Source organism: Atractosteus spatula, chromosome 13 (genome assembly GCF_055471065.1).
Source record: "Atractosteus spatula isolate fAtrSpa1 chromosome 13, fAtrSpa1.hap1, whole genome shotgun sequence".
Lineage (NCBI taxonomy): Eukaryota > Metazoa > Chordata > Actinopteri > Semionotiformes > Lepisosteidae > Atractosteus > Atractosteus spatula.
Genome location: NC_142718.1, coordinates 24,750,090 through 24,887,319, shown reverse-complemented (window position 1 = coordinate 24,887,319; position 137,230 = coordinate 24,750,090). Strand labels below are relative to the sequence as shown.

General features: G+C 35.0%; 3 protein-coding genes across 4 annotated transcripts; 2 read left to right on the top strand and 1 right to left on the bottom strand.

The window, feature by feature from the left end:
- Positions 1-10,485: 10,485 nt before the first annotated feature.
- neurod1 (neuronal differentiation 1) lies at positions 10,486-14,000 on the top strand. The gene is made up of 2 exons (XM_088929897.1): positions 10,486-10,664; positions 11,558-14,000. Exon 2 carries the CDS (start codon positions 11,567-11,569, stop codon positions 12,614-12,616), a length of 1,050 nt encoding a protein of 349 aa, XP_088786023.1. The 5' UTR covers positions 10,486-10,664; positions 11,558-11,566; the 3' UTR covers positions 12,617-14,000.
- Positions 14,001-18,272: 4,272 nt separating this feature from the next.
- cerkl (CERK like autophagy regulator) lies at positions 18,273-67,279 on the top strand. The gene is made up of 14 exons (XM_088929896.1): positions 18,273-19,865; positions 33,036-33,041; positions 33,692-33,928; positions 45,082-45,213; positions 48,579-48,642; positions 53,843-53,985; positions 59,209-59,283; positions 61,776-61,953; positions 62,220-62,288; positions 62,930-62,964; positions 63,054-63,162; positions 64,006-64,102; positions 65,223-65,419; positions 66,188-67,279. The coding sequence occupies exons 1-14, from the start codon at positions 19,517-19,519 to the stop codon at positions 66,267-66,269; spliced, it is 1,773 nt and encodes a 590-aa protein (XP_088786022.1). The 5' UTR covers positions 18,273-19,516; the 3' UTR covers positions 66,270-67,279.
- itga4 (integrin alpha 4) lies at positions 66,419-106,425 on the bottom strand. Of its 2 annotated transcripts, XM_088929894.1 has the most exons (28): positions 106,046-106,425; positions 105,582-105,697; positions 103,267-103,370; positions 102,089-102,218; positions 99,016-99,083; positions 98,768-98,897; positions 96,930-97,015; positions 93,516-93,581; positions 93,280-93,417; positions 92,337-92,445; positions 91,284-91,378; positions 90,735-90,825; positions 89,666-89,711; positions 89,121-89,275; positions 86,839-86,993; positions 83,089-83,241; positions 82,688-82,764; positions 79,316-79,466; positions 78,889-78,987; positions 78,046-78,122; positions 76,413-76,502; positions 74,622-74,703; positions 72,716-72,823; positions 72,304-72,432; positions 71,944-72,069; positions 71,217-71,312; positions 70,178-70,297; positions 66,419-68,516 (listed from the first exon to the last, which is right to left on the bottom strand). In XM_088929894.1, exons 1-28 carry the CDS (start codon positions 106,231-106,233, stop codon positions 68,424-68,426), a joined length of 3,078 nt encoding a protein of 1,025 aa, XP_088786020.1. In that variant the 5' UTR covers positions 106,234-106,425; the 3' UTR covers positions 66,419-68,423. The 2 variants fall into 2 exon arrangements, with proteins under 2 accessions (XP_088786020.1, XP_088786021.1); XM_088929895.1 differs by lacking the exons at positions 99,016-99,083; positions 102,089-102,218; positions 103,267-103,370; positions 105,582-105,697; positions 106,046-106,425 and having other exon boundaries at positions 96,935-97,015; positions 98,768-98,784.
- Positions 106,426-137,230: the final 30,805 nt, after the last annotated feature.

The window sequence follows — 137,230 nt, the reverse complement described above, 5'->3', positions numbered from 1 at the left end:
TTCTGTCCAAGGTTTGTCCTGCCTTGTGCCCATTGCCTACTGGGTTAGGCTCCAGCTCCTTGTTGACCCTATATTGGTGTGTTGAAAACAGCAGTTAGAAAATGGATGGATAAATTATTTATAGTCCCCCAAGACAGCATTTATGCTCAGTTCTTGTAATTGACTACTTTAAGGTAAGAAAATATCAAAATGTAATTCTTGCTATGCTCTACATTGCCTTTGGAGCACTGCATATTTTTCTGTAATAGACACATGTAAGTACAAGACTTTATTTCAATTCACACTCTACGGTGTATTCCTCAATCAATTATTCATTTAATTGCAGTAACTTAACTATTTATCCCACCTCCAAAACTAGGAAGTGATTTGCAGAGATCAACACTATAAAAACAATTAGGCTATGGATTGCCAAGTATAGAACTGAGAGACACTGTTCTGTCATTACATTCTGACATTTCTAGGTCTTTGAGTCCTTCAAATACCTATTCCATACTATGGAGCACTTTTTGAGCAGAATAAAAGGCTTGTTCCCGAAAGGGTTTAATAAGTTTCTTTTTGACACTTCGTCATGTTAAACACCAATTACAAAACACAGCCCTCCACTGTAGGCTTTATAATATTACACAAACATAATAAGCAGCACTCATTAAATTAAGGAAGCAAGCTAATACAACCATAAACAAATTAGCACATATTGATTTCAATTCATTTGAAAATAAAAAACAAACACTGACAGTAATATGATTCCAGGGTGGTATATAATATGGTAATTTAGTCATACAATAAAGATATTATAATTCAGCCTTGGGAAAATAAAGTTACATTATACAAAAGCAGGTACTATTGCATTCTATTTTAATATTTCAGGGCCCCTTGTTCTGCTTGATAATATGTATGGTTGCCAGTCAGTGTTTTTCCAGCCCTGAGCATTTGGCAGAGGGTCCAAACAGCTGCCTTATGCAAGTAAACAAAACTTTGTAAAAGGATATGATTATTTAAAAGAGTGATCATTTTATACTGGTATTGGTAGATGTTATGTAACTGGGTAACACTTCAGACCTGGGGGCCCATATCATACTTCATAAATGCTCAACAATAAGAAGACAAGCTACAACACAATGCAGCCACCATTATGCTTGACAGCAGGGATGATGTTGACTGAGTGATGTGATGTGGACTGAGTGAAACTGTCTTTTGGGTTTGGGTCGAATGTAACACTTTACACTTACACAAGAAAATGTCAGATATTGTCTTGTCTGATGCAGACCCCAAGCAGGATTTGAGACAATTTAAGATGTTTTCTTTTCAGCCCCATACAAACCCTCTTTGTGAAGTGACCAGGATATTGGTGACCTACTGTATGGATGTTTTGTTACACCTCAGCTACTGAACTCTGTAAGTCTTTGAAAGTTACTCTTGGACTCCCAGTGACACCCTCAAGCAGTTTCCTTCTTGCTCCTCTGCTCAGTTTGGAGGTACTGCCTCATCTTGGCGCTATCTGGATACCCTGCAATTCTTAATGATCAACTGCACAGTGTACAAATAAATATTAAGGGTCTTTGAAATGTTTTACAGTGTATACACTTCTCCACATCTGTCCATTTATACAACATAATCTCTGAGTTGTTTTAAAAGTGAGGGTGTAACTTCGATGGTGTATACAGTATAGCAATGCTTCAGAGTGTCTTTACGAAATGTGAAACTGTGCAAAGGTCTGAATACATTTGCAATGCACTGTAATATTTACTGTACTTCCATCCCTCGACATGATTGCTCTCTGCCTGAATCATTATTTTTCTTTAAATTATCTTTAAACAGCTCCATCATAATATTTCAGTCTAAAAAATAACTAAAGGAATTTCTTAAAGTGTTTCCGACTTCTGGTTTTTATCTCCCAGTACCTCATACATACAGCGGTGATAACCGCACTCTGTCAGACGTGTTACTTGTTAGGTTGAAGTACATTTAACGGAATCCTAGCTCATACTATTCAATTGTTTTCTGACACTGTTGTCAGTTTGGAAAGTTTCCTCGTTCACGCATTATGAAAATGTAATTGAAAGTTATATAACCCACAGAGGCCGAAAAGGTTATTCTGTCTAGTTTGCTAAATATCGGAAGCATAAGGGAAACGCAAGACGAAAAAGACCACAGCGCCACCTGCCGAATCAATGTATAAACGCTAAAAATTACTTGTAAAACTTCATTGAACCCTCAAGTTACTGCGAATAGCTTTCATTTGCGTTTCTTAACATAAATTAATTGTTGTCTGCTTAAACCACAACGAATTATGCGTTTCAGAAGGTTTTGAAAATTACTTTAAAACAAAAAGAGCTTTGTCTTGTACCTTATATAAGCTACACAATGTACATGTGAAGCAAGATACTGTATGAAGCAAGATACGAAATCTATGATCTGATAATTTAGATTTTTTATTTAGAAATCAAACCCGCTTTATTTTACTCCACAATCACACAAAAAATGTCAGTTCTATGCTTACATTTGCTTACACTACCAATTGCAAAAATGTGATTTGTAGTATGGGTGTAAAATGGGTGAATTCCTTTTACAGAAATATATTCCAGGATGGATTGGTAAAGTACTAATGATCATTTGTGAAAGAAGGGCAGTATTTGTCAGGACCCTAATGATTAATACACAATGTTATAACAAATACTGCCTGTCCAGATTGTCGAATTTCCTTAGGCATCAGCACTTTATAGTTAATTGATTTATACAAAACATAACAACATTTTATTTGATTTAGTAATTTGTTAAATTACGACAAGAATTGAAAGCAGTTGGTCCTGAAAGCTGCAGGCAGTTTAGGATTTCTTTTCACAGTCTTTGTAGACCACACTTCAGATCCACAGATCTTACTTATAAAATGTACCTTGACTCTCCAGGATTTGTCACATAATTCTGACTGTTACATGGCATAAACCTCACTGAAGATGGGCAGTCTATACATGGACCAATCCCACAAAATGCAGCACAAGCCCAGATTGCCCTGGATACAATTAAAGGAGTTCCCAAACCCGAGCTCGTTCTTTATCATTGGCTAATCCATTTAAATTTTCTGTTTGAGGGAAGTTTTAAATTTGGTTTCAGCACTTTAAAGCTTGAAGGGGATGTATAATGTATCAACACTGTACAAATATCTGAGTTTTAGAACTCCCCTTATTGAGATGTGTTAGCTGAAAAGTGATCAATCGGACCTCTCCAAAAAAAAAAAAAACCCAATGAGTTATGACTTTTAGAACACCATAACTCATTAGTCGTTTCAAAAAAGCATTTTGAATTTGAATTTGATAGATTGTCAATCCCACCTGTCTATTTAGCAAAAATGGATTATCTACTAAAATCTATCTAGACAGAAATGAGAGAGCAAATTATCGGTAAACAGACTGTGGGAGGTTCAGTTATGAAGCTGTTCATAGAGTGGGGCTGCAATCGCAATTCGCACAATTAGAAGACACACCACAAAGGTCGAAGTCAGGAACACATTAAAATCACAAATACTTACCCACGTCTGTTTTAATAATTGACAGATATTCTCTTAAACACGAACGTCTTTGTACCGTATTTATTCTAACAGACAATAAGCCTTTAACAGCTCTCAACTAACTTTTAAAATTTGTGATGTGAAACAAATCCCTTTTCCACCAGGGGTCACTATTGTGTTTCTAGCATTTTAAATTGTGACGGTGACATGAGCTGGTACTGTACCTGTTCTTTTGCTTGTTATTTCTGATGATCCTCACACATTGTGAATATGAGAGCTTTCATATTTCTAATTCAGTTCTGGCTCTCAGGCAAATGTGACTAGTTTACCAACCTTTTCCCTAAGGAGAAAATCCTTAACACCCTTTTGCTTCACAAAGTTTTTATTTATTGAAGACCTGAACTCCAATCACCTGAACATGGATCGACAGTATTAATCACAGAAAATTCATCACTGTCGAATGAGACCTTACTAATAAACAGGGAAAGAAATGATGGCGATGGAGTTTCCCTTAACACCTTTCTGTAGGTGTTAAATGATTTCTGTAAGGGTTAAAATAGTTAAAGTTCATCTTACGGATATGTGTTGCTCCGTGGACAATAAATTCAAATTGTCTTGTATTTCATGACAGATTAAAACTCATAATATCTCCAATCGGGTGGGAGTATGTAATTAATAAAGGTAAAAAACATAAAATATATATATTTTTCAATGAATATCCTTTGGTCAACATATTTATCATTTTAATTTATGTTGCCCTTTATTTTTCTTTCCAAACTTTAAAATACATCATTACATATTTCTCGAAGTACTTTGGCCAATAAAAACTCAATTTTTGTAAGACATTAATTTGCGCATTGTTGTGTATAACAATATAAGAATATATTGGGTAACTGTTTCTTATATATTTATTTAAATTTAAAAAGACAGGTTTGGACACATGACTCGAAATACCCATTTTAACCATGATCAAGAACCCTACAAGAAAACCTAGAAGATACGTACGGGAAAATAGTTATGTGAATATTAACAGGTGTACTGTACTTCTTGCTTTACATGTATAGAATACGAAAATACAAAAAGGAAAAAAAAACTTATGGGCACTGTTTCTCTTTGTGTCTCTGTGGAATTTTAATTAGAATTCATAGTTAGCACCGAAAACAGATGGGGCAGTATATTGTTTTGCTGGGAACGTAACATTTATTTTGTTCTTCTCCCACAGGAAAGTTAATTTTAAAATATATAGTTGGTTACCGTATTAATAAAGCATACCGCCACATAAAAATCACATGTACACATTTATTGATTTAAATAAAAAGGTTTTTCATTTTTAACCTATAGAGCAACATGACGTTAATTTGTTATTGCTTATTATTTTGTAAAACATTGCAGCTATTTAAAATATTATTACAATTGCGAATTGTGTGAATGTTGTGCCAATAACAATGTATTATTTTTTCCTTCTCCGACGTGAATTTGTGGACTTGGCGTAACTTACTGAACAGTTTCAAATAAATGGGCATTGTGAATAACCAGGCTTTCAAAAGACAGCTATAGTTAAACGTTTTGAAAACCCCAAACCAAAGAATTGTTTCAGGTGTAAAACATGCTTTGTTCAGTAAATCAATTTGAAATAAACTTAAACGTAAAGAAATATCCGATAAATATATTTTATACATGGGAAAATAAATTATTAGTCAATTTCCTATCATCTACATTTAGAGAGAATTCAGACGAATTAAAACTATATGACCATTCATATGTGAATTTAATAACTTAAAGAAAGCCTCACTGGGGATCCAATAAGTATTACTGACAAGTAAAAAAAACAAGGAAACCAAGAAACCAAAGGATACTTTTATTTAGAAATATCATAATCAGATTCTCAATACAGTATTTTCATTTTATAATGCACGATATACAGTATCAATAATGTCATTAAGAAGAAAAGCGAAGAAAATAACTTTTGACTGTAAGGGTAATACATGTTTGTCTGTTGATTTGAAATCAAGTGTGCGAGAAAGGTTTCTTTTTTGCTGAAATGTTTAATGTAAAGAAAAAAATGTAGATTTCTCGAAACTTTAGGTTCGAACAATGGTGTAACTCTTAAGAATTCTCCAGTGACCAATGGCAGGATTAAAACACTGTTCCCAATACAATACGACTGGATATATTAGTTTTTTTATTTAAAATGAATCATAGTCATAAAACATTTTCCATGACTTTTTTCACATCAATAAAATATGCAAAAAATCAAAGATTTTACAGATTAGTAAATGCTCGTCGTGAAATGTTAATGTGGCCATTTACATAATCATTTAGGTGTTATATTTTAAGAAAGGATTAAGACTAAACGTTGTTGTGAAGAGTGTACACTATGACTAGGAGCAAAAATGAATGTTTCCAGCAATTCGATGCATCCCAGTTCTTCGTGGTTCCAGTGATCAATCGTCACGCAATGAATTTGGAAAGATCTTGTCTTTTTGTGTGATTACTTTCACGCATACACTGCATGTTTCTGTGTTTGATGATTCTAGCATTTTTAAGTGTGTATTAGTCAGGCAATGCCACTAGAAGGCACTCTGCTCAATGACGTCAACTTCTGCAGACATACACATTAAATCGCTATCAAATGCAGTCTATACGAAACACATTTGGGTTCATGCCTTTCTACCCCCTTAAAATGAAGTTTGATTTTCTACTGTGTTAAATTCAATTGGAATTGGAATTAAATTCAATTGGAATTTAACCAAAGAGGTTTACAGTATAAAACATCTCATTTACAGTATCTTACAGAGGCCCCAACAAAAACAGAAAACCAATACAGCCTCAAAATTGTTTTGTTGCCATTTTCCGCAATATTATTTTCTCCAAAGTCTAAAAACTTAACGGTGTTAAGAAAAAAGAACAGTTTTCGCCATAATGAAGAAAATTAAGACCTCAGTGGCAGGTGTATGCAGCAGGTGGCTTTACCTGCAATGCAAAGTAGCATTTTGCTTGTGATTTCCTTTAATATGGAAACCGTATTCCACCCTGCGCCGCAGTTGGGTGATGAGCCAAAAATTCATGTCTGCACCTCTCTTCCAGCATGATTTATTGCGCGAAAATACCAAAGAACTAATCAGCAGAGTAACTAATTAATACAAATCTGCATTTTTGCATAAGTAATTAGTGCGAGGAGAGTGCAATGAAATGGGAAGTTGGATTCGTTTAATCTAACTGCCTACTCAAGCGTAAAGACACTGGGGCGAGGCACTGGATCTCCGTTTAGGGAAAAAGCCTTTTGATTAGGTAGTGCAAATAAAAGGTCAGATCATCAATATTTAAATCGCATCTAAATGCATTTATATCTGCAACAAAACACCATCCATTTCAGTGTGCTTTATGTGCAATTCATGAATAACAGAACTGGAAGAGCCGCAATAAATGAATCCCTAGTGTAGATTTACTGCGACATCACCTAGGCCATGTTCACACCAAAGAAGTAACGCCACGCTCTGATGAGGCCACTACATCGACTTTCTTTATTCTTGACGTCTCGCAGGTAAATAGTACGGCTAACGGCTAGTAATCCGAACAAACTCGGCTCAAAGGTATCGAAACCTGGTCTTAAGAATTGGTTACATGTATTTTTACACTGTGCCACGTATACAGAATATTACATACAAATATCTCTCAAACCTTAAGGCATTACCTTTAACAGAAAGGCATTACATTTGAGCTAGCCTAGATTTTTCATTTCTAGCAACATCAAATTAAAAATAAAATACAGATCGGTACACCAGCAGAATATCGACATGAGCGTGTCTAGGAAGCCAACTAAATTTCAACAACAACAATAATCAACATGTTATTAACATTTTATTATAGGTGACTGGCAGCTGGAAGGACTTTGTAATGCAGTATATTGTACAGTATTATAAAATTTAAAACTGGCTGTTTAGAGTTTTGTGAAACTGAATGTAAATCCCAAAACTGGGCTGTTTGACGCCTCTGTCAATCTTAAATTAGTCTTCTCATATAATATTCAGTATGTAGTCCCGTTTAAAATGAATTATTTTCATTATAAAAGTAAACACAAAACTCTTGTCTGATGTCACCTGCGGCTTGTCCTGAAAAACATTTTTCCTACAGTACATTGATTATATATTTATTATAAAATGTTGTATCCTTTATACATATAATATAGGCTAATCAATCGTATTTATAGAAACAATTGGAAAATATATTAAAAAACCGAGAAACATTCCCAACAACAATGGAATGTAAAATGGTTCTTAATAGCACTGTGGAACAAAAGCAGGTTACTGTAGAAGGTTTATAGTATAACGGCTATTGTACATATAAGCAGTCGACCATGTTATACAATTATCAAAAAATAACTCTTAACTTGTTAAGGTTCCGAATGTTTCAACAGAATGATTAAAAAGGCAAATTTTATGAACAGTGCCAAAACAGAGAGCTACGAGCAGTAAACTGCTTATAAAATAATATTTTGAGTTTATTTGCTTAACAGGCAGACACTTCTAGCACTCTCAGAAAAAAAGCGTTTAGTGAAATCGGACATCTTTTCACGTTTGGGAAATATCTGTAGTTATGAAACTTAAAAACTGTTTTCTACGAAATGATACACTGCTACAATTACACTAATTGTAGAAATGGTAGTTATGTCAGTTTTTCAGATACGATAGTCTGGAGACGGTTTATTCTTGAAACATATTAGGCTATACAGCATATGAAATAAAGATGTTTTGGAAATGTCACATGAAAAGCATCAAGACGGTAAGAAGTAAAATGTTAATTTGTAATGAAGAAGTGTTTCTTTTAGCTTTATTCTGCCTAAAGTGTCCGGATACAGTACATTAACATTCTGCAGTGACTTAAACAAATGCGTTTTTCTTTGCGGAACAGAAAACCACTTAGAATCTTTTAAGTTTAAGTCAGTCGTGGTTCATACACAAAAGTGAACTCTATAGCTTTAAGAATCTGAAAGTACATTTATAAGATGTTTTTTTAAAGTATTTTTAAAAGTAGTTTTAAGTTCAAAATGTAATCTTTCCTCAGGTGTAGGCAATACTTAAGACAATTCATCGTACACTGAGGACTTCTGTGAGCTGTCGGTGGTGCTGAATTTTGCTTGGGTTCACTGGAGCTTCAACTGCTTCTGAAACAAATTGCATGGCAACAGCAGGAAGGGTGATCGAAGAGACAGGCTGTACCAGCTAAAACCACAGATCAACAAAACATGCCCTTTTTATTGCAAAGATTAGCAGGACTCCATCACAGATATAAGGCGCCGAGTTTCTGTAGGCACTTCATGGTTACCTGGTTTTTTAACTCCGGACTTCGGCTGACAGCTTAGAGCTAGGTCATAAACAGATGTTAAATATAAATGAATCAGAGCTAACCAAACAGCATTTTACAAGCCTGGCTAAACACTAGTAAAGGGTCTTATGTATTTTAAACAGAAACTTTATGTGCAGCTACAGTAGATTCAAATTAACATGAAGTGACTACATGGAAAAGACCTTTAAAAGAGGACGAAAGAGCTGGAAATAAAAAAAGAGTTTTTGGAGTTCACAGAATACCCTAACCCACTTGCAATTAAAGTAATACTTGTACAAATCGTGTACTTGTGTATGTCATTAAAAAGAATGCAATTTGGACTATATTCTGTCATTTTCTCTCCTCGCAGGTGCAATATGAATCAATTATCTTAATTAAGATAATACTAAATTCCCATGAGATTTGAAAAGGACGGATTTTATGCGGTGGACAACTGTCCTGCATTTATTAATTTCACCCCTTCTAGGCATAATGTGCTTAGTATGTTTAACAATTTATTCATTTTGTCAGTGACCAGTCTTACTTCTTGGCTTCGTCTTTACGGTAGCAGATGGCTGCAAGGATGGAAAATATATCTTTCCCTGAATAAAATAATCCTAAAAATCCCGTGTATGGTGTAGTTTCATTGAGAGCATAAACAACCAAGTAACTTCGAGCAATCAAACCGCCGCTAACACAACTGTTCCCTTTGACATAGGCTGAAATCAATTCATTTTTTTTATTCTTATTGTCTGGTGTTTTTAACACTTGTTTCACAGACTGCCCAACGGTCATCACATTGATTTTTTTTTCTCGGATTATATTAAATTGAATAGAAAACAGCAGATTTTGGACGTTGGATCAGGTTAGTGAGCCGTGAAACAGGCTTTTGTCAGTGCGCGTGCAGCTCGCGTGCCGACCTCCAGTCTGAAAAGAAGAGACTCATTACCAAGGGCTCAGTCCAGACTGCGCAGCACTGTCTCCAAACAAAAGCACGCACAATCATAATGATTACCAGCGCTCAGGACAGGACTCAAGAGTTTTGAACAAGCTTTACCAACACTCAATGTAAAATGACCCAGTGACGGAAGTGTAGCTACTGTACGCTTGACCTGAAATGTGATCCAAGTATTCCCAATTTACAGTATATATTAATATCAGAGAACTAATATAGTCGTTCTTTTTACTGGAGGTCTGAAACGGTAAACAAACCCGCGAAATAATCAGGCAAATAAAAATGCAATCATTACTTTTTCTGACAAATTTCCACATTTTATTTTTAGGCTGGACATGTTTGATCTTAAGGCAGCGCACACGCATGAGGAAATCCGGACTGAAAACGATACAGTCCAAAATATCGGCTCTAAAGATGAGTTCGGTGCACAGACTAATGCATACACATGGTGGGGGGGGCACGAATTTATTATTTAAGAAAATATGTCCTATGCTTGAAAGGGTTAATTCATCCTGCGGGTACAAACAGGTCTGCGGAGTCTCTAACTGGCGACAGATGGGCACTTTCTTTGGGCCACAAAGGGATGGAATAGAGAGCTCTGTTGAATACAAATGGAAGATGTCACGTGACGCTTGGGGCCGTTTGCCTGACGTAGCTGACCATATGGCGCGTGCCAGAGAAGGAGGTGGAGCCTTCTGCCAGACGTTGGTGCAAGGGTATTGACAGCAGCAATAGATATACATGCTCATCTCTCAGCATCAGCAGCACCGCTATAAAACCTGAGCATCCGCCGAGCAGATAGTCAGAATATACCTTTACGAGGAACTGTCGCACAGCTTGAAGGGAATGAGATTTTCATAACGGGAAATTGTACAACAGGTAATTATGAAGTTGATTGTCAGCTTTTCTGATGCAATTTAAATGACATAAGTTATGCTTTGCAACCTGTTTCATATATTTTAATGTATTGTTTTGCTAAAAAAAACAAGAAAAAATAAATAAATGTGCACATGCATTAGGATGTTTAACATTATAACTGCATATGTGTAGAGGGTCTGAAGCAATAGGCATTAAGCATGTTGTAGGAGAAATTATTAATTTGTGTGGAATGTGTTGAAGAGCGGCGTGAAAGATAGGAACATATGCTACCTGTTACCGCATCAAGACATAGCGGAACAGGCAAGTAATGAATTAAATTGTATCATCAGATTTGCTGAAACCCTTAGGAATTAAGTACATTTATTTATTTATTATTATTTTTATTATTATTAGTCTAATATGATATTATGAGTCTAAAGATGGCTGAAACAACCTTATCTGTAGCTGCAGCAATTGTAGTCGTACAACTTTAAGACTTATAAACTACAGAAAAAAGTGAGACTTTTGTAGGCATTATGTAAAAGAGTTGCCTAGACAAGAAAATTAAGATTTGTATCTATTAATTTACTGAACTATAGCAAAGAAGATGTAATTTATTGATTTTGTTGTGTGTAGATCCATGGATTAAATATGAGAGAGAATTTAATCTAAGGAAGGTCTAAATACTAAGTTACTGTACATAACGGCATTTTTCGTGGCTGTGTAGTCGTGATTTCTGTTGAGGTATTAACTTTATGCGTTAATTTCCAATTAAAATGTGTCTATATGATTTATATTTCCTTGAAAAACTTTTTCCCGTTTGTTGTAAAGTTTTACATCAACAAACATATTGGTAGGATTAGCTTCACCAACCATTATTTTTAATTATCCTTATGATTTTCTCTTCAATGCAGGGTTCAATAATGACAAAATCATACACCGAAAACAGCATGATGCCAGAATCCCAAAGCACTTCGACCTGGACCGATGAATGCATAAGTTCTCAAGACGAGCACGAGCCGGAAAAGAAAAACGAGGAGCATGAATCCATGAGCAAGGATGGTGATGATGACGACGAAGAGGAGCTTAGCAGGCTTGAAGATGACGACGATGAGGAAGATGAGGAAGAAGAGGAGGGAGACGACCAGAAGCCCAAGAGACGCGGACCCAAGAAAAAGAAAATGACAAAAGCCCGGCTTCAAAGGTTTAAAATGAGACGTATGAAGGCTAACGCAAGGGAAAGAAACCGCATGCATGGGCTCAATGAAGCACTCGACAGTTTGCGTAAAGTTGTGCCGTGTTACTCGAAAACTCAAAAGCTATCTAAAATAGAAACACTGAGGTTGGCTAAAAATTATATTTGGGCTCTTTCTGAAATCTTAAGGTCGGGTAAAAGTCCGGATTTGATGTCCTTTGTGCAAGCCCTCTGCAAGGGATTATCACAGCCCACCACTAATTTGGTAGCAGGCTGCCTTCAGCTGAACCCCAGAACGTTCCTTCCAGAGCAGAGCCAGGAAATACCCACACATATGCAAACAGCAAGTGCTTCCTTCCCTGTTCATCCATACGCTTATCAGTCCCCTGGTCTTCCCAGCCCTCCATATGGTACAATGGACAGCTCCCACATCTTTCACGTTAAACCACATTCATATGGAAGCGCGCTGGAGCCGTTCTTTGAAAACGCTCTCACGGACTGCACTAGTCCCTCCTTTGACGGACCTTTGAGCCCGCCTTTAAGTGTTAACGGAAACTTCTCCTTCAAACACGAGCCTTCGTCTGAGTTTGAAAAGAATTATGCCTTTACCATGCATTACCCAGCTGCCAGTTTGACGGGACCACAGGGTCATGCTTCCCTTTATTCAGGCTCTGCACCTCGTTGTGAAATCCCCATTGAAAACATTATGTCATATGATGGACATTCCCACCATGAAAGAGTCATGAACGCCCAGCTAAACGCTATTTTTCACGATTAACGAAAGAGAAGTCGAAGCGCCTTGCAGATTCGAATAAATCGAGGTCTCAGTGACTCCTCTATAAGCGTCTCAGCATTCGGGTACCACTGATACGAAGTGCAAATATGACACGCTTAAACTTATGTATGTATTTATTATTGTTACTGCCTTTAGGAGAAGAGGGAATGCAAATTCCCGTTCACCTTATGTATTATACTCTATAGCGCTTCTATATAAAGGTCACTAGAAAATTGATGTGGCCGTATTCAGATTGTGTTAATTATATGATCCATATAACAAAATCACAAGCAATAATTAGGAAACTATGCAATTTTTGAACTAATAATGGGCCAATTAAAATTAAATAAATATATATATTTTTCAACCAGCATTTTACTACTTATCTATCCCATGCTGAATTATTTTGTTGTGATTTTGTACAGAATTTTTAATGAACTTTTATAAGGTCGATTTCCTATTTTAACCCATGCAGCTCCATTGATATTTTATAAAAGAAAAGTAAAATTATCTTATTTATACAAAATAATGATAATAATTTAAAAGATTTAACCAGCAGTCAAGTGCTTAGAAAAGTATTCTGTTGCCTTAGCACTTCTTTACTGTATAATCACGCAAGGTTGCACAATATTCACAGTTTAATTTTTTCCTTACATTTACGTTTTTCTTACTAATCCACATACAAAATTCCCGAATAGGTGCACTATAAAAACACTGCAAAACATAAAATTGCAATATTTGCTGCAGGAGAGTACAATATCTTACTGGTACACTCTTTTGACCCAATTATCTTTTTCAAGAGAAAGGTCTGACTGTCACCCGTCATTTGCAATCTCATCGTTACTTTACTCAAGAGACTTTTGATTACATTATTTTTCTGAAGGTCAAAAGATAGCTGGGCCCCTATACTTAACTGCGAGATTCTACAAGAAGAATCAACGGCTTGTCATGTCAAAATGAAAAAATATATAAATGGAGCCTGCAGTTGATCCGCTTATTCAGATTCATTCCTGTAGACGTTAATTAGTACAGTAGATAAAAATCCACACCACTTAACTCCATACATAGATCAATAGATATTGCATGTACAATGCAGTCCAGATTAAGTGCTGTTTGACGTGTAATGCCGGTTCAATTTGAATCAATTTGTACTGTATTTTGTTTGTAAACCTGTATATGATGATGTATTGCCACATCGCATTGGGGATTTATATTACACATCGCTGAACCATTTATATTGAAAATAGTATTGAACATTTGGTAAAAGGTTGCATTTCTCCTTCAATGTGATTTCTTAGTGTATGTAATTCCTATGGGATTATTGTTTTATTTTGATAGCTCATGAAAGGTGCAAATTATTATTTGTAGAATAAAGTTAATGATGACATTTTTGCGACCAATGTGTGGATCTGTCTAAAAGAGAAATGGTTCAACAGGTAACGAACCAGTTAAAAGTTAGGAGAAATGTTACGAAATATTTCACACTGTAGATAACAGGAATGCGCAGGGGGAAAACAAACAGATTTAAACATCTTTTAAGAATAGGAGAAATGTGTGAGGAGTGCTTTGTTGATGGTTGCTTTCTCCCAAAGCGACAAAGAACTAAATCCATTTCTTTAAAATCTGAGTGAAGACCTAATGGAAGAATATACTTTACAGAGCACCAATCGATCAATGCTTATTCCCAAGCATACTGTATAATGAAAGATAAAAGAACAAAGTCATAATATTAAAATACACGAAAAACAAATTGTATTTAAATCATGAATATAACTAACAAATGCCGGACTTTATCGTTTTAGTTGCCTTTTCTGTTAATATTTTAATATAGTGGTAATAATTCAGGTAATTCTATCTGTTTTGATTGCCTCTTCCTTAAAAGTAAACGTAAAAAGTACCTTAGGCTAGTTGTGAACCATTGCATCGGGAGTAGAGTTTTTTCGTGTTTAATTGCAGTACCTTGACAGGAATTCGTCAGGTCCGCTTTACGACCTTCGCCCGTGTCTCGGCCCAGTTTGCCCCCAAGGCAAAACCCACTGAGACACTTTTAGTCCAGCTCACTCCAAAACACTGTGAAGATCGCAGGCGCCATACAGTATACACGGTGGCTGTGAATTAGGTATCCTGTAACTGTATACCGGCAACATTTGTTTCCCCCTCGGCAGTAGTTTAAATCATATTAGCATATTCTGGTCTCTCTTTCTCTCTTTCTCAGATATGTCATATTCTTACGTCCAGAATTCTTACGTCCAGAATAACAGGGTAATTCTTACATTATTAATTCTTTCTTTTTCCAAAAAGAGCATTCTCTGAAGAGCAGGATCTCAACTTGTCAAATTAGTTTTGAAGTAAAGCATTCAATAACACGAGCTAATCGTTAATGCAAAATCAAAGAAAAGAAACAAGGAAAATATCATCAGTTAACCACAGAAAAAAAATCTGAAATATCAGTATAATATATTATGTCGGAACACATTCTCTATTCATACAGACTAGTGCGTTATATAAAATCAAATTAACCAATGTAAGCATACTTCACCAACATGAAAGTTTATGATTATAATCGCTAAAGGACAAAACGAAAGGCTTTGCGCCACAGCAATAACACACGGATTTCTTAGTGAGTCAAGGGGCAATTCACATACCACCATCTTTTATTCAAGCCAAGGCAGGCACAGATGTTCCTTCTGCAGGGGAGGTTTTAATTTATGAAAATTATATTGTTTATGCATGAATGCACACTGCATAACACAGTACTTTCATCTGATGGGAAAAAATACCACAGAACCAGTGCCAATGTCAGAAACATATTCTGCAGATTTATTCCCCTTAAAGTTTAATGACTATCTGGACAGCTTTTTTTTTTCATGACAACAAACCTTTTCAATTACCTGACTTCTTTCATAGAGAGCTCATCATACTAATTGCCACCCGTCAGTCTTCTATCGCATACATTAACATAATACAAATCAAATAGCGGTGTATGAAATAACAATATGCAACAGAATCAAATCAACATTTTCAACTTAGGTTTTAAAACTTCGACACTCATGGTCCGTATGAAAGTACCCTGTCCTCTAACGTTTTTATATACCTTATACTGTGCAGTTTAACATCTATTGACGTCACCCAAACTGTATAAAAATCAATTTTTCCTTGGCAATGAAGATTATAAACTTCATCCACAGTCCAAGTCCGCATTTGTTGTGTTTCCGAGACTGCTACAGCAAGAATTTAATGACAAATTTTTACAGTATAAGTTGCGCTCTGATAGTACACTACTATTGAGTCCTCAGAAATCACACCTTTTATTTATTATTCATTAACAGCTGAAGGTTCCAGTTTCACCTTTTCCAATTTGAAAATTTATGGCACGGACCGCTTTGACTCTTCACTGGGTAATATTTATTTTATAAGCTGAAGGATATATTTGACCAGAATTTGTCGTACAAAAGATTACTACGTCTTTTAAAAAAGTTACATAACACACTGCGTAACAAATACAAAAATGCATACTGTATCTATACAAACATTACTTAGAATTTTGAAATGCTAAAATAATGAACGTATTATTATGAATTGTAATTAGTTTAACTAAACTAAACGCTGATGTATGCTACCATAGAAATACCGTAGTACATTCAGTTGTTTCGTAATTTAACTATAAACGTGTATTCACAAAAAACCCTAATATTCTTTTACAAGACATTTTTTGTAATGGCGATAAGTAATATAAATATACTGAGTATGATATCGGTTGCTTTAGATTTCCTATGACCGATCGTACAACACATGTTGTGTTAAAATAACAAAGGACTGTCATATACAGCTGTATTATAGTTGTTTATTGTAGTACCAAAATATTTAATTTACTGAGACTGTAGCATACATATTGTTGGTAATATTACAATGGTCATCTGGGGAAATGTAATGGGGCATAGGCCTGTTTAGTGTTACTCTGATTCCACGATGCATTGCTATACAATACGCATACATTTCAGGACGTTGTATAACTCTTTTGGTTTACACAACGGGAAATTACGCAGCACATAAACTACAAGCAAGAATAGAAAACGACACAAAAAGGACAGGTTAGTCATGCAGCAAGTAATAAAATACGTTGACGTTTGTAACGTATTCCTTCAAAGCCAATGTAAATAAAATTTCTACTTAGATTTAACAAAAGAGAAAATCAACAGATGATCAAAAGTGATGAATTTCCAACCGTTTGTTCCTGAGCTTGGCACAGGTAGTGCCAAATTGATATTCATTTGGTTGTAATGGGGGATAAGGGATGCCGCGAAGGACAAATCTCAACTGTTGCTGCGCTTACTTGTAATGTTTTCGACTGAAGTCGGTGAATGATGATATACAGTATTTGACATAGGCCTACAACTGAATTCATTTTAAATCTAACATGTTTCCTATCAAGACGTATTGAGCTAATAATAAACGTGTGCTTACGTGCCTTAATTCTGAGAGCTGTCCATGGTGCTGAACTTTTGTTTGAACGACGTCTTGGATACAAAATTGCTGATCTCAAACAGAAATCTGATTAAATAGTTAGAAGCATTTTCTTAAGTTGTTTTAAGTGTTTTTGATGCCCTTATCACAACTGATCATTTTAAGGTGATCTCTCTAGATGTGTCTAATCTCTTTGTCTATATTTTAAAATGAACTATTTTAAAGGACCTAGGTATAAACAATGGATTAATATTAGTGAGAATATTCTGAATGTACCCTCTTTCATATAAAATGAGTTAAATATATCTTAAAATCTTTTTAAAAATATGCATAAAACTATCTTAAAATTTAGAATTTCCTATTTTTTAACAGATAGCCTTCATATAAGCGTATATTAAACACAATCTAAGATTATTTAAACTATAGTTTCCTGTTAATCAAACGCATGAAAATGTATTAAATAAAATATAAATATAGTTAACATGCAGCTTGCCAGGACAGGCTCAGACCCCCCTGTGACTCTGAATCGGATAAGTGGTTAGAAAATGGATGAATGGTTTTAAGATACATGGCAATTTATGTTTATTTCAACAACTGTAAATGTCTTTCTCTACATTGGAAGATATTAGAACTACTGTACACAGGCTATGCTGTAATATATATTTTAAAACAATAAAAATGTTATTTTAATTTATTTTTTAGATACAGAAGATGTCTTTAAGAGAACATAACATTTCTTTATACCAGATACCTTGAATGACTTCAAAAACGTAGCAATAAATTATGTCCTATAATCATGATTGAAGACACGTCAAAACATTTTTTTCTCATTCAAATGCCATTTAAGTTTAATGATAACTTGGATTCTTCTTTAGTCATCTGTGCATGCACTAGTCACATGTGTGACTATTTCAGGTCTATTTTTGGCACAAACATTCCAGGAAAGTAAAGATCTACCTTATTCAATCTCTGTTTCTCTATACCTTGTTTAGCCTTTCTGGAGCTAGAGTTCATAGAAGTAAAATACACTGAATGGGACCTAGTGTGTAAAACAAACCCCTTTAAAACGTTTAATCACCTTGCACATTTCAAAACCTAGTCCTTCTAAATTGTGCCAGGGACTAGGCCTATGTCACCTGCCAAGTGACCAGGTTTGGCTCAAAAGAAAAGAAACTCCCAAACAGCAGTCTTCAAATGCAAACAAAACTGGATTTATTGCCAACAAAATAGGGATACTACAAACAGGAAAGGTGACTGGTGGCCATCTTGATCAACACAATACAATACTCCACTGGGGAAAACACTGCAGTGATTTTAGGGAAACAAAAAAGGTAAGTTTCATTCACACTTCATTCGTATTACATACACACTCACAAACATACCAGAAGGGTAGTGGGAAATATTGGAGTATTTCATATTCATCAAAAGAAAGAAAAAACAATCACTCTGTTATGGGCTATTAATAGTTTAAAACAGAAACTTTGGGGTGTTGCAACAAAAATGTTTCAAAACTGTTTGCTGTCATAATGTTTTCTACCATCATTAGATAAAGCCATGCAAAACAAAACTAAGGTTGCTCAATCATAAGCGTGTAAATGGGTTACAGACATACCGTGCATATCCCTGCAGAAGAGGCATGGAAATAAATGTTTCAACCCCATTCCATGATCCTACATAATGGAATGACAAGGAAGTGAAGGTTCTTTTGAAACAGAAACAGGAGATCCCATGATGCGTCTTTACTGTACTGTGGTTTCAGACAACAGTAAAGTACAAGGAAAAAGTTAACAAATCGATAGGTCTGTAAGATTAAATTCTCTTTTAATGGCATGCCTATACTTAAAACCAATTATACTTATATGATTTAAACCATTTTCAAGCTGAAGATTATAGTTGTACTTAATTTCAGCCTGCAAAATAGCCTCAGATGTCCATATTTGCTATACTATGCAGGCTGATTGCCAAGGTCTGGTTAGTTCAACTTTAAATTGGACTTAGAGGTAGTTATTTTATAGGAAGTGTGTAATTGTATGAGTAAACAATGTCCAATTAAATCATATTTTTTCTTGATTTTATTATTTTTTATGGACTGCATTCTTTTGGGATGAACTGTAAAAATTCATTTTCTATATCTCAATTGATAGTGGGATGCGTGTGTTTGATACGGATGTATACTATGTAATATTATACTGCAGACCGCAAGAAAACGTTACACAATCTAGCTATTGCATACCTGTGGAGGGACAAGAGAGGGAACAGTGGCTGACCAGGCGCGTAACCAGAACTGCAGACGCCCGACGGGAGCGCGCATTGACTGAAACCAAGCAGACACTAAGCAGGAAGTTTCACAGCAGCATCAGGGGGGCGCGCTGACCTGTTAAAATATACCCACAGAAAGGTGCTAGTTATTCATTTTTATGCTGCAAGAATAAGTAAGTTATGTTTGAGTCCCCTCGCAGATGTGGTAACATCCTAAATGCCTGGTCGGAGAGCTTAGAAGAGTTACAGGAGACGCAACCGGTGTCTCCAGTCAGCACAGACAATCCAGGCAAGAAGAGAAAGAAAAAGAAACGAGAACAACAGCGGTCGTTCTCGGTCCCGCAGCTCTTCACAGCCGCTTCCGTAGCTTCAGACCCAGAAGAGCGAAATCGAGGAGATACAGATCAAAGAGCTGAAACCGAGGAGCCGATTGTCAGAGGGATATTTCAGATAGAAAAAAGAAGCTGCGACGTAGTGTTGACAGCGACCAGGGTGATATGGACTCAAATCCAACCCGAGACCCCTACAGGTGGGTTGTGCAGTGTTTGCTCTGTTTCCATGGCAATACGAGTGGCACTGCTATTTTTCCATTTTATTCATGCAATAAAATATGCGAGCAAGCAGAATTATAATAAAGGGGAGAAGGTCCTGAAAATGAAAACTCTCGATATGTTGCGCTTTTATTTATTTTTTGTATTCTTAAAACCTGTACACAATCCAAAACATTCGGCGCTCAAAATTGCAAACAACAGGCTAAACACTCTTAACAGGTCCAGGGTTAAATCTTTAGTTCATAATACTTAATAATATCACTTTTTTTAGGAACAATGATTGAGTGAGTTTTAAAGCTTTGTATTGCAAAGCACACAAATGTATGATGGAGGGTGTGTTTGTATTTTCGCAGTGTTATAAAGTTAACTATAAGGCAGTAAATGCTCTCTAGAGGTGCGACTGGAGAGCTGCATCAGCGTTCGAGATACCAAGAACACATAGAGGTTAATTCCATGATGAAAATTGAAATGAATCAATCGCACAACATTTTGAGGGGTTTGTAGGGTCTTCTGTAGTTGTGTGTGGAAATATATATATAACATGTACACAGTGTAGGTTAAAGTATGCAAACAATAAAATTAAGTTAAATTTTTAAGCAAATACCTTAGGTAAGCCACAATAGGCCTAGAACGCTATCAAACTGGTATGATCCCAAATCTCTGTTCTGAGAAAAAAGATGCACAAACATAAGGTGCTTTAGAAGTTTACAAAAGATACATTCTATTTTTTCCAATATATATCATTGTCCTGGTATATAATGTGTTTATTTAGTCTGTTTTATTTATTCCAAGCATTTGTGAACTTTTTATGTTTAAAACAATTCCACTGAAAGCACCGCTCAAGTTTGTAGTAAAGAAAGTTTGAACATAAGAAATTCAGTAAATTTGCAATATTACAATTGCTTCTGTTCATTTTAAACTGTCCTGTTCAGTTCCATGGTCCATTAGACAGAACAGGACCATTTAAAATGGAGAAAGACCATTTTAAAAATCCATGTTTGTTTTCATTTTTAGGGCCCCACAAACAGTTCTTTTTCTACTTGAAAGTGATACAACTGGTGATATAGAATATTACCAAATGATGAAAAAGAAGGTGCAGTAAAAACGTAATTTAATTTGCATGAATGTGTTTAACAGACGGCCGAGTGATTAAAAGCTGAGGTGACAGCACTAAGAAGAGTTAGGAAGATACATGATAGTGGGTGAACATATCCTAGTATGTACTTCACAATTATGGCTTTGTCTGAGTGCAGTGTGAAACATCTGTTAACTGATAGGGGGTGAATGGAAATGAAAGACTCTAGCCAGTGCATGCATTTGGCCTAGCACTTTTATACAAGGCAAAAGGAATTTCTATTGACCAGATCTGTACACTAGGAGATCCACTATTTGAACTCTAAGCACTTGTTTAATATTCACCAATATATTTTTTAAATAAATCAATGTAATGTCAAACTTCAAAAACATCCTACAGTACATCCCACCACTCCATCTCAGTGTTCACTCGAAAGTCATGCCATTAAATTATATTTAATACTTCTATTTTTTATCAAGATTCTTTGTTGGATGCGTTATATCTTGTTTATGTGTCTGTATCATGGGCAACTGTTGTTTGTTTTTCATCTTATCCTGATCCAACTTGTAAAGAGATTAGTTTGTAGAATTTCACATGTTTTTTTTTCCCCAAGAACCACTACCTATACACCTATAAGCCTTGAGGTAATGTGGCACTTTGTGTGGGGATGTCTGACCACTATGGTCATTGTAACATGTCAATATCGTATATCTGTTGTATTAGGTAACATTTTATTTTCAACCCAAAATCATTTAAAATAATGTGCTTTTTCGGGGGAAAAAAGTACTTTTTTTAGGAACACTTATGGAGAGGTAGCACTGAATATACCCTCTAACTTTGATATCCTGAATATCCATTTTTCACATTGGTATAATCCCATGGATTTAAATGAAATTTATTCATTAAGGACAGTTATATATTTTTCCAATTATTTGGAAAAGTGTAAATCTCTGCCCACATTTGATCTATTTTTATTATCAAAATAATGCATACAGTATACAGGGGCTGCACCACAAAGTAATTAAATGAGCCTTTAGAAATCCTCATTGCTGGGACAAATGGAATTTTAAGATCCACATACACATACCTTAAGGTGCACTCAGTCACACTTGAACACACAGCTCTACAAATGCTTCATATTAAAATTTTGGAAGATTCAAATTAATATCAGTCTTGAAAGGCATCTGATGTTTTATTATCAACACTTCCAAGTGAGTTTCAGAATTTTAAACATTGTTAAGAAAACTGCCTTCCTCTCTGTTTTACCTAAATCCTAATAAATTGATTATTAGGATGGATGGGTCAATGGATAGTAAAAGAAACATTTTGAGCTATTATAGTCTCAAATATTTTTTTCTTGTTGCTGTAGAACCTCAAGATGCTATGTCCCTACAAGAAAAAATCTGAATGCATACATTGTGTATTTTATATGATAACTGTATTTTACCTTGCATGAATATTACCCAATTCATGTTCTTCACTGTTCTAGTATCTTGTGTTCAAAGCAGTGGCTTAATGTGTCAGATGGTCTGTCTGCTATATCTATACAGTATAACAGTAATATTTTATCAATAAGTCCTTATGCATGTGTGATTTGCAAATGGTGTATCTAATATTCAAGTCCATATCTTTTTCATTTATAAATATATACAGTATCTATATGGAATAGTGAAAATGTGATAGTACAATACTGCAGGAATAGAAAGCAAACACAGAAAATAGACAAAAAATGACAAGGGATATGATGCCAAAAAAGTCATGTGGAACAGATGTGCTTGTAATAGACACCAGCCGTTTGTTATGACCACCTAAAGTAAGGCATCTGTCAGTCTTGTGGACAGTTAGCAAATGTCCAAGTAAATGATACTCAAAAAATGCACCTCCTGTCTGATATTACTTTACAAAACTGCATATTTTGCACTGTTTTTACTATATTAAATAATTTAATCAATCTTTATTAATTTAGCTGTAAATGTAACATTCATTTATATGAGTTATTAATAATTTAATAACTTAAATTAATATTTTTTCTCCTTAAACATGGAGAAAAAATGGTTATTATTTCAGTTGTAAATTTACATCACCTTCTTGGTTCTTATTAAAAATGTCTACAACATTTGCCTATTTAATATTTTATGTAGCCAAGGCTAATTGAAGTATATTTCTTTTTATCTACGTGTTGACTCTCAGTCATAAGGAAAGTAAATGCTATTATTTAGGAGTTCAGTAATACAATTATATGAGTGTTTTAATAAAATCAAACACAACAAATCTTAAATGTGCCCTACGTTGGTAGCATTGGTAACATTAAAGTGGCCGTCTTTTTGTTGTGTTTTACTGTATAATAGAGTTTCTGAAAGCATTTACAATCCGTTTTAGAAATAGTAAAGCTTTCATTTTATTTTGTTTAAGCTGTATAGACAGTGTTTTTGTCTGTGATGCAAGCCAATGTTATTAAGCCAGAACTCTCATTACAAAGAAAGCATCCATCTAATCACCCCCTATGGCCTTTACCAAATGCTATCACAAAACTGCCAAAAAATGACAGGGAAGCACTAATATGCTGTGTTTCTCTATTTGATGGTTATGTGATTCTTTTCTGCCTGGGGATGTTTTATCCTAATAGTGTCCTCTGTCCTCCAGATTTAGTGGAAGGTTTGGCATATTTGAACAGATTAATCCTAGTGGTAAGTACAGTTCATGCCATATAGTATGATTAAATATGAACCTTGAAAACAACATAAGCATAATACTTTTCCATTATAATTTTATTTTTTCCTTAAATACTTAGATACAATTTTAGAATAATCTAGGCAAGGGATTATTAATATCTCATTATTTTGTACATAGGACTTCAGAGCTGAATATATTTGTTTCAATTTTTAGCAGTATAACCTTTTGTAGATGCATTATTCAACTTCAAAAATGATCTACTTCATTGCTGTGAATCAGCTGACATGTTGGTTTTGAAGAAAAATGAAAATCATGACTGGGTCGAATTTCCAGAAAAATGCAATGCTTTTTGGGGGAAAGTTTGTATGTTCAAAGAAGCAGTAATTGCTGTAATTGAAGTAGAGGAAACACAGTTGGTAGGTACATAAACCATACAATACTTAATTTTTGATGATTGACTGAAGAATCATTAGTCAATGCTGAAGTAAGTTTAGCATGTCAAACACAGTGAATCTTGTCAGATTTTCATGGAAGATTTTTAAATCTTGTTTTGCTCAACAATTGATGTATTTCTTCATACATTCTTCTACTATTTAATTTACAGAATTTCTTATGCTCATTTCTAATGGTGCACCAACACACAAAGCAAGCTTATTCGACCACTATAAAAACAAAACACTATGAAGATCTGTCTAATCCTTTTATCATTTCTGCACATTCTATCCATTAGGAATTTATAACAATTGAACATAAGAAAAGTAAATTAGGGAGATACAGCAGTGATAAAATTTCATGTTGATCACTACCAGTATTTTATTTCAACATAGTCACAGATTGGTTGTACTCTATGCTGCACAAACAACAATCAAATTAAATGCTCCATTTCAGTCTTGAAATGTAAGTTAATGCATTTGTTAATGCTGTTATCCCTGTTGTTAAAAATTAATGATCTATAAAAATGATAAACAACAGTATTACTTTATCATCAGCTAAAGGTTCCACAGATGCAGCCTGAACACTGTTTTACAGAACACTACAATGCATTTTAATGTCAGAGTTACAAATACAGTCCATACGATAATTGAGGAATGAGCTAACATGAAAAGCGAATGGATAATTAATTCCTTTTTGGATTTCTACAAATAAAGCTTGGTAATTTAGTTAAATGGGGATATTTACTAGTGTTCCATAAGATAAACAATAGGATCAATGGGGGCAACAGATCAATTTGTATGCAATAATTTTATTATCTCACACAGTTTTGTTGCAGCTGTAATGATTATGATCTGTGATTTGGAGTCTATAGGTAATCAACAAGCATACACTTACAGTATGTTTTACTTAAAAATAATCAAACGTTATGTACACTGATACTGGTCTTCATGGACTACCTACCTGATGCTTAGTAAACCAGTGATCCGGTGTTAGTGTTGTGTCCTTTGCGTAACTGGGAGCACAGTCAAACATTTTGGCTATATTAAGTGACTCTTACTGTATATCTTGTATTCCACATTGGTGAGCATACATTTGTAAATTGGTTAGTCTGGATATTTTTTGTCACTTGTCTAAATATTTTCTGACCTGAGGATCAAGGGGAGGATCAAGTCTACTGTGTAAAGGCTGTTTGAAACATTTGAATAGTGATAAAAGGATCTTATTTATATAAGAGAATATTTTTTTCCTAACATGTCAAAACTGTGTCCAAATGTTTGTCCGTAATTGCTACAGAGTTCATCTGGAGAACACAGTCACTAGGGCAAGGCAGTATAATCCTAAACCAAAAAAATATATTGAGCTGGATTATATGTTCTTTTTACGTCAAGGCTATAATCTTTTGATGGATTTTTGTTTCTGTTTATCTCCTTTACCAATTACATGAAATGCTTTTCATATTGATTTTGCTTACTATTTTATTCTATTTCATATCAGATGTTGCTTTACAAGTGAAAGACTCTTATTCACTCACAATTCAGAAGCTACTGTAAGTACTGTAGTACTTTAATTACTGGAACATAACAATTACATGTAATTTGCAGTACACAGTTACGATTTATAGCAGTGATTTTATAACCAAAGCAAATGGTTCAAAATGGTCCACTCTGTGGTCTCAAATCCTGCCAAGCTGATGGAAACAAAAAGCTTCAGTAGACAGAAAATGCAACAGACAGCATACAGCAGTGAATTTCTGTATGGTCTCATACCCTTTAAGGCTGGGGTTGCTCCATCTTGTATCCATATTATCCTGTTATTTTTATTCTGTGACCTCAGATTAGACAGACATCTCTTTCTTCACTCCATCATCAATGTTAAAAACCTATTTATTTATTAAAGAATACAAACTGTAAATTCAGTTCTGATTAAGTCAATTTTATTGAATTAATGTTAGCTTATAGCTTCTATTAAATGAATTATTACATAAAACATAATAAAGCACAATTTTTTAATGAGATTGATCACTTATTATAATCCCTGTATTAGGTCATGTTTCAAAGAATAGTTGTTTTATTGTTGTTTTCAAGTTTAGGAAGACACTGATTCTATCCCTTTTTTATTGTGGCTTTGAGGAATTTAATTGACCAGCGAGACAACTTCTTTATACATTTATTTTCATGATTCTATGACTCTTAAGACCTGCCTTTCCTCAAATTTCAGAAATTAATTGTACCACTGAGGTTACCTGATCCTCTTTTGTACTGTCCAGGGAGAAGACAAAGTGACAAACATTTTTCAATCATTATGGGCTTAGTTTACATCCCACTGTCTAATAAACACTGAGGCTGCTTTAATATCTTTTCTGTGACTCACTATGTCTCTGAGGTAGAATGACTGTAATGATACCAGAAGCTGTTCTTACCTTATGTCATTGGTGTTTAAATAGATCATGTTGTAGCTTTATAATGTTAGATATTGTAGCAAATATATTTTTTAAAAACTATTTAACTTTCTTTTTTAAGTAAGAGTGATTGGTTTGGTTTTAGTACACCAATATACTGTAGCATACCTAACCTTGGTTATTTCATTTGTTTACCTCTCCTCTTTCATCTTTTTTGTATGCTTGTATTGTGTTAGTTTAAATATAGTGTAGGTTAAGTCATGACTGATAATCTCAATTTCATCTTAGATATTTTCTTAAACATGATTTGTTGACACTGGGGAAAAATCATGATTGATATTTCAGAGGTTCTTGTTTGGTATAGTTTATTTAGGTGCCTTAAAGTGACAGCTAGCTGTAGAAATCTCAAAGCAACAGATGTTAAACCATTCAATTAGTTGTCTCTTAGAAACAGATCTTACAGATCTTACAGATCATACAGACCAATTTGTAGAAAAGCAAAAATTTGGTAAAAAGATTAGCATTTCTATCATTAATGCAAATATATTGTGTAAGACAATACATTCTTGCACAAAATGTGCTTCCAGATGGACTTCATGGTTCTTTTGTGTGTGAAAGTACAATTAAAGTTTTGAGTCACCAGTTAGAACTGGAGTCTCTTAAGTTATTTTCAGTTGCAACATATTTATACTGATAATGAACACAGAAAGCATTTTGACCGTAGAAGGAAGAATCCTTGAAGGTTTATACAGTATATGTTCAGAAAAAGATTTTGTATCTCTTAGGAATGGAACAACGAAAGACTCATCTTTATCTCTCTGCTGTATTTTAATGTATTTACTGAATAAGGTAATTAGTTGCATTTTATGTGTGTTAACTATTGAAGTTTAATTTGCTGCTCCTTGTTATTACGAATGCAAAGTACACCATAAAAATAATTTAACAAAAGGAACAGACGTTTGTCTTCTTTGTTTGCTTCCTGCGTGCTGGAAAACAGTAATATAAAAATGTAAATATTGAATTTGTTGTGTCAGTTTGGGCACACAGAACTCTACAGGCACAGGTGGAAAATATGGTATTAGACAGCATGCAGGGCAACACATGGCACAACACAACATGGGGCAAAGAGCATGCAATCTGACCTGGCAAAGGCTTTTTTTGCTTGGACAGTTTTCAGTATACAATATTAGTTTGCTTTGCAATAACACTATGCATTAATCACATGTTCTAATTTTGGAAAAAAAAACACTTCTTTTATACTTCTATAAAAGGCAAAACATATTTGCTTAAATATTTCTGTCATCTGGGAAGAAAACTTAAACGTGTAGCTGGGTTACAAAAAAAAATAATTTCTATTACTTTTGAGTGCCTGTTTGTTTTAGCTTTAAGAAACCTCGAATATTTGTTTCAGAACACGTAATACACATATTCTTGCAGAGGATTCAGCCAAGTAAAGTTCACAAAAGGTCACAAACTGTCACACTATGGTAATGTTGTATTTGAGATTGAAATTTATTTAGAATATTTGAGATATTGTCCTTTTTATTTTCTAAAGTGAATGAATGCCAATCATTCTACTGTTTATATTAGATTATTCTAATGTTTTAAATCCTGTTTAAAATTGATGTGTTTTGTCAAATCATTAATTGCATGATGATATGAAAATGGCACCCCATGTACACAGTGAGCAAGATCAGTGCTGGGAGGAAGCATGTATCCATCTGGAAGCAATAAAGTTTTCTAGAAGACTGCACAGTTTTATTTAATCTTTGGACTTCTTACTGTGACTGAAATTAAGGGCTGTTCCGATCATGTCATTTTAAATCAGCCTCATATTTGCCAAAAAATGACAGTGGCAAGGTTGTAAACCACAGTTTGCTTCAAGCAATCATATCTCTTCATAAATTTCAAGTACCAGCGCAGAAATTTGTGCATTCAAGTAAATATAGGTAATAAAGATTTCCTACTCAATAAATTGGAAATAGTAGCTTGGGAAACTGTTAAAATAGATACACTATGTATCATATACAGCATGTTTGGCATGATAAATATACTATAAACCTGACCCAATTCTAAGCTGAACAATTAAACAGATTCAGAAATTCAAAATTTACAATTCAGAAATTTGTAAAATTATAATAAGGGACCTGTATTATACATTTCATACAATTAAAATGTTTCAACTTGTTGTACACAGGATTAATTTGTAAGTTTTAATAGTCTTAACATTGGAGTAAACTGATTTAATCATAGATTGCGAACAAATGCACCGTTATTATATACAGTACGGGTCTAATATCTACATTGAGTAAAGAACAATCTGCAAGTACAAAAGAACAAAGCAAATCAACAGGAGGACAAAGCAGAATAGTATGTGTTCCTGTGTAGACATATTCACCAGGCATGTCCTATTGATCCTGACTCTTATATCTCCCATTAAAAAATGACCTTGAACATAAGGACAATCGTATGCCACAGAGAACTGAATCAGAAGCAGCCCTCTTTAAAAGAGACATGAAAATCACCAGCAAAATAACAAGGAGTCTTAAACTGCTGTTTATGTGAGAACTGGTGTCTAAAAACAAAAGACATATACTGCATTTGATTAATCAGATTATTAGCCCTTTAATTTAGAACATTTGCTCAAACATTTCTGGAGTATGTCACACTGTCTTGCAAACTGTAAATTAAGAAGCCTTTATTTCACATTATTTGCCACATTTTGTTATAATGTACATTAATCGTCTGGTTGAAAGCTTAGGTTACGTACGTTTTAATTTATAAAGAATGAACATATGTGCATTATTTTTTAACCCCTCTTACTTTTATAGTTCTTAATGTACTTTTATAGTTCTTTCTATAGTTAAGTGAAACTTTTCTGTAATGTTTTGATCACATCAATGGAAAAACAGTGCCAATTAAATAAATACAACAGTATAAGCAAGAATGGTACAAATAATATTCAAGATATTCGATGAACACAAGCTAGAGTCTGTAGCTTGAGCATTATACTGTAGATTATAAGAATGAGAATCTAAGGAGTTAAGCTCTGAGCAGTCTAAGCTGTACTGTGGAGGAGTTTGGATGGTGGATTTACTCTTATTTCCCAGCCACAGCATCTCTTCAGAGCAGTGTTGGCAGTTTACCGAGAGGCCTGCATTACTACTAATCTGGCTGAACTTGATATAAATGTAATCAGTCCTGGATTTTATAAGGTGATCTTATTTTCCATGCATCAGTTTTGTATTCTGTGACATCTAAAGGATGCTTTGGAACACTAGAGGTCTGCATGGGCAGTATTATGTTAGGCTACCCCATCAATCCACTACTCACATGTGACACCCGAAGAAGGCTCCACAGCTGAAACATTGTGTTTCTTCTCTTTTCAACGTGGCATAAACCTTTACTTGTTCCTTTGCAGCTTACACATGCTGACTCAGCTACCCACCTGAATTATTTTCAAGGTACTAATTGAAATACAGTACTTATGGATGAAATAAGCTTTGCTAGCTATTCTGTGCATATACTGTACTGTAACTTAGCATCAACATTTAAAAATTAAAAAGTTCTGTAGTAAAAATAGTTATTAAAAACATTATGGAGAAGAATCTGAATCTATGCTGTACAGACTGTTGAAGCCTACCAGGGCTACATTTACTTTACATTTAAATATTTAATACTGTTAACACATTATAGGCAGTTAGATAATGAAACGCCTGTAAGTATTTTTGGATACCAGAGTTAACAAAATGAAGCCATATTATTATACAGTACCTATTTGAATAATCATTATGTATTCTCTTCTTTTGTTTATCATATGTAATTTCATCTAATATTTTACCTACAGTACTTAAGTTCATACTCTTAAAAAAGATGTTGTGCTTTGCATAATATTCTGTTATTAGCTGGGATACTCAGCACTAAGAATATGTAAATCAGTCACAAAAATACATATCTGCAGCAATATGACTATGAATACTCTGATGAAACTATCTTGTATATATATTTATTTACGTGTTTGATTATTTAGACACCATATGAATAATCACCCCTGTTACCTCTGTGCATGCCTACTAAGGGGGTGTAGATGTGCATTTACTTCTATCACGTAACATGAAACAGCAGATCAGTCACACAGTGTCATTGTGTAGTTGAGGATTTTGGATGCTGGGTGCTATCTGCATGGAGTTTGTATGTTCTGCCTGTGTTTGCATGGGTTTCCTTCCCCGGGTGCTCTGGTTTCCTCCAACAGTACAAAGACATACAGTACTTGTAGGTTAATTGGCTTCTGGGAAAACTGGCCCTGGTGTTAATGTGTGTGTGTGTGTGTGTGTGTGTGTGTGTGTGTGTGTGTGTGTGTGTGTCCTGTGATGGACTGGCATCCCATCCAGGGTATATTCTGCCTTGTACCCATTGCTTGTACCCATTGAGAGGCTCCGGCTCTCCCATTTGTATTAGATAAAGCAGTTAGAAAATGGATGGATGAAGTTACCTTCCCCCCCCCCAAACACAATACCCTTTCGGAGTGATGTTAGCTAGAACCATTTTGGTGAATTTTCTGCAGTACTTTTAATCTGGTTGAAAGCACCTGGTGCTTTTGGCCTAAAAAGGTCTTCCTTTTTTAGAATCTATAAAGACATAATATACTGTACCATTATGATGGCTAAAGGCACTGGAAGAGGGATTTTATTATTTTTTGAGCCAAGAGGTTGGTGCTGAAGAAAGTAAAGGGGTTTGAAGAAAGTTTTTTCATGTACATAAAAGATAATTGTTGAGAAATGAAATTCTGTTTTTAAACTTACATTTTGTTGACAATGGACTGCAACTTGAATACACAGAAAATCCACTGACTTAGACATAAATAATAGCTCCCATGAAGAGTCTTAATCACTCTGAATTCTCAGAAAACTCTGTATAATACAGCAAATTGATAAAAGTTATCATTAGCAATCATAATAAATCCTTTCTCAGCTCACTTCATCACAGTGATTTCAAACGTTTATTTAATTAGACTGTGCAATTATTTATATTGATAGAGAGAAAAAAGTTCATAGGTAATTGCTTACCTAAGAATAAAAGCTTAATGTGGATGCCTTACCGAAGGTATAATTTAAAGCAAAAATATTTTATTGGAATCAACATATCTAAGTATTCTCCTGTGTGGATGAGCACCATAAATCTAGAAATGAGGGGTAGCTCCCATTATAAACTAAAGTGATCTTTCTGAAATGTTAGGTAATGTTGTACTGTATATTCTTTATAGCATTTTTCTTGATAATTCTTGTTTGCATGTAAATGCAGATTAAATTAGGAATATTATATACCAGTTGTACACAACAACCCCATTCAGAATAATTTTTGCAATACTCATATTTGGAACACAATAGTGTTTTGAAAATACTTTGCATGTAAATGTTGAACTCATGTTGAGCATGAGTTCAATTAAAGTGAAACATTAATGTTAAATATATGATACTGTATGCACTATGGTTTACGCCTTCTAGATTCCACAGAATTCATGAAATATCAATTTAAATTCCATCTAAACATATTTACTGCAGTTATATTTTGACATATAAAATTAAAGAAGGAAATTTAAAGACGGAACTATGTTTCCTGTTGGCTTTTCTTTCTGCCAACCCTAAACATTTTTGCCAATGTTTGTTTTTCAATAGGACTTTAATTCAATTCTAAAGATATAAATAACAGGTCTGTAGTTCAATATTAAAGAGTATTCAGATTTATTGCTGTCTGCATCCTACTGGTTTTGCACAGTGTGTGGCATATTCAAACAGAATTTTATTATTCTTAATTGGGGAATTAGCTAATATGTAGTTGCAAGTGCCAAGACAGAATATCATCAGTTCTATGAAATATACAGACCTAACTTACATATGCATTTAAAAATGGCTGTCAGAGGTTCCTATATCAGGAAGGCTTATTTTAAAGGCCGTATTTAAAAAAAGTGGACATGTGCAGAAACTGTGAACACAATTAGCATCAAGCAGATAAATCCAACTCTAATCCTGTTTACGGTTTACGTCAGGCAGATGTGCCAAGATTGATTTAGACAAGGCCTCGGCTTACTGTAATGTTTAAGAAAAAAAAGTGCTCTGGACTATTCCTCTTTCTGTTAAAGCACTACAAAATGACTATGTTTCCTTGTAAATTCAAGTATTGAATGTAGGGCAGTTTGTCCTTTCTCCTGCTGACAGAATGCTCTGTCAAGAGAGATTATCTTTATTTAATTGAATCTTTTTGTAGATGGCACAATAGGAAGAGGCTGTGAAGTTAAATAAATAGCATGATATCCAAGAGATGTCTACCTAAATCCCGCGCATGAACAGATGGTGCCCAGTATCTTACTAAGTAATGTGAGAGGGCAGTTAATGTTCTGAAACACACAGTTATGGACAACATCCTCCTAATGAAGCAAGAGTTCTAAATGGGAAGATACAGACATATTTAGAGATATGATTGTACATCGACTTAATGTTCATTGCAGTTTTGAAACATTTCTAAATGTGGCTTAATTGGCAGACTTTATCAAATAATTAGAATGTTCAGCTGGAGGTGACAGGGAATACAGAAGCATAAGCAACTTCACAGTATCACTGCAGCAATCTAATACAATTGAAGATGAAAGTTTTTAACATGAACAACATAAAAAACGGCACAATAAAATTGGCTATTTTTAAAAATAAAAAGCACAAACTGACAGATGTAGAACTGAGTAATAAGAAATGCATTCGAATATTAAAGGGAATGTTTTTGTGAATAAATACAGAAAGATTTTCTGGCATTTTTATGTTTCCTTTTTTTAAACAAAAAGTGCTCCCCTTGTGTTTTCTCATAGTTAAATGCCTAATTTAGAAGTTGCTTCAGAGGACACCTTGAGGCATCATAGATAAAAAGAGTTTAAAAAAAGGCTAAATGTTAAATTCCAGAACTCACAAGATAGAATGCTAAACATATTAGTAGATAGACAATAACTTAATTTATCAGACTCTCCAGATAATATTGCAGAGCAACTGGATGTATCAGTTAAAAAACATTTTTGCAGACCTTTCTAGGGGCATCTAGGTTAAAAAACAAAAGGAGGGCACATTTAAAAATGGTATGATTATTCAGATACCTGATTATTTTGATATGTACGGTATACATGTGTATGCGTAGAAAATTGGTAATTGTCCTGCCATGTTCTTTGTACATTTCAACAGGAGATATCAAAGCAAGTGAAACAAATCAAGATGAATATGTGGAGCTGAAGGACATTTTTGCTGTCAAGTTAAAACGGCGTCGTTCTGTGGGCCAGCAGACAGGCGGGACTCTTTTAGGAATAACGCTCTTCCAATGTGTCAGAAAAGGAAAAAAACTGAAGGACCATGCCATCCATCTCAGCAACCTCAGTGTGGACCACTGTGAAGTCTGGTTCAAACATCTGAAGGACTTATTAAATGGTATGTATTTGCCATATACTGTACCATTGCTTGGAGTTACTGTATGAAAGCAGTTAATTTCTCTAATATGAAGATTTGCACTTGTATTATAAAGCAAGTGAGGGATTGTTTTTACATTTATTTAAACTGTTGATCTACTGTATATTTTTTGGAAACATAAAGAGAGAATTCCTAATTTGACAATCTTGCACAAAGGAAGAAACAATGTTTAAAAGCTTGTGGAAATTGTTTTCAACACTCAAGCTCTTCTCAATTTAATTCCTGCATTTCATTTTCTTGTGTGTAGCATTTCTTTGTGCAGACCTACCTACAAGAGATAAGGTTGTCATTGTAAACAGTTTCTTAGAGCCGCTTTTACTATATTTACAGATCAAACTGAACTTCATATCTGTATTGTGTAACCTAACACACTGTATTTGTTTTAAGAAGAGAGTGCTCTATGAGGTACTTTGACTTAGCTGTATTGTAGAGTAGTATATGACATGTAAAGCTGATTGCAGACACATTTAATTAATTTTCATAAATATCAAAAACGCAAGATGTAAAAAGTAGGCTGATGAAATACTCCTGTTACAATACCTTTTCAACATAGTGTTGATAGCTTTAGTAACTATAAAGATGAATGAAGAAAACCTTGTCAGTGAGTATCAGATTATTTTCAACTTTATGATAAGGCTTTTGCTTGCTCATAAGCAAAAGTTTTTGAAATCAAATTAAGTCATGAAAGAGGAAACTAAAATTTTAAGAGCCTGTGGCAGATTCCTTTACTCCAGCCGTCTCTTTTTTCTATACTTAAAATTCTGGCGCTGTGGCAAAAAGAAATCTTGGACTCCTATAAATATATCTTGATAAAGTATATAGTTTGTTTTAAATTGCTGTTGCCATTTTTTAAAGGATTCTGTTGTGAAGTAGTTAGTAGTAGTTAGCTACTTAGTGCTCCTGGAGCCTAATGGAAGAATGTGCTTCTAACAGCCATTTCTGTCGTTAGCAAAGTAGAGTATGATATATTGATGGACATCTTGGAAGAAGCATTTCCCGAAATTCTTAGATTTCATCATTTTCATAATAGGACTTCATTTCTGTTTTTAGAATAATGTCTTTACACTTTCAGTACATTGTGTTATTAGTAGATTTGGTATTAAAATACAAACTGTCATGAGACACTACTGTATTACAATTTGCAAATACTTTAGCTTCATTTCAATCTAGGTAGGTAGGTATTAAGACATCCCTGTTCTACCTTTAGACTCACTGTATCTCCATGGCAATCTATATATATATAGTTATAAAGTACTAATGTAATGATAATAATTTAGAGACATGGTAAGATTAAACCCAATTCTCTCGTAAAACCTTGAAGACTTACATAAATTAATGTAGTTTAGAAATGAATCCTTTCAATGATCCTTTGGGTCTGATGAGGCAGACAAAGTCTGGAGATAATACAACTGTGGCATTATTACTGGACTGCTTAATCCTTTGAATTAGAGTTTCAGAGTTACAACGGCTAATGCTGCATGATGTAACCTTCCAGCTCTTACTCAGACGAATTGCTTTTTACTTACTAGGTGGAAATAAAAAGTGATCAGTTTGCTTCACTCATCTCTTGTTAATCCCATCTATAATTAGTTGGTTCATTCTGTTTCACTTTCCCTCCTTTCTTCCTATTAGTAAATAAAGACTGACAAAACTTTATTTTTAGGTGGAAATCCTCCTTGCCTTCTATGGATTAAAGAAATATTGCTATTTGTTGTTTGAAAATTGCAGAAGAAAGCTGTATTTTACTTTGTTGTGAACAGAGAATTCATTACCATAATTGTCATAACATGCCTTGAGGGAAGCTATAGGACATGGCACAGTCTTATTTTGTAATCTGCGAAACCAGCACCAAGGAACAACAGACTGTATGGTAGTAAAAAAAAAAGGGTAATAAGATGCATACCTAACCACTGCAAATGACCAATCCTGTACAAGATGATGGTTTGAAATGCCATTTAACTTATCACTTCTGCAGCTGCTAAAAATAAATTGCTGAAAAGGTCTCAGAAATAAAGCATTGGAGTTTGAGGTTAGATCAACAATGACAGCAAATTAGTCTGTAGTGGGTGGCACTAGGCAATTTCCCTTTCAGTAACCTTTCCTGTAATTATTTGGCCGTTTTCTTGAAACTGCAAAAAAAAAAAATCAGGCACTGATTAACAAAGACATACTGGTATCTTGCAGTACATTAGGTTCCCACATTAGCAGATCTGGAAAACACATCGGCTGTGCCACATGTTGGTGTGCATGACTGATCGCTGAAATTATACCTTGATAGCCTCTCACAATAGTAAATAAAAGATTGCTTTATTTCTATAGCAGGATTATCTTTGTTGTTTTATAGACTATTAAGTCACTGCTGCTGAATCATGCTCCCTAAGGGGAAACTCTGAGCATTGGATTATAGAAGCTAAATCACTCCTCACCTGTTACGGCAGTTGTATTTCCATTGCTTAACTCTGCCGAGTACATCACAGTTCTACAACACAGACTGTTCCCAAGGAACCCTAAATAATTTGACACAATAGAGGGTGTGTCTATCTGACACCCAGGACAAAAGGTGAGCCTTAAAAACCTTCCTTTTAAGATGAATTCTGAATGCAGGAAACAAAATTATACTGCTTTTAAATGCACTGACAAGCCATGTGATGTGCTATGACACATGAGATGCAGAGGTCCAGCTGAGGTACACAACACTGAGATTAAACCTGCTCACTGGCAAAACTGGAGCTATACTATGAGGAAAAAAAAGTTTACAGAACCTTTTACACAATAGTGACACCTGTGCAAATCAGGACGTCTTCTGATATCCTCCAATGACAGTATATAGATTGCCTAAGAGTTTTCTAAACCCCTTTCAAAGATTATGAATGCAGTTTCTGTGGGGCAGGTCAATCAAGCTACTTCATATCCCTCATGATAGCCCATGACTTATTTCGTGAGAAAAAAAAGTCTTCATTGGTATTCTTGCCAGTGCTTATATTTATACTTTAGGATCAAGTTGATCCTTTTTGCGATTATATCAGACACAATAACAAGAAAAAACACACAATATGTCAGTTCATCCATAGGGTAACAGTTGTTGCTGTATGTACATCCATGGCAGAGTAATTGAATTACAATTGAATATGCAATTGAATTCATATTCACTAAGAAATAAGATAATGTAAAACAGAATTTTGTATTTTTATTACATTTGTAGTTTTTTCTTTTCTTTTAAAGCATGATCAATTATAGTTTTACATCATGTTTAATTCTTCTTAGAACATATTTTCAAATAAATTACAAATGTAAGCAATGTCAACATTAGTCATACTATAAAAATACATGGAAAAGAAAATGCAAAGCAATACTGACTGATCACTTCACTGCTGAATCTAAAGGTTCATAATTATCTCTACATCGACAAGCTATCTGCCTTTGAGCCCCACTAGCCTGTTTACTGTACTGTATATCTACTGTTTATCTCTTGTGCAATAATGTAGCTACAAAAATAGCTCTTAAATTTTTTCATTACTTTGGTTACCAGTTACACTCAGGTTATATGTACTGTACTATCAGTAGCCGTGGATACTGTAACCAACATACTGTAAAATACTAAGATAAAAAAAGCCATATAGTCAATTTGTTCATATCCATAGTTTACGTGATTTTATGTAAATATGAATCTCAGAAATGCTATGAAATGTTATTTTTTATATATATCATCAATTTACTTATTTCAGAAGTATTTTATGCCCTTGCACAGTTTGCACATTTTATTGTTTTAAAAGTTGCAGTCATGATTCTTTGAAGCAGCAATTCATATTTTTAGATACATAGTGTATCATACACCACACATTCAAAGCAAAAAAACCCAAGTTAAATAGATAATTAATATGATCAGAAAATACAGAAGTCACGATTGCATTCAAACCCTTTCCTGTTTAGGCCAACCTAAACTAATTTAGATGCATAAAATTAGTTGAGTTGACAATACTAGTGTACAATATTAGTGGTTTACTTGATTTCACAATACCTATTGCTGTAGTGAACCTTTGTCATGTAGTGAATTTCAAGCAAAGATTCAACCGTGAAGACCAAGGAACTTTCAAAACAATTGAGGGATTAAACTTGTATAAAGGGCAGAAGGGAGGAAAAATATTTCAAAGACCTTTAATATCTTTGAGCATGGTAAGCTTGATCATAAAGAAGTGGGAAGCTCCACTTCTATGCTAGACACTGCCTAGATCAGGCAGTCGCTCCAAACTGAGTAATGATGAAAATGGTAACAGATGTAAGACCAAAAGCAAGTTATAGAGTTCAGTGGTTGAGTTATAGCTCTGTTCCTCAGCAAAGGGAATGGGAAAGCATATTAAGACTGCTGGGAACATATAGTATATGGAACAAAATACTGGATAATTGTAGAAGAAAATCTGACTGGGACGAACATTAGACTGGGACGAAAATTCACCTTTCGTCAGGACAATGACCAAAGCACAAGGCCACAGGTACACTGGAGTGGCTTAAGAATATGAAAGTGGATGTCCTTGAGGAACCCAGTCAAAAATCTCACTTTAATCCTTTTGAAAACACTTGTCTATAAGCAACTGAGCAACTCTACTGAGAAAAAGATTGTATCAAGCCAGTGTACAAAGATGGTACTCTTGCCCATAGAAGACGGAGTTTTCACCTTTCAGGTTGAAAATCATGTTCATGTAGACGACGAGCTGTAGTCATTCTGCTGATGCTTAAGTAATTTCTTCCTTGGATATTCTCATGTTGTATCCCCCGCAGTCTGAAAACAATCAAGCAGATGGATTAGACGGATGTGATGGTCCTGGCATGGATTGACACTATGCTATCCAGGATGTGGGTAGTCAATTTCCCTGGCTTCTCTGGACTGCTGATTGTTGAAACAGAATGTTTCATTATCAGGTTAACTTCTTTCACAAACAGCTCTATAGCATCTAGGTGATCTTCATTACTGGAAATCATGTCTTTTTAAATTGCTATAGATTATTATTCAACTCATTTTGGCAAATGGAAGCTCAGCTGAAATATCAATAATTAGCTCACGGCTAAGCTTCTAAAACATCAGTAAGCTCTCTGCTCACTACTTAAAATATAATAACATCATGTACAGTATGTGCCCATTAAGTTACAGGGGTAGATGTTGACTGTATTTTGATTGTGCATGCATGTACTTTATAAAAAATTGTAAAGTTGTGTTAAAAGGTCCAGAGCTAAAAATCTTAAGCATTGAAATTCAGGATAAAAGTTAATAAATACCAGAATGAACATACCACACCTACTGTATGTCAAGGTTTGGGTAAAAGATTACTTAAATTCTTGCAGCCTTGTTATTAGTCTTAAAAAAATTGTCACAATTTCAGTTTCTGAATAGTTTTTACCTGCCTAATAAAACTTCATTACTAACATCACTAACAAGATTTTTCTTTTTCTGTTCCTCTATATAGTTTTTCTATTCAAATAACTTTAAGACCAAACAATTATATTATATGTGACCCTTGTGAAGTAAGGGCAAGAAACAGATTATAATTTTATTTGAGATTAGGTTCCATCTTTAACAAAAGTAATATGCAATTTGAAAAAAAAATTAGCTTCATGTGGTTTCCATGTCATCAGAATTGTTCTACATATATTTCACAACATAAATAAGTAGCAACTGTACACCCACACATTTGTTTCTGAGAGATATATTATTGCTTAAGTGTTTGAATGCATTATGTTACACATTAACAGGCTGGTTTTCCATTAAGTCATGGGACGTATCCATGGTGATCGTTTCTTATTGCCTTCTATAAGACATTTCAATTAAGTCAATGTATTGCAGCAGTACTATTTAACATGGTTAGGATTTACAATATATTTGAGTGTGAGGTTCCCCTGTATTTTCATTTAACTGGTAATGTGCTGCAGTAGAAACAGGAAACCTTGCACAGATGTGAATCTGAAAGTGTACTCTCTTCATCTCTTAAACCTTTGTGTGCTGCACAGCCTGACTAACCTTTCTTTTTCATGCTTCACTGGCTTTGTGATAGATCAAGTTTAAACTGGTGCATATTAGCACATTTGTTACTGGTAGAGGAACAGTTGGCTATTATTTGTAGCTTGTCGATGAGACAGGAGAATTTGGTAAGAGAACTTCAGGTGAATCTGCTTTTAAAGCCCCAAAGTCAGTAACCGCATCTCTAAGACTATTTATTCCAGCTATGAGAAACAATGCCGATAACCAGTGTCATCCACTTGCAAGACAAAATGAATAAACAGGGGAGGCCTGAAACTGATGAAATGCCTCTCGGCAGAAGGAAAGCACAGCTTGGCAGATGTGTGTCCGCGCAGCACCATTGCAATACCACTTTCACTGGATGGGGAGCATTTGTGCTTCTCATATTCCCAGGAGACATACCTCATTTTTCTGTCTGTCATGAAAAGCCTTTTAGTTCTAATGTTCAATGCCATTATGCAAGAACAGAATGATTCAGAATTATAGCATCTTGTGGCTCATGAATGTGGTGGATTAACACTATACCATTTCAAGGAACATATTTCTAAATAGCAAAAAAAACATTCACTAATGTTCTCTTTTTCACATGACTGAACTTCTATTTGTCCCCATAAAGAGGCATTTCACTGTTTCTGGCAACAGGTTGTTACTTTTGGGTGATGCATGTACTGTAGTCCTGTATACTATATACTGTATAGAACACAACCAAAATCATAATTGCTTACAGTTACAGTACACTCATTTTGAAACATTGATTATGCTAGTTCCTATTTTCGTGCTTCACATTTCTAACACTAAGATGATTTGTTTACAGGTCATTTTTAAGAAACCATAGATTTACTCTGTAATTATGAATTCAGTTACTTTTTATTGGAATATTGCATGTATCTCTTTTCTAGAGCAAAGCAAATGTTTATTTTTCACATTCTTTTTATGTTACTTACAACATTTTCTGTCAGTTTTGGTGCACAAATTCAGAATTATGATGTCAACCACACAACAATCCACACTTATTTTAAGCCTCCATACAATATATAATTATTGTTCATACTGATAATAGTCCATTTGGATAGAAAAATTGCTGACATCTCTGCCACCATTTATAAATAAAGATAAAATATACACAGTACATGAGCACAACAGTGAAAGCTAAATTCTGTTTTAATTACGAGTTGAACATCAGCTGTTTAAGGTTCCACTTCATTAGTCTGACCAGCAACAATGAAAGGGCTACCCAGTGTCTACTGTATGTGCACATGCACGGCAGTTATAATTTAAATAAAATGATGGTTATCAATATTAATAGGTTTTCTTCTCTGATCTATAACCTGATGATAACTTCTAAACTTTAAACTACCATCTTAATTTTCTTCTATGAATGATTATTTTTCAGTTATGTTTAAACAGTGAATATACTGTACACACAAACAAAATATAGGTTAATAGAATCATTTTTCATCATTCTTCTGATTTATCCTTGATCATCCCTTGTCCTATCTACCAGATCGTACAGTGTCCCCTGCTTGAGGGGACAGAAATTGAGAAGCTTTTGGCTCCCCCACAGCTAATGCATGCTAATGCCAATTTATGATATAAAGCCAGATGCACTTGTTGGCAGAAGATCTAAGAAAATTTCTCAGTTTTCACCTCCTTATGGAGGGCATACAACCACTAAAGTATTGCTGAAGAAATAGACACCCTGCCATTAGCCTAGACATTTTCTTTATCTCATGTATGTCTTTAATTCCCTTCTTTTCATGACCCTCCTGAACCCTGCTCATCATTGCCCTGACCTTTCCCACACAGTTGTCCTTGGCCTACTTTCTAAATTCACTCGACAGTTTGAGCTAATGGAGCCAACAAACTAGGGATATTTATGGAAAACGAAGACATCTGTTCCAAGGATTACCAAATATACACTCTGGCCTTCCAAATCTCTCATAAATAGTCAAACATTACTTTTTAAAAAGCCCTTACTATGGCCATTACTATGCCCTTACTATGGCTACTATACTTCTATGACTACATATATTAATGTATATACAGTAATTAATTATATAGTCGTATTATTGAATTCAGATAGAGTATCTTCATTTCAAAGACACAAATAAAGATTAAAAGCCATTTACCCTCAGTGGATTCCAACGACAGATAATGTGCAGGTAATTAACGGCTGTCTGAAAAATGACATCACACCCATATTTTCTTTGTAACTGTTTTATTCTTAACAAACCACAGACTGAAAGGTAATGAATGCTTTTCAGAAGTAATATGTCACCTCCTTGATTTGTTTTACTGCAGTTAAAAATATTCTGCACTTTGAAATGGTACAAACATTCTAAAAAAAACAAAAAAAGCTCTTTGTACACAACACGAAGGGGAATAATACAAAAAATTCAGCATGTAGATAACATCAAACTATCCCAATGATCTACAGTACATGAGCAAACTTTTATGTAGACAATAAAAGCAAGAAGAGATAGAGCTTCCCACACTCAAGGGTACTGGAGTCTTCCTGTCATAACCAAGAAAAACCATAAGAATCTACGGTATATGTACTCTCAGTATATTTTGGAATAAAGAAGAGAGATATGCCAGTATGGTTTTAAAAAATAATCATAGTTTTCTTTGAAAAAAATGTATTTGATTTAATAAGAATACTTTCTGCCTTGTACGGCCAAACATTTTAATGCTGTAGATGTAGATGCTGTAGATGTAGATGAATTGTGATGGATTTTTTTCAAATGAATAAACCTAAATCTAAATCTTGATTCCTTACTTTAGCTAAATAGAAGTGTGAATATGTCGGGTTACATTGAAAGGAAATTCAAAATTAACTTGCACATTAATTGCTCCTGATTCCGACCTATTCTGTACCCACAACAAAGTTTTGAAGCCTTTCTCGTAATTTGATATTCCTTCCCATCTCGCTTTTCATCAGTTTCATCAGTCCTCAGTGTCAGTGAGCAGAAGGAGATTTCTCTGAAGACGAATGCAGGATTATGTGCCATAGTAACATAGGTTTGCTGATGCGAATCTTTCTGTATCACGGGTTTTGAATTCCCCTCTCTATTCTGATTTGAGCTTACCAATATTGGAATTTAAACATGATAATTCTATGTGGATTTACAGATTGAATCCATTGGTTAATAAGACATATCTTTTTTTTCTAAAGCCACAGGAAGATTGATTAATCATAGACACACAGCACATTAACGTCTTTTATTACGTACACTGTTGACAATTTGAAGTGTTCTGACACATTTTTAACCACAGTTTTCTTACCATAACATAACAGAAGTTTTGTTCAGTATAAGACTAGAGGAGTTATACAAAAAGTTGTTTTCTGCTATAACTCCTCTACTTACTGCATTGACTTATTTTGGTACATTTTTTCTTGAGTCTCTAATGTCCTTAAAGGCAGTTATTATATTATATTAAAATTGTTTTTCTTATACCCCAGACACAAAAACCACTGTAGGTCCCTAGAGGAATAATACACTAATTCTAAACTGTTTCCAAATCTGAGCAGTATTGTTATTATTTACATTATAGTCAGCACTCTAATATAGTTAAAAATAAGTAGATATCTGTTAAGGATAATGTAATTTGGAAACTTAAAATAACGTTTCATTAAACTTTGGATGTTCACTTAAACTGAGAGTTTTATATGAAAATCATAAAAATCCCTCTTCCTAGCATGTACCTAAAAGAAAATGTAATACAGAAATTATTATACTGTAATTATCATACTGTAACTTTCAGAGCTAAATTCTGTTAAAAGTTAACTAAAAGTTTAATTAATTAAATTAAGCAGTATTATTTTATATTGTACAACAATACAGCAGTATAGTATGACAAAGATCTGCCATTGTAAGAGCAAATCTCTAGTTTTAGAAATGTTATGGTTACCACTGTTTATGGATTCTTGATGTCCATATTTTTTAATTGTTTTATGTGAGGTAGGAAATTATGTTATTTGTACTTTAAATATTAAAGGGAATAAATCATTATATAATATAAATACAGCACATTTATCATATTTTGGATTATAAATTACCCAAATAATTTTATATTTGCAGTGAATGTAAATTTTTCTGGACCACCTGATCCAGATAAAGACTATGATAGCATATAACATATCTTTTGAAAGGATTTAATACATTTTCTGTTTTCTTTTCTTATGTCTTTGCCTCCTGACCCTAAGTAACAGCAGTGAACCTCCTTTGCACCTGCTCCTGCTGTGGCCTAAGCATTAGGCAGCCTATGAATGGAGAAAATTGTAGTATCAAATCTCAGTGCCAACTGTGAGCCAGCACCATTGTCAAATCCCTGCTGAGAGCCGTTCCCCTGTCGAAGTTCCCCAGAGAGTTTCCAGTTCTTCCCTGGTTCCTGCTTCCTTTTGAACTATGACCTAAGGCCTTTCTCGTTAGCTCAGTGCTGTGAAGTAGATGAGGTGGTTCTGGTGCATCAGTGCTCCGTACAGACTCGTTAACAGACCAGAGTTGCCCTCTCAATGGGTCATCTAGGTGTCATATTCAAATAATGAGGGAATTAATAGTGGAGGTAATATTGTAGAATGCCCCTTTCATTGGTTGAACTGTGAGAAAGAATATCTCCCTAACTAAAACATGAGGAATAACAGAGCTATCTTACATTTTGCTAATTATTGGATTTTAACCACTAGCATTGGCATTAAAAATGTTAATCTATGAACAGCAGTGTAAGAGTGCACAGAAAAGAGGACTGCGGGGCCTTTTTATTCATAACACTTCTAAAATCTTGGCAGTAATTCAGGTTTTATAAACAAGCACTGCACATCTGACCTTTTCCACTGGGTGAAACTAAATCCTCTCATTGTGAAGCCAAGAATAATTTTACAGCAAGTGGTATGGATAAAAGATTAATTAATGAATAAATAAAATAAGTATGCAGTAAGGGTTCTATTGCTTTGAAAAACAGCTGTGTTCCTTTCAACAGGAAAAGCACAAAGAAGATTGTATGGTTTACAACAATAGAAAAAGTGCTTAAGAGCCTGTGCACCATTGAAAAATACTGAACCAAAATAATCCTTAATATTTTACTTCCATTCTTTATTTGACAGGATTTCGGAATAGGCCGAAATCACTGAAAGTGTTTGTGAACCCAAACAGCCATAAGAAAGAAGCTCACCAGATCTACAAAGAGCAGGTTGAACCTCTGTTTAAGCTTGCTGACATCAAGACAGACATCACCAGTAAGTAAATTGTATTGTGAATTCTTAAAGCACTGTAGTGGCAAATGTGTTGTATGTCAACAAATTGGTAACTTAAAAGCAGTTTCAATGTTCAGAAAAACAGACTTTGCTCAAATGTCAAATTTTTTATCCCCAGATCTTGCATTTCAGCAAGAGACATTTGCTCTAATGTAATTTATACCCTAAGGCTTAACCCACTCAAATCACTTGATTACATTTCCTTCTTTCTAATAAAAGACCTAGGTCTCTTGTCCTAGCTTTTGTGAAATTTAACAATTTACGATAGTTAAACACCAGGAAAGAATAAGGGGCTTGTTGTAGTAACATAGTGAACAATTAAAAAAAAAAGATGGATCTGAAATTTAATTATTCATAGTTTTAAACCTTACATTTAGACTGGGGGAGCATTCTAACTCTTGACTTCCATGTTTTGTGCCATGCTTTGTCAACACTGCCATCATAGTTTGTCACATTTTAAATCGGTTTATTCCTACCTGAATATACAGATTATACAGTAGTATGAAGTTGAAATGACAAAGAAAAAAAATGCGGTTCAAATTACAGCAATAAAACATTAATAAAAAAATCAACCTAATCTCTCCAAATGGGGTCTAAATTGACTTAATATTTTTAACATTCTGATATAGCTCCTAGAGTACTATATGTTTTTAGACTACGGAGGTTGGTTTAGATTGGAGTGTGAGATGTAAAGTGCCTTAGACAAACAGTCACAGAACATCTCTCAATAACATGAAACCTGACCCACTGGGAGGTGCTTTGCCCATCTGTTATTGGGGGGTGCAATATATTGCTGTATGTGAACAGATTTTAAATGGTAAAGGAGATTCCACAGTTTGGTAACTAATGAACTTTGGTATTTGATCCCCAAAGCTATTTAAACACTAATAAAATATCCATTCAAATAATGCATTCCCGTGTCAACATGGGGAATGGTCCAGGTAAAACAATTAAAGGTATTTTTGTCTAATAGAAATTAAATATCTTACTTACGTCATTGGGTTCTTCATCTTACATCAGTATTATTTATCACTATATTTTAGTTTCAGGGAAATTTTACCTTTTGTTTGGGTTTTTTTTGGAATACCAGAAATATCAGAAATCTACACAGTACATGTCAGAGCAAGCTGAGTGAAGTGGTTTGCCCTAGTGAAACTTGAAATTTGTGAAACTACACGGTTTTTAAAGTTTCAAACAGTGAGTTGTTGCTGTTCAAATAATTAATATCTACAAAAAGACTGAAAAAGAAAATAAGTGGTGTAGTTATCCTATATGTAATAGAACACAAAGGAAACATATACATTTAAAATCATATAAATTATCATAAACTGGGTTAAGGTGCAATATACAGTATATATACAGTATGTCTAATCGTTATGAAACTTTTAGAGACAATAATTATAGTTGTATAACACTATACCATATGTTACAAATAAAACAGAAGAAAAGAATACAATAACCTGAAAATGGGGAAGATTGAAGAGGGTGTGCACAATAAGGATAAAAAAGCTGTACTTTTGTACATGACAAATGAATACCAGAAGGGAAAAGTGTCGTTTGTTCTCTGTTTTAGTTAGCAAACACTCCTCCTACAGGTTAGCTGTTAGAACTACATGTGCAGTGTGACATAATAATACACCTCAATGGTGGGGCATTAAAATACAGTCCTGTTCTTCAAACATGGTCATCTGGAATCATAAACCTTTAACATGATTTTTATTGTAGGATTGTAATATATAATATTTCACAAACATTTTGAACAATAATTCGCATTGTTTCTTTTTCTTATTACCAGCTCAGCTAAATGAGGAAAATTGTGTTTACAAACTATTAAAAAACCTTGCTGGGTTATATTTAATATGTTTTTATTTATTTAAAATTAGAAATGTGTATTAAACCTTTAAATTTTAATTTAAAATTTAATTTTAATTTATACAGTACTTTGTAATAAACTTACAGATGTACTTACATTTATTCTCAATCATCTAAGTATTACCTATACGTAAAGCTCTCTCTCTCTAGTAGTTAACAAACTGGGACCTGTTCCATCTCTTTTACTGTTCTTGAAATTGATGTGAAATTACCACTTAATTTACACACATGCAGTTGAATTGGATATATCTAAACACGATACTTTCTAAACATATACATTCGTATTGTAATCTTAATTAGTGAAACTGTTTTACTCTAAAACAACGCATGTGAGCCAAGATTTTTAGGTGTTTGAAAAGCAAGCACAATAATAAACATACTGTAAATGCAGTAATCTGGCCTTCTGAACATTTTAAATGCTTTAATCTGACATTAAACAAGTATACTCTATTGTAGTAACGTAGAGGAATTTCTTTAGAGGACATTTCATTTGTCCGCCTCTAATTGTGATTCTGCGGTTTTCCTAGTTCATTTTCTTTTAAAAATAGTTTGAATATTGTATCATTTTTTGAAAAATTCTGGAACCACACTGGTACCCAGGACAGACAACCATGAAAAATTAATGTAATCTTTCAGATAATGATGCACATTCTTACACAAAAAATCCATCTGCAAGTGTCACGTCAGTCAACAGAAATCTTTGATGGGTGGATGCAGCTGGGCCGTCTCTTCTGGCAGAGCTGCCCTAGAAAATGCTAAATGTGGTTATGATGCTCTGTGCCATCTGCAGCATGCCAGCTCATCCCATCTTCACTGGCATTTATAATGCCATGTAGGGCATAAACAGCACCCGAGATGGGAATGCAGAGTGACAGATCCAGACCCTCTAGAGGATGTTGACTCTGGTGTGTAGACGTGCCACCCTCCCTCTCGCATCCTTCTCTTTTGTCACCGGTGTTTGGCTGCGTTTCATGTATCTGAATGCGGTGGCCTTTTTAATTATTTTCTTCCAATATCCACCTTTGGCTGTTGTACTTGGTGATCGCATAACTACAGGCCTTTTGATCTTCACTTCCAAAGCTGAGCGGCTTGACATTTTTCATAGGTGAAGCCTCCAAAAACCCTCTCCGGCATGGCTCCTTGGTACTTACATGTGTGAAGGCAAGAGCACTAATTTTAAATTATAAACTGACTAAATGTGGGTTACAACCAAATAATTAACATAATTGAGGGCATTACTGACCTTGTTTTGCATAAATGAGGGGAACCACTCAGCTCAGGAGGCAGACTGTTTGTACTAGTTCTTTTTTGTTGATTAAAAATGCAAACAACCAAGTATAAATTCCGCTTTACGGCCTGTACCATATGTTCGTTCTAGCTATTTGCCAAGCACTAGTTAAAGGTGCTAAAGGCAGTGATTGCCTGTCTTTGCATTTCAGAGATCTTTTTCCTTATGCACAATCTCTCCTTTGTAGTTACAGAGAACAAGGGACAAGCTCTTTCAATTCTGAAAGAATGCAAGCTGGATGAATATGATGGGTATGTTGAAAAATGTATACATATAAAACATGCATTTAAGGTGAAATTGAAGATTACTAAAGCAGTGTTGTAAAGGTATCATTTGATGCTTTAGTTTTGTGACTGCACATTGGGTAAGTACTAGTTGGGCTACTAATTACCTCTAATTCAAGTAGATTGTTCAGCCATTGTGTAGCACAGAAAAAGCAAATATCAGAGCAATTTACAGATAGAAGAATTAAAATAAATTAAAAAAGAATACAATTTCCATCTTACAAATGCATCATTGTAGCATTATTCTAGTTGATATGGCATTCTGGCATTATTCTTATAGCCTTTGCTCCTAGGCGGTACTTTAAATATAATAAATAAACCAGTATTTGGGAGAACTGCTGTATACAAAAATGAACAAAATGCTTTGATTAAAATATTGAACTGTTTGCCACAGCAGTGCGGTTTCTGACAAAAAAGCCTTCTCTTGTATGACCACAGCGGGTGGGACTTTAATTACCTATTTTGGAAGCAATGATAAAGTACCTTCATCCAAAGGACTGCTGGTATTAGGGTTTTATGCCATGGTATAGCTCCCATGTGTCTACATTAAAGTCAGAATTAGCTCTTCTTAAATATTTCCTGCCCTTGTTTACTGAGGGTTGCTGTGGCACTATGGTGCTCAGCAGTGGGGCTGCCAATAAAACACAACCTGCCCACCACTAAAGAAAGAAGCACAGGGTAGACATGGCTCAGGCTCCTGGCATGCACACACTCCAGCACAGCCTTTGATTAAAAAGGAGGATGCAACTGCAAAAAGAAACAAGGATAAGATAATAACTACATAAACTCGCACTACAAAAAATCTCACAAAATGTGTCAAAACAAAGCTTAACTGTTGGACTAATTAACCCATTAGTTAATCAAAACAATTAAATGGAAACAGTATCTAATTAGTTTCCTAGGCAATTGCATACAGTACATACAATTTGCATGTATAAAGTATGGATTCAAATTCAGCATCAAGAAATAATATTTAACAATTCCGGGATGTCTCACTTCTCAGTTTCTGATCACTCACTCAGACATCCATATCCTGCATGTTCAGAATTTTAATTGTTTAAGGTTACTGCCAGTGCTACCTAAAAGCTCACTAATGTCATTTTTATTTTAAAAAATCCTTGCATTTGTTTTCCAAAGTGCATTATATACTGTGTAGGAGAGGACCCCAGTTCATCTACCACTGATATTGCAGTACACATTTAGGTAATACGGTATGTAGTAGACATACCATAATGATTCTGGAGCCTCACGATAGATCAGAGCAATTGGAGAATTTAGGTCTGATCTGTGCAGTCAAGACAAAATGGTAAAGCAGCTGAAATTATTTTGTTTTGTTGTTACGCTGAATATAAATAATTAAGATAAACATTTCATCTATCAATCTGTTGCCAGATATCATATTTATGTCTTGTTAGGACACGGAAGCTGCTTATCCCAAAATATTCTCTTTCTATTGTTTACAAACCAGGATAATCTGTAAGCAGTAAAATCCATGTCAATATAATGAGATTTTTTAGTAGATTAAATTATTAGCAGATATTAGCAAACAATCCTTAATTTGCACTATAAAATGATTGTCAGCTTTATTAAACCGTACCAGTATTTTAAAATTTATTAAGAAAGCCAATGAGACTGTGATGTCACTAACATGAACATTCATAACATCATAACTATCTGAAATGTTAGCATATTCATGAGGATCTCGGTGTCCAGGCCAGATTTCCCCCCTCGGCCTTTACTGTGGCCTTCAAATTGTCCCCATGTATGATTGGCTTGCACTTGCCCTGCGATGGACTGGCGCCCCGTCCAGGGTGTACCCTGCCTATCGCTTGTTGCTTGCTGGGTAGGCTCCGGCTTCCTGTGACACCGTATGGTATACAGCAGTTAGGTAAATGACATGACATGACTACTAAGTGCTCATTTTAGCAAGAGACAGACATTACAACTCTTCATGGATATCATCTTCTTTCAACTGCTGGAAGGAAACCAAACCCCAGCACTTCCACCATCTTAGGAAGCCTTAGAACTCCATCCCAGTTTGGAAGTCAAATCTCCCCAGACCCCAGAACTCTGTTATGCTCAGCTTTCTCTTTTATTTTTGTCCCCATATACATTGTTGAGCATCCTAACTCACCATGCCTTTGACTACAACAATATCGTACACATTTTCATCTCTTTCCCTTTCCCAGTCCACCTCTTTCCACTGTCCAACAGGAATCTGCCCAGCTGCTAATATATGCTTCCTATTATCCCCTGTTTACTCCCAGGATCAGAACAAAACAGCTCCTTGCTCCTTATTCACAGCATTTGCCACTGCTAGCAACTGCACTACATATTCTTCAGAGCACCATACTTCAAACCTTCACTCTCACTAGCTGGTTTGGAAAAGTTGTGAAGGAGTCCATCGGGGCTTTGATATCTCCTGTTCTTTATTCAATCTAAACTATATCTTGGTTCATATTCTATTTTATACTTTAGAATTCTGTAACAGCATTATGGGCTCCTACTTGCTTCTTGCTTCTCGAATCATGCCAATAAAGCAAACTAATAAAAATCACATCTCTACTTTGGTTTAACCAAGTTAGTGATTTAAATGTAAACACAAAGTTTGAGAGGAGGACAAACCCCAATATCAACCACTTCCTACCTACATATAAATACAGAAAAACCCTCAGTTTAATGGACTGATGGGGTAAAGGGTATCTGCAATTGCTTAATGTCCGTTAAATCACAAATAACATTTTGTTTCAGGTAAAAACACTAATACAGGAGACAAATATATACTTAATATATGCTTTCTAGATCCTTTGGTCTATTTTTTAACAATCGCAAACAACACAGTCAATGGAAATTGTTCCTCTCCCTACTGTATTTTATCCTGACTGTACAAGCTATTTATTTCATGTATCATAAATATAGTGTATAAAACATGCAAACTGCATAAAACTTACAAAAGCATATGAAGCACAAACCACACCCATCTTGAGCAGCTGAACTACCCCTATAGGGCACCTTTCCTATACCTAAACCTATTTTGTCTGTTAAATCTGAAGTCCACTTACTGCAGCACAATTCTAGTTTACCCATTTCATTTCACATCCCTCCCTTCATACCATCTTCCCCCTTGCAGCAGTTCCCTGGATCACACCTCATGAAATCATTGAGTGAAGGGGGTTCCAACAGTAACATGCTCACAAACAGGTTGTTTTTCTCTCAGCCATGAAAGTTAAGCCGGTAAAACATACTAATTCAAATCACGCCTCTAATCCATCTTTATTAGGGTTTAACCAAACTGCTGAAATACAAAGCAGAACCATGCCCTTCTGCATTACAGACAAGTGAAGAAATCAGAGACTGTGCAATCGAGGTCTTTTTGTTGTGCAGAACCTGAAGTAAACCGCTCCTAAAGAAAAAAGAAAACACTTTCTAAAAAATGTGTTACTTGCTTTCTAAAAAAGGAAAACATCCCAAGCATTTCTTCATTGATGGATCTTTACAGGTTTGAATTAGTCCCGTATCTTTTATATTCTCCCGATTATAAAATGAGTAGATTTTTAATTTTTGAATAAAGTAGCACTTGCTAGTGACAAAGAATTTTCACAGTAATAAAATGTGTAATATAAAAAGAATGTTAAAGAGGTGGCACCACTGCTTTGATAGCAATTACTGCAGTCACACATTACTGTTAATTATCAGCACCTCAAATTAAGACCTCTTATTTATACATGATTTTTACTGCCTTCTGAACTCCTGATGATATATGGCAAATTAGCATTATTTTATGGCTTTGGTTCTTGTTAGTAGGATGTATTTCAAGTGACAGAACATTAGCCTAGGCCAAATGAGAATTATATGCTTTTTGCCATTACTAGAACATGACACTAAGCTTGTGTAGGTCAAACCCTTGTTTTAGTCTTCCAATTGCTCATGCTTAATATGTTATATACAGTAGGCATTATTATGATTTTGATTGATTTGCAGTAACTTTATACACAAAATACCAAAGAAAAAAGCTATTAGGTTTTACATTTTTGAGCATCTTAAAAGGGTACACAAACATACACACTAAAACACACTTTATCCAGTAATCTGTGTACACAGCCCGCAATGCTATTTATTGTACATGTACTAACTAAAACAGAACTGACAAGAAAAAATATTAGAGTTGAATAATTTTGAAAATGTAGTTGGAATGTGACTTAGTGCAACAGTGTTAAAATATGAATATGTATTCGGACTTGACTGTTATGACTGTAATTTGTTCAGGCTATGATGACTGTAATGTATTCATTAAGTCGATATTTATATTAAACAAGGTATATACAGTACAGTATGCATTTCAGTAGCTGCTAATGAATGTTCCAGATGTTATTAATGTATTACAAAGTCGGTCCTGTATATTGATGTCATAGTTTAAATCTTTTTAAACATTAATGAAATTCTAAGGGAGGTTGCAACAGTGAATTGTGTTAAGAGTATTGGTCTCAGCATTTGGGAACTTTGAGGTTACACAGTTTCATCCCTACAAAATACCAGTAATCCATTAATTCCTATAGGCCATTGAAGCTAAACTAATCCAGCAGCCAATTGGTTAGGTATTGTTAAAAATAATTTCTAAAATTAGAATAATCTTCTTTTCTCTTCAGTGTTCATTTATCGGTAATGTGCTTTAAACAGATTAGTAGGATCAGCCTTTTAATGATTTATTTTGCAATGGAAATTTTAAACTTTTCTGCCTTACATAAAATAAAAATATACAGCCACTATAAAATATTCCAACGCTTTCTCTGATATGCATTGTGTTCTAATTTTGTGTTACATACTGACTGCTCAATATACTCTTTTTTCATGTGAAATATGATGTATGTTTAAATTCTGTAAGGTTAGCCAGAATTAACTCAAAACAGACTACTAAGAAGCAGGTTCTTTTGCTTAGTTTTTTGTATCGTATTGCACTGCTACCTTTTTAGACCTTAAAGGTGTAATTAAAAAGAGAACTAACCTTTTTTGGTGCACTTTTTAGGATTACGTGTTTAGTTAAATGATTAATTGGACACAAATTTATAATGTTATTATCTGTTTACCTTCTATTTCTTGCGAGTACACAGTCATTACTCATGTTTTGTTATTGAACCCGGCTCACAAGGTTTCCTGTGCTGTCCCACAGTGTGGTCTGTGTTGGTGGGGATGGCACTGCCAGTGAGGTAGCCTATGGTTTACTTCTTCGGGCCCAGATGGATGCTGGGAGGGATACAGATTCTATCTTCACGCCTGTCAGAGCACCACTTCCTCTCGGCATAATACCAGCAGGTGAGTGGAGAGTATGCTGACTCACTTAGTTTTGCATCTGTCCCAAATCTTTATCTTTTATCCTCCTTTTAAAAGTTTTGCCTTGTTTGAAATTTGTGTGTATGTTGGGGAAGGGGTTAAAGTATATCTCTTCGGATTTTTGCTCATTGAATATAACAGTCTTTTACTAAATTCCAAAAGGTTTTCTAAACTCAGAAAATGTGACCTTGTCTTTTAGGTTATAATTTCCACTAAAGTTTAAGAAGGATCCCATCTGCCTGTCTGTATAGAGGGAATCATGCTTTGAGGCACATTTTTTCTTAACAGCCTCCTTACTTCCTTAGAAATGGGCAACAAACATTTTATGTCGGGAATCACTCCCTACAGTATGTTGTGCAAGCGACAGGATACTGATCAGTCAAACACTCTTTTAAAAATGAAGCCATGCACATAGAACAGATTTGGCAGAGCATATACATGAGCCAAAAGAATCATGTGTCAGGATACAGAAGCAGGGACTACATTTTCGGCCAACAGTTTGACCTTCACTTGTCATTTTAGTTGCTGTAAATGGAGTGTTGTTGTTATGTGAGATGGAAGCTCTCCAACACTGCACTCCATGCAAATTGGACGTGCTTAGGTCACTGTTTCTCTTCATTAGTACTCCCTCCCCAGGGATTATTTGTAAACAGTTGTTCGTCACAAACAAGAAAGATAGGTGCACCCCAAGGAATATATTTATAATACTGGTATTAGGTCAATCAGCAGGGCAGGCTTTGACAATTAACATTTTTCTTTTTTTTAAAGAAGTAGAATTTTTATAATGAGAGGGCTTATTTAGCTGTTGTGTTAAAAATAGCAATACAATCTTGATGGGGTTATAAATATCAATTGCTAAACTAAATGTAGTACATCTTTCAAAATATAAAATTATTAAACATGCAGTGAATGTATTGTTTATTTAACATACTGTACATTTTATTGTGAATTTTTGTTAGTTCCTAATTTGGAGTGGCAAAGTACACAAATATACAATTACAAATAGATTTTAATCGAAACTTGTATTAGTATGTATTAGGATTTACCTCCTCCTATATTTTTTGGGGTATTTGATTTTCAGATTTTATATTGTAAGAGCTGAAAATGTAAAAAATAATAACATGAACATACTGTACTAGTTCAAGTAAATGTTTTAAGTAAGAGAATTACTGATAAACGAGTGCAGTGTGAGCTTAATTTTGACTGTCATAGAATGTTGATGTACAAACCAAAAGCAAATAGCTGTGCTGTTGAAAGGCCAAATGATTGCATTTAAAAAAACAGATCACACAAATCTGACGTAAGACTATGTGCAAAATTTAAAACTGTCTCTTCCATAATTCACAGAAAATACACATACTGAAATAATTTTACCGCCTTTTGTAGCTGTTAATGAAGATAATTCCTACATACACTACCATATTTAATATCAAGCATATAAACTCTTGGCTTCTAATTAATTTGCCAGGTCTAAAATGTTTCATGGGGACTGTTAATTTCTTTGATATTTCAGGCAAAGAACCAAAATGTTGGTGCAGTTTTCTTGAGAGTTTCAGATATGCTTCAGTAGCAATTCATTGCATCACATTTATCTGCTTGAATGTGGGAGACATTAACAGCCTTATGAATATTCATGCAGTCTGGTTAATTAAGTTAATTGTTCTGCAGAAGTGCTTGCACTTCCAAGGACATTTTTTTTTCACAATTTCTGCATGGTACCTTCATCAGTCATGCTTTACAGGAACTGCTAATACTTTTGTCCTCACTCTAGTGCTGTTGGCACAGTTAAGAAAAGGGTGGCATTTGGCAGGAAAATGAATTGGGCAAATTGCAAAATTACCATTCTTGGTAAAAAATATGCTCAACAAATAATAAAGGCAATAAGCAGCATAGACAGGCAGGTTCAATGAATAAATAATTTGGAGGTTCATAAGTTATAGAATTCAGATAAATTTCTTCTTTCATCTAAAACGTTTTCTTGAGTAGAGAGTAGAATATATACAGCTCATACTGTACAGTACAGGTACGTATATGTATAATTTATCACTATGCTCAATATATAATATAGCACTATTTATTCTGTCAATTTTTCATAAGATATTAACTTTGAGCTGAACATTTAAATTGTTAGTTGTAAATATGTGGAAATATTTGGGATCACATTAATAATATGAATCTTTAAATGTGTACTGTACATATATGTGTTAATATTAAGCCTGTCAAGGGTGAGGTTGAAAAGATACAGTATGTGACAAAATGAACTGATAAACGGCTACAATAGTTTGTATTGACTATTGTTGTAAATGGCCAACGCACAACACAAAACATTTTTTTCATTATTTGCACCACAGTCATTCCCATTAATTCTAATATTAATAAGTTCGATATGCCTTTTGCTTAAATATCTGTCATTAAAGGCATGCAAGTAAACATTAAGTAAGTCAGGGAGAAAAGCCAGAGCTCTGGAAAATCTAGATTGTGGTCAGATTGAAAGATAACCACTTTTCAAAAGGTTAAATTTAGGATTAAATCTGGGTTAGTCTTGTTGAATCCCGAAGGTTCCACATTTCCTATGTTAAATGTGAGGGTTAGGGTGAGGATTTTTTGTACTGTCAACCCATTGAAGCAGGTGAGTGTTGAACACAATGGTAACTTCTGGATTCCCCCAAAATCTCTTAGAGAAACAGGGTGAGATTACTGATGCAGATTACCAGTGATGTAATCGTTATACTTTTCATTTACTTTCATAAAATGTTATTGTACCCTGAGATGATATGCAGCCAATTAAGTGCTTTTCAATAAAATGTTATGTTTCATGAAAAACTCTTACTTGGGTGTTTACATTTTGGCTACAAAAATAAATTGCATATTTACAACAATGATTGTTCAGTGCTCTTAGTCAAATGTATTATTATTTTTTTATACAGTGCTTGTCCACAATACATACAATTAATTATGGTATTCCTTCTATTGTTTCAGGATTGATTGTAAAAAAAAAGGAAAATACATGCAAACCATGCTCAAAACCTACAGTACAGTATGGCATTGTATCAGCTATTTTCCATATTCTAACATGAAGCAAAGGGCCTTCAAAGTGGATATTAAGTGCAAAGAACAGCAAACCATTACTCTTCTCCTCTCATGCCCAAGCTGCTCTCTCCATGAAGCTGAGACAATGTGTATGCAGGGGTTGGGTTTAGTTTTCAGTTTCAATGATTAACCTGGCATATGGAAACTCCCAGAGAAGGAAGTAATTGACAGGTATCTGCAGAGCTGTTTCATTTGGGCTCTGAATTTCTGCAGCCTGGGAGGTCACATCAGTTGTACATCACACTCACTATTGCAACCTACTATGTAGGTGTCTGTGCAGGACACATCGTGCCAAAATTGTTAAAACAACAACTATTTTTTAATTGTTTATCATTTTTATAGCCCATTGAATTTAAGCCAGAACTGCAAGATAACCATATGAAAGGAAATGTCTACTCACCCAGCAAGGACACACTGCTTTCCTGTTTGTTTCTCCCTTGTAATCAGACCAAATACAGACACCTGTTCTTTAGTTACTACAGCCAGAATGGTAAATGAGTTTAACTGATGCCAGTTAATTTGGAGTTACTCAGATAGGGTTTTTTAACTGCTCATCAGTAGAATTTGTAATGCAATTAATAATAATGCCGATCTTTATATAGTGTATATTATATTACATGCTTTCATACAGTATTTAAAGAAACTGTGCTATCAGGCACGTGATATTCTAGTTTGAAAAAGCTCTTATTATTTAAACTACTAAAAATCCTATTTATTTCCCAATTTAGGGTGAAGATTAAATGCAAAAAGATGCTAGCAGAAAATTTGTCATCGTCAGTTTATCATGGGAGTTTGCAAAATAAAAAGTAACCACTGTTTGTGGGGCCCCTTGCGGGGAATTAATTAGCACATGATAGATCTATTTAGAATAAATATACAGAGGAACATTAAAAATGTAATAAATGTTAATGAATTTAAGACTCATTTGATGTTGTTTAATGTGTCTGTCTCTCTATATAAGCTGTGTTGGTGTACAGCTATTCAGTGTTCATCTTCTACTGCTTTTATCGCTTGAAATTTGTCTGAATGGAAAAGAGATCACTACCTACAGTATAGCTGCATGGTGTCATGGCAGTTACTGTTGCAGGCTTACAGCTATGGGGTCCTGGGTTTGATTCTGGCCTTAGGCATCTGTCTGTGTGAAGTGTGCACGTTTTTGCCATATAGACATTGGTTTTAGCCATATTCTCCAGTTTCTTGCCATCTCCCAAAGACATGCTGTGTAGATTTAATTGGCTGTTTCAAATTGTCCCTTGTTCCATGGCCCTGTTGTGAACTGACATCCCCACCAGGATAAGCATCTCTCTAATAATGGATAGATACTTGGATCGCCTGTTGTAAAGCTGTATTTGCCTGATTGAATTTGCATTATTTATAAGGTAAACCTTAAACTTTAGGAAATGATGGTTTTCCATTTCTGGCTGTAAAATACAACTAAAATGGCTATAAAATGTGATGTAAGCGTTCAAAGTACTGTGTCTTATTTTTGAAGTACATTAATAAAAAATAAGCCAGTACTGATTTTGAATCAGTAACTGTACAAATATATGCATGAAGGAAAAAAGTCAAATATGTTGCTGTTAATTGAGGGCAAGTCTTTCTATAATTGAGGGCAGCATGGTGGTCCAGTGGTTAGCATTGATGCCTTGCAGTGCTGGGGCCCTGAGTTCAATTCTGGACCTTAGGTGCTATCTGCATGAGTTTGTATTGTATGTTCGCATTGGTGTTTGCCAGTCCAAAGACATTCTGGTAGTTTAATTGGCTTCTGGGAAAACTGGTCCTAGGTGTGAGTGCCTTGCGCCTGTTGCTTGGCAAGATAGGCTTTGGCTCCCCTGTGATCTTGAATTGGAAGAAACAGAAAATGGGCTGGATGTATGGATGGGTATAAATGGATACAGTATATTAGGGACAGTATGTAGCATAGTAAATGGTTCACAAAGTCTGTCTTCACAGCTTCATTATTTAAAACATAATATTATTGTTTTGCAGAATACAAAGAACACATTAAGTAAAGCAGCCAGTTTTAATCTTCATAGGCCTTATTACTTTAGAGAATATTACTTTTAGATACTTTTAGAGGATATAACTTAGCAGGCTCTCTTTATGTCTTTACAGGTTCCACCGATGTAGTTGCATGTTCTGTTCATGGAATAAGACATCCAGTTACTGCTACCATGCACATCATCATGGGTATAATTTCCTTTTATTTAATATATACATAGATGTGCTATGTCACTTAAATCTCTAGCCCTGTATCGTACACAAGACTAAGTGTATCAATATTCAATGTACTGTATACAAAATGAAATTGTTTTAAATTTATTTAGCTATTTAGGCAATCTGTAGAATCAGAAACAGTTTCCATGTTTGTAACCATGAATGACATTCAAGCAAGATTTATCTAGAACAATGTGCTGCTTAATGCAAGCATGATTTCTTTTTGTCAATTCACAAAGCTTTTTTCTTCTCTTTCTTGTGTTCTGACTGCTAGATGTGGTAGCAGGTCACATGAAACTGAGCTGTTACACTTAAATAATCCCCAGGGGCCATGTGTCAGATGTATCTCCCAGAAAATTGTTTCATTGAAAGGATCGTGCTTTCATTTGCATACTGCATGTATTGCCATACGGTTGTCCTTTTTCAGTTCTTAACCATGCATTTGGTTCCAGAGCCTGAAATTCCATGCAAAAAATTATATTATACTTCTGGTTATATTTGTCACTTTTAGTTCTGTCCTGCCTAGGATTCTCCACTGTGCTGGTATTCCAGGCCTTGCTATGAAAGACAGTTGACCGCTTCCTCCAGTTTTGACTTCCACCTTTGGCATGAAATTACCTGCTTTAGTATAACATATGTACCATCACCAAACTAGGGGTTTAAATATAATTTCCATGGAATGAAAGCTGAACAATAGACAGAAAAGGCTGTGCTTTAATTTATCATAGAATAAATTGTAAAATTATTTTGCATTGTGTACACCAATCTTATAGGTTTCTTTTCCATTATACACTTTCTATCATTGAAAACACTAATTGGAACTTTTCACTACTTTATATATTACTTTTTATTTGGTATATATTTGATAGAGGTATATATTAGCAAATAATTTCATTCCCATTTCTTTTTCGACATTCTTCTCATGAAAGAGTAGTGAAACAGTTTTGTGCTGAACAGCAACCCCTAGTGGACATTGTCTTATTACCTTTAACATCTTGGACAACAGACACAGCAAGGCTTAATAGGACAGAACAGCACAATATTGAAAGGCAAGTAGAGACTATTTGCAGCCCAGTGTTGCAAAGTATTACTTACATGACCAAAAAAAAACAACAAATGACAAATTAATGTTTCTGTTGAATGCTTAAAAATATTTACATTTACGAGCCATCAGCCATTTATAGCCCAGCAATCAACCCAATAATGACCTACTGTACAGTATATGCTCAAGAGAGTTTCTTTTTTGGTTTCTTTATTAAGTCTTCTGTTTAATGTTTTCTTTCACATAAACTCTTCATTAATAATCTTTAACCGGGGTGATCCAGAGTACAAGGATTTGCTGTTTGGACAGCGCTACTCCTTGCCCTGAATCAAGTTCAAAAAAGCATATTTTGGACAGACCCTGAAAAAAAAGACTGGAAATATCTGCTTTTAAAAGAGCTACAAAGCAAGTGGATTATACATCGTTAGTGTGTTTTTGGAAATGTAAGGAAGAAAAATCTGAAAAGTTAAAAATCAAAATTAAAAATTAAAGCAAATAATACCCAGATAGCAAAAATGCTGATCTTAAAGAATTATTAGTATCAGTATTTTAGCCCCAGAGTAGACTCAGTATGAGTGTTCATACTACAATATGTGTTCCTTATTTTGTAAACTTTTACATCTACCGTAGGTTACAACAGTAGTGCAAAAAACATAACTGTAGAGTGAAACTCATACAGTAACAGCTATTCTGGTGGAAACTACTTAAATTATAGCATTAATGCCTGTTGATGTACTGTATATGGATTTCATGCTTCATCTATCGCTTAGATGTTTTTTTCTCTTTATCTGTGCAGTACTATCAGTCTTTATTCCTGAGTCCACTTTCTTCTTGGACATAAGAATGCTGCAGAAAAACTGGTTTTGTCTCTAAAATAACTATTGCACAAATGGACACCTTGAAGGAATAGGAATGGAATTTTAATTTAGGGCCAATCACGGGCTATTGAATATTTAATTAAGGAAACTTTATGCATGTGAAAAAAGACAACTGCTGTGATTTTCAGCACATGACAAATAATTAATGAAGCACAGTGTCTCCCATATATATGGGAGGCAAAACAAGGACAGCAACCTAATGATTTTAAAAAGGCCAACAGAGAGTGTCACCAGATCCATTGGCACTGTACAGCTTTGGAAAAATGGAACAGATTCCCTTCAAATTAACACTATTGAACATGTTTACTGGGAAACATCAGGTTTACACACAATATCAAAGTCGGTTACACTATAAGAAGAATTAGTGAACAACTGCTGGCTGCGTATGGATGTGGTGTCATTGTGGTGTGCTTGTTTTGAAAGATGTGAAAATGTCAGAATGCCCTATCACCTAAGTAGCTGTGTGATACATATACTGTACCGATGTTTAGAGCTATTAAAGTAGTCACCATCACCCTAATTGGAAGTTTTCTTTCAATCTGCAGGACATCTCCAGTCAGTGGATGTTTGTACGTTTAGTTCCCACAGCAGGCTGCTCCGCTTTGGCTTCTCAGCAATGTTTGGCTTTGGTGGGAGGACTTTGGCCTTGGCAGAAAAGCACCGCTGGATGCCTTCCAACCAGAGAAGGGAATTTGCTGTAATCAAAACACTGGCAAATCTAAAGTAAGCAGGATTGTTTCATCCTAAAGGTCTGTCACCCTCTTTCTGAAAGTACAGTGACACAGATGGAAATCTTCTACCCTTTATCTTAAAATCTGGCTCTGCCTTACAAGGGAATTTTACCCATTTGCTATAAAAAATTTGGTATAGCTACAGAAGATCTCATTTATCACACATAGATTTATCCCTCCCGGGGCAAACAACTTTCCAAAGAAATATCTTTGATGTGTTAATTTTCATCTCTTCCTCTTTTTTATATTTATTTTTAGGCCTGAAGACTGTGAATTATCTTTTTTACCTCTGACACAGTCCCAGAAAGTAACTGAGGGAAAAAGTAGGTAGGTGACCAAACAAGGACTTGCACATCTTTCTAATCTTGATTGAAAGCGTGCTATAAACTGAAATGTAATTATTTAATTACTAAAGGAAACAAATCTCCTAGTTTAATTGCCTGCAGTGAAGCAATCAAAACAGGTAGAATGCAGAATGTTACTCAATTAATACGATTGCCTAAAATACGCAATGCCTTTAAATTGGTTTGTTAATTGCTGTGTATGGAAAAACATTATTACAGTCTAACAGCAATGGGAGATACACAATTTTTCAGAAATTGTTTGGGCATGTAATACATTAAATGTAATTTTAAACCCATACAACAGTGCCTTTCTTTTACCAGGTGCTTATTGTAATCACATTTACATGTAAATGCTCCTGTTATAACATGTCTATATGTTTTTAAACAAAAGTCATTAAAGTCATTGATATGTTCAAAGTTTGAATGCCAATTTTGGCAGAATACCATGTGCCATCTCTTTTTCTGAGTAAATCACTCAGACCTTAGACACTATAAATTGCAATGAAGAAATCTTAAATCATTGAGACATACCTACAGTAGCTGTGGGGAGTGCTCATGTTACATTCCAGAGGGCTTCTTCCTGGAATAAGCTAACATTCTTGCGTCTTTGTAATTGTTTTACAGAAATGACTCTACAAAGGATAGTCCCCCAAATACTGGTATGTACACATTTTTAAACTGTTAGTTTATCGTATCACTTAAAATGTTTTCCTTTTAATTAAATATTTTTCTCTTTGACTTGGATTAGATGATGAAGAGGAATGGCAGAAAATAAAGGGCCTTTTTCTAAATATCAGCATCATGGCTATCCCTTGCCTGTGTTCCATGGCACCAAGAGGTCTGGCACCTAATACTAGGTCAGTGTGTTGCGTGAGGAATTAGTTTAAAGTCTATAAATTGTGACATCTTCTTTGAGATTTTGGCCTGAGTCCTAGAGATCCATCATTGGCCCAGGGCAGTCTGAAGCTTCTGAGGATGAGGACTGCGGTGGACTCAGTAATCTCAGGGATTGGAATCAGTAGCTGGATCAGACTGCCGAGGTCAAGGCGTCTGAGTGGAATAATCGGTAGATAATTACTCTGATTAAATTGGGTGGCAAGTCAGATTTAAGAGCAGAACATCTGTCCACAGTCCTCAAGGGTGTCACTTAGCTTTGATACTTCTTTGTAAATATATACACCTGTACCTCCCTAGAATGATGTTTAAATTTCAGTATCTCCCAAGAGCAAACACAGAACTAATTCTGTTTGATATATTACAGAAAGAAACTAAAAATATTGCTGAAAGTAAAAAGGGATCTGAAACACACCTCATTGCATTATATTACTGCTACTGTAGATGCTGTATTTATTCATTTTATTTAAAAAAATAATAATACCAGAACATATACAGTATGTTCTCATATTGGTGCATCAGAATGTTTTTCTTTCTGGAACTCAGGCCAAAATTGCCAATGGTTAATTAAGTTTGAGGTTTTAATAGGCTGTTGTTATTCTTATAATTGTTGCCAATATTATTTTTCTGACAAAATGTACAGAGCTCCACAATCCTCAGCAGAACAAGGGAACTGAAGGTGGATGAGTGAACAGACCTGTAGAAACAGATTTTTTAAATTATCCTGTATACCAACATGATAGCTCATAGTTGCACCATAAACCCTTTTCTAAAACAAAAACTGATTTGTTCATGCTTTTTTTTAGGTTGGACAATGGGAGTATGGCCCTCATTGTAGTGCGGAATACTTCCAGGGCAGATTTCATAAAACATCTGAAGAGATATGGCAGCTTAAAGAACCAAGTAAGGAGGATATCTCTCCAAAGTGGAGCAAGACCTACTGAACTAGAAAAGCTTGTTGGGGAAGGAAATCCTGTAGCCATGAATGTAGTGAACAACATTTCCTACTTAAGGAGAATTAGCATCCTGTCAGGACAAATTAGTCACCGATTGTCAGGTTTTACTCAAACACTTTTCAGACTAATGCAGATTAGCTTTTTTTCTGTATAGTCCGTCTACTATTTTCTTAAGCATCTATTTATTAACCTACATCCCATTTATAGACTACACAGAGGATATACTGCACTGTGTTGTTTGATTTAAAATAGTGTAATCATTTTTAGTATAATATAGGATGAGTAATAAAACAGATCAGTAGTGGTTACTATAATACGTATTTGCAATTTTAACAAAAAAACATTTTTTGTGTGGACAGAGATTAAAAGAGTTCAAAAGACTGCTGGGTGATGAATCATTTGAACTATCTAAATAATGGTGTTATTAAACTGTTAAAACTATGAAACAAAACTTGCTTTAAACCATTATAACAAATCAATCTCTTAATTAATTTAAAGTTGTACATATTGTGCTGTGTGATTACTTTTTACACAAATTCTATTCTGTTTTTCTTTTGCTTATAGTCTAAAATGTGTATTATGCTACCAGAAAAAGTTCATTTTCTCAAGTGTTCACTGATGAAAATTTACAGCTGTTCATAAATTAATGATGAATTAGAGATGCAGTATTCATTGCTGCATAATTAAAGTAATAATTTTGAACATGCTCCTTTGCAGCATTTGTGTTTCTAAAGTATCAGTTTTTTTTCTGACGCAAACACCAAAATGACTGACATTCTCTTAAGCACTTGACACACAGGTTTCTAAGGTAAGTAAGCAATGATTTAAATAGTGAAACATTTTATAATTTATTGTACATAATACCTATGGATATTTGTATTCATTTTCTAAACATATATTCTATACCCATTTCATAAAGACAAGTCAAGTTTCAACTGTAAACCTAAATATAATCGAGGAGACATCTTCTGAAGTTCACTAGGCAGCACTGGGCTCAGATTACAGAAGTAACTCGAAACATTTAACTTTGAAAGATCACAATCTGTCTCTTGCACTTTTCCCCACAGTTCAGCTTTTCGTTTGTGGAGACCTACACAGTCCAGGCAGTGAAAGTCAGACCACGGCCCTGGAGTGGATGGGGTGATGACACCTTAGAGGAGAATGTGGAGATTGATTCTAAAAACACACCTATGATATCCTCCGAGGGAAGCTACCCTTGGAACATTGATGGAGACCTTATGGAGGCTTCAGAAGTGTGTATCAGGTAAAACAACCGTGACTAGCCTATCACTGCTGTTGAGTCAAACACTTATTTATGCATTTTTGACAGAATAAAAACAGCTTAAATTTTCATGTATCTGAGTTAGGTACATTTAGACATTGAAGAAAAGAAAATTTTATAGCTCTTTTCTTTGTTGGCCCTTTTATTTTCCAAGCAATAATGCATTTACATTCATATTTCACTGTTAGGCTTCCAAGCCTGATTTTTTCTGTTTCTTTCCCATTTTTAAACCTGTCCTTGGTTGAATATTGTGTCCAATTAATTCTAAACTGGGCAAGTATCATGGCAGGCAACAGTACAATTTAAGTGTGAAATTCTCCTACGCCAACCAAGATGGCGTCCTGGCAACCATTAAAAAATACCTTTAAAAATACCTCATTCTGGGAAGTAGTAAAGCAGTTGGTTCAAAATTTAGCCTACATCATCTCCAGCCAATTCCCTAGCTTGAAAATGTTAGTAAATGAAATGTGTTCCACTTTCTAAACTGCTTTTGTTCATAAGTGTCTAGCCAATTACTTAGAACTTGGCTGGCATCCTATTGTATATAAACAATAGAATTCAGACAATGGAACTCTGCATAATTACATGACATTCTGAAATGGACATCTCAAGATTTCTGTTTCTATATAAAATAAGATGACTGTCAGCCATGTCTTTATGAAGACAGAGCAAACTACACCTCAAAAGACATTCTTTTTGTACAGAAAGTATACTGTATATGTGATGTTTCTGGTTTTTTTTTTTTGACAGAGTGCATCCTCAGCTTATCACACTCTTTGGGGTAAACACAGAAGAAGCTGATGAATCCACTGTGAAATGCAGCTGTATTTAAATGCTGCAGTCTAAAGCAATCAAGGATTTGTCACTTTTGCTGAAAGACGTTCTACATTGTACTGCATGTAGCACAAGCATTCTTTTTCCCTACTTGTAAAATTGCATTTTACTTCTAGTAGCCATTTAAAGATACGAAAAATACACACATTTTATATAAAAGGAGATTTATTCAAAACTGTAAAAAATATACAGTAATTTATTTTAATATTCCAGTGCAGATGTCAATATTTAAATTTTAAATAAAACCAAAGGAAAAGTATAAACCAAAAACTGTTATACTTACTATGATTGTTTTACACAAATTATACTTATAAACATTTCATAGCATCAAAGGCTTTTATTAAGAAAACAAATAAAGGAATTCATTAAAGGATAAGTTGTTCTCAAACTGAGCTTTGTTACTGACTTTTTTTAAACAATAATGTTAGCTATACTTGTAGTAGAACATGTCCTGAACTGTAAAATACTGAGAAGTTGTTATTTAGTTTCACACTAGTCCAACTGCCTGTTCATTGTAACCTGAGTTTGTTTAAGAATAATATCCCATCAAACAAAACCTACAGTATATAAGCAAAGATAATTATAAAACATTAATGTTTAATTCATTACTAGGGTAATGATAAACTGTGGTCAATTATGGTCACTGCACTAAAAATGCTTTACTTCATCTTGTACAAATTGCTATACTTTGGATATCACTTCATAATTTTGATTCTAAACAAATACATTTTTAAAATATTCATGCTGTTATACAGTTCATTTTTTCTGTTATCTCCTTTTCTGCAGCATTCAGCAACATGTACTAATGGCATGGTGAACATGAAGTAAACTATAATTAAAAAAACTGTAGTTGTGCACACTAGATTACTACAGTACATTATTCAAGTCAAATAGTTCTGTACAGTACATTACAAAACAAAATACCTTTATTTGATTTTGGTGTACAATAATTGTTTGCCTAATTGAATTCTATTGACCCCGATTAATGATTAAACTATAATTTAAATATTTTACCAGGTCTATAACTTGTCTGTTTTCACCCCATTAAACCATGGTATACTTTAGGATCCTTATAAGATACAAAAGGGAAAATGTTCTTTACCTTCGTTTACTGGAGCATTTCTGGGAAATTAGATTTCTTTTTAAATGTTATTAAATGAGAGACTGTCATGTGTGTGACATTTATCTTGATAAAACTTTGCATTGCAAAACACTTGCCACTTTTTGAGCAGAAGTGGAACAAATATCTGTTATGTTTTTAATCCAGTTCATATAGTTTGCCATTATTGTGCATGCACATCGAGTCTATCAATCTGTTAGTGTCTTCTGGATTAGCCTTGTATTACTACATAAACAAACAGTTGTCTAAGTAATAGAGTTTAATGCTGAATTTTTAATTCCTGAAAATAAGTTTGAAATGTAATTAATTGTGGCTGTTTTACCTTTAATAGTTATGTATATGAGGACAATGGCTTTAATCTCTAAAAGCAATTACTGTAATTTTTTTTAAATTAAATTATCAAATTTAAAGAAATTATCAAGAAGAAATGAAAGGGTCAATCTCTTAAAAAACCTGACTTATCTATCGACAAATATATATAAATATAAAATATGTGTAGGAAACACTTTTTATAAACAGGTTCAACAGCAGTGCATTTTTATACAGCAGGCACAATTAAATTTATTACCACTTATTAAACTGAAATGTAATTTTCACATATTCCATTTTAGATTTTCATCTCATGAGGTATAGTATAATTGTATGATCTTTTGATTATGTATAGTGAATATATTCTAACGTATATAAGAGCTAAAGTGCATTTAATTTGTCCTGCTGACAAAAACATAAATTTGATTTCACAAGCTATGTATAATTATTTTTCCTTGTCTTTGTTGGTCTCACCATATTATTATGTTGTTTATTTTTGTGGAATATGACGGTTTATTCGACAGTGAACATACTGTATTCCTGGAATTTGAAGATAAATGGGTTTGCTTGAAATCCTAGTCCTATTAAAAAAAAATCCTATGGCAGCAAATTTATTTGTTCTCCTTTTTTGTTGATGTGAAGGTTTTTGCTTGTTTTCTTCATTGTAGCTTGATTTGCTTCTTCCTATCCAGGTGTTCGCTACCATTTAAAAATCTCGTTGTGTCAATAATCATCTTTAATCTTGTCTACGTAGTCCCAGCTTTCTCGACGTTGCTGATCTTTCTCTGTTGTAAATTTTCTCTTAAAGAAACCCACCTATGAAAAAATATTTCATTTACTTTACCGGTCAAAGCTTAAGATGAATGTTTTAATGTGAATCTCCATTAAACAAAAATACTCTAAATTATTTCTTTCTGCATGAAACATTACAACTAAGCCTTAGGTACTTTGTGACCTAATAAAACGTATTGCTTTAAAATAGATAAAGTTGATAAAGTAGTATTGTACATCATTAAATACGATAACCTTTTCTGTCCCATCTTTTATCTGTCTCATTCATATAAATTAAGGAATAGATCTATAAAAATGTTTTCCGTAAAAATGCAATGTATAATTTTAAAGGGTTTTTATCTTCATATTAAAATGTGACTTGTTTAAATTATACAAATCAATTTTGGAACCTCTAGGGTGTCATAACTTTACAGCTGCTACTATATTCAGTAGCTTTAGGCATTTTTTCTCATTTACATAGAAATGTTTGAAATTTGTCACCAGAGTGGCAAATACTTTTAGAACTTTCAGGCTTAAAACGAAGCCATCTTTTATACGTTTTATTTAGCAACAGTGCTTTTTAACCTACTCTGCTTTCTTAGTTGTGAGCTGTACCAAATCCACAGAATTCAAGAAGACAGGTAAGAGTTTTATAGACAATGGCAACCTAGTGTCAAAATATGTATTCATCTACACATACAGTACTAAATATCATCATTGTCAGCATTCACTTAAAAACTGCTACATGAATGCATCTCCAAAACCACTTCTTTAACTTCCATCTTTGCTGTCTTGATCCTACTTGTGCTTATATTGTACTTTTCTGGTCTTGTAGTGCCATCTTACAGAATGCCTTCTCCTTTGAAGATTTTTCTTACTTGTGGTCCCTTTAGCTAAATTCTTGGTACCCATTGTCATTTTATTTTTGCTCTCACAGTTACTCCATCTACTCTTATTTTGTGCTTGTTTATTCAATGCCTCTCTGTGTTATCAGTAGTTTTTGTAACTTTGCTGTATTCAGCATCCAGTTTCACAGCCATTAACTAGTACCAAAAGTGTAAGTTACTATGTTCATGATTTTGCAAAAAGGTCTATATGAATTAAAATATTAATGTGGAAAATTTTAATAGGATTTCAAATTGGATGCTTAGGCAGTAGCCATGTACTGTATTCAACAATGTAACAAGATAACATTAAGCAATAAGTCAGAAGACTAGTTCAAGACTATAACATTATATTGAGTAAATCTACATACAAGAGATCTGCAGGGAGTTAAAGTTAATAAATATTGTTGAGTGCTTCGTGGGTATAATTTGTAGCTCACAAAACCTGAAATGTGTTTTACTGCAATGTAATGGTAGTCTTACTTGTAATACTACAAAAAAGTGCTATATTTTATTTTACTGGCATTTTTACTTATTAAACCGTAGGATAGGATTAAAATCTAAACTCATTAATATGCTAGAAATAATTACATTTCAACAACTGATTTGGGGAAATATTGGTTTTGCTATTGACATTTTCTATTTCAAGCTTAGGTAAAGGTAAACAATAAATACCTACACTGAAATACAGTATATTAAATATTTATTATTTGACATTTACAGAAGATGCACCAAAAATAAATAAAAATGCATTCTAAATGTTACAGTATATATAGCAGACGATTATGAATAAATGAGTGTAATAAATAATTTCACACTTACTTTCCAAAGAATGTATGTTAGCAGTCCAAGTATCACTAGCCCGATAAGAAGGCTTCCTGAAATAATGAACAGTCCTACACCATGCTTTGGCTTGTAGTCATGGTGTGCTTCCAACACAATCTGTAATAAATACATTAAAAACCTCAAGTTGGACATTGATTTAAGCCATACTGATAATATATAGTTTCTTAATTCACCAAGTAAACAGACAAAAGATTGGTAAAGCTGTATCTATCATGAGAAGAGCATTACTGTCTGGTGCTCCAACCTTGTCAAATCTTATCTAAGCTAAAAAATGTCAGGTATTCAAATGGCCTCCATAAATAAACAGGTTTCTACAGTGGTGTTAGTGACCATTATTCTATATAGAACACAACTGCCAAAGCAATGCCCCAGTACATTTATGGGGACACTGTGCTCTTAGAGATGCCTTCTTTTGACTTTCAAAGCTTCGAATACTAGGTCATTAAAGATCAGAATTCACTGATCATAACAGTAGGGGTGTTGAGCTTAGTGTCCACACTAAATTCTACTCTGAACTTGCACAATCTGCTATGCAATGGGGTTTCGTGGGCTCATTATTGCTGCCTCATGTGCTAGATGGGTGCTGAGCTTCAGTGGTGGAAGATCCCCTTGTACTGTATATGTAAACATCTTTGTTGAGGCTGAGCTCCATGATCAGAGGTTCAAGCTTATTGTAACCAGGATTCCCTAAGTGCTGCCAAGGGTAGAGTGGGATTAGATTAGAGAGTGGGCTCTCTCAGCTCTCAGTGATCCATGGAGGTCGGTTGTGTATTACAATTATAAGTTCGTAATAGAAACTCTCTGGGATGAAATGTTCTATACCGAAACAACAATTAATTACCGTTGTTGTTGCTGGTAGTGGTGGTGGTAGTGGGATTGGCTTAAATGAGAACACTTAAGGTTAAAGAATGAAAAAGAATGTCAGTGTTCATAGAGCCTCAAGAATGATTATTGTTCATTTTAGGCTTTTGAGTGAACGGAAGCATAGGATTACCATTTATTTATGAATACTTACAGTTGTAAAAGGGTTGTCCTGTAATTTAATGATATAAGGATCATTTTTAGGAAAAGCTGTAGCTGTTGTTTGAATCCGCATTACGGGCGCCCTTCCCTAATTAAACATGAAACGATGTTAATAAACAAAATGAGAGAGAACATTTTAGATCAATTTAGAAACAAATCTTTGTGGACATTGTGACGCCGAATGCTTTTGGCCCACAGATGTGAAAATGCGAGATGGTCCCACATGGGTCAGCCCACCTAATACACTGTATAACTAGCCATTTCATGTACTGCATCTACATTAACAACTGAAAAACAAAACAATGGAAATGCTAAAAGATACCATATAACTGTAATTAAGCATTCGAGTACACAAATGCTTTGATTAAAACTTGAATAATACAAAACAGAAAATGAAGTATAATGTAAGACTACATATCAATATGTGCAATACATTTATATTTATATTCATATTGTGCAATATGACTTTTTTGTGTACTGTTCTGTTCTGGTTTGTTCTTTGTGTGTTCTGGACTATGAGTAACTCTTCTTAGTGCACTTCTCACTGTACTGATTGTATTGTGTGTATTGTATTATTATTATTGTATCATTCGTTACACTGTGGCTGTGTTGTCTGTGTTAAGTTGCTGTTGCACTGCAATTTCCCTCACGGGATCAATAAAGTATCTATCTATCTATCAATCAAGAAAATAATAGGATTATGTAGTTTACGTTCTCACCGGAGAAAGTTCTAAAACAGAAGGATTAAACCCCACTTCCAGGTAAACAATAGCCTCTTTTCCAATGTCCATTTCTCCAAACTCACAAATAATATTTAAACATAAATCATCTTCTTCCATACAGTACTGGTAAAGAAAAAACAAAACACACATTAAACAGAGTTTTCTTTTATGTCTAAAACCAACAAGTGAAAGGAAATATATATATATATCTTGTGTTGAGAAAAAGTGAGTTTCTTATAAAATACACAACCTCTATTAATGTGTTTTGTAACAATGTCACCACAGTAAAGCACTTGTGATTAAGAATTACTGCTTGTTGAAAGATTTTGTGCAAAGTTGCAGAACATGTTAGTTTACCATAAATCTTTTTCCTGTTTTCGAAAAGAAGAACACCACATCCTCTAAAAAGGTTGCCTTTGGTAAATCACACTTGTCGTCGTCTGTCTTGTTAATAACATTTAGGAGATGACATTGTCCAAGGGAGCTCTTGAAAAGAAAAAACAGATCTATAAAATATGTTATGTAAAATGCAAAACCTGATTAGTTACAGTAACTCTCATTTTGGCTCATTTGTTCATTCCTGATAGTCCTATATTCATGGATTGTTTCTGTTATCATGAATGAATAGATTTAAATCTACAAAACATTGCATGCGTAGTACATATCTAACAATTTGGAATATTTCCAGCTTCATGGCTTATATTAAAAAACAGGTATCTATTAAGTACATTACGGTGTTATCCAACATAATTAACATTTATTTACCTACCCTGATATCCAAAGCGTTGAACAATTGGTATGGATGAGGTGCCAAGGAATTAGGTAAACTGATTTTAAACTTAGTATCTGGAGATTTGCTCAGACCAACATTAATTACCTAGAAGTAAAACAGAATGGTAAAAATGAAGTGATGAAGTTCATACTGAATGGAGACAGATTAAATTTGTCATTTGCTTTGTACTAGAACTAAAATACTTCAGTTCCTTTCAAATTATTTTTAATAAAAGGAGTATGTACACTCTATATGGTAATTTCCTGAATTTTTCTTTACAGTTGTAATGTCTCAGAAAAGCACAAAAATACCACATTTGAGATAATAAAAATATTAGAAATAAAAAAAACAACAGAAACATACACTTGTTTGGAACAGGGATGAAATCTGAAACAATTTTTGTTATACTTTATGCCTGGCAAAATTATTTAGAACTTTGCACATTTTTTGCTTTTAATCTTGTAGTTATGACACTTTGAAGTACTGTAGCAATTAATATTTGTTCCATTCACAATCTACTACACCTATTCAAAGCAAAAATAAAAAAGAAATCAATAATATAACACATGGAAGAACCATGACAATGCTGATGTGTCAATAATATACTAGTCACTCCACAAACGGAACTTTGAAAAACTATTGTTTTTGTATTGCATGTTACTATGAAACATGGTGGTGGCAGTATTATGTTGTAGTTCTGCTTCTCATCAACATGGACTAAGAAGTTTGTCAAGACTGACAAGAAGATCTTAGAGGAAAACCTGCTTTAGGCCCAGAACTGGGGCAAATATTCACCTTCCTAAAGGACAATGATCTAAATCACAAAGCCAGAGCTATACTAGAGTTATTCAAGATTAAGTAAGTGAATGTTCTTGAGTGGCCAAGTTATAGTCTTGATCTGTTACAGTGTTCATTCTCTAGTGAGAATCTTGTCTTGGAAAGGCTTAAATAGACTTTAAAAATACTGTCCATAAGCGATCCACAAGCAACCTGAGAAAGCTTAAGCAAATATTGTATGCCAAGAAATGTACAAAATACGCAAGACTTGCACCAGGCCAGTGTGCAAAGTTGGTAGATTAGTTAAAAAGACTTGTGGCTGTAACTGCTGCCAAAAATACTTCTACTATATACTGAATTTATGTGTCTGAATACTAATGCAATCAAAATATTTCATTTTTTCCCTTTAGTTTACATTGACCATAAAGTAAATTATGCTGGTAAGTCTTTAGTTTGACTATTCAGGTTTTGAATAAAATATTAAGTTAAAGAAATGTTTACGTAACATTTTGTAATTTCACAAAATAGAACACAATAAGAAGGATCTGAATAATTATGCAAGGCACTGTATTTAAAATCATCTAATCAATTTGCTGCCCACTATTTCCTCCAGTTATAGATTTCCTCACTTTGTCTTACAAAACATAAGACAAAAAAGGAGAGATTAAACATTTTGTTTGTTTGAAATAAAATCATTTCCTCACACTGTCTATATTTCTAACATGATCTTCTAGAAAGTCAGCTATCTTGTAGTTTTCCAGCTGAGCTCTCAATTACCTAATTCAACCCTTAATTGAACTAATAATTGTCTTAATTAGACCTTTTTAATTGTTTCCAGCTTTCATGTTAACTGTAACATTTTGTAAGCAACTTGAAATCTGCAACTTCATAGGAGATGAAAATAATTACAAAAAGGTCTAATTAAGTAAATTGTTCATTCAGTTAAGAGTTCAATTAAGTAAATGAAGGCTCAGCTGGAATGAAACACCAGAAGTCACTGGAGTCTGGGAAGCCCCAGTCTTTAACAATCAAAAACCTACTCTAAACAAACTTTTAAACATGCTGCAAAGAGCCAGGGGTTGTATTCCATTCCTAATCAAGTTTAAATTGTTTCCAAGCTACTTACACTGAACGTGTAATTAAACTTCTCAGAATAGCAACGACCCTCCTTCTCCTCTCCGAAGACAAATAACGATGGTGAAACAAACCTGCATTTGTAAGAGACACATGAGAATAAATACTACTTACATAACCCATGGTTCATTTTTTTTCAGTGCATTTGTTCAACTCAACTCTCCAATGAAGAGTAGGTTAAATATTATTCTATATATTCTAAATATTCTATTTCTAAAACCAACAAAAATGACTGTTGTGCTTGTGTACCAAAATTATTTCTTAACATACACTACAGTAGGTATCATTCAGCTTCCATGTGTTTTTTAGAGATGTACTTTGATACAGTACAGTATGTACTGCATATTCATTCCATTAATAGAGTCACTGACTAAACAACAATACTGTATATAATGTAAATAAAATACCATGCAGAAGACTTGTTTTCATTTACAATACAGTACATGTACAGTATGTTACAAGCATCACCAATTTACTCAAAACCACCAACAGTGTCCTCTACATTTACAACTTTGTTATCAACATGGTCTTAGTTTATGGAAGAAGAAATCATTTAGCAATCTTTATTTCACATTGACCAGAAGCTTCAAGAACTACACCAGCAACTGATATGAAGTGTTGCAGTTGCCAATATATTCGCCCCACTGTCACGTACTCCTTGTCATTAATATTGTTTGCAGATATAAAGCTAAATGGCTAATACAGATTTATCAGGATTAAGAGTGACATTAAAACAAAATGGTTTTCATTTCTTAGTAATGTTGTTCTAATGTTGTTTGCACAGCAGAGTATACATAACAGGAGATTGTAACACTCTTGCTTTCACTGCAGTTTGATATACCCAGTTGCCATTTCCCCTCACCTTGACCATCAGCTGATCCTTTTCTGTTCTGCTGCCCCCACCTCCCACCCAGGAATTTCATAAGGGAACTTCAGAAATATTATACACCCGTGGAAAAGGAGGGCTCAAATCGGCTGCATTCACTGATGGGACCCAAGGTCCTGGTGATCGTTATCACGAGGGGAGGAGAGGCGATCAATTTTCAACAGACTGCAAGGTTGCACGTTGACTAAGCAGTTATTTTCAGTATGTGTATTTTCCCAGTGAGGCAAAAATGTTTTGTGTATTGTGGAACTTTTTCTTTTGAAAGGGCTATTAATGACCACCACCATGCAAATTCAAAGATATTCTCCTCAACATTGTCCTCAGAATTGCACAGAATCCAGCTTAGATCATTGCTGGCCTGAATGTACTGCATTCAATTATTTGCTTTTTATCTTTTGCTAATGATTAATACACTTGCTCCAGGGTTTTCTGGTACTATAAGCTTTTTTTCCACCCCGTCTTAATCAGCTGAAAAGATCCATGATCGAGAGTTACACATTTTCACCTGCAATTGTGCTGCAGTAAACAGAAAGCTTTAAAAAAGAACAGACAGCAAAAACAGTATTTCAAAGACAAATAAAACTGCTAGATCTTTATAATTGGCTCATTTCTTATGTGTTTGCAACATACAGAAGAATATCACTGCAACCTCTGAAAGCTGAACAACTATTTTCACTGGGCATGATGTTCACAGAACATCATAAAATGTTTCCAGAATTAGGCATTTGTTCAGTTGTTTTTTACACACAATGACTTTGCCAATATAATGCCTTTCCAGCGAGGCTGCTAAGATACATAAACCCAGCTTCAAAATAGGCATGAGATGTGGTTCACCAGAAACCACTGTTAAAAAGAGAGGTGAGAACATTCAAAATGCTTCTAAAAGGATAAGCTTACCCATGGACATTTAAGTCAACTCCATATCTCAATGGTAAGACTAGACTAGCAAAGTTGTCATGTTGAAGGTTTGTATCTTCTGCATTTTCACTGCAAAAGAAAACATTTCACAATTTTTTATATGCAGAAACTGGTTTTGGTGCAAAAGATCAAACCAAACTAAGGGATATTGTCAGAATTGATCAAAATTATTTTAGAAATACTAATAATTTTTCAACTATCAAATATTTAGCATGCACTGCAAAAACGATTGTTCAGGTGGACAGTGTGTCATTATGGAGAATCTTCTCTTTTAAAGCATATATTGCTTCCTTAATTGTATTATTTAGTAACATAACATGAGAATATGTATCCAATGCCTTGTAAAAGTACACAGTTATCACATTGTTTCTTTAAAGCCTTCAGTCACGACTCTTTAAAGTTGCAATGAAGTTTTGTTAAATACACAATCTACCTCATACATTCAAATAAAAAAAACAAAACAGTAAACAGTTAATGTGAAAGAAAATGTAAAACTCATATGTGCATAAAGTATTCAAACCTTTTTGCTGTTTGGCAAATCGAAATTAAAAAAATGTAAAAAAAAAACTCCTTAACAAGCAACACAACTACTGGAGTGGCTTTTGTTTATGTGGTTCATATGCTTTTGCAATAAATACATCTGTCTCTGTAAGGTTCCTCCCTGCCTAGATCAGGCTGTTCCTTCAAACTGAGCAGCTGGGCAAGGATGAAACTTGTAAGTCTTCAGTTTGTGCATTCAGGTTTGGAGTACAATGTTAATTTGTCAAAACTTGTATGCATTATTTTTTTAATTTTACAAAATGTGTCACCGTAGAAAGGTCGGTGGCTCTTTTATTAGAGTGAGGAAGTCTAAATGTTAAATTAGTTCCTCTTTAAAAGCTAACTGTTACAGTGTTACTGAATGTATGGTACAGTAAATGTAACCATGCCTTTAAGTGACTGACCCCAGAATCAAAGTGTTATGTGCAGGGCTATTCACATCATCTGCTCTTGAGACCATTAAAAAAAATGCCACTAACCTAAAAGGCATCTCAAGGTCAGATAGCTAATGACTTGACTCATTAAATTTTTTGTTTATCAGTTCCCTTAACTCCGACTAAAACACAGTACATTTATCTTTCAGGTAAGTAATTACATGTCTACATTTGCCTAGTGGATTGTTTAAATAGCATTTTATAGAGCTGTGCATGCAGTAGCAAGATGCCATCTATTAAAAAAAACTGTCTGTAAAAACAACACCTCTCATTATTTAAGCAGTTACAGTAGCTCCATATCTTGTGCTTCAATAACTTTAGAGATTGTGTGATAAATATGTTGTTTTAGAACTATACATTCTCATTTTTCCTAGCTTTAAAACATCTACGGATATTCTTTTTTCCCCGTTTCATTCCTTTATTTTACCAGGTAAAAAGAAATTGAGAAATTCATACAATGATGACCCAGAGACCCATTTCTACAGCAGGGCAAATACTGGAGCAATCTGAGTGAAGTATCTTGCTCAAGGGTACACATGCAGAATTTGCCCTCCACTGCCCTCCAGTTTGCAGTCCAGGCTCCTACCATTGACCCCACACTGCTTTTTCCCCCCTTAATCAAAAAGAAGAGGATTTACCTGGTTGCATTAACTGTGATGTTGAGGTCTCCTGCACTACTGTTTCTGTTCACATCCAATAAGAAACTGACATTGACCTGAAATGGATTTGCAATCATCAATGTATTTTCTGTTAGAATGGCACTTTAAAAACTGAAATGCGAACATTATGTTCATCATAAGGAAACAAAAGTGATAATACATTTTTTTTCTTGTGCTGGTATACTGTAGGTTTTCCCACTCTGTTCAAACTGCCCACAATGATCCCACACTGTGGTGAAAGTATTTGAAGGGAATAAGTGATAAGGCTCTGGCACGAATTCTGGTGTAAAGCAAAACTCAAACTCCCACATATTTCCCACACTGCAATTAAGAAAGTATTAGGTCACTGTATAATAACTGTATACTCCAAAACATTTGCCACTCTCATAAATTAGGCTTCTGAGTACAACCTCTCCCAACCAAGAAAAACGCATTCCTCTTGTACCGTACTCTTACTGATGTGTTATGACACATGCTGAATGCAGCATTCAAAGTAGGGCAACGTACTGTACAGTAGGTTTGTGTGGAATCACCAGTTTTAGGCTGTGAACAACACAGTGTTAATCAAAATCTCTTCTAAACCACTAGGAAGCAATATTCCTAACTCATTCATACTATTAAATGTAATCCCATGCCGTCCATCATTAAATCTAAAATATTAAGGCTACTGTGCAAAAACTTTTAAGGCATGTACTGGTTCCTAAGATTATCATCACAGACACAACATAAGGGAACATATTTTTTGACAACTGATACTGTATGTTTGTATAACCATTTGATTTTAGTAATATACTCCATAATCATTGAAAACATCTACTGTACCCTTGTTAGAGAGTTAATGTACAGATTCCCCACACTGCAGTCCAGTCCAACTGTTGGCTGTTCTTGTTCAGTGATTTCACAGCTGATATGCTTCTCTTCCTGAAATCAAATGCATATTTATCCACATTCATTATCTTTATGGATATGCTTTATGATATAAAAGGCATATAAAACCTTAGTGTAACTCATAAAGGGTAAGAATGCAAAAAACTTTCAGTAACTCACAAATGTTAAGAACTTCAAAATAAAATCCTTATACATGTATAATCAGGGAACAATACACTATACGTAATTATAAAATCATCAAGCACAGACTGAGAACAAAGTGTGCAAATCGGCCATGTGTAAAAGCTGATACTGTCTATACAGTATCTTCATCAAGTATACACTTAACTGTGTCAAGATGCAAGCGCATTGTGAATCTTACCGAATCCAAGACTTTAATAAAATACAGCGTATTCGGGAATCTTATATGGAGTGCAGCTTGGAAGGCATCATCTCCTGCATTAAACAGACTCACGTTCAACATTATAGTCTTCCCATTCCCTAATGCAAAATACGACTTGCCTTTATGGGACCTGGAAGAGATACAAACAGGTATATTGGTGTCATAATACACAGCATTTTGTATAACATCTCATTCAGACATATTTAAAAAAATAAAACGGCATTGTTTGCTTTCTTTATCAACAAATACTTCCTATGCTATATCTGATAACATCACAGGATGTCCTACTTTGAAAACTGACATGTACTGTATATGAAATTCTGGCTTTTATCCAAAACATTAGTCACGGAACACCTTTGGGAAGGAAGCTGGCTCATCGACAAGCGGCAGAAGGTGAAAAAAAGATGGCATATAGGGGTTTTCAAGGTAATGGTGAATGGAACAAAAACAAACTACAATAAAAATTCCTGTAGCTGAAAAAAGATTTCAGATTTCAGGATTTGAATTGCACTGAGGAAAGTCTTCCTTGCCACTTTATCTATTCTAGTGTGAATTATTTTTTGGTTTTGTTTTGATTTTGGTCACATTTTTCTATCACTTCATACTCCAACGCCTTTGCTTCTTTCTGGCTGATGGTGATGTTTCCATGGTGCTGCTGATGAGCAGCTCAGCAGCTTGGAGCGTCTGTGAGAGCAGAGCACCAGGTGCGCATCTGGGTGTGTGACAAGACTCCACCAATGACACTTCTTTCTTATAAATAAGCAGATTTTATGTTTGAACAACAGTGGCCAACATAAAAATTAAAAAATCTATGAATGGCAGAAAAATAAACTCATACACATTTAAAATTAAATGGTGAAAAAAATGGCAACTGTATTAGCTCCTTTCATTTCAGCATGCATGCCGTGCTTTTTTTCTCTGTTAGTGGGAGGTATTTCACACTTGTGCTCATTCATTATAGAAAATATTGTTTGCAGATCAGGGGAACACAGTTGGTTGTTAATTTTTTTTCCCACCAGGAAATCAGAACATGAAGAAAAAACTTGTATTATATCTTTAAAAGTTTAATGCAAATGGATACTATGGTGAAAAAGTGAAGTAACTAAATGTTGCTAATGAACTGGCTTAACTAAATGCATGTGAAATTAAAAACTTGCAAAGTTGCTACATCAAATTTTATTTCAGTTAAAATTTTCTTTATGGAAAATATAAGTTATATTTCAGAGCAATCTTCACACTGTGACAAATCATCCATATATATTCTACATACCATTTCCAAAAGTAACACATTTTGTAGCCTAACGGCCTGAAATCAAGCCAATTAAGCAAAAGGTGATTCCATCAAGTACTAACTTAGGGATGTGTACACTTATCCAACATTTTTCTAGGTATTCATTTACTTTTCAGAATGTTTTTCTTTAATTGGAGGTTGAGTATTACACTGACTACATAAAGGTAAAATACATTCTGGTTTAATGTGTCTTGATTTCAGGCTGTTAGGCCATAAATGCTAATTTGGAAAGGGTGTATAGAGTTTCTATAGGCATTGTAGAGAATGACTTAAAGCTAACGTAGACAGGAAAACTATTAATATAATAAATGAATTACAGACAGATGCTAGGTATTACTGCTAGCTTTCTGTGGTACTGTAGTTTCACACATTCTAAACTAATGGAAACTTGAAGAAGCCCAGCAGATACTAAAGGAAGTTCTGTAAATGCTCTGTGGGTTTTTTTGTTGAAGTTATATCTGAGCACTGTTCACTGAATTGACCTTTTTATTTCCTTCATCATTTGGTGATATATACACAGAATGCCACAGAACACTTTGATTTCATCAGTATGAAGGCTGTCACGATTATAATCCCTCCTCTTAAGGGCGCTCCTGCTCTTTCACATTTTAGTTGATTATGTGCACCTGCCCCCAATCCTGCCCCTCCTTATTTTAGCCGGGCGCTCTCGTTACTCCTGGTTCTGCACTGGAAAACGGACGCCTGGAGGCCCACCTACCATCAAGTTGCCCCACATTTGTGGCTTGAGGGCACAGGCTTCCTGTCGGCGTCTTGACCCAGCTGAGTCCGGGGCTCAGAGTGCCTGGCCTCGTCATCCCATTTTTATTCCCTGTCCCTGCACCAGATCCCATTTTAACCTCGTCTTGTTTGTCTTGTTTGGATCACCCGGATTCAGACCCTGGACTTCCCCCCAGATTTCCCCCTGGACTCCCTTGGACTTGCTTGCCACGGCTATGCACCCCGAGCAACAGTTCACTGTCGTCACGCCCCCCTGTTTGTCAACCTGCCCTGTTCTTTGTCGTCTCCATTCCTACTCCACTCACTTCCGGATTATACCGTCTGCATAGGGTCCAGAACTACGTTTCACGGGAGCCTTGACCAGCTCCCGTTACAAAGGCCTAATTATATTATACTAGTTACAGTGCAAAATAACAGAAAATAAAATATATTCATCTTTAATCGGTCCTCTAAACTTGATTTTATTAGCAGGTTTGGTAATCTACCAAAGCATTCAGCTTTTTAAATAATGGCAACAAAAATTGAACTGTTTCATTCGATCTGACGATGATACTCAACATGATACTATTCAACATGATACTCAGATAAAAAATAAAATGACTTTGCTAAAGTCAGAAATATCCAACCCTATCTATAATAACGATGGATTTTGACATTTATGGAGACAAAATAATGCAAAAAGACGTACAGTAAAGTGAAACATTTAAACAACATACAAACTACAAAGTGTGTGCCAGTGCAGTCTAGTTATCTGATCTTCCCTTTGAAGACAAGCATGGTTTGATTATTCATTTTCTGTATGTAAGGCATACAAAGTTACTGTCTACACTTCAAAGACATCAGCCTTTTATCTAAAAAAATATTATAATGATGTTTCAGTTTATCTTATCTGTGGATTCATAACATGCAAAAAATTATATACCAAATTTAAGGAATCAATAAGACTGACCTAAGCATAAAGGAACAAGTAATAGGTTTATTCCATGCTGAAAAAAAGAAGAAAGAGAACACAACGTTTCGGCCGTGGAGCCTTCTTCAGGTGTGAGAGAGACAGGGCAGTAGGCAAAGGTAAAGTACTCTTTGTTGTGTTCTCTTTCTTCTTTTTTTCAGCATGGAATAAACCTATTACTTGTTCCTTTGCAGCCTACGCATGCTGACGCAGCTACCCACCTAAAATACTAAGCATAAAGGATCATGGTTGATGAATAACATTGTTCTTTTGTTCTGACATTAATATACATCATGTAAAGTGATTAGATCAAAATGTTACATTTGAAAAGGACTGAAAAGTTAAGTACAATAACATTAAAACAGTCACTTACTGTGGTAAGACAAGCCCAGCTGAAACCCGCAGATTTGTGGAACAGTTTGGCCAGACACAGTATCGTGCAAACATGGTCTGTACATAAATCAAAAAGAAACAAGAGCAATGAATAGAGTGTTCATACTTCATATTTTATATGTACTTAATATCTGAATTAACTCTTAGCCTTCAAGTGGTCCTTAACTAAATATGAAAGAGTTTTTTTGTTTTCCTTCTGTAGTGTTGCAATATAAGACATCAGGAGATTAATCTAAAACCTATCTTAAAACCACATTTTGGCAGGATATAAAACAATCATTTCTTAAATACAGTGAAGCAGGCATGCCTGAGCAAACATATTATGACAGATTTTAATCACTGACATTAGGCCTAAGAAAAACTGTAAGATTGATCACAGACCTTATTACTGACAAAACTGTTGTCTCCCTCCCTCTGTTGAAGGATGGGTTTGAGATCTTGGAGATGGCTGGAGTCTCTTTTATTCACCTTATGTTCTCCCAGCTGGTAGGTTGCCTCAAACTGAATTGGGGTAAAAATATCTCTGACTTCTTTCTATAACAAAAACAAAGAAATCACATCATTGAAAATTCTGTAAGCAGAATTCTTACACTATGGTTTCACATGTCCACTGCATTTATGGTGACAAATTCAAATGTGTCTGACATAGACTGTTAGTATGTATCAAATGGTAGAATTTTTTTTCTAGGCCTTCCAATGGCTTGCTTTTAGCCCCAGGGAAAGCTTAGACGGAAAAAAATCACTCCAGTCTTATTGTAAATATTTGTAAAGAACATTCTAAAAACACAACCAAGAAAGTTGCATATACTGTATAAATATCTGGCTGCACAGTGCTTTAACATCCAAATCTCATATTAATAAATCCTGTTTTACACATTTTTTATGTACGGTATATACTAATTCAATGTCTGTGCTCCCTATCGTTATGACTATAGTGGTGTTTACAAAATGGCTTCTGTAGTTGATCTTGTTTAATGAATGTCTTGTACCACTTTCTAAATTTCTAGAGTCTCCTATCACATTCACTTTGATCTCTAGTCTTTGACTGATCCATTCTCTCCTCACACTAGACGAATGCTTCATTGGCTCAAGTTAACTAACAGATCAGAGAAAAAGCCTTCAAATCTTCATAATTTATTGTGGTTCTCTGTGTCATCCTAGAATTTAAGGTGTAGTACTTTGATCAGTTTTAGCCTCCCAAGAGAAACTACTGACTTTAAGTACAAGTCATTACAATCTGACGCTGGACTGAAATTATCTGCCGAGTAAGCTGAAACTATCCACCTTTGTATCTGAGCATTGGCATGATTTATATCTGGCATTTTCAGTCGTATGATTAAATCTTTTCTGCCAGATGCATGCACTTGTCACGTACCATATTATATCTTGTTATGCTATTTATATTAGATTTGTTTTTCTGTCTTTTGCTGTATTTTTTCGCTGTTCACATTGGTGAAATGTGATGCATGCGTCTTAGCCAAGTCGTCATTACAGATGTGAGTTGTTTTTAATGAATAATAGCACCTGATAAAAACCAGTGTTTTAACACAGGGAAAACATATAAACTCCATGCAGATAGTGCCCCAGGAATTGAACCAAAGACTCCAGGCCTGCAAGGCAGCAATGCTAACTAGTGTGCCACCATGCTGCCCCTATTTTTGTACTAGATGTTTAATAGTTTACATATAATAAAGAGGTCTAATAGATGTGTAACGTCTTAATGTGTTTGACCTCGGCTGGCCTCCTTTTTATGGAACTCCTGAGACAGACTATGTCCTCAGTGTGAGCTCCTGTGGGTGGGTATGGAGTACTTTGCTAAAACTAGCACGTACAACTGATGTTAGACATTCAAATATGTAAACAACAAGTGACTCCAATAGAATATCTAGTATCATGGGAACGAAAGGAAACTATTTTTCTCTGGTCTTCCTCTTCTCTTCATCATACAGTATGTCATTTGACTATGTTGACCTTAATCATAATGATTCAGACTGCGTACACTTCTGTTTTTGACTGAATATTCAGTCACAACATAAAACACACAGTTTAAGAATCTTTTTTACGTTACTTAAAGACTAAATGCTACTTACTTGCCATATTGTATTTATCTATCGGAATATTACACAGAAAAGGGAAAAGATCCAACACTTCCTAAATGACAGTGACTTGTATAGAACTCTGGTCCCTCTCCAAACTAAATGGACAAATGTGTTTGGCATGTTCAGAGTGAGAAAGCCCAGATGTCACAGCACAAAGTATTGTTCTGTGTGTAATGTAATGTAAATAATTTTTCATACAAAACCTCTATGTAGAGTTTATGTTATAATTATAAAAAACTAAAAATCAAAAGACAACTTTCTGCTTCAGTATTACAGTCAATAAGTATAGCCTCTTTTTTATAACACATAACTTTACAGTTTCTCAGAACAAAATGCAAATTGTTATCCGCTTCAATATTATCTTGGGAGAGAAATAACAGTATGCAAAAATGTTCAGTTTAACTATCTAAAACATGCTTTGTGTGATTATCTTCTGTTATTTTATGGTTTCCAAAAGATAAAGAAATCTAGCCAGCTATGCAGGAAAGGTACACACAAAGATGGGATATGTGGGCATAAGTAACGGTTCAGATGTCAAGAAAAGGTAGCATTCGGCTTCAACTAAAAATATTCCCCATCTTTTACTACTTCTGATATATCAAAGAAAGGGATGAACTACTGTGAAATAATCAAGGATGGCCAGGTGTTGGCAGTCAGGTGTGCCTATAGACACACCCAGAGGTCCTCAGAATGTATTTATGGAGTCCCCAAAAGCAAGAGCTTTGCACCCCAAGTCTAATAGACTGGAACATCAGCACTTTCACATAGCGGAGCAGATCTGCTCTGACTGTGTTTTTGATGGATAAGTTGATGTGCAATTCCACTTTCGCAGTTGTTAGTAGCATTACAGCATTATTTATAATAGCTGTAGATCAATCTGATGTGACTCTTAAGGTAAGGAGTACTTACTGAGAGTGATTTGATGAAAAGGGGTCAACCAAAACAAGTTGAAGTGCCCCGAGTATGACAATAATTGCAATGGACAGACTAGCAGACTGACAGCAAAGGTAAAAAAAGTTGAGCTAACACAGACATCTACACTATGCAGGAATGCTGGTGCATCCCAGCTCCAGTCCCATGTTGCCTGTGTGTGAAAACTGAACAGCCTGAGGCCCTGACGATTACAATAGCACACTTGATTAAATGATTCCCCCAGGTGTGGTAGATAGACAGCCCCTGATTGTCCTTCCACATGTCCAGTGCTTCAATTCACATTGACAAGCTAGCTTTGACCAAATCGCGTGTTATCTAATTCATTCTAATTTTCCACAAGGTCTCTGCTGCATCTGTTGTGCATTACATTCATTACTCTAATTATCTATTAATTATTCAATTCTAAAAATATATAAAATCTACATTAGCCATGCAGGGATTAGTCCTGACAGATAATCATACTTGTTTATCTCAAACATCTTTATAATTTTCTGTAAACCATCAGCAGCAATATATCATTTACTTTTAGAAATATGAGAACAACCAGGAAACCCTGGTAAAAGAGCAGTTTTGGAAAGTCATGCGGGTATCAGCTTACATCTGAAATATTAACTCAAAACATATTTTAGTTATTTTGATAAATAAACTCTTTGTTAATAATGATGATATTAATTATTTTGTCTCAAATTCTTTTGTCTGAGAAGGACTATTTTGAAATGGGTTGTCTGTCTAATGTATAGGCTAACACGTTATTAAAAACATTAACCTATTTATACATTCCTTTTAGTTGTCATAACTCAACAACTGTATCATATTATAGAGGCATCATTCATTTACGAAGGTTTCCTTTAGATTATGCTCAATCATGTTAAATAATCACAGGCCCGAAAAGCCAGAACATAACTCCATCTTAACCTCCTGAAAGAGAAAACATTATATGACCTACAAAGACTACATATTGCAATGAATCCTTTAGCCTCATAAGCCCAGAAAAGCTTAACCTGGAAAATGGTTGGAAATTGATTTGAGACTAAAGCATGCTATTCCTGGTATATTGATTTTACCAGTAAGTATTTGTCTTGTAAAAAAATTCACTTACCCTCATGTATGCTTGGTGAGTCACACAACTCATGCGGTTGTGCAAAGCATTTATTTTTCCTGATGTGCTATTGGAGGTCCCATTTCCAATAAAATAAAACCTGTAAGGAAATCCTTCTTTTCGGCGGACATCTGCAGTTAGGTTGTAAAGGAGACCTAAATAAAGAAAACAGAAATTCCAGGTCATAAAATACAAGGTTAGTAATAAAATAAAACACTTCTGTAAAATATTGGGACTCTACAAAACTGCCACTACAAGATAGTAGAAAAATAAGAATACATGATCTTGCAGTGTATGCCAATTGAAACTTAAGTCATTTTGTTTAAATGTTTAAAGAAAAAAAAATAACACTGAATAAATTTATTTTTTATATTAATTTTGTTGTACATTTTCAAAAAACATATATTGCATCTTTTGGTCTAACGAATCAAAAAGCAATACTATTTTTTCATATGACTGAATTACCAAATTAAATGTGGTTGCTGTTAAAAATAGCATAACTAATCCAAAAACTTAAGCGTGAAAACCTTAACAGTCAAGAGATGCACAGTTTGTTTTTAGACATTGTCTTATAACTATCAATGGTATTAAAAGAGCAATGGCTTTTTGAAGCAAGCTATTACAATTAGTCATCTTCATACTCCAGGTTTACAGGAAAAAACTACTGAGACATTACAAAAATCCTTTAAAAAAATCTTATAAAAGAAAACTTTTAAAGTAATTTAAAAAAATTCTGGAACTAAAAACCAGCATTTCGTTGAAGTAAAGTTGAGGCTTTAACTTTCTAAACATTCAAAATAAGAAAAAATATTGATGACATGTTTCTGAATTGCTAAAAGAATCTAGAATTTTCTCTGCATAAACATTCACTGGTTTCCTGTTCTAAAGTGTTTGAACGGACAGGTAGATAGGACAGGAAGATAGATAGCTTTAAAAGAAGGTCAAATAAGTATCTTACAACCTTGACCATTTCCTCATCGTGCTGTAAAATATACTGCACCTACAGTACCATGAAATTATAATTTGTTTGCATTTATCACATAGTTAATTTTCTCAAGAACATAGAAGTTCGATAAAAAAACACCAAAACTTTTGTTACAGTATATATCATACAAATCAAAAGAGAAAGAAAAAATATATTAAACCTGGGAAAACATGGAATGAATGAAGTTCTGGTCGGTGATCAGTCAAAGACTTGTTGCATAAACAGCCCTAACTGGAATCACTCTTTAGTTTTTGCCCTTCACTATTAGTTGAATTTAAGGGCATTACACAAAGCAGCTGAACACACTTAAGTCAAAACTGTTCTTAGGGGATAATGTCTTTGTGTGCAGTACTTACTGTATTTAATATTAAATAAATTTTATGCATTGAGGCACAGGACTAAATATTTCCACTCTGTTCTTTTAGGTAGGTTTCAGAGTATTTAGCAAAACCACCATTGATTAATAAAAAAACAACACCCCAGACATTGTAACTGTATTTTTCCACAAGGAGGTATGGTCATGAGAGATAACAGCTGTTTTTGTCTTTATGGTAGGTTAATATATGCTGTGCACATACAACTGTAGAAACATGAGCAGAACTTAAAAAAAGAAGTGTTTTGTAGTCTGTTTTGCAATATGAATGTAAAAGTATCAATACTCCAATATGCATTTTCAAACAAATATAAAAAACTCAATTAAAATACAATTAGTATACTAAGGATACTAAGTACTAAGTACTAGGATACTGTAAATGGACACCCATGCTAGAATAAGAAGAAAGTTTATTTTATCATTTTAAAATATTGTCAGTGAACTTCCATTTGATTTTATAGCTCTAGTTTAGCTAGACTGTTCTCCCCTTAATTGTCATTTACAGTATATTTAGCTATTGTCTTCAGTTTATTACATGTTGGGAAATAGTGTCATTTTTGTTTTCTTTTAAATATTTTTCCATGCTCTGAGCCTGAAATAGTTTACTTGTGGCTCCATGCCCCAATGACCAGACCATTTTATTGGCCTTTTTCAGTGTGTCAGTTCAGGCTTTCTCCATAAAACTGACACACCTCCATAATTAACTGGCGTCTGACTGAAAACTGGTTTATCACCTTTAATTACCTACAGGAAGCCTTTGTCTTTCTTTTTTTTTTCTAAGAAAAAAAAACAAAGCACTCAATTAGTGTAATAACACTTAATGAGAATAATTTACATACTTATCGAAAAAGCACACAAACCTGAGTAAATACAACTTAATTAAAATCTCTATATTTGGGTGGCAATGAAAATAAAATGCACTACCTATATATCCTGGAATGTATCTGCCTTTGATCTGAAAGCACAGTGTGATATTCATGCAGACTGCAGGTTTTCCATTCTCAGTGCATGCAGGCTTTGTACGGTTAACAGATGGAGGGAGAATCATGGAGACTTCTACAATCACCACTGCACGGGTTCTGTCAAGAGTTAAGGAAAACACGAATAAGCCAGAAAATGAGTGATTCTTACTCTCACCCATACACAGGATCAATACAAAACTTTTTAATGCTTTAAACCTTGCGAGAGGCAATATGAATATGCAAAAAATAAATTTATTCGATCAACACAATATATCAATAACACCTGCAATTGATTCTGGAATTCGAAAATGGAGTGCAAATTCTTTAATATAATAAAATAATCTGAAAAATGTTGTGATTTTATAGTTAGAAGATTCACACTTGCTACATAAGGTCATCATAAGCAAACATTTTATTAGTGCATGTATGAGGTTAATCAAAGCTTTTGTGTTCACTTTTAATTATTTAAGATTTGTTATTTTTATTCTCTGAATACTCAGTTCCCACCTTAGTACTATGGCAGAATCAGACAGGAAGGCACCAACTGCAACATCTGTAGAAAACAGACAGTTAATAAATGTAAATTATTAATAAATGTAATTAGTTTTAAGACATCAGTTTCCATTGGTGGTACCCTCTATATGAAACTACCATTCAGTAATATTAAAGCAGTATTGTCTGTCTTTTAATCAACAGAATGCCTCTTGTAATATTAGTCTCATTTGCCTTAATATGAGGCAGTTAAGTCACTAATACTTAGAAAATTTTTAACATGATCTCCTATTTCTTTTCCCCTGGACCTGTCAAACTGATATCCTTCATACTACTATGAAGCCTGTTTGGCCTGTTTACTGCTGCCATCATATTGAATGTGCTGCAAAAGAGGGGATTTATTTTCCATTTTAAAAAAATGACAATTTTTTTCTTTCAAACTAACTTAAACACCTTATCTCTTTCATACATTTACCCTTGAAAAAACACAGACACAGACTACACAACTGTGTCTTCCTTTTCCTTTTTCCTTTTGCTTCCTTGTTATAATGCAACATTATACCATCTAACAATTCTCCTCTGCTTCTAAAAGCATGTTGTTTGCTTATAGCTGTTTCTTTTTTGTTAAAAAATTACAATGTTAAAATTACAAATACTCTGAGAAGTTGGAAATAAGGATTAGATCTGTCAGTAATGAAAGAACAACAAGTAAAAGCAAACCTTTTATGTGATGGAAGTTTGCATAAACACCAAAGGAACGCTTAAAAGACCTTAACTATGAGAAGGGCTTAATCTAATGTTTATGCAGCGGGACACGGTCTAGTGCTGTAGAAAGCCCAATATAACAGTGGAGGTTAATTGTAAAAAAGAAAATCCTAGGAGATTTTAAAAATTGAATACATAAGAAATATGGCCTGCTTCATAAGGAAACTATCTTCCCTCAGTCTGACAAGAGCTAGATTAGTGAAAAGTTTTATTAGCTACTGGTATCCTACCAACATTGGTATCAGTCAGTAATTCACTGCTGTTCCAAGCATCACCTTACAATGTGCTTGGTCAAATGCAGAGCTAAAAAAAATGTTACCTGGGTAACCATTTCCATCAACATCAATGCGTCCAGATACAGACTGGCCAAACATCTTAAAGGCATTACCGATTATACTTCCTGTTATTTTCTAAAAAAAAAAAAAAGAGTACAACAGGGAAAACAAAAAATAATATTGAAAAGAAATGCAAGAAGTTGGGTGATCTTTATCACAATACAATACAAATTTTAAATGTGTAGCATTGTTTACATCACTAAGCTAAAGATTTCAAAAGTCAGATTTTACTCCTTCCCTCCCAATAATTGCTTAAAACCGTAAAAGATGTTTCTAATCACTGTAAAGAATGCTTCTGAACTGCTTTAGGAAATTACACCAATTCAGTCTGACATTCTCTCCTCAAGTCTGTTTTTCCTCTGTTGTCCAGAGTCACCAATGTGTGAGAACAATGAACTCATTGTCACAGGATGGAGGAGACCATTTGACAGGAGGAGGAAATGCTGACCTCACAATCTGATGCTCAGAAACTATAGGATCCTGTCAGTGTCAAGGCCTCCTCTGCTCAGCACAAACGCCAGCTGTAAACCTACTTGAGAGAAGGTCTGTGATATCCCTCTTTTCCTTCCATTGTAGATATAAATAGCTCCCTGAAGATCTTCTTCCTGCGGAGCTCCAATCGCCACATCTGCAAAAGGATTTTTTTTATATTTAAAAAAAAGAAAAAAATTAGCTATGGTCTTCATACACCCAACCGAATTATATATCTGAAATGCTTGTGATTTTAAAAGGAGCTTTCACATTAGGCATGTAGACATTCAATAAAATACTGTTTATATTATATAAATAATTAGCTTCCCTCATTGTGCTACCTTTGTTGTTGCTTTGGCTCCCAAGTTTTTTATCAAAAATATAAATTAATCTGTACTTAAGGCATCATTAGAATATATTCTATCTAATCTGAACAGCAACATTAAATATTTAAACAGAGCAGTCACTGCTTTCTGAATGGATCCAGTACAATAGTAAGCATCTAGTATTAACATCCTTGTCATCCTGTCAAGAAATACTGTCAAGTTTTACTTTTTCTTCTAAGTAATATAACAGTATATCACAAATTTATCTACAAGACTTGCTTCAAAGGACAGTTACACATACATAGAAATAACTACCACTATTTATTTATAAAACCTTAGTTAAAACTAACTAGTTAACAGAGTTTTAATTACTCAGATTATCATGTAATTTTGGTAGACGAATAAATTAAGATATCACAAATTTGCCTCTGTTGTAATTTAATGATGTCTATTGCATTATGAGAATTGCTGCAATATGCTTAATGGTTTCAGACTATCATGAATTGTGTTAAAAATAATAAAAGAATTCAAATAGAAATCAAATTAATGGTAAAACTAGTACAGAACTTTAGTGTCAGAAATGATCTCTGTACATAACTGTTGAAAATGTTTTACTTTTTAAACCACATCAACAAATAATCTCAGTTCCAATACCACATTTTCTTAATAGACCAGTGTTTATAGATTGCATTATTGCTCAGGAATGTTTTATTCAAATAATACAGCACATAGCAATCAGAGAAATCCAAAAATGAGATGTGAATAAGGTAAGATATTTCATTAGTTTACCTGGAAATCCATCATCATCAATATCTCCAAGATTGGTTATGGTCTCGCCAAACCTCGCAGAATACATATCACTTCCTACTAATTCAAATTCCAATTCTTGCAGTTTAGCCTAGACACAGAGAAACATGGAAAAATGTCATAGATGTTCTGTGACAGAAAAGTCAGCATATCCCAGTGTCCCTTAAATCTACACTTTACACAAGTTTCTCCTCAGCACAACAATGGTACACTAGCATTCTTGCTTTGCCATTCCTTTCCAGCTTTCATCTGAGTACCTCCATCTCAGTATATTACATCCTGTGAATGCAAATCACGCATCAAAAAAACACACTGAATTGTCCATTATTCACTGTACTGAAACATATTTTTCCAACTGTAAGAAGTGCTTCGAACTGAACAATAATATTTAAAGGTAAAAAAGATACACAAATTTTAATTGGGCCCATATGCTGAAATGTTATGGCATTCATGGGTGAGATCTTTATTGAAGAGAAAATATATATTTCTTGTTTAATAATCATGCACTATTGTTAAGTGAAAACCTTTTGCCAGAAGAAAAGGAAATATTTTGCAACTGCTGGATTTTCAAAAATACCCAATAATCATTTCAAAGTATTTTAAAGGAGCTTATTTTTGCACAATTTATGTTTTAGGCTGCTGTGTATGTCTTTTAGTGTTTTGAATGTGTATACTGTACAAACATGGAATATTTAAAAACAAATTACAGTACAGAAACATGCTTAAAGTACTGCATTGCAGAAACTATGTAGTTAATCATGTAATTCATTATTTCAGATTGTTGGAAGCCTGATTATCATTTGCCGAATAAATCGATGACATACTGTAAAGGGCATATTTGTGCAGCTATGTGTAATGAAGTATTTGGTATAAAAAGAAGGCAATGGGGACAATTTATTTGACTGTCTTAAAAAAAAAAACTTACTTTGCCCAAATTCATATACACGTAAACACGCCCTTCCTCTCGAACAGTACTGTGCATTGGTGCGCCAACAAGCAAGTCTGAGAGTCCATCTGAATTGAGGTCAACAGCACAGACGGAAGCTCCAAAATAAGATCCAAGCTGCAAAACAGGAAAATGCATTCACGCTCATCAAATGTTACTTGAATGAAATCATTAGCTTAACAAGGAAATGGTTATGTACAGTAATAGTCTCTTACCATCTTGCCGCTTAATTCAAAGATAATTTCCAAAGTACTTGTCGATCCAAAACTTAATATGTATGCCTGGAACAGAACAAATGACAAAGTCTGTAGTTGTGATTCACATCACGCTTTCCAGAACATGTTAATAGGTTGGAGAAATGCAAACAAATATCACTAATTCATCAGTATTTGTGCAAACCAAGATCATGCTTCATGATTCACAGATTCACTTTCATTCATAGAAAGTGCTTTTTATTTTCAAAGCACATCAAAATCAGAAGTATTCTTCCTTAGCAGTAGAAAAAGCAAGAAGGCTAGATCAGATTGGAAAGCTGTGTAGTGTTCATCACTTCAAAGAAAAGCGCCTCCTGCCAACTGTCATAAATACTTTTCAAAAGAGAAAATGAGAAAATTGTGGTTAGGGTGGAATATTCAGTTAATTATAAAGTTAAGATTACTTTCTTCTTATGTGGGATTTCAAAATCCAGTCCTTGAGACTCATAATATGAGTGGCTTTTTCTTCTCCTTTGGCATCTTAATTATACGTTTTAACTAATTATATACTTAATTGGTAAGCATTGTTATTAATGATCAAGTTGCTATAAGTGATCATTTAAAGTATGCACATACATAGAGATCTGCCAAATCTCGTCATCTGAAATTAAGGTTTAGTCAATCTGCACTGACCTTTTGAAAGGTATCAGTGCTTCCAGAATGGCAAACTCCGTCTTTGTGTGACAAAGTGTTTTCTAGCACGAATGCTTGTAGCACAGTAGTGCTTACATGCTTTTGAGTTCTGGGTTTAATTCTTGACTGGGGTGCTATCTAGTGGAGTCTGCAGGTTACTGTGTGTTTTCTCCAGGTACTCTTGTTCCATTCCATCAAAGACATCTCTTATAGACATGTTTGCTAAGTTAACTGGCAAACCAATTGGTGTTTGTGTAAACTGCTAAGCTGTCCTGGTTGTAATACTACTTTTCACCCAATACTTTCAAACTAAGTTCCAGGTTGACATGAATGTCAACGGGAATAGGACACTTTCTGATGGACAGTATAAATGCAGAATTTGCTTTTAGAAGATTTCCATTGATGTTCATGCATTCTGCTAAAATGAGCTCCACCCCATAGTCAACATTTAATGAAACTTGTTGTTCATGCTGTGCTCATGTTCTACAATTCATGAGTGACTATGGTGGTTCTCCTCTTGACTTATATCCCACTATATCCTTTTAATAATAAAAATACTATGACTGTGTTCTGTCTCTTAGATGCAATCTAAAAAAACATCTCCACAGTTTTAACATTACCCCTCTCATAAAACTTTGTCTTGTATCATTTTATTTGCCTATTTAGCACATGTCCTGAATGCTGAATAAATGTAACAATTGTTTTATGGAATTCAGTTACTTATTACCAATACGACTTTGCTATGTGCAAGTGCTGTTATCATTACAGTGTAATATTATGAGATTATTTTAATTGAGACATAATCCAACATGTAATTATGATGTTTTTGCTCCAGTTTCATAGTGGGTAAGAATAAATCTGTCAGACACTGCATCTCACTTAACATTTACTGTATCTGCCTGTTTCAGCATCATACTGTGAGCATCTCTTATTGTCTTACTTGAATATCAGGACCAGGCTTATTCCCCTTCATATTATGAGAAAGTTTATCTACTTTCAATTTAGACTGTATACTAGAAATAGCAACAGTCCCTCTCAGCGAAACTCTTACTCTCTCCATAATATTAGTGCTGTAAAGACAGCATTCCAGTTTGTGTCTACTGATGGTTGTTTTACATTTAAGACGTATAAAGTAAATAATTCTAAAATTTTCAGTTCCTTTCAATAGAAGTCATGTTTTAATAGTAGCTTAAGCAAAAGGCTAAACTGTAGCATTTTCTCCCCTACTGTACAGTACATCTAACCAAAATCAAGAATGAAAATAATTCAGTGTGGTAAATACTGTTGAAGTTCTGTATTTTCTTACTTTTTTCTAGGTCTCATAAATGAAGATAACTGTCCAATCTGTCAATGTTCTTATCTTTGTATGTTCAGTAAGTCTATGTTAAGATTTTGGAAAAGATCCAGCAAAACTAGAAAGGACCAGATTGCTTTGATTGTTTGCAACTAATCTTTCAATTAAGATTTTTAATAAGGTGGGATTGAGTGGTGGAAAGGTTTCTCCCAAGAAACTTCAGATGTGGCATTAAGGAGGCATGTATAGAGTCTGATACAACAAATATAAGCACTGTGAGGATCAAATTCAGCTAAATTTGTAGATTTAACAATGGCATCATGACACTTCATCTGTGTTTGTGATAATCCTTCTAAAATGACTTACAGTATACTCATTAATTAAACTTTGCTGTTTGAAAGATCACTACACCAGAAGAATCACCGATAAAAAAAGTCAGTTAATTAGCTAAATTAAATCCGGACACACCCAAGACTATACTACATAAATAAAGCTCTACCAAAAAAGCTTTTGAACAAACTAAATAGAAGTGACCCATTTCTAAAATTTGGTATTGGTATAGTCAGCATTGGTATTGCACCAGTTCTATTAAATGTATCCTTCTCCCTTAATTTGAACTAAGGATATCCATAGTCTTTTCCTATGTCATCTACAGTAGATCACTATTACTGCTTGATGAAATCTTCTCTGGTTGTATACAGAAATAAAGAAATATTCATTATATGCAACTGTATACTTTATACACAGCATTTTGATCATGCAATGTCAATGTAAAAAAAGCAAAATACATTGCAATGACAGAAAACATCCTATATACCACCATTGGCTAAAGAACTGTATGTACTGTATCAACTGTTTTGATATTAGAATTCACAAATTCTTTTGTCATGCATCAGCAGTATAATGGTGATGAAACTAAATAAACTATAAATTACTATAACAAACCAAAGAGTTAGACTGAATGTTTGAAAACAGCCTCTAACTCAATGCCAACACAAGTACTTTATTCCCTCTGTTGGCACCATTAATTATGTTAAAACGTTTATGTACAGTACTATAAAAGTTGTGGTAATACTTTTCCGAACTACAGCATACAGCAGCTTTGTTATTAAGGAAGCTTGGTCTGTCTGATAGGGTATTGCAAGGAATACGATTTCATTTACCTTTCCTTAGCAGATTTATAATCTGGAGTAAGTGAATCCAAATGCTAAAAAGAAACTGTATGAGTATGGCATTGGAGGAATATCACCACAGAGTAGACAACAATGTTTAGTAGCATGGTGGTTCATAGCGCCACTGGGGTGTTACAGAATCCTTTAAGAGAGAGAAGAACGGTTTCACATCCTATATTTATTTATATTTCTCCTAATTCATAATTTCCGGTTTTTCTGCTGTTGGTTAAACCTCAATCTACAATAAAAGAAATATGGATGAGAATTAATTCTTACTTTACCAGTCTGCCCATGCTGGGGAGCCCCTCCCACAAATTCAGTGGAATCTGGATGGCTAAAATGGCCAGCACCTACTGAATAGCCTTTCAGAGAGGAAATGAAGAAAACAGAGATATGAAAACCTGTTTCTTAATTTAGACTGTCACACATATTTCAACCTTAGTTAACTGATGTCATTTTTTCATCAGCATAACAGCTACACTACATATTGTATTTGGTGTGAAAATGTTAACAGGCACCAGTTTCCTTATAAATTAGATATGACACAGTGGTAGATTGAGTATTTGTATTCAAAGACCAAGAAAAGGTTCACCTATTTCTATTGTCCAATAATTCTAATTTACTGTTCCTTTGCAAATAAGAAATACCTAGCCAGATTCAGATATTAGTACCCATTTATGAAAAACCCATAACCAGAAGATTGCCAATTTAGTCCCATTATTGCTTTTAATATTGCTGACCTTAAAAGCAGAACAAATAGGCTTTTTGTGTATGCAATTCAGTCAGTATTATCAAAACAATATAATCATGCTGTATTTTCACAAATCACAAAAACAGAACATGCACCTGCATAACTTCCTGTTATTAACGTATGTGCAGATAGAAGGACTCAAGCACAGCTTTTACATTTCCTTTACAGACTTTATAATCACTACACAAAACTTTACACTCTGCTGTTTCCATAATAAAGGACTCTTGGCACATTTAGATTTAGGATAAAAAGGTATTTTAAAACAGCAGAACTGGCTTAATGTATGTAAGCAAAACAACTTGGACTACCACCTAATATGAAAAGGGCTTTATCCTTCCTATTCTCTCAAACTTGTTTTAAATAAAAGGCACAGTCCAAAAGAAACTGATTAATGACATGGATAAAGCAGAAAATGACTTTAAGTGTGGCATTTAAAAAATGTAGAAAGATAAAAAGCATATACAAATAATAGACTTTTATTGTATTAGTATGAGAAAATATTGTCAGGTAGAGTTTGGCAAAGCCAATTTTCAATCTTTACATAATTTTACTGATATGTTTTAATGTACTGATTTTAACAATTTAATCCTTGGATAGAAAAGATGGCTTTTCCACCATCTTAAAAGTTAGTACAACAAACTAGAACAGACTAGCATTCCTCTGTCTCAGCACTCAGCACTCTTGCTATTTTTAGAGTGAAATTTCACCCACAAAACTACAATGTACTGTACATTTAAATTAAAAATTCAAGGACAGAAAAGACATACTACAAAACTATTTGTAACTTTAAAAATGTGTAATCTACCAGACAATATAATAACATGCTACTAAATGTGCTGTAGGATGGCATTTATTTAAATGAATTTACTATAAATCATAAGAATGGCAAATAATACTAAAACATGGGCACTGCAATTTATAATCTCTGAAAATGTTAAATGCTATTTAATTGAAACTGAAGTCAGAAATGATTCCAGTTTACTTTTTCAAGAGAAAGTACAACCTTTTAACATACTGATTAAGCCATCATTCAGCATGAAGTATCAATAATTAATCTAAAACTGTACTTTGGAAATCAAACATAAATAAATGTAAATAAGCTGACATTCTGTTCTGAAAAGTAAGCCTTATTCTTCACAAGAACTAAAATCTTCACTTTCCTCTGGCATGATGTTTAAATTTAGGAAATGAAAAAGCCAAAGGTGATAAATTTGTTTTCTGTATTTCCATGGTACAGAATGGTATAAATGGTACAAATAATTCTAGTTTAAAAAAAGAAAAAGAAATGTCCTAGATACTTTTTTAAGAGATGATGCATATGTAAAGATGTTTCACTTATTATGCAGGTTTCAAAGTATCTTACCTAAATAGCTTCCAAAAAGGACATGGTTTTCATTATCAACATATGCCCATAAAGAACGGCTTGACATATTATAAACTAAAACAGATCCAGTCCAGTAAAACGTTCCAGGAGCTCCCATTATAATCAAATCCTGCAATACAAACACTGGTGTTAAAATACCATAAAGCAGCATGTGTATATTCACTTATAGCAGATTTATTCCATGTTCCTTTAATAAAGAACCAAGCAGAGAAAAAAAAACTGGGCACCTTTGTCAGATAATTAGATATTCCAGCTTGACAGGAACCATAGCTTTCACCAAATTTCCGCTGATGATCTAAAAAAATAAATATAAAATATTCTGCATTTTCTTTCAATAGTTTCAGTAAAGATATTGAGCAAATAGCAACACAACCCATTTAACATACAAAGTGTGATGTGACACATCTGCTTCAAAATCTATGAATTAAAAGATAGAAGCACAGACTCTTAATTTCAGCAATCATTCCCCATTTAAGATGCATTCTGCTCCCTTCCCAGCATTCTAAGGCCTTCTGAAACCATATTAATTTATATGCTTGAGTTGTGTCACATCTTGTTTCAACTGCCCATGAGGTCTTGAATAATATAATAAGGTATTGTGTATTTTAGACAAAGACATTTTACCACTTCGCAACTAAATTTATAACCCTGAGCTGCAGAAAAGTAAAGCAAAACTTAAAAGAAAAATAGCTTGTAGCTAAGAACCTTCATCATGAACAGTACTCAGGTTTTTCCTTTTTTCACAAAAAAATCTGTTTCCTCTGTTACATTGTTTTCCTCCTTAATGCCAAAGAAATCTATTACCATTCAGTTAACTAAAGGTGTTGGGCTTGTCCAGACTGGATTTGATTATACTGTACATGAAAAGATCAACGGTATTACCTGTCTGTCGAACAAGAAAAATCTGACTACATGTGGTCCGCCAAAATTCTTAGTAATGTGTGCTCTTGAAACTGCGTAATCTCTTTAACGCACCCACACCACCATAAACCATCCTTTCTCTCAGTCCTTTTTACAGTTACCGTGAAAATTTCAGTGAAGATGCAATTGCCTTTTTTGACCGTTTTCATATTTTTATTTCAGTTAATACCTTTAAAAGCAATACAATTTGCAAGAGATTAAAACTTGTAAGGTTATGACATACATGTACATAAATGTACAAATTCCCATCATCAAGCCTTTAATAAATTTCATCTCATAAAGATAAAAACATTTATACTTTAATTGTACTATATATATTTTATTATATTTTCATTTCATACAAAGTTCAGAATACTGTAAGTAGGGCCTACCTTATTTCTGTGTAATACTATACACATGTAGGTATTACTGGGCGATTTTATACAGTCCCTTTCACATACGTCTACTGTTTTTATTACATAAGGTGTTAAGTGTTTCCAATACCTATTTTCCTAAGGTTTCTTTGTACTGTAGGATCATAACCACTGCATTGGCCAAAAGTCTACTGTACCATAACAGACATTCTCCAAGTGTATACATTGCATAAGCCCTCCGAAAGTATTGTGACAGCTAAGTCAAAACTTAAATTTTTGAAGTCAAGAAGTATGTATTTGTGAAGATTAATATGAATGAAAAGTACAATTTTTGAGGGAATATTTCCATGCATACATTTGATCATATCAGAACACAAGTATACTTCATGTTAAACCAGTGATTTCCAGAGACCATCCATACTGTCACATTTTCGCTTTCAGAGTTTAGAGGTCAGGATTTGGTTGTATATCACTTTGACACAATCACTGCATACGGTCTGTGACCCACTGAGCTTACCAAACTCTTTTTAGAAACATTTTATTTGAGATGCTTTCACAAGCCTTTGCTATAGCCACTTCAAGATCTTGTCTATTCTTGGGTTTTCTGACTTCACTTTTTTCTTCAACATATTAAATGCATCTACAATTGAATTTAAACCTGGAAATTGACCTAGCCAGTCAAAGATTTTTCACTTTTTTTTCGTATGATGAACTCTTTGGTTGCACTGCCTGGTTTTTAGTCATTGTCTTGCTCCATGATGATGCAATGACCAACATGGAAGCATTTTCTTTGACATAAGCAGACAAAATGTATCTGAAATCAGAAATGTACATTCTACTGCCAACAATTAGTCACATCATCAATAAAGACAAGTGATTCTATTGCAGAGGCAGCCAGATATGCCCAGTTTGCACACGTGAGACCATGCATACTCATTAGGCTATTTTACTGTGACACTCTTTGGAAGTGCAAGACATGTTCCGATTGTTTATTAGACAACAATAAGCAATTTATCTGTTTAAGCCTAATAATATGTGAGGTTGTGACATACCCGTAGAACAATATAAAGCCTATATCACAATTTTGTGCACCAGGTTACCTCCAGGGTTTGAAATAGCAAAAGTATTGACAACACAAGGGAGACATTAAAATGAACACATGCCTGAGAATCTGTACTGTATGTTCAAAGGTAATGTACAGACAAGTTTGTTGATTCATTATTCATTACTCTCAGTGAAACAGAAAAAGAATACCTCAACTGAATGTTAATGGTGGGGATGTTGCAATCTAAAGTTGCCAAAGCAAATAAGTGTCCATTTAACCACTTGACTTTAGCAGAGATACCAAAAGACAGGAAATGTCAGGCAAAACATACATAGAGGAAAAACTACAAAAGGATCTTTTGGCAGTGGTAAGGTAGTTGTTTAAAAGGTCAGTAATGTCAGCTTTAGGAGTTGGCAATGGGGATCTTAATGTACAGTGTAAGTTTCACCATAATTTGAGATCTATGCTCCACCCATTGTTACACCAATTCTGTCATTTTAATTTCAATATGATAAGTGTCCCCTCAATGTAAGAATCACCAAAGAGTTTCTATATCCATCTGGGATTAATAATGTCATGCATTACCCCGTTGTACTGCATATCCATAACAACACAATGGAGAAATGTGAGTGGTACAGTATATGACTTCAATGTGTCATGTGATCCACAATATACAACTGTACATGTAACAAACTTTCTTGTCAGAAGCATGTTTACAAATGATGAAATGATGCCATGACCAAAATCCCTAGAATACTCCTTTAATTTTTAATAGCTTTATATTGTCTAAAGTTTACTTTTCATCTTGGACAGCTTTTCTGTACTGAAAAACTGAGTTTAAGGCTGTAAAAAAATATTTTCTGTTTATGTCTCATTTAAAAGCTTTACCTCAAGTTTAAATCCTGCTCCACTGCATTTTTTCTACTGTTTAACAAGAGATTTTACTGTATATGTATACAAAGACAAAAATGTATATCTGACCTTTGTAGCAGGGAGTCAATGTCTGCTGGAAAGTTAAATCAGGGCTTATTTTGTAGCAAATACCATGAGGCAACTTATGCTGATTTTCTTTATGCATATAAAAGACATTTTTCCACCTATGTCCACAAGCCTGCACAGAAAACAGACAGATTACATTATTTTTAATAAAGAACACATCATATATACAATATATAGTATAGCAAACATTTAAGATATTTATTTACTATAAAAAAAATTTCATTATAAAGAAATATTATAATGGTTCCTCACTATAAGTTTTTGAATGGTTGATCATTGCAAAAGACTAAGTCTTGAATTAAATAAAAAGATAAATTACCACCAAGAGTAATAGACTTTAAATCACTAATAATACTATAGATTAAACACATATTCATTTTCAAACTTCTTATTCGGAACAAAATTCTTAAACAGAGATTAAGGATGAAAACAAAGAAATATACAGTAACACAGGTGTGGATTTTTGGTATTTAAGTTAAAATTTCAAGCCTTTATTTAAATCATCCTTTAATTTTCTAACGACTTTATCCAATTCAGGTTAGAGGGAAAAACAGAGCCAATCCTGGGTCTTAATGGGCACACAGATACACTGTGGCATTGGTGGACATGGTGGATGGGATACCAGTCCATCGCAGGGCACACACAGATACAAATATAAATATACACGTAATAGGTTTATTCCAAGCTGAAAAAAAGAAGAAACAGTTTCTTCTGTCAAAAAGAACACAACGTTTCGGCCGTGGAGCCTTCTTCACCTGAAGAAGGCTCCACGGCCGAAGCGTTGTGTTCTTTTTTCAGTATGGAATAAACCTTTTACTTGTTCCTTTGCAGCCTACGCATGCTCACGCAGCTACCCACCTGAACAACTATAAATATGCATACACTCACACTAGGGCCAGTTTTTCCATAGGCCAATTAATCAACCAATGTACTATGAGAGGACACTAAAGCATCCAGAAGAAACCCACATGAGCACGGATGAACATACAACCTCCACACAGATAGCCCCCCAAGTCAGGAACTGAACCCAGGGTCTCAGCTATGTGAGGCAGCAATGCTATAACCCCTGTGTCATTGTATTGCCCCATATAACTCATACTCCATTATTCTAAAGAGTGGATGAAGCTTCCCCCAATGAAATATCATGGTGTTTTACATACCACAATATATCCCTCTTCAGATTGTCTGGATAAGCTAACACCAAGCCATTGATTATCTTTCTCAGCTAGGCAATGTCTTCCACAAGAATTGTCTTCTTCAATACCTGAAACACAAGTTAAACATGTCATGTCATTTGCCAAACCGCTTTATACCATACAGTGTCACAGGAAGCCAGAGCCTACCCAGCAAGCAACGAGCACAATGGAAGTGTACACCCTGGACAGGGCACCAGTCCATCACAGGGCAAGTGCAAGCCAATCATACATGGGGACAATTTGGAGACCACGGTAAAGGCCAAGGGGGGGAATTTTGCCTGGACACTGGGATAACCTATTCTTATTGAGAAATGCCCAGGAATCTTTAATGACCACTGAGAGTCAGGACCTCAGGTTAACGTCTCATCCAAAAGACGGCACCCACTACAGTAGTGTGGGGCACTATACTGGGGCATTAGGACCACACTTGACCACAGGGTAGGCGTCCCCCCCCGCTGGTCCCACTAACACCACTTCCAGTACCAACCATAGCTTCCCAGGAGGTCTCCCATCCAGGTACTGACCAGGCTCAACCCTGCTTAACTTCAGTGGGTAGCCAGGTTGAGAGCTCCAGGGTGATATAGCTGCTAGCCAAGATAAACATACTGTATGTACACTATATTCAGAGTTATGAGTCCAATAACATCTTTTATCAATTAAGCAGAATTGTGCGGTACTAAAAAACCTCATTAAACCCTTCTGAAATCCAAAATGCAGACTTAAAATTTTTAGCACTTTAAAGAGACTTGCATTGCTAATTTCAGTTTTACTAGTTATTTATGGCTCAGGGGCAACTAAAGGTCTCAAGGCTGAAACATATTGGCCGGGGTCAAAGAGAATTTCCTGTGAAAAAGGGGAAGTTCATTCTCTGGGTGTATTTCAGTCAAGAAAAACACCTTGTAAGTGCAATGCATTCAATTCCTTTTCTTTTGGCCTAACCGTGTGTTATCTCAGAACATCCAACACAGTCACCCTACAATCTACTGAAGAGGCAGAGGGAGATGATAGGTGGCTCACCAAATGAGCACTGAAATGCTGAGTCATTGTGAGATGCTGGGTTTCCCCTGCAAAAAAAGTCCTGTCATCATCTACAGGATCATCCTACTATACATCTGAGAAAGACGGTTATTCCATCTTTTATGTGAGAGATAAGAAGTACCAGTTATCTATGACACACTAAAATTGCTTGAAGAAAATAGATCTACAGTGTTTGTGTATTTGAAAGACATCTTTCAGCATGTGTCTCAATATGTACAGTAAATAAGTAATTTATTAAGTAAATCTGTAATTGAATTAAGTGGATCCTATGCTAACAGACCAGGGTAACGGAAGCTAACACATTAGACCCTGTGGAATTTCAGTGGATATGATGATGTACAATCATAGATGAAGAATAACCACTTTTAAATTTGAAATCACATCTCTGTTATATTCAAAAGCTATTCTCCATGAAATGGAACAACTCTAAGCACCTACAGTATAGGTACACTGAACTTTTTCAGACGTTTTTGTAGAAACACTGTACTGTATACAGCACAAAAAGACATAAATATAATGAATACAACAGTATACAGTACTTTGCTGATTTTTCTGTTTCTCCTTTTATACACAGTGTATGTCGTTGGCTTACATCCCCAAGTGCTTAAGTGAACGTTGTAGGACTTCGGTGCACAGCACTCGAATCAAAGCCTTAAGTCTCCCCGTAAACTTCGCACACATTTCAATGTAATAATGGGAACTGATAGTATAACTATATTATTACTAAAATACAACTATTAAAAGTTTATATGTTTAGCTATTCGTTTGCAGACTCATACTTTATGCATGACCGTTTCATATCCCAACAGCTGATTCATTAAATTCTTACCACGTGCTGGAACAGCTTAGATTTTAAAAACGCTCCAGCTATGAAACACTGCTGAAAATCCTAACCTAAACTATACAATATAAAGGCACATATGATATTATGTTAATGGTAATCGAAGATTTCAACTTCAGAAACAAGATTCAACAGTTCCAATCTGCTTGGCTGATAAACGCAACCTCTTTGTCAGGACGTCAGGACTAAACTGAACAAGAAAAACGTCTCTTAACACCTCAGAAAAGCCTGTCTAGTATTACTATACAGTATGTTCAGTAATTACTTTCAACCAGTTCCAGCAAATTTAAAAATACTTTGCCATTTGTATACGCATTATTTTTACTGAAATAACAGAATCGAACGCAACAAGAGATTCAATTACATTAACTGAAAAGATTTTGTAATAATCGATACTAACCGACAGGTAGCTGCTCACAGTGATCGATGTCATTGATGTTACACTTAAAAATTGCACCAGGGTTGACGATGGCTTGGTTACTGCTTGAATTAGCAATTGGAGCTCCCACTAACAACCTAGAACACACAAAAATGATGTTTTACACTAACAAGATTGGCGATTAATTTAAAATTAGCATACCGCTTGTTAGAAACGTGCAGTTATCTTTAGATATAAAAGTAGTAGGAACAAAATCGTCTCTTACAGAATTAAACAGCGCTTTGTACTTCCATAGAAGGCTAATTTGTATGCTCTGCATTTTACTGCATTCTGGAAATGACTAAATGACAGCTTTGTTCGTTAACCCACAGATGAAACATAAACCATCAAACGAATATCCTAATTTCTCTGAAAAACTACGTTCATTTAAAAGTCAAGTATTAAAATAAAATTCTTGTTAGAAAATAAATGTATTTTACACTTACCAATTCTGATTTTCATGACTATGTAGCAAAACTGAATATCCAAACAGAGATCCCTTTGGTCCATTGAAAATTACATGATTCTCTATATCCAGATTGTAGCATTCGGCTTTGCTGACTAGATAAAAAATGCACGCCACTTTCAATACGATAAACCAGCTATGAACTTCTTCTAACTTTTTTTTATCCATACTTATAAGAAAATATCTATATTAGAGGCACATGCACTTAGAAAAACTCGCGTTGCATAAATAATGAGACAAGTGAAAAGAAAAAAAGAAAAATGATGTTTTACATTAGAATCTGAAAGAGTTAAACTAGCTTTAAAAAGTTACGGTACTACTCTACTGTTGATCTTTACTGTTGTCTTTCCAACAGCACTCTGGTCAAATCATGTCACGTGAAAACTAAGCTTTAATTTCTATAAAACAATCCGTTAGGGGGAGCTTTGAACTTTACCCAGACATGTGCAGCTGTGGCGTCCAGATGCGCAGATTAAAAAGAACTGTGATATTTCGGGCGGTCTAGGTAAATAAAATTAAGGTAAAATTATATTTTGAATTTCCATTTCATTGTCTCAATTCTATACATTGTGGCAAACCAATCCAAATTACTTCAATCCTCAAAACCTCAATAATAATATAAGAACAATACATACCCTGTATGTCACGTATAGAGTAGTACAGTGTACAAATAGATTAAAATGATAACATCTGTGAGTATTACACTTTAGTTATTAAATAATTGTCTGTAATGAAATTGCTTATTTTTTATATTGTTCTTTTAACAAATATTTTAGTTGAAAAATAATTATTCAGTTGGAACACACACCTTGATTGATTTAAGCGTTAACAGCAAGCGCAGATTTAAGGGTTAAAAACAATTAGACCATCCTGGAGACAATTCACATTTTGATTTCCAATCATGCATTTTACATTCGTAAATGACCTAGTTCGTGATTTGGTCAAATTTTACTATTCCACAAGGTTCCTTTTTTTTGCTTACAGATCGTTTCGTTTTAACAACATAACAGTAAACTGGATCACTGATCTTACAGTTAAGTGGAGCTGTTGATGAAAGCTACTGTAGGTTTTCGCATTCTCATTGAGTTAGGCAAGCAGTTTAAGTAGAAAAAAAAAACAGAAATCAGAAATCACAGATAATAAAATTCAAGTAACGTTTATAATCCAGACCCTTTTTTATCTTTACTGTTATTTCATGGTAATGACTTAAAACAGAAATGCATAATTGTGATGTGTAAAGTCAGACTTCAAGGTCTTCTTTTTTCTTCATCCTATGTGATGCAAAAAACAAAAATAAAAGAGGTATTCAGTTTTCAAGGCTTTCAGTGACATAAGCAAATTGGAGAACTACTGTATGCATTTCTGTTCGCATGATTATTTGAAGTGAGTATTGTCACGTAAACATTTGTGTAATATTGTTAGAGTTTTATTTCTAATTACTTTTGAGGCAAAACAAAATAATGTAAAGTACCTTGGTTGTTCTTTATTCAATTTTGTTCTTTATTAATTAATGCCTTGAAAAGTTAAAAAAAATCTGCTTTGCAATTTAGACATAAATTTACTGTTATCCTGTAAACAGTAACATTTAACTGCACATTTATAACCCTTCACAACTCAGGATATTTTATTATCATTACCTAAAATGTCAATACATTTATTTTCCTAAACTCATTTTAAACTTTGGTTTCCTGTTAACAATTTATTTACTTTCTTATTTATATGACTGCCCTTACAGAGATAAACTGGAGGGTGCCTTGTAAAAGCCTTGCACTAACACATAACATTTCCTTTTTCGGTCTGTAATTTTCTCAGTGCCTGAAGAACCGTCTCCAACTGATTTTTGCCAGAGCTGAAATCCAAATTGAGTTGACATGCTGCAGTCTGCCAAAACAGCTAAAGGAAGTGTTGCTGCCATTTCCTGGAGGTGGGTGAGGGTATTTTTAGTGGATTTGTAAAGTATATAAAGTTTATAAAGTTTCTTATCATACTTTTATTTTAAAAAGCCCAAATGACCAAACATTGTACACGAAATGTACTCTGAAAAATTTATTTAAATTAAATTAAAAATAATTAAAACTCATCAAGTGGGACATACCTGGCATTAAAATCATTATAGGCACTGGTACTGTATGATTGTGTTTTCTATTTTTTTTGCAGTAGAACTTTTTGACTTCTTATTAACTTTACCATTATGGGAGTTTTAGTGTTATTCTAGCTGCTATACAGAACAGGTCTATGAAAATGAAATGTGGAACAATATAAGTTAAATACATGTATTACTGGGGGTAAAACAAAACAGAAACCTGTTAATAGAAATACTTTTACCTTCCACTAGCCACAGATACTATTATTTTGTCAGTAAGGAAGAGGAACATACTGTAAATGCTATCAAAAGGTTAAAAAATGATAAGAGCACAAAAATATGAAAGTAGAATATTCAACACAAATGGACATAAAGCTAGCCTTATGATTAAAAAAGAACAACTACTTGTTTTATTTTTCGAAAACTGTTCTCCCTTCAGAAGGCTGGTTTTCCTTGCCGAAGCCTCCACACTTAAACCATCCTGCTCTAAAGAAGACCACACCATGCTTCTCTAAAAATAAACTGCAGTTTCCTACTTTCTTTGCTGCTTCAGTACGAGACCACAGTGTTCAAGATCACTGTACTTTCTTCATCAAAGCAAACCCTTTTCACAAAGGAAGCTCATTATTCATTATTTCTAGAAGCGATGCAGGTTGTGCACAAGCATTGATTATGATATTGATTGTACATTTTATTTATTTTAATGGTGTTTGAGCGGTCTAGGGCTATATAAAACTGTACACATCTGAATGTGTGTATCTGTACATACTCCACCACTGAGCTCATGAAGAAATGGAATTCTGAAAACTTTTTTTCTTTTATGGACTTCAGTATTGGCTTAAGAATTTTAATGCCATCATAAAATGTTAGCCCCTGGTACTGCAATTTTAAGGTTGCCTTCCTAGAGGAAACCATAAATGAAAACCCTAAATTAAAATTACTTTAAAAGAAGGGGTAACACAGGGGCTGAAAATTCAGTACAGTTAATAATTTTCCCCAAAATATGTCAAGTAAATATTTGAACCTTTTACCTCAGAGTGCCACAGGATGTGGTTTACCTATGGTAACCCTCATTGCCACCCACAGTCACAACCATTTATCTCCCTCAAGTTTACATAAGCTCTAGTAATAAAAATAAATTCTTAAAAAGCCATGTTTGTGAATATAAAAGTTAAGTACAGTACATACTATAGAACACATACAGTACATTCTGTGTTCTACTCCTTTGCCACTAGAGTATATCCGATTTAACACTTTGTGCTACACAGTGCATCATATCATCAAGATGGTCTTTAATACAGCAGAGGATCACAACACAGAATGAAACAAAACAGGTTTCTTTCTGTCTTTTAACAGACAAAAATGCCATCTAACACTTGTGCTGAAGAAGAAAAACATTATTTTCTTCAAAATACTGTATAAGCACCTAAAAATCATAATAACCTAGATTTTAGAGAAAGTTTTTGCATCTTTGAAAGCTCAACAAAACCTCTAGCGGCTAAGAAAAAAGGTCAATACAGCTTGTGTGGTTCTCACATTACACACTTTTATTTTAAAGCCCATGACATGACGTGCTTCTCCCTAAAAAAGACATTAAATTCTAGAACTTTGCGTAAAAGAATAATATTGAGACTGAATTTTGGCTTGAGGTTTCATTCTGCCACAAAAATTAACAAAGAGAAAGACTGAGGTGCTAAGATATCAGTTATGTTAAGGATTTTCTTCTTGACATTCTCACATGCAAATGTCTTTTTCATACATAATTGCTAGATTGAGGTGTCTAGTAAGGATATATTCTTGACAAATCATGAAAGCATAGAAAATTAAGTAGCGTAAATACTGTCAAATTGCAGAATCAGTGCAGGAAATTGTAAGAACATAAGAAAGGTTACAATGAAGAGTAGGCCATTTGGCCCATCTAGTCTGTTTGGGTACTGTAATGGGCCATTGGTCCAAGGATCTCCTCCAGTTATTTCTTAAAAGAAGTCAGAGGATCATCTTTGACATCATGACTCAACAGTTTGTTCCAAAGTCCCACAGCATTAAGTGTAAAGAAGAGCCTCCTGTTCTCAATATTAAATGCACTTCCATATAGTTTGCTACCTTGTCCTCTGGTTCCAGCTTCACTGTTCATAATGATTAAGTCTACTGGGTTGACTTTGTTAATACCGTTGAGGATTTCGAATACAGCACTGGAATAGTGATCTTACCAAAAAGACTATGCTACTTCAACCTGTCAGTGCAGGACATTTCCTTAAGTCTCAGAATTTACTGTGTACTGGATTCCAGAGCAGAAATACCTTTTTTTTATAACATGCTGCCAGAAATTGTGCATAGTATTTAGATAAGGTCTTACTGTACTAGTCCATCCATTTTCTTACCACTTCATCCAATTCAGGGTCAAAGGAGAGCCAGAGTCTTTCCCAGTAAGCAACAGGCAAAAGGCAGGATAGACTCTGGATGGGACACCAGTCACAGAAGTCTTACTAAAGCATTGTATAATTTTAACATAAACTTCCATGATTTAAATTCTACTGTATTAACTATGTATGCTAATATTTTGTTTTTTTGTTTTTTATTCCTTCCCCACATGGGCTAGAAGATGAAAAGCTCCTTCAGGCTCAGTGTTTTCAGTTTTGTTTTCATACCTGTCTACATTAATCATCATCTGCCAGGTGTTTGCCAAGTTGTGAATTACATCTGAATCACAATTTAATAATAAGGAATATAACATATTCATTATCAAAAAATGATAACATAACATATCTACCAATAAAAATGTATTAAGTCAACATGTAGAGAGATCACTAATAATGTACTGTAGATCATTCACATATTGTTTTTTAGGCATTTTCATAAATTATATCCATACTTTTTATATTGTATATGCAGAAATGAGAGATTAATGAATGAAATGAACTTTTTACAAACATGCGCAAAATTATGAACTCATTTATGAACTCATCAACAGGAACAAAATATTTAAAAAGGCAAATGCTAATAATGCCCACAGCCACATTGCAAAATAAAGACCTGCTGTCCCTCTAATAATATCTGACATGAGTTACTTAACATGGTAGAAGATTAAAATCTTTATACAATTCCTTACAGAGGTTAAGGATTTCTGTCCTATCCAATTGGATGGATTTGTCTTCAGTATAAGTGTTTTATCTGTTCTTAAAGGCTAAGAGAACTTTGTCTTGTCACATATTTGGCCAGCTACAGTATATGCAGTACAGTTTTGGTAAAAGCACACATGTAAAGATATACAAAGGGGTGATGAATAAACACGTGTCATGTTTAGTTGTTTCATTTGTTAAAATCATCCCAGGTATAGGTCAGGGTAATGGTTAATCATCAATGATAAATCTCCCTGATTTTGTCTACATTATAAAGCGGTGTACAGTATGATGGCATTTTGGATATCTGCATGTAGTATAAACCTAGAAGAATGTACAGTATATGGTCCCAAAATATTGGTAATATATTTACAAAGGCTACTTCTAAACAATCTAGAAATGCCTTTAAATGCATTTTTAAAAATAATAAAAATGATTCTTGAATGGTAGAGTAAAATTAAACATAGAATTACAATTAAAAAGTTAGGTGAGTAAATTCTGGATAATAGCATCCCATTTCAATAATTAGGAAAACTTTCACATTGGTTGTGAATTACAGAAGTGTATACCCAGGACATTGTACAGTTTATATCTAATATTCTGTGTATAAGGTAATCATGTTCTAGTCATAGAAAAAATGAATGATATCTAAATGTGCAACCCTGAATGAATCATGAATCATGTTTCAGAATGTAAGATTTTTGATTATGTTTTCTTTTTACAAAAATGGAACAATTAGTTCAACAATGATGTGTTGGGTGAGAAATTAGTCTTTGTTTTTTCTTCCATTATGTTCCTATTCCCAGAATGTAACTGTTATAAAAAAGACAAATTGTACAGTACATTAATGTACCTTAAAGAACAAAGGAGAAAACAATAAAGAAAGGAGAAGTATGATAACGTCCAAATGATCGATGGATGAGCCTGATTCAGCCTTCTTTACAGATATGCAACTGCCAGAAAAAGCTTAACAATGGCAGAATGGGAATGATTGGGAGTCATGTTGTTTCTTTCTCTTTTTTTTCCCCCCTTGAAGGATGGCAGTTCTGGCTCAGCTGTGGCCCTCAACAGTCAGCAGCATCAGCAGTCAGTAGCGGCACAGAATCCAGCTGAAACTGCACCACAGCCTGTTTCAGCGTTCTGATGAAATTACACTGATTTAATTTCCACGCTGTGAAGACATTTGGCACAACTTGGACCCCATCCCTGACATCTTCATTGGAGGCCAAATTGAATGAAGAAGAAATGCACTAATATTTCAGCGTGGATGCTTCCAATCTCTGTTTCATTTTTTTCTCACAGAGACATTATTTTCTATAAGCAGCCCCTTGCATAAGGTGAGCATAAAGGTCCACTTCTCAATTGTTTTAAACACATGTACAAAAATGCTTTGAGCCAGGGAAGCTCAGCTGTAGCAAAGTTTGGCACCAACAACCCACCATATACCTGCACCATCCTGTGCAATTTAATTGGCATTCAGTGGGTTGATAAATGGATTGGCTTAATGGGACAATATACTTGACATATGCAGGGCTCTCCTGAGGAATAGGATTCATTTTTGTACTTCACACATCAACATGCAGCAGATACCAACACTGTCTCCTCCAACAGCTGTGCTATAGCCAATGACATCCAATCAGTTTCAACAGCCAATGATATTCCTGCCAGCCTCACAGCCCACTGACTCTCTCCATGGGGTTAGAGCTCACTAAAGATAAGAAAAAAATACTGCATAGATTTTTGTCTCGTGGCAGGATATATTAGCTTGGCTAGAATAATAAAAAAGCTTGCATAATCTACTACAAAATTCGAATGACAAAAATATGAATGAATGTCCCAGGAATTAAGTCTTACCAAACTTGTAACAGAGCAAGAGTGACAGTGAACAACAATATGAAGACATTTATATACTGTATGTATTTAATTCATATCAGTAGCATCTGTGATGAGTGAGACACATCCTCACTCTTTAAAGTCAAATCTCAAAGGTCGCTATGGTGCAGACCAACAAACTTAATCAACAAACAAAAGACAGTGTCAACAAACAAGGGGGTGGTGTTTTTTTCTCAACCTACGTAATAAAAAATGAATTCTTGTAAAGTTGAGATAAATGTGACACCCAAAGGAGAGTGCAGTTTAATGTCTTGAAACATTGTACATTTCTGATGTTAAGTACAGCCAACCAGGGATATAGGATTGTTAATCGTATGATTTCTAGTACCATTGTATCTTCTTAATGCAAAAGAAATAAGTAGTGTGAATGTGAGGCATTAGAATTCTTTCCTGGTCTGGTTAAAGGTCATTAAAGGTATTTTAAACGTAAACATTCACAGTAACTTCGAGGGAAGATGAGGACATGGGTAATTTAATGTAAATCTTAAGAGCTGACCTGAACAGAGTCAACATACGGTACTTTCTTTCAAAATGTTACTAAATAAATTCTGCAGGTCATCATGAGGTCAAGTAAAACAAGTAAGAAGTAGAGTTAATACAGCTCCATGTCCTTCCTTTGTATTCTGAATGGGTGCCTAACTGAAGCTTATAATTTTGCTCATAGAATAGCTCATACGCAAATAAGGCCCAAGGAAAAAAGAGAAAGAGAAAGAAATAGTGTGTGACAGCTTCTAATTACTGCATAACAACAACATATGGAAACTTCATTGTCCATTTCATCCCTCAACATGTACTATCAAGTCACATTTCTTTTGCTCAATCATTCTCTCTGGAGCATTTGGAGCTGTTTCATTTATGTGAGATGAGCAAAAACAACACTTGATGGGGTTGCATGATAATTTTATTTACTGGATCTGCCTTCAGAGCTCATTAATTCCTGTGGCTTTTTGTTTTTCTCATTTTCGCTTAAATTGTAGTACTGTTAGGTTCTGAGGATCCTGGTTTCATTTGTAACTATTATAACTATAATGATTTCACATAATTATGTTTTCCTTTCTGCATATTTTTTCAAAAAGAGAAGTTAAGGAACAAGTATTTCCAAGCTGAACAGATTATTTGCAGTAGCAGTACAATTAAACTAAGGGATGGAGCAAAAGAATAAACAATTTAATTTACTGTCATTTCAATTTTAGCCTAATCAATGTACAGTATGGGTGCGTCTGAGAGTTTATGTCAAAATTTCTCTTATTGTTGCTCCTTCAAGGCTAGTGGTCGTGATGCCCTTTCAGCTGAATTTCACCATTCGTAATGCTGCTCACTTGAACTGTATGAATCCATGCATGCTTTGTGAGCTGAAGCAGGGCTGAGGCACTGAGGCATAGATAAGGGTCCATCTTCTGGGCTGAAAACTGCCCCCCTCCTCCAGAATTCTGCTATCACCCCCTCTGGCCACAGCAGCAGCGTCAGTTAATGAATCAGAAAAAAAGCTGGTTACCAGATGTCCCAGCTTATTAACACGCACATCATTTCCAACGCATTCTGTAATGGCATTCTACGGGCAATCTGTGTGGAGCAGACACTGACAAACTTAACAGGGCCTTGTTTAAATGCATGTCTCAGTGCACAACTTTTCAAATGTAACTTTCATTCCCCATGAAAAGCAATTTATTAATTGCCACACTAATTTGCAAGGAAATACATGTGATAATCAAGAATTGGTGGGCGCTTTTTCAAGTCTTTCCTTCAGGACTCTTTTCTTTTGTCTAGTTGCACTAAAGTCTTGGACTTCGTATTTCATTTTTTTTATTACACACAAGGAAAGAATTAGAACTCTTTTGGTTTCAGCTGCAGCTAATTTTAATGCCACCCATTGTTCAGCTATGCAGTCTAATTTTATGTTAATGTCCTGAAAGTTGTCAAATCTTGGCAAAATCTATGCATAAATTACACAGAAAGAAAGTCACAGGAGGGGGTGTAATGGCTGTCACTGTTAACCAAGCCCATTAACAGTCAGAAAAGCACTAACCCGAGAACTCTGGTCAACTCCTGGAGAAATCTGTAAAACTTTTGTAATTAATGAAACATTGACGGGACTGACATCACATGAAAACTATCACTTAAATAAGCATTCGAATTAACAAACAAAACAAAAGCAAAAAAAATGTTTTTAAACTAAAGAAAGGAATGCCATTTGGAAAAGATCTAAGGATATATGGAGTCATTTAAAAATAAACAGAAAAAAAAGCCTGTTGACCTCAGAGATTTAGATTGATTTGTGTAAACTAGTGCCAATAAGGGAACATGTTAATGTTATATGAAAGCAATTCAATTCAGCAGAAACTTCAGATCTACTTTAAATGAACCAAAGTGTGAAGACAGCACTACCATAGATTTTTTTATGGTTGTAGATTTTTAATAGACTTCATGAAAAAATGTGGCAGACGTACAAATAGATATTTTAGATTTTTTTTCACCAATTCAAAATGACATTTTGATTCAGGTCAAACTACATAACAATTCATAAGAAAAAAATCAAATATTGATTAGAAGACACAAGTAGCTTAATAATGATAATGAATGCCTGTATTGTGTCACCATCTTATGACATTTGGTGAATTTACTAATCATTGCATACCATTCTAATAATGAGATATTTTGTATTTTGTATTTTTAATGTAATTTATAACATGTAAATAATGAAGCCAGAAAAAATAACTGTTTTGTTGTGGTTTTATTCAAGGAGCTCTCCAGATTGAATGCTCACAATGTGTGACAAACAATACTGCACACAAATAATGCCAACAATAACAATGCTGCACAGTGAAGAAAGTCCATCCATCCATTTTCTAACTGCTTTATCCAATACAGGGTTGCTTGGGAACTGAATGTATTTGAAAAAAATGAATGTAAAGAAAAAAAAACAAGATCATCATTATAAGAATCATTTGAAAGTCACTTGAAATCTTAAATCACTTGAAAGAAGTGACTACTTGTTTACTTTTAATCTGTGTTAATTCTTTTTTACCTCCTCAAATATTTCTCAAAAGTGCCGAAAATAATGGAGACTTGAAATGGGTATTGGCTACATTTCAGAATGTCATGTGCATAATATCAACTCAATTTCTCAGCACACCTCCTTGTAGTATTAGACTACATGTTTGGTTTTGTTTTACAATGTACTCTTCAATGTTTTGTTTTACAATGTACCAAAATTAGTTACTCTTCTGTAAATAATTTAAATTAAGGAGGGCTATGACTTTTAACATCCTTTTACTGAAAATAACACTTCATGTTTTCACATTACACGCAAGGTGTTTTTCCCTCTTCTGATGTACAGAAATGTTTCTGATGGTAAGGTAAACAGGATGTTATCATGTTCCCTTAAAGACAAAAAGAACACTTTAGAGGTAGTACACAGGTGCAGGGCCTTTCAATAGTATTCACACCCTTTCTGTGGTGTCTTGTTTTGTGAAATTAAAGCGGGGTACATGCACAAAACCTGAAAACTGAAACTGATCAATTTGCTTGATGATTTGCATAAGCTCTGTCAGGTTACTTGTGGATCACTAATGGACAGACATTTTCAAGTGTTTCCATAGAGTCTAAATAGAATTTAAGTCAGGACATTGACAGGGCCACTGAAGGACATGCATTTTCTTGTTCTTATGTCAATCAAGTGTAAATTCGGTCTTGTGTTCTGAAAGAGGTTGTCCTCTAAGATTTACCAGCATTTTGCTCCGTGTTCTCATCTGTCTTGAAAACGTTCGCAGTCCCTGCTGCTGAGAAGCAGAACTATAACACAACAATGCCACCAAGCCACCACCATGTATGACCACAAAATACGATTTCTTAGTGATGGACTTCACCATGCACAAATAAATATTATAGGCCTACATACAGTACAACTATCATTGAGTAATTTAGAAAGCATCTTGGTCTTCGTGGTTACATTTTTGCTTCAAATTCACTACCTGACTAAGGAACTTTAAAGAAAAGGAATTCTTCAACAATTTTTAGTGTGAATATAGCCCTATCTTTTAATCTGTCAATCGTTAAATGTAAATTGTTCTATTTTCATTTCTAAATTTAATTTTTGACTTACAGTATTCACCATTAAGCCACATTTCTATGACTGATATTATTGATGTTCCTAAGTTCCCAAGTGCCCAATAAAGGTCCTCTTCTAGTCATTTTGTGTTATGCATAATATACAGTAAAACCACTCAATAATACTGAATAACGTACAGACATTAGCTTCCAACAATCATTTGGCTTTTTCATAGTTTATAAAAAATATTCCAATGTTGTTTTGTATGTCCAGAATGACATTGACAGCAGTGATGAAGATGAATCAATGGCCAATAGGAAATACCTTGAAGAACCAACGTATTGAGAATCAGTAATATGATTTGTCATTGACATCTGTAGTGGGAGCTCTGCCATGGCACACTGAAATGAAACTTGGTGTTTAACTGTTCATATAGTCATAAAAACAAGAATAAGTTTAGCGGTATTTAAACACGACTGCTTTTATTTGACACCTTGTTGTAGAAGATGAAGATGTCTCTCTTTATTGTTCTACCAATCTCACAGTAATGTTCTCCCCTGTGAGAGCTTAAACGTTGCTGTCAAGCTCCATATATTTCAGGGTGGTTGTGCTCTTAAAGGCTCATAAGCTAGCCCAGAATCACAAAAATTGGGCTAGGTTTAGGTACACTTGCAACTCTAACATACAGACTTATCTTTGCTGAAGTTTATTTAAAGATACATTTGAGTATTTCCAGCTGTCTATCATCTGACACAAGTCCAAGAACAGCCTGTGACTTTTGCATGAACATCTAAATTGGATGCCATTCCTTCAGTTCAGTGTTTCTGTAATGTGATTTCACAACTCAACCACAAAAAGCGTAATCTATTAGATGCAGCCTGGTAAATGATACTTTATAACATGAATTTACACTTTTTATATTGTTCTAATGTAGACATTTCCATGTTATATTTTAGAACATAAAGCATCCATTTCAAAATGTATTATTTTCCTTTAAATATCTGATAATCTAATCTACTTTATAAAGATACTGTAGGTTACCAGAACTAACTCACCCACTATGATTGCATAACCTTTTAGGATTTGTAAGGGATATGCCTGTGTATCATAAGACAGGATCTCAAACCACAAACATCCACAAACATGCAAACACAAATAGCCTGAAAGCACATTGCAACATTTTTTTCCAGTTAGTCAATACTGAAATGTGAAAGATCCCCTTTCTCAAATACCCATTCAATAATATTCAGTAATTTAGTCACACCCTAATTAAGGTAAAGAAGATGTGTAATCTGAATAGCGAACTTTATTGGGGTAACACACCTAGCTGAGGTGAACAAATCTCCCTTAACCCCATTTTTAATGAAATATCAGACAGGGAGCTGCTGCAAGGGTTGAAAATTGAGTGGAAGCAAGCAAGTAAGTAAGCAAAAAGAGGATAATATAAGTAGGTAGGCAAAAATATGTGAGTAGGTTTTTGTCTCGTGAAAGTATTCAGACCCTTGCACATTCTTCACATTTTGTTGCTGTAATGCTTGGAGTCATGAGACTTTGAACTAGTAATTAATACATGATATATACACAATCCACTACATTTAAAGGGAAAAAACAAGAAAGTAAAAAGTAATTACATAAGTATTCAAACCTAAATGTCACGACTATAGTCCCCCCTCCTTAAGGGTGCTCCAGCCCTTTCACTAAGACTTTATTCTCTGCACCTGTTCCCTATTCCCAGCCCACCTTAAAAGCCAGGCGCTGACGCTCTTCCGGGCTCTGCATTCTGTAACGAACAGTTCTTTCCAGACCCTATGCGGACGACACAGTCCGACGGAGTGGGGGAACACTAGGGAAACGTCATGCAGGAATACGGGGCTGAAGACAGGGGGGCGTGTCCAAGGTGCGCTGGTGCACGGGGAAGGTGTGGCCGAGGCGAACAATCCGAGAGAGTAGTCCTTAGGGATAATCCAAAACGCAAGGGTAAGTCCAAAACCAGGAGATCCATCAGAACAAGATAAAAACCACGAAGGCCGGGTCGGAACCGGCGGACGGGGAACAGGAACGGGAACGGGAACGGGAACAGAGGTTAAAACCTTAACGGGACCAGGCGCTTCCAGGTCCCGGACTCGCACGATATGGAAATCAGATACAGAGCCCGGAAGAGCGTCAGCGCCTGGCTTTTAAGGTGGGCTGGGAATAGGGAACAGGTGCAGAGAATAAAGTCTTAGTGAAAGGGCTGGAGCACCCTTAAGGAGGGGGGACTATAGTCGTGACACTAAATTAATTAAGGTGCATAGAATCGCTTTAATAAGCCAAATTATTGGTTTTGTGGCCTCTGTCTATGCGCAATAATAGCGGTTCATGTGATTTCATAATAAATTCACCTGTCTGCCTGTCTGTAAGGTCCTTTAGTTTAAGCAAATATACAACCATGAAGACAAAGGAGCTGCCAAAACAACTTGTGGAAAAGTACTAATCAGAACAAAGGTATAAATGAGATTCATAAATATTGACAATCCCTTTTAGCACTGTGAAGCTGAACATTAAGAAATGGAATGTGTATCAATGTGAGTCAACAATTTTCTAGTCACTCCACATACCTGGACTGTATGGCAGCGTCAAGAAGAAAGCCATTACAGAAAACATCCATCTCATACCCCAGAAGGAGTTTGGAACAATACATCTGATTGATTTGAATCTGATTTAGTAAATCTTCCAAACATTTGGGAAAAGTTGAGATAAAGTTGTGCTACATCTGACACAGACTGATCCCAGTGCAACAATACCTTCCCTACAGTCAAGCTTAGTGGTGGCTGTATTGGTATTGCTCTGTTGCTCTTCAGCTGTTCCGTCAAGGCCTGGTGCTGTATCTTCCCACCAGTTCAGTGGTGACTCACCATCATTTTTATATCATAATGCAGACACCTTATAAAGTGGCAGGAAAATTACTCCCCCTCCCCCGTTTCCAAACTGCAGCGAGTGAGAGAGACATGAGTTTTTGGAAGAAGTCTCAGAAAGAGATCTCGTTTTCGAGAATTCATGTTTTAAGGAGAGTCTCTGAGAGGGACTTTGAGTGAAGCTGGTAAGCAGCTTAGTAGCCCAGTTATTAATAGAGAGGGATGTTGAGAAAGCTTAGTCATAAGCTTAAAGAGGAACTTAAGGTTTTGTTTTTATTTTTTTGTTTTCTGTCACATAATCAATAAAGAACACTGCTTTCATACCATACGGTTGCATTTGTCTGTTTTACTGGGGCCACAATCCCTGGATATGTCACAATATACTGTAGTTATAATGCTTTTTTGCAGGAGTATACCAGTAAGGATTATTGTATAAGCACTGAGCATTCTAATCACCACTCCCTTCAATGCAAACAAAAGAGTAGTGAATGGATATATAGTAAGCCACATACTGTACACTAATCCAAACCACTTCTCCGGTAATACTAATGATAAAATTGCAAGCTAATCATAAACTAAACAGAGAAAGGCTGGTATAGGAAGCCAGTTCCTAAAAAATTCAGCTTTCATATTTTTTTCTCTGTACATCTAACAACGAAGCAGCATCTAGTGTGAGTGTACAATACTTCTACGTTCCAGACTTCAAATGCTTTGAGCACTGAGAAAGATTACCGGGAAATTGAAACATGAAAAGACCAAAATCAGAAAATCAGAAAAGGGTGTTGTGTCAAATTTTAAACATTGATTTAAAATTTTAGGTACTGTATCTAGCATGCAAAAGAAAACTCTTTTGCTTTATTTTGCTGCATTTATTTGTTACAGGTACAAGGAATCCCCGAAGTTTAGCATTCATTAAGAGAGCAGTTTTGAGTAACATCTTCAGTTTTCTAAGGATTTTCCCTTACACTGAATTTGTGTCAGTGCCAGATGTTGTTGGGATCCGTTTGTTGCAGAGATAGTGGGGCTAAATCTCAATTCTTAGCTTGGCCTAAGTAGTGTAATGTCTGTTTGTTATTTGTATCTTTTATGTCGTCTGAGTTTGTGCTAGTGTCACGACTATAGTCCCCCCTCCTTAAGGGTGCTCCAGCCCTTTCACTAAGACTTTATTCTCTGCACCTGTTCCCTATTCCCAGCCCACCTTAAAAGCCAGGCGCTGACGCTCATCCGGGCTCTGCATCTGATTTCCATATCGTGCGAGTCCGGGACCAGGAGGCGCCTGGTCCCGTTAAGGTTTTAACCTCGGTTCCCGTTCCTGTTCCCCGTCCGCCGGTTCCGACCCGGCCTTCGTGGTTTTTAACTTGTTTTGATGGATCTCCTGGTTTTGGACTTACCTTTCTGTTTTGGATACTCTCTAAGGACTTCTCTTTTGGATTGTTCGCCTCGGCCACACCTCCCCCGTGCACCAGCGCACCTTGGACACGCCCCCCTGTCTTCAGCCCCGTATTCCTGCATGACGTTTCCCTAGTGTTCCCCCACTCCGTCGGACTGTGTCGTCCGCATAGGGTCCGGAAAGAACTGTTCGTTACAGCTAGTATTAAAGAAGCCATGTGGCTACACTCAACATTCCATGACTAGTGGAATGTTTTATTTAACTTTTATAAATCTATTAGCTAGGCAAGCTGGCATCATGACCTGATATTTAATCATTACTTTCACCTTATTTAATTTGCGCCCCCTCTATTACCTTAAAATTAGTGTAAGAGTTTAAATAACACCTTCACAGGTTGTCCCTGTATTCTGCTTTGCCCTCTATGCATGCACCCATTGAAACAAGAAAAAACATCATGTAGCACAATGAGTTATACTGTAGATTAGATAATATAAATAACTTAAAGTCTAATGTCATACTGTATGCATAATAGTTTTGCACAAAGTCAAGTCATATTTGTCATTATCAAATAATTAAATTCAGAAGACAAGAGGGTCACATTAAGTCACATCAGGTGGGTAGCTGCGTCAGCATGCGTAGGCTGCAAAGGAACAAGTAATAGGTTTATTCCATGCTGAAAAGAGAAGAAAGAAAACACAATGTTTTGGCTGAAGAAGCTTCCATGGCCAAAAAGATGTGTTTTCTTTTTTCTCTTTTCAGCATGGATTAAGTCACATCTCTAAGTATTCCCTAAAATAAAATTCAACAAAAAAGCTACAATAACATTCTTCTCTTTGGAACTGCAAGGTACAGTAAGTCTCTGGAACTATAGAGAGGCTCCAAATGTTTCCAGTTTTCCTGGGTTATAAAAATAGGTAAAATATCAAAAACATCAGTTGTATGCATGGATCATCATGGATAAGGTTTAGGAATCCTTTGAACATTACAGACAAAAGGTCATTGACCTCCACAAGCTGGGGCATGTCTATAAAAGAATCTACAAAAAGATGAGTCACCGCTTTCCATTGGAGGGTACAGGTACTGGTTTAGAGACCACACTCCCTGGAAAAGAACGCAAAGGACGCACAGCTGCCAAATAAATGGTTTGGGAGGCAATTATAAAAACAAAGGCAATAGTTGTGTCACGCCCTCTGCGGCCAGAGAGCGCTTCTACTCTATCCTGTCCCTAGTTTCCTGTGCTTTGCTGCCCTTCCGGTCTCTCTCTCTCTGGGGCTATATATTTCTGGGTCACTCATTCACCTTCACTCAGCATTGACGTTCTGATGTCCTGAGACCCGCCTAGCATCCAGGTCGCCCCACATCCGCTGCCTGAGGGCATTGGTTTCTATACGACTCCTGAACCGCTGAGCCCGGGCTAATCCCCCATTCTGCTGCTACGCATACTGTATGGGTCTTTTTCCGCTCTCCTGCCTCTCTACGGTTTGTCCCTTCCAACATCCTTGACAGAATGCTGAGCCTCCTACTGACCCCGCGAGTGGGACTTTTTTTCTCTGGGCTTTTTTTTTTCTCTCAGCTCTTCTATTCTAATCACGGGATTTTCTGATTCCTGTGCCTGTGAGCAGGCTGCGTTCTGGCTTTCCTCGGGTTGTCTTCTGCTGATATCAGCATTAGTCTGGTGAGCCTTTTTTGCCATTCCTCCATTCTTGTTGCTGGATATCACTCCGGTCATCTGTGCCTGTGAGTGGACCGTGTGCCTGGCTTTCCTCAGGTTGTCCACTCCGATATCAGTGATAGAATGGGAATGTGCCTATTGCCCAGTCTGCTGTATTTTTCCCGGGTTTTTGTGTTTTTATTCCTTGTTGCTTGGTGTTTTGATTTTTCACTTCCTGGTTTCCCCTTCTCTCTGGTCCCCCTGTCTGGTGTGTCTTGGAACTTTTGGTTCCTATCTGTTTTTTGTGGTTTGTTTCCCTGGTCTCCCAGGTTTATCTTTGTTGTGGTTTGTGCTTCTGTACTTGTCTTTTTTGTTTTAAGTCTCCGGAGCTCTACCTGACCCCCCCTTCCTCTACCCAATAAAGGTTTATACCCTGGAGGAGGGGGCAGCTCTCAGTCGTGGACTCCCGGAGGTTTCCTTTCAGTTAAATGAGGTTTTTCCTCCCCCCCAGTGCTGTGCAGCTCACTTATTTGTATGGGCGTCAGGAGCCGCCCATGAAGGGGGGGGGGGGTACTGTCACGCCTTCTGCGGCCAGAGAGCACTCCTACTCTATCCTGTCCCTAGTTTCCTGTGCTTTGCTGTCCTTCCGGTCTCTCTCTCTCTGGGGCTATATATTTCCGGGTCACTCATTCACCTTCGCTCAGCATTGACGTTCTGATGTCCTGAGACCCGCCTAGCATCCAGGTCGCCCCACGTCTGCTGCCTGAGGGCATTGGTTTCTATACGACTCCTGAAGTGCTGAGCCCAAGCTAATCCCCCGTTCTGCTGCTACGCATACTGTATGGGTCTTTTTCCGCTCTCCTGCCTCTCTCTACGGTTCATCCCTTTCAACATCCTTGACAATTGGAGATCTGGCATCTTCGGGATACAGGATACCATCATTTGAAATTGCCTGCATTATTGTGGAAATCATAGCTAGTTTGCAAGGAAGGAGCTTCTTGTGAGAGAGAAATACAAAAAGAGGCAACTCCAACTTGTCAAATATTATTTGAATAACAATTGAAATTATTTCTTATGGTCAGATGAAATTAAATTGGAGTTTTTCTAATTTTGTGTAGGAAGATAGTGATCATGCTGAGACAGCACTCATGCCCACTGAGAAATACTGTGGGGGGATTTTTTATTTTAAGTTTTGGGGATGTTTTTCTTCTGTGGGTCCTGGAATCCTTGTCAAAACAAAGGAAATCATGAACTTCAACATGTACCAGGACATTTTGACCAGACACTCAGTTCTTCTTACCAAGAAGCACAAGCTGAAAATCAACATTCAAGCGTGACGGCCATCCAAGGTTACATCCAAATTGACAAAAGAATGGGTAACTACAGTACATGCAAAATATTCTTGAGAAAGTGTATAACAAATGTATTAACAAAGGGGAGACACTGTTTCATGAACTTTTGGCAATATATAATGCAAAAACAGTAATATGCAGCAAGCATCAGCCTCAATATAGTAATGTTAGCACCTTTGCTGACAATTTTATACCATGAGTGGGCACAAAACAACAATCAAGGGTGGTGGACTGATTCATTGACAAATACTGTAATGTTGTATGAATTACAAACTCATTTGAGTTGGACTAATGTTTCCTTACTGATTTTCAAAACCTGCAATGCGAATAAATGGATCTGTTGGTTTGACAAATGTTTTATAGTTTATTTTAAAACAGCACTGCACAGATTTACAAAGGCATTATTCATTTGAGAGTTCATTAATTATGCAAATTAGTTGCAATTAACTAATCTGTTCATAAGACATTATTTGCATAATAATGAACTTCATATTTGTGACATTATTTAATAAGGTACCCAAGTGCATTTTTAAAGAAACACTATCATGTATTCAGGTCACTTGTAGATTATTAAGATTATAAAACAGTTTCAAAATGAATTAATTTGCCATGTATACCAATTTTGTCATCATAAAAGACATACGTTCATGCAGGCAACATCCATTGTTAACACTAGCCTTAAACATAATGAATAAAAATGAATAACATTTTTTTAGTTACAAAAATAATTATTTTTTTAATGTCTCTGGAGTTTAATGTCCCTACTGGAGTTCTGTCCTTTTGCCTGTTGAACTAGAAGTTGATTATAAAATACACTTTCGTTTCACATCAACTGTTTCTGATTCAAGATGAGAGTGAAAGTGTGACACTTTCAGTAAATCAGCATAACAGTTACAGAAATTGAGAAATAATTTTAATCACCATGTTGAACCTTGAGTTTAATCATAGCTGGAAAAATATCCAAAACAGAGAACACTTGTGACAATATGGCAACTTACAGTACTTTGACAAAGTTAACAATTTTGTGCTTTCTATAACGTCAATGAATTTATTTTGTTACCAAAATGTAATAACCAGCCTGAGAAATTGGGACTACATTTACCCTTTAAAGACAACACATAGGAACATGAAAGAGATGGTGTATTCTTATGTATACCAGCACAAGGTTTTATTGTACATACACTTTGTTAAATATATGTCTTTTCTTTAATGGGTTTATACAAACAGTAGTGGTGTTATTAAACATAGAATATACCTGTGTTAATCAACTTAGAAAACAATTTGCATTATTCAAAATAAGACCCTTACATTTATTATTATACTGAACTGTTGAGTAAACATACTGTAATATAAAGAAATAGAACAGAAGTGGAAACATACAGCATCTACTGTTTGTATTATCTCTGTTGATGTAACTGTAATTATATTATCCTTTCAAAAAACAGTTTGACAGTAATATTTGCAATTACTTTGCAATTCCGAGAGTGCTTTCAAGAGAGCAATTTCAAGCGCTTTGAGAAGCCACCTTTAGAGGAAGCTTTATAAAATAAAGTGTATTATTATTAAAATCTGGTGCAAAATTATTAAACTACCTATCATGAAGATAAGGAAGTGTCTTTATAAGTTTTTAATGAATTTTTAATAGAATTTTAAGGTTCTAAGGTAGAGCTGTCACCCGACTCTTCTTCCAATTCTTAAACATATCCATATAACTTCAGAGATTCCACTTCACTGTTGACTTCCTTTCTGGATTCAACTTTTCTGATAAGACTGAGGTCTTTTCATTTTATCAAGTGGAGATATCTTACTTAATTATCTTCTTGAGGTTTTATCTGCTCCCACAGTGGTCTCACAATCCTTTGGATCCAGTCACCTAATCTGTCATCTGTTATCGGCTACATTAGTCCTTTCCTAAACTGTTTTCATATCCACACATACTGAAACACAAAGCACAGGATGTAGTCCTTTTCACCGGAAACGCAGAAACTACAGAAAACGAGTCCACTTGATTCACAACAGGAACTTTGTAGCCCATAAGGAAATTCCAAATGATTGAAACAAATCATATCCATCTAACCTAAAGAAAAGGAAATCCAAAGAAGTTGCAGCTGACTAATTAGATGCATGTCCAAATGCAAAGTCCAGATAAGGCTGGATTTATGGGATGGGTTGAATGGGATGTGACTATTGTACAGTACACTTGAGCAATGTGCTGCACTCATAGTGCTGCATTAAATATAATCCGACTTTCCAAGTTGTCATTTTAAATGAGGAGTACAAAATTCACTTATCTGGTTAAATAAAGCATTTCAAATACACTGGCTGTTAGCATTGACAATAAAGGGGCATTTATTTTAGACTTATCATCATGCAGTATATTATTCTATAAGACAATAAAAGCTTATTCTCATGCCGAAAATGTTTCAGTTCTTTGAAGTGATTACCCATTATTTTTCAAGTAAGAAGTTGGTAATGAATTTATCTTTGTTTTTTCTTCCTACTTTTCCTTCTTACCTTCTTTTCCTTTCCTTCCTGCTTTTGAAACTTGTATTCAAAGCCCAGGAAGCCTAGCAACTTCAAACTCAGAAGGTACACTTGGAGAGATGAGCCATTAATTTTGTGGCAAAAAAATGGGGCCCAACACCAATAAATGCCAGCCTAACTCTTTCGAAATCGTCTTATGAGGAACTGTACCGACTCTATTTAAAATTGGCAATTTTAACAGCAACAAAAGCCTTTGAAAGTTTTCAACTGAAAAGTTACAATGATCATTTTTATAACCGAAACTGAAATAACCAAGTCATAAAACATTTCAAGAAATGCAGCCTGTTGTGCAAACTCTGGTGAGCTTTCTTAACCGTAATCGATGTGTTGACCTCCTATATTAGAGTTTTTGGAGATGGTGATGTCCAGAAACTTATAATTCTCCACCACCTCTACAACCTTATGTATAATGGTGCGAGAGATCCATCACAAGTTGTTTTGTTTTCATGACTTTCACTTCAAGGTTGTTCAGGCTACACCATTCAAGTAATTCATCTACTTCATTCCTCTATACTGACTCTGATAAGTCCTACGAGAGGCTAGTATTATCAGTGAATGAAAATTTTGGTTGAATCAGATTGTGAAATACAGTCATTTGTGTACAGAAAGTAAAGGAGAGGTGAAAAGACACAATCCTTAGGGAGCTCAGGGTTGAGAGGCTTACAGAAGGTATCCTTCAACTTCACCACCTCCTTCATATCAGAAGGGAGATTTGGTCGCCCTTATCACAGAGTTTGATTAATACTAATCTCTGTTAGCTTAACAAAATGCTTGAGACAAGCATAACAATTGTGTTAAAAGCAGAACTACAGTATAGTCAATAAAGAGGATCTCGGCATACGTGCTTGGTGCTTCTAGATTTTGAAATAAATCATGAAGCCCCAGGGATAGTGCATCATCCACTGACCTGTTTACTCTGTAGGGAAGCTGGCATGGGTCCAAGTGCACATTAGACAGGAAATTAGCTACGAATTGCTTGAAAACTTCCCTAATAACAGATGATGAAGCTACTGGTCTGTAATGGTTGAGGCAGCTCACAACAGATTTCTTTGGTACCAGTATTACAATAGCCATCTTAAAGCAATGCAGTACCTTAGCCTGCTTAAGAGTAGAGAAGTTCCTAGAAATCACAGGTGAAGGCCCAGTTGTTGTTATTCATGTTGGAACATCTGACATTGGCATACAGTATACAGTACAGCATGCTTTCGATAAGAAATTCAAAGACCCAGCACACCACTGGCTTTGAACAAGGCTCTACAGACGAATTTGAAAACATTAACTAGGAAGGGGGGAGAATTCTAAAAAAATCTACAAAGGACATACAGTACACATGGAGGCCTCTAAAAAGGAAAAAATGAAATGCCAAAGAACCAGATAATTAAAAACTCATACCTAAATGTTAGGACTATGATGAACAAAATATAGAAATAGACGCTGCTGCATTAGCAGGTGATCTTTATGTACTGTACTTGAAATCACTGAAACATGATTAATGAAGAGTGATGGTGATACTGTAAATGCAACATTAGTACATGTAGATACAGAGCATTCCAAAAAGACAAGAAAGATAGAAGAGGTGCAGCTATGGCAATATACTGTACATCAAAACAAGCATTTGGGGACAGGAAGAATCTAGATGAATCAGGGATTTCAGAATGTATAAGAGAGAAACCTATAGTATAATTCAAATTCAAAGACCATTGTTTTAGGAATATTTTTATTATAATAAGATAAGATCACTTTATTGTCCATATACAATTTCTTGCATTAGGAATTTGTCTTTTTGCATACCCCAACTTGCTCTCTGTGAGACACACAGTCATTGAGAGAAGCTTGGGGTCAGAGAGCAGGGTCAGCCATTTATACAGCACCCCTGGAACAGTTGGGGTTAAGGGCCTTGCTCAGTGGCCCAACAGAGTAGGATTCCTTTGCCGAGATACAAACCGGCAACCTTCCAGCCACAGGTGCAGATCCTTAGCCACAGAGCCACCGCACTGCCCCATATAATGCCATCTTATATAATGAAACCAGGGATGTACAGTACTGTAGATGTACAATGTATGGTTATTCTGGATGATTTTCATTTTCCTAACACAGGTGGAAACTATCAAGAATGTCTGAACTGCAACTGAAAGTGAAATGGCAGAATATAAAAATGGTAAGGTGCGCTTTTGTTCACCACAACAGAGGGAAAATATTTCTGCTCTGGAACTAGTCCATAAAGCATCAAATTTGTACATTATCGGGCTCAAAGGAATGGACTTTTGAAACTTTTACTTCTGAACATACAGCAGAGTGAATCTCATCAAGTATTTAAAATTTCAAAGTCATTAATAGTGTCAGCTCAATGGTCACTCTCCAGATTCAGCAGTGAAACACCTGAATGTTTTTAAATGTTTCATTTGTTACCTAGAACAGGAGGCAAAGGATTGTTGGGTTCTTGAACAATCTATCTAGCCAGGTTGTTGCAGCCGATGTTGGAGCCATGTTGTCAAGAAACAGCTGGATAAGATCCTTGGATCAATTAGTTACCAAAACAAAAGTAGAATGGCCTGCTCTGGTTTGCAAATTTTCTTACATATGTTTTTCTTAGAATACAAACTGCTTGGATCAGTACAGCTTCTTACTCATACAGATCCTTTTGAAGGACTGTTCGGTCAATGATTGCTAAATGTTGTACACACATTCCTTACATAAGTATTCTTCCCTTACAAATAAGTAATGAGTAAGTAATGCATATTTTTTTTTAAAGATGGTTCTCCTAAACTGTAATGATCATACTGAGCAATGTTACAGTATATGTCAAGGAGGCTGGAAGATATACAAAGTGAAACTTACTGATTGCAGACATACTGTATTTTGCCCTATAAGTCAGAACCTGGTGGAAATTCCCTTTGCCGTAATAAAAGTACTAAATATGCATGCTACTGAGAGTCTTCTAAGTTTCTTTGAAAAGTTATTTACACTACATGCTATCATATTCTGGCCTTATCAGTTTAGCATGATTGCTACTGTAGCTCAGACAGCAAAAAATGTGAAAACTTTACAGTGGGCTGAATAGAGTTGCAAGGCAGTGTGTCGTTCTAGGTGCAATAGAAGATAACAAGGATAGATATGGTGAAACAGAGAAACCACATTAGCCTCCTAACCGCTATTTTGTTTACAAAATTAAAACTATCAATGTTCTGGGAGCCAGTGTACCAATCTTGCAACTTGGTACAGTATGTTTCATCACATGGACCTCCTACTGTATAGAACTACAGTACACTTCACAGGTTGCAGCAATATTTTATACTCCACACTGGGTTATTAAACACATGACAAAATGTGCCCCTTAATGTTATTTGCTTTTTCTAAAACTATTTCATCAACTCCAAACATTTTAAGTACCATAGTAGAGACAATGCAATCACAGTACAGAACCACAAAGGTTCCTGCTAGGCCAGGAAGATGGCTGTGTTCTCATTCCCATATGCTTTCCATATGGGAACTCATGCTTTCCACTCCTGAGCTAATGCTGATTAGCCAGTTAACTCCAAACTTGTCATTATGATTCACATATCAAAATGGGTTTCCTGCTTAAATCAAAATGGTTGCCTGACTGTTACTGTTTTGTTCTCCAAATTCCGTTGCCTTAAAACACTAATTGACTTCAAATTTGGAAGGTTTCATCACACTAAGTTACTGTATGCTTCAGACCTACACTTCATGTTATGCCCACAATGGGTTATCACTCGCTTGACATAACATAACTAATACTACTAACTGCTCTTCTTTAAAACCTGTTCAGCCAATGAACTTTTAAACTTTGTTAGATTCAAATTTCCCCGTAGCTGTTGTGCAGTTCATTCCCACTGTTGAAGTAAGTGGATAGGGATTGCTTACAAGGCTTCAAAACCCCTTGAAGGTTGTTTTTATCAATATTATTATTAAACAGTGTTTATATCAAATCATCATCATGGTCCCATGTGTTTGTAAATGCGTAGGCATAAGTTTTTTTTAAAATAAATATTTAGCATAATTAGAAACACTGGAAGAAGAACAGCAACATTAATTATTACCCTTTACATGTTAACCACTCAGAGCATGTTTCAAAGTGACGACATCATATTCCATTCTTGTGACCTACAAACCTTGCTGAAACACCATAAGGAAGATATTTAATTGTGTTTCCAGTTTTTATCCTGACGATGTAATTAGCGTGGTTTCAGCTAAAAGAAGGGGGCAATTTGGAAGAGCTCCAAATTGAAAACCTTAATGAAAAAGGAGCCTTGGTGAAGGGTTGCCTGTCAAAAGGAAGAAACTTCTCTAGGGCAAATGTGTTTATGTGACTTGGCCATGTTTAAATGGAACCTATAAATTCCATGTGGAGTTGTAGACACAGTACGGACCATGCGGGAGGGGGGAAGGGTTTGGGGCAAAACTAAACAGATTTTAAGCCAGAAGGGTTTTGCAGTTAAAGTTTAATGAAACCATTAATATAAAGGATAGAATTGTGCATGATGTGCTGAAAATGTCTTTTGTCTTTCCTAAACCAAATTAAAAACCGTTGTCAAATTAATTCCCTTTGCTTCATTAACAGAATCTTTTAGTACACACAAGGAGTATTTTATTTTATTTGTGTAAACTGGTACAATTTGTGGAATGATTCAATGTAATGTTACACCAGCTTTCAATTAATGATTTTCTACAAGTCCTAAAAGCACAAAAGCATAAAAGAATGAGCCACAGATGCACCACACATTACAACAAAGACATCATGTTTGGAATAGAAATGTCCTAAAATGAAGAGCTTTCTTGTTCATTTTAAAATTTACATGAATCAGTTTTTACTAATTATTACTTAATGCCTTAGAGCAGGGTGCCAAGTCAAGGTCTTTACAATGAGAAGAGGGCTGAACAGCTGTTATATAAATTTCACTTTGTACATCTTTCGTATGACTGATATGCATGCATTTCAACAAAGGAAATCATTTTGAAACTAACTTTTGTAAATGTAACCATTTCTGGCACTAACACTAGAGCTAAGCGGGCACAAACATAAATACAAAGGAGAAGGCTTATATGGTAAGACAGGAAGGAAACTTTCTAACATGAAAGGATGCACAGAAGTGAATAGAATGTGTGTTTCACTGCATACCAGCGCAGGAGTGCAATATCTATCTTGTCTGTAAGTTAGCGTATATAGTAGTCAAAAACAAAAGTAAAAAAGCCTTACAGTGGGCAAACCCTTGTAATTTTATGTCTTAAACACATGTGTGATTGACTATAATTCCTGCACAATTGTTATATTCTGAAATATAACAAAAACACAGTTAACACATTTCTAATGCTGTATAGGAATACATTATTCCTAACATGTTACCAGAAAACTATTTCTTGTATCTTAATTGTTTTTTCTAAGAAAGATAAAGTTTTATCAGAGAAGTAAGTGAAAGAATATTTACCCACAATAAAAAACATATAGAGGCAAACAGAAAATAATTTTAAGAAATATTAAAAATGTTGTAAATGAAATTTAGAAAATTACTATTGTAAGGTAAAACCATCTAAACTACATGCAGTGCTACAATTACCAATAGTTTATTTTTCATTATAAATAGAAAAGAAAAACTTTTTAGGAGCCAAACAGATTCATTCCAAGCAAAGGGCTGATAAAAATTCACAGAGCTATTCTCTTCCTAGCACACACACTATGCTATCTCACTCACAGGATAATGTGCTAATGAAGATGCTCTAAACATAACCCACAGCCTTCCAATCTTAACACCTTCCAATTAACTCTCCCCAGTACGAATCCTTCCATTACCAGTAAACGGCATAGGGAAATGGGGGTATCATTCCCCCTGTAATGGAAAATAATTGATAGACTAAGAGGGTGTGATTACTTTACAGCTATGCACATCATGTAGGGGAGTTACCACTATGGTTAATCTCCGAAAACGCCTTTGAAGATAATTAAATTGGCTTCCTACTGATGATTATTCATTAACAATTAATTCTTTTCATGGTGATCTGCTTTTTTCAGTATCTCACAGTAAACATGCAATGGAATAATTGCGAAAGAAAATGGAAATGCGATTAGTTGCAGCAAATGCCAACACCTGGTGAATAGAACTCAAGCAGTTGACAGTCAGCAGGCCTTTTAGCCTTAGAGGCTCTGAAAGTGTTTATGTATTTTTTGGTCTTTTTGGGGTGAAAATTGAATAGGATGCTCTGTTTTTTTACCTGTGCAGAGACTGTAGTAGACAAAGATTGTGACATTATGAGACTTGTTATCTTTTTCTAAATAATCAGCTGAAATCTTTTTGTAGTAGAAGCTTACTGAAGAGAAAAATGTAAAAAACAAAACAGGTTTATATTTATTTATTATATACAGTGCCCTCCAAATGTAGCTTTTGACACATTGTATCCAGAAGATTTCTGTATTGGAGGTCTCCAGCTGTTGCCTTTGGATTTACAATTGCATATGTTAAACATCAAATAACGGAAAGATTTACTGACTGGATAATGTTTCTTGCTCAAGAAATTCTACAGAAATGTTAATAACATTGCACATAGCAAAGACATATTTGTCATAAATAATTTAAGTATAGAACAAATGATTCACATCCCTGTAGCTAACATTTCATCAATCCTCCTCTTGCAGGGTATACACTTAGATGTCACCTGTAGGGTTTTTCTGGCACTTCAGAGGGGAAATTAATAAATACTACTCCATGTAAAGTCATTCAGATACCTCAATTTCCATTAGTGAACTGCCATCTTTAGTTAGAATCACAAATGTTCAACAAATGTTCAGTTAGGTCAAGGTTAGGATATTGGTTTATCACAAAATGTTTAAATGGTACCCTTAAATGTCACTAAATTTGACATTTCTGAACCTGTCTGAACTATTATCGCCCTACTCCCCACCTTGCAACCTCCGCTCTTCAAATTCTGCCCTCCTTACTGTCCCCCAAGCCCGTCTACATTGTATGGGTGACAGGGCCTTCTCCTGTTATGCCTCCAAGCTATGGAACTCTTTGCCCAAGGATATCAGAGAGTCACCTTCTCTAAACTCCTTCAAATCCAGACTCAAAACCCTCTTCTTCAGAAAAGCCTTTACTTAACTGGTTCCATTCTTCACCCCTCTGCTCTTCTTAGTACCACCTTCCACGGTCTCCTCTATTGTTATTTTTGTAATTGTAATTGTGTCTTATCTTGTGTATTCTTCTTATTTATTGTTGTATTCTTCTTATTTATTGTTATTGTCATCCTGTAAAGTGCTTTGAGAAGCCACCTTTAAAGGCGCTATATAAAATAAAGTTTATTATTATTATTATTATAAATTGTCACTAAATTCTTGTCACTAAATTCTTAAATTGGGGATGAATACATTGTTTTGAATTGAAACAAATCAAATCAAATTAAATTGATACAGCCAGTCAAGAACATTTTTTGTATGCAATTAGCCATTTCTTTGTTGATTTGGATATTTACTTAGAAATAGTTTTATATATATACATACAGCACATGTTGGAATGTCCATTTTTGGGCAAGCTTCAGCTGAATGTTTTGATGGTTTTCTGTCATAAGAGGCTTCTTCCTTGCAACCCAGCTATGAAGGCCACATTCATGCAGGTGTCTTCAGACAGCAGATTTTGACACTTTGTATCCTTTCTATTGAAGGTCTCCAGCTGTTGCCTTTGGATTTACAGTTGCATCCCAAGCCTGTGCTGACGAGGTACACTTGTGTCCATTCCAGGCAAGATAGCTACTCTACCAATAGCTTTTAATTTCTTAATAATGCACACTAAAGTGGAAAGGGGTTGATTCAGCTTTTTGTGGATTCTTTTGTCAACATGCCCCAACATGTGGAGGTCAATGACCTGCAGTCTTTGAAGAGCTTCCTGTCTTTAGGTCCGTGCACTGCTAAGAACCCATGATGCTGCATTTAGATCAGGTGACAAGGCAGCCCTTAGGACAGCAAGGGCCAACCTGTCCTGTGCCATCAGGGAGGCAAAACACACCTTTGCATGGAAAATCCATGGCTACTTCCTGGACACCAGAGACATGAGGCGCATGTGGCAGGGCATCTAGGCCATTACTGACTACAGGATTACTCCACATGGCAGTGACGGCGGTGCTTCCCTTCCGGATGTGCTGAATAATTTTAATGCACGGTTCAAAGCACTGAATGTTGTGCCTGCAAGGAAGACTATACCTCCTCCTGATGATCGGGTGCTTTACCTGTCCAAAGCTGATGTGAGGAGGACACTAGGCAAAGTTAATACACATAAGGATGCAGGATCTGACAATATACTTGGTCATATGCTCAAGGAATGTGCAGATCAGCTAGGGACGTCCTTACTGATATTTTTAATATGTCCTTTTGCCAGGCAGTTATCCCTGTATGCTTCTAATCCACCACTATTATACCAGTGCCGAAGAAGTCAGCTTTGTCCTGCCTCAATGATTACCGCCCTGTGGCACTCACACCAATTATCATGAAGTGTTTCGAGAGGCTAGTCATGGGCCACATAATGTCCAGACTCTCTACCTCTCTGGACTTCCTCCAGTTTGCATATCCCCCCCGGTCTACTGATGATGCTGTATCTCTTGCCCTTCACCTGGCCCTGTCCCACCTGGATAAGAAAGACACTTATGTAAGAATGCTGTTCATTGACTTCAGCTCAGAATTTAATACAATCATTCCCCAGAAGCTGATAGGAAAATTGAGCTTGCTGAATCTCAATACCTCCCTCTGTAAATGGATCCTGGACTTTCTGACCAGGAGACCTCAGAAAGTTCAGATTGGTAATAACATCTCCAACACCATCATACTGAGCACCGGAACCCCCCAAGGCTGTGTGCTTAGCCCACTGCTGTTCACATTGATGACTCATGACTGTACTGCCAAGCACAGTTCAAATCACATCATCAAGTTTGCTGATGACACAACAGTGGTGGGCCTCATTCATAACAACGATGAGTCACTATACAGAGAGGAGGTGGAGCAATTAGTGGACTGGTGCATAAACAACAACTTGTCTCTTAATGTAGATAAGACAAAAGAGATGATTATTGACTTCAGAAGGGCCCATGCTGATCACTCCCCACTGTACATCAACGGTTCCCCTGTGGAGACAGTTAGAAGCACCACGTTATTTGGTGTGCATATTACAGATGACTTCACTTGGTCCCTCAATACCACCTCCCTAGTCAAGAAAGCACAGCAGGATCTCAATTTTCTGCGGTGACTGAGGAGGGCAAACCTTCCCTCCCCCATTCTTATCACATTCTACAGAGGTATCATTGAAAGCACTGTGACCAGCTGTATCACTGTTTGGTTTGAGAATTGCAACACATTATTGGAGCATCCCTTCCTTCCATTCATGTCATCTTTCACAAACGCTGTATGCACAAGGCTTCCAGTATAGTAGATGACCCCTCCCACCCCTCCCATAAATTCTTTGCCCTCCTACTATCTGGAAAAAGATATCACAGTACAGTATACAGGCTAGCTCCACCAGATTCTGTAACAGCTTTTTCCCACAGGCTGTTAGGCTTCTCTACACCCTGGTACCTACTTGCACCCACTCTAATTCCAGAAACAAGGTTTAAACTCCCCCAGTGTTTAGTGTATATTGTATGATGTATTTTTTTTACTTTTCTGTAACAGTTAAATGCACTATGTATACAGTATATCCTGTGTATACTGCCTCTGTTCTTAGTTTGCACAATCTAATTTATTAATATTAGTAGTATTAGTCCTGTCTACATTGTCTATGTCAGTGTCTTGTCTGTAATTGCACCGTGGACCAGGAGGCACGATATTTTGTTCCACTGTATACTTTTATATGGCTGGAATGACAAATAAACTTGAACTTGAACTTTGAACATAATGATGCATAATGATGCATGGTACTACTGAATGTTTTCTGTTTGCTACTTCCTTTTATATTCCAGGGAAACAGGAAACCTTCAGAATTATTTATATAGTGCTGGAGGATTCCATTGCACTTCCAAAGAGCTGAATTCTGTTTTCGTTTAATTTTATTTAAAAGAAGTCTTACAATATGTACAAATGTGGCCTTCTTGTTTTCTAGAATTCAATTAAATTATTTATAACAAATACGATTGTGCTCTGTGCAATGCTGATTACTTATACATTATATGTTATTATGGTCACATTTCTGTATACTTTTA

Excerpts from the sequence above, each read along its gene's own strand:
- neurod1 (XM_088929897.1), top strand. The coding sequence starts at position 11,567 with ATGACAAAATCATACACCGAAAACAGCATGATGCCAGAATCCCAAAGC.
- cerkl (XM_088929896.1), top strand. The coding sequence starts at position 19,517 with ATGTTTGAGTCCCCTCGCAGATGTGGTAACATCCTAAATGCCTGGTCG. Across the intron at positions 62,289-62,929 it reads GTAACTGAGGGAAAAAGTAG|AAATGACTCTACAAAGGATA; the intron begins GTAGGTGACCAA and ends ATTGTTTTACAG. Across the intron at positions 65,420-66,187 it reads GCTTCAGAAGTGTGTATCAG|AGTGCATCCTCAGCTTATCA; the intron begins GTAAAACAACCG and ends TTTTTTTGACAG.
- itga4 (XM_088929894.1), bottom strand. The coding sequence starts at position 106,233 with ATGGATAAAAAAAAGTTAGAAGAAGTTCATAGCTGGTTTATCGTATTG. Across the intron at positions 93,418-93,515 it reads TTGAATTAAGCGGCAAGATG|CTTGGATCTTATTTTGGAGC; the intron begins GTAAGAGACTAT and ends CCTGTTTTGCAG. Across the intron at positions 90,826-91,283 it reads TATCACAGACCTTCTCTCAA|AAAATAACAGGAAGTATAAT; the intron begins GTAGGTTTACAG and ends TTTTTTTTTTAG.